The sequence below is a fragment of the Seriola dumerili genome, unplaced genomic scaffold, assembly GCF_002260705.1.
Source record: "Seriola dumerili isolate Sdu_G_001 unplaced genomic scaffold, Sdu_1.0 BDQW01001178.1, whole genome shotgun sequence".
NCBI classification, from domain to species: domain Eukaryota; kingdom Metazoa; phylum Chordata; class Actinopteri; order Carangiformes; family Carangidae; genus Seriola; species Seriola dumerili.
Genome location: NW_019175433.1, coordinates 14,115 through 154,054, shown reverse-complemented (window position 1 = coordinate 154,054; position 139,940 = coordinate 14,115). Strand labels below are relative to the sequence as shown.

Below are 139,940 nucleotides of genomic sequence, written 5' to 3'. Positions count from 1 at the left end.
CCCCCCCGGCATTACCATCAGTTTGTGTTGTTATTTTCTATAAAATAAATGGAGTATCTGTGGTACTTCAAATAAACACGTGAAGACTTTTTATTACTTTTTTTTGCAAATCAACAGGTGGTGCCAAAGCCAAACGAAGCGCAGCTACAACAAATTATCATTGTAATCTCCACAATAATACTGGTTGTCACCCTGGCCCATATCANCCCCCCCGGCATTACCATCAGTTTGTGTTGTTATTTTCTATAAAATAAATGGAGTATCTGTGGTACTTCAAATAAACACGTGAAGACTTTTTATTACTTTTTTTTGCAAATCAACAGGTGGTGCCAAAGCCAAACGAAGCGCAGCTACAACAAATTATCATTGTAATCTCCACAATAATACTGGTTGTCACCCTGGCCCATATCATTTCCTGTTATAGACTAACCTCGGCCCCCCATCTCAGAAATTGAAATTAAAATTTTTTAGTCTGTCTTTATGCCAGTTGCCTGCTAGTTTATTATTTTCTTAAAAGCTCAAATATAACAAGCAGCTAATTAATAACCGTAGCAACACTTTCTCCAATTCTCTTATAAGTACTACCAAACTGTATAGGCCTTTCTTTGAAATAGCCTAGTAACTTACAGCTAAATACCTGCTACTTATTAGATAATTGAGGAAGGTTTCCAGGAAATTGCTACAAATGATTTCTTAGTACAATTACGATTTCTTGACATTATGTTTTCATAGGTTGTTTTTGTCTTTGTCTATTCACCTGATATCATGATGGGATGACTGATTTACTTTTATTTTTGCAACACTTTAAATTTAACTGAGCTGCGATGATTGATCATTTGCTCTTAAAATATTGAAACAAACAGTTGAACAAAAAAGCAGAAAAATGATCCATGAAGTCAAAGACCTCAAGGCGACTGAGTATCAACTGTGGAAAAGCAACAGATCTGATTGGAAATGTATTAATTGTATAGTCTCTGCAGTGTTCTGCTATTTTCAGTTTAGTGACAAAAGAACAACAATGGTAAAAATATTAATTGTATATATATATAAATATTTATTGTAGATAATGGGGTCTGTTCATGTCAGCTCAATAAGGCTAATTGGAGCTTCCAACCAGAAACCCTGTGGCCAGCCTCAACACAACAGTAATTATAATTCATAATTAACTGGTTTTCAGATAAATGATTTGGAAAACAGTGATGGTTCTACCTGGATATCAAGGGCACAGTACAGCCTGTTCACAGCAGATTTAGTAAAGGAAAGATGTAAAAATTATGTCCTACCTAAGGCAGTGATTTCCCCATATTTCTTTCTCCCATCAGATAATAAAAAAAAGTCAGCTGGGCTTTCCACTGAGTGTTGAGTGCTGCAGATCATTGTAAGTTTACATTTATCAATTTAAAGTGTGGCTTCATCAAGTCATAATTATTCGTTCATTGATCCTTTACTGCTAAGAACATGCTTAATAATACATCTTTGAAGAACACTGGTGTGAAAATTGAACATTTCATCAATTACCGAAGTGAAAATCCTTCCACAGATGATTGTCTTCCAGCCCATAAAAAATATGACTGCCAAATTAAATGTCACCAGGGCTGCTGTTGCATTTTTAATACCCATTCATGCCTCCTAATCCCACCCCTCTATCTCCCTGATCTGAGCCCCCCTTCTCCTTCCCCAAAAACTGAAAAAACCCCCAACTCAGACTACTTTGGGGTTTATCTTTTCCTCACTTCAATTCCAATCACAGCCACCATATTTCTTCTCCAGCTGCCTCTGGTCTGAGCTCGACTCTCTGCCCACTGCTATCAGTCCTCTCCACTGACGATCCCTAAATGAGGGAGACGTATCTCCCTGAGGATTGAGTGAGTGTCTCCCCAAGATTACTCTCATCCCCTAACTCGCTGCTTAAATACTTAAAAACCCAGGAGATGAATTCATTGGGAAATACAAAACCACGCTAATCCCTCCACTGATGGAATGACAGACTGACTGGGAAGAAGAGCCAAATTTCTGCAGACGGTTAACCAGAGCTGATACCACACACAAAGTTAGACACAAATCCTGGACATCCGTTCATGTTGTAAGCAAAGACAATGAACTGGCAACTGACTTCTGTTTTGAATCAATGTCTGATCATTGCACCATGTTGTTTCAACAATGGCTCAAATCTATTAGTAAAAAGTGAGGATTTCTTGTCAGGTGCAGGGCAGAAAACGTCTTCCAATGCTAAAAAGTGACGACTATTTGCAACACAAATTTTTCTAACTTATAGGACACACTTGGACAAAGACTGAAATGTTGTTCATGTGCACAGATTTTACAAAATAATCATCTGCTGGCAGACCTCACTGTTGTTGTAATTCTCGACTTTCTATTGTCAATTGTTTTAGTCGACTTCTGTCCACGACTATCAGTGTGCACATACACCTGTGGGCCAAGTTTTCATCCACACAGGAGGTGTTGTTGCTCTCCAATTGTGAAATCAGTCTATGGCAAAACACACAGCAAGAGACCGTGGAAGAAGAAAGCAGTAAAGGCTGAGAGTGATGGTTCTTTGCTAAAACTTTTACAGTTTCTGTATCCCAGCATTATACAGCATGTGTGTTGGGTTCTACTAGCTTTTTATGTTCGTCTGGTCTTTATAAATACAGTGGTTGTCTGAGGACCAGTGTAATTTGGAAGGAGGAAAAAAAATTAATTGATCGGGTTGGGGTTCCCACAGACCAATGAGCCATTCATCAACACAACAATACAGACCTTGATGTTTCACATTTCGAGAGGAACATGCTGGGACCATGGAGCGCCTACAATTTAGTAACTGCAGAGGTTTGCAGAGCCTGCCACAAAAAGCATGTAGCCCACTTAGCCCATTCACTAGTTATACATCCAGTGGTGGAAAATGTACCCAGATCTTAACTTAAAACTAGTGATACCACAGTGTAGAAATACAACAAATACAAATAAAAGTCATGCGGATGGAAACGCCTTGTTGAGGAGAGAGGTCAGAGAGTGGCCAGACTGGTTGATGATGGAAAAGCTACAGTAACTCATAACTACTGTGGCTAGCAGAAAAATATCTCAGAATGAACAACACGTCAAACCTTGACGTGGATGAGCCACAACAGCAGAAGACCACATGAGGTCTCACTCTTGTCAGTCAAGAACAGAAAACTGAGGCTGCAGTGGACACAGACTCACCAACACTGGACCGTTGAAGACTGGAAAAACGTAGCCTGGTCTGACGAATCTTGATTTTTGCTGAGGCAGCAGATGGTAGTCAGAATTTGGCAACAACAGCATGAATCCATGTACCAGACCTGCCTTGTGTCAACAGTCCAGGCTGGTGGTGTTATAATGGTGTGGGGAATGTTTTCTTGGCACGCTTCTTAATACCAGTCAAGCATGGTTTGAATGTCACAGCCTGAGTGTTGTTGCTGAACATGTGCTTCCCTTTATGGCCACAATTTACCATATTCTAATGGCCACTTCCAGCATGATAATGCACCGTGTCACAAAGCAAAAGTCGTCTCAAACTCGTTTCATGATTGAGTCAATGAGTTCAGTGAACTTCAGTAACCTCCCCAGTCTCCAGATCTTAATACAGTAGAACAGTAGCATCAATGTGCAGGTGACAAATCTGCAGAAATGATGCAGTCATGTCAACATGGGGCAGAATTTCATCTTGTTGAACCCATTTCCCAAAGAACCGCGACTGTTTTGAGAGCAAAGGGAGACCCTACCTAGTATTCGCAAGATGTTCCTAATAAAGTGCTTGGTGAGTGTAGATCATACAGCCTGCTTCACTGCTGACTTTATTCACTTTTCTGTTGTCTTAAATGACTCTCGAGTACTGGCTAGGTGTCTAACTCTCTAATTATCTAAATTCAACTTCCACATTGAAAGTCTAGTCCAAACACTACCAGCCCATTGTCTGTTGTCTGTCTGTCTGTCTGTCTATCAGGGAACCACCGACAGACACTGTGACACAACAAACTGATAATTAACACCTGTCACAAATGGACAAGCCGAGTTTGGAGCATGCCCACACATGCACGTTCGGCTTGCCATAATATGATTGACTGGCCACCTCACAACCACAAAGGATCAGCCCACACCAATATGTTCACAGTCGCACACAGATGTTCAGACTCGCTGCAGTGACACCATGTCCGCATTCATCTGCATAACACTGACAATAACAAGCGATTTCCTCACTGAGCAGACGTGGTACCTGTTTAATTCAACACAAACAAAGAGGGAGGAGATTGTCTCAGTCCTGACGGATGAAGAGCAGACCTCAAACACAAGTCCAACAATAACTGTCAGTTCTTACATTCATTCTGGAGGTTCCTTTGTTTTTGACAAATGTTTGTACCGACCAAAAATAATTGTCATGCTAAAAAGACTGGAACCAACTTAACCAAGATAAATTGTAATTTCTATTTTGGATTTTCATCTAAAATAAAGAGGACTGGGTATTCTTTGAAATATTTCAAAACCACTGTTTCCATTTGGAATATAAACTTTTTTTCTAGAAAACAATTTTTTTTTTTTTTTTTTAAAAAAACACAAAATAGCTGCACAAGTACATCGCCTACAAAAATACAGTCCGCAACTCGTACGGTTATGGAAATTGATTAAAAAAAATTCCTGGAGCCACCGTTTCAACCAGATCTACGCCGAAATCTAATGGGTTCTTCCCAGGCCCAATCCCTCTATCAAGTTTGGTGTAAATTGGTTCAGTACTTTTTGTGTAATTCTGCAGACAAACCAACAAACAGAGACACGTGAAAAGATAACCTCCCTGGCAGAGGTAATTAATTATGTTTTACTCTAAGCCATTTCATGTAAACAATATTTATGCATTTAAAATGAAATTGAGGACAAACACAACTACTCTTCTGAAACACTTGGCCGGTGTCTATTAGCACAGAGCATGGCATTGTGCACTTTTATTTCAGGTTCAACTACAGACCAAAGTGGGTGAAAGAACATTAAGGACAACACAAATAAAATCATGGACAGGTATGGACATGCTACCCACACAGCAATGTCTGTCAACTAAAGAAGTGGAAATCAAATTGATATGGCAGTGACACATTATGGAGTCATTCTAAAAAGGTGAGCATTACTGTTGTATAGTTTTAAACTGCTGAAGTGACACTATTTAACTATAAATGGAACAATCTCTGTACTTTGCTTTTCTCAACAACCACTCATCTAACCAACTTCAAACTTCATGATTTGGTTTCATATATTAGAAATACTCATCTGGCAGTTTATCAGGTACACCTAAATACAACTATTATAGTCTCATATAATGGTACCTTTACCTGCTATAACACTGTCAAAATGTCTATCACATTATAAAGTATGCAAAGAAGGAAGTCAATAAACTATGACATTTTGATGAAATTTAAAACACCTTCATCCAGCCATTCGAGAGCTGTGTTGTCTCAGGTTTAAATATAGGGCTGCAACAAACAATGATTTTCATTATCAATTCATCTGCATACAACACTATCAATTAATCATTTGGTTTATAAAACATGAGAAAACAGAGTAAAATGTCCATTACATTATGCTAGAGCATAATATGATGTAACATATGAGAACTTCTCATTTGTGAGAATTTTCTTTCAATCTACTAATTATTGAAGCTCAGTTTAAATATCTTCCTCTATCTCATCTCCTGCCACTCATCTACATTTGTCCATTATGAGGGTTTTATTAGTCAAAAATCCACCTAGATTCAAGTGCATGTCAGGGAGAGGTGGTTCACCAACTACACAAACCATAGCTCCCAGTGCCGCACAAGCCCAAACATAGCAACAACAAAAAAAAAAAGCATGTAGTCCTGCTCTAGTTCATGTTTCTTTCCCACAACAGCAGCAATCATGAGCTCACACTGTTTGACATCAACACCACTAATACCACCAGACATTTTTTTCCCTTTGTTCTCCTGCCTGGATTTTTTCACATCATGACTTCTGAGCAGCATCTCACTGTGAAGGGCACATACACACACACAGTGTTACATTCATTTAATTCGTGTCCTGTCTGAGTGCGAGGTGAAACTAGAAGCTTACTGGTGAGTTTTGATTGACACACTAACCTATTTTTAAAATTGGGGGTTCAATATAATCTTTCACTAATACATATTTTGTTAAGTCTTTCTAATGAAGAGGAGAGCAGCAAACGGGATGGAGTGAAAAGAAAAAAACTCTTGATATTGGGTCCATTGATGGTTTGTCCTGTGTTTCTCTTCCTGCTTTTGCCAGAAGCTGAATGAGCAGTAAAGATCAGATCGAGTCAGCTGGGACATGAGCAGCGCTGATTGGGATCCTCAGGGCTTCACTGAGTCAGGCTGGCAGATTGGTGAAAAGGTGTTTGTGTATACACCTAAAATAAGTACAGCATATGGCCAGAAGTATGTGGACACCTGAACATTTAATTCTAAAGTGGAAATTAATGTTGCTTTAAGCCTCAACTCTTCTGATTTCAGGATTTCCACCAGATTTTACAACCTGGCTGCAGGAATTTTCTCCAGTTAAGGCACATAAGCATTGGTGAAGATGGCCATGTGGTGTTAATGTGGTATTCACATAACATGACATGGTAGAGATATGACAGATTCCTGTAAGCTAATGTATGCTCCAATTATTCATTATAAACTTGAATTTTAGGGTAATTGAGAAAAATGTTAAATGCAAACATGCGCGCGCACACGCACACGCACACGCACACACACACACACACACACACACACACACACACACACACACACACACACACACACACACACACAACTATGGCATAATGGAGAAATTAAAAAAAGAGAAATTAACCTAGGCAATAAACCATCTGAAGCTAATTCCTGGTCCACCCACGTTGGGGGATATCTGGGGTCATAATGGCGTTTTTAGTTTCCAGGAACTTTGTCTACAGTTTAATATGTGAGGTGCATCATCATTCTTTCTAAGTAGAAATTCTAAGCACACAGTCTCAGGTACTTACACAGGTCGTCCTGTTAGGCTGGTGTGCACGTGCTGCTGGAAGTCTGGATACTTGGAGGCCAGGTAGGCGAAGTCAGGTGGTCTGTCTTTGTAGCGGTTCCGAGGATGCATGGATTTGTTCAAAGCCATGTTCAGAGCTCTGATTTCAGGACAGCCATAAAAACCACGGATATTATTTAAGTGTGGGTTTGGAGCGACAGCAGACACACAGACTTTAAAAAATACCGGTTTGTTGAAAAATTGACTCAATAAACTAACAAAGGAACAAATATTTATTCATTTCTCAAACTTGAGTAAAAACTACGGATTCACGGAGCTGATTAGGTGCAGTCAGCTAACTCTGGAAGGTAATACATAGCCAATATTACTCCCAGCTTACCTTTACAGTAGCTTTTCCCTGTCGTGATCGTATCTTACGACTAGCGTTGACTTTTTAGACTAAGCAACAGTGTAGAAACATCACACACAACTCACGTTGTCCAAACGTTTTCCAATTTCTGCAACTCTCTTCCTGGATGCATTCGACGTCACCACTCTACGTTGTGCGTCATAACGTCATAAAAAATGGTTCCCATCGGTTTTACAACTGTATGTGTTGATTAAAAAACATTAAGCTGCTCACTAACTCATCTCTATAGAAAACATTATTTTATTAAATTTCTATACTTTATAGTAAAATTGTTTATTCACAAATGTCAATAAAAAAAACACTTATTATTTCCATTCAAGACTTTACATTTTCCCTAACTCACACACAGGACATAATAAACTTTACAATTGCAGATTTGAAAGTTAATCTGCCACATTTTTTGTTAATTTTAATGTTTTGGTAAATGATGTTTGGGAGGGAAAATACACTAAAATTATTAGTTTAAAACAAAAACAGCTTCTGGCTATGACTGCCAACTGTTTATCATTTATTTAATAATTTACTATAGATGTTATGGGTTTACTGGGAATAATTGTATCTATGAGCATCTGTCTCTTATTCAAATGAAATGTAACAAGTGCAAAATTTTAATTTAAGTCACGTTTGTCCAAATTTACTATTGTTTAAAATACACTGACACTCAGTATGACAGCTCAAAACAAATGAGCAGGAAACACAAATGCAGATTTTACTTCTTTTATTATATTGCAAACAATAATGACATCCAGGTATATTGTTAACAGTTTGCTGAGTGAAGAGTGAGACCATAGTGGCGAAAACATCATGAGCTCTCCTGTTGGAGCTTGTTGTGCAGTCTGAAGCCCTCAGATGTGGTTCACAGGCAGGTTACAGAGAACAGGTGGACTTGAGGCTGGAGGAAATGACCTTCAGACAGTCAAAACCTGTCTGCCAGTCCCTTCACACACCAGACCAGAGAAGCACAGGGATTGCTTGGGACCTGCGAATGGCAAAAGGGGATTTTCTTCAACAGGGCGCATACCTGCATACAACACCAGCTGTGTTGTAGCTTTTATGTACCTTTTCTTACAAAAGAAACAGAACACACATCGTCCTGACCTTTGATTAACCACCTTCCACGAGTAAAACCAAGGAAGGGAAGAAGTTTTTAATTTACATTTTATGGTCCGGCATGTCATAGCGTGATCCTGAGGAGACGAGCATTGTTTTTCAAAAGTTGGTCACACAGTGTTTGACCAACAAAAGGAGGCTGTTTTGTCAAGATAAACCAGATTGTACTGACAAATGTCTCAATTTTTGGCTTCAGCTAGAACATTTAACACATTGGCATCTTCATTAGCCATGCCAAATAGTACTACAAAATTTGCTGATTCTTCACCCAAGAGAAAACAGCTTGTAGAAAAAAAAATAAAACCTTTGTAAGGAGGGGGAGGGGGGCACACACCAAAGAGAAACATCAGTAATATTTCCTGAAAGAGAGGGTTTCTCCTTTGGAACATCCTAGTCTGCCACAATCCCATTGCATTTACAGAAGACGGAGGCAGTAAACCTCCTTCAAATAGCATCACACACAACAAAACCAGCCTTTCTACAACCAGTTAACAGAGCTGCCTGAACTTAACCATGGACACAGTGATGTAAGAGGGACCGTTTGACATTTTGAGAAATAAGACCATCCATTTTCTTGCAGAGAGTTACATGAGTAAAGGGATACCACTCTCATGTTTGCTAAACACTGTAAGCAGAGGGAAACAACCAGCCGGCTCTAACAGGTGAGGGCAGTTGCCAGGCAAAAGAGAGGGACTCCAACAAAGTACCGAAACACATACCGCGTTCACGTCATATTGTTTAGATGGTGAAAAAACAACAACCTTATAACAATATCTCCCACTTGAAGAAAAGAACTAGACATGTCAACAAACTTGTCAGAATGGTTGCAAATGCACCACCACTGGTCAATACTATCCCGTCATCTAATTTTATAGGTTTTGACTTGATAACAAATTGCTAAAAAAAAAAGAAAAAGTGATACAACATAACATCTAGAGTTAGGCAGTTAGGGTTGTGGGTCTACAAGGTTAGCACTGGGATTAAATACTCATACCTTGGAGTTATAAACTAACGCTGCCAAGTCGGAAAAACGTCTGCTTTTCACGTTCTGCCCATTTTGCCGACATGTGAATGCAGTTTCCCCAATGAAAGCGGTCTGTGTGAAGAACTTCTGGTTTATCAACTGTACTTATGTAAAAAAAAAAATAATTTCCTGCATTTTCAACATTTCAAGCACAATGAGAAGCTGTCTGTTGTGTATAATGTCTAGCATAGTATATTTGAATTGAAAAACTCAGACGATAATTTGCAATTGTTAGCTTACTTTGAAAATCTTAATTCACAAATACAGATTTTATTTAATCAGCCATGTTTACTACCAACACTTTAGAATGTTTTCTGCTGAACTATGACATTACACAAAAAAACAGAGTGTCTTCAGAAATATTGTAATTGCACTTTTGTTACTAAGCAACCAATGGAGACCCCAGCCAGTTATTGGTTTCACTCAAGAAATAGTCCAGCACATAACCCCCACCCCAAGACAAGTTTAATTGTGGTTTTAGCTGTAGCTTCATATTTACAGTACAAATGTGTGGTATTTGATTCTCATCCAGTTCTCTGCAAAAAGAGCAAATAAGCATATTTCCCAAAATGTCAAACTACTTTAAATACACAGTTTCTCTCCTCATTATTCAATCCAATTGGTCTCTGATGAGAGGGCTCCAGTATTTAAGCTTGTAAAAGATGACTGTTCTGACAGCTCTGCCTCTGGTGCAGGTTTACATGCAGCAGTGCTACGTCAACAGGTCACATTAGGCTCACAGTAGCCACTAGCAAGAGCTTGAGCAGCAGATCACCACATCCAGTACACACAGGAAGAGGAAAACTTGGCAAAGAAGCTAAGATAAGATCATCAGTTAAGCAGTGGAATTCTTTATTAGCCAAGAACTGCATTGGAATGAAAAGGCTAATCAGAAATTATAGGTTTATGCATTTATCAACATCATTAAATTTTAATGTCGTCTTTGATCATCATTAAAGGACCAAAGATTTAGTGAAAACAGGGATGTGCAAAATTAATGAATCACCTTGCCAGCTACAGTTAGAAGCAAGATGGTCCATTTTTGTCCTCCAAGGGGAGTGGAATGGTTGTTTCTACAGCATGGACTGGTTTACAGTTTTCTTCCAGTCTTTCCCAAAAATCGCCCTGTTTTACAGTTACAGCTCCACAAAGATCAAAAGCTGAACAGTTGAGGAAAGCCACTCAGATGACGTTTGCATATGTGTGAGATGGGTCTGTGGGGTTTGTCTGCAGATATTGTCGCTGCTCAGGCTTTAGCATTGTCCTCCATTATCTGATCCAGGAGCTGCACCACCTCTTTTACAGCGAGTTCTTCACAACAAAACCCAAACTCAGCATCAGACCCCTCTGCAGACAAAACATTTAACATGTCTGCTGCTAGCGTTTCCTCACTAATCCTAAATTCCTGTCCAGTTCATCCTTTAGTGCGATAATACAAAATTGCCAAATCAAGCAATAACAAGCTGAATTTACATTTCATATTTTCACAGAAAACTGATTTTTTTTTTTTTTTTTTTTTTTTATATACTCAAAACCATTTTTATTATGCCGAACATATATTTCACCCCTCAGAAATTAGAGATCTTTGCACATCCCAGATATCAAACCCAGGGGGCCGACTTTGACTCCTTGTCATGCCTTTATGTTTTCTGTTTTGCAGGTTTATTTCAGACTACTGGCTTCTGTTTGTAGCTTTCAGAGGCTCCATGGGTCAACTGAGCACCCTCTGACTACATAGTTCCTAGGTACACCACTCTCTGCCGGGACTGACTGGTCAGGGGGACTAGAAGTGGACAGAGGGTTTAGTCTGTAAAAGTATGACATGCCAGGTCACAGAAAATTGTCGTAAAGGGAGACACACCCAAGGTCTTTATCAAGTGCTAGAGATTTAACAGGTGTAATCCTTGAACTCTGTTCAGGTGATGCTGTGACCCACGGCACTCACTGACAGTGTAAGCCGAACAAACTCACTCGCTCGATTGGGCTTCTTGTGAAAAACTTGGCTTGGTTATTCACAAAGCCACTTTTAAACATTACAACTTTTTATTATTTGCTGCAGATTCATTAAATGCGATAATTTATCTAAAGCCTATCAGTGGTTCATGTGCCACCATGACAAGAGTACAAAGCTGTTTTTAAGCCCCCAAGGTCCAAGGACAACAGTTTGAAACATTCGTATATACAGCCATTAAAATATTACCTAGTTCCACATGAAGAGAAATGGTATGCACACTTGAGAAGTGACGTTATAAAGCTACAGATTATTTCAATAACAAAGCCCCACAGACAATCGTATCTTATCACGTCATATATGCTTTTCCTGCCTTATCTCTCAAAAGTTTCACCAAGCTAGGCACCAACAGACTACGACAGTGAAGGAGAGAAATAACAGAAAAAAAATCCTAAATAAAAAAATAGACAAAAATAAATCTTACACATAAAGACACTGTCATTTCTTAAATTATTGGTTTTTAGTGCCCTACATTTTACACCCAGTCAAAAACATCTGCCTTCGGTTGGTCGGTAAGGCTGCGTGACAGACGGCCAGCCCCGTGTTAAACCTATGGTACTTCTAGACAACGTTATGTAAATTTACAGTATACAATTTTGGATTACCATGCAAGAATACTTTTTTGTGTAACATTTAATAGCTCGATCTACATCCAGGAATAATTTACATAGAAGGACAAAAGTTATTGGACCAGAGAGCGCGATGGGTAAATAACCATGGTGGTAAGTGCAGCCGGAGGAGATGAAAATGTGCGGGTAAGGTTTTATGTTAAGGGGGAGGGGGGATTAAAGGGGAGGTGGGATGGCAGGAGGGGAGGTGGATCCAGAGGAGCGCCTGGGTAATTGGGGTTGTGGTCCAATCCTCCAAGGTCCAGATCAGCGGCACTCCCACACTTTTACTGTTTGATCTACACTCCCAGTGACAACGTAGGGAGCGGCCTTGTGGAAATCTGCAGAAGAAACGAAAAGATCATCAAAACAAAGCACAAACTGCCGTACACACAGTGACTGTGTTTGGATTAATGAGCAGATTTAGACATGCACTGTTCATGGTAATTTGGAGCAAACTGGGTTAATTCAAACTAAATTCATGACCCCATGCAACTGAGAAAAAATTGGTCAAAACATTTGTGACCAGCCAATACTATAGTTGGGTGGGCCAACCAAAACAATACAAAACAAAACAAACCACTTATCAAGTTATGATTTCAAGCATTTTGAAGTGTCCTCCTTCCAGACCTCTGAACAGTGATTCAAACAGGTCTGGTGCCAGAGCCAGAAAAATAGCTATAAATATTGGCAGAAAAACAGCAAGAAGCATGGATGAGTTTGTTATTGGGGACGTCCTTTTGGCCAAAATGCTGACAATGTCATTGTAGCATCACTGGTTCAAGTCCAGCCGAGAGCCTTTGATGCCCATCATCCCTCTTCTGTCTTCCACCTCTTCTTTAATTTAGTCACCCACCTACATTTTACATCTTGTTAACATGCATGTTTCTCTGACAGTCATAAAAAAACAATAGCTACATCTGTTGCACCTTCTGGGTCAACTGAAAACGATGTCGGCGGTATTCAGACATCTTGCTACTGATATAAGGAAAAATGCTTTTTCATCTCCTAAAAAAGGAAAATCAGTCTGATTAGCAGGTTATTTAAAAAAGGCAGAGTGCACACACAGATGTTGTATTATACGGACATATAGGACAATACTTTTTGGAAAAAAACAAAAACAACAAAAAAAAACAAACAAAAAAAAAACCGCAGGGCCACTTTGTTTTTTTTTTCTCCACCAAACAAAGGTGCTTTGTGTTTTCCACACCGCTCCAACATTCATCACATCAATAGCTCACAGCAATATCCTCTTTGGCTGAGGCAGGATTTAAGAGGACTGGGTTTCAAACGGCTTGCCAAGGAAAAGTTGGCTGAAGAGCTTCTCAAGAGAGTTCTCGAGCCTTGATCTGCTGAAAAGCCGCAGATACGAGGAGGGGGAGGAGGGGAAAATCCTGGAGCGCTTGTCTACCTCTTAAACCCCAGTTGCCAGTAACCCTAAGGCGCTCAACACACTGCCGGTGGAGAAGCTGGGCTTCTTTACAATTATCCAACCTTTCTCTAAAACAGATATTTGTGAGCCCAGCTCCACTATCCAATGAGGGTAGAGGTTTCCTGCTGCACCTCAAGAGACCAACTGGTCAAACAATAACAAGGATGAAGCTTTTTTTCTGTGAGGGCGAGTGGCTACATACCCAGAGAGGTAACAAAGTGTTCGTGGGCACACAGGGTTTTCATGCAGCGCTTGTTCTTGTAGTCCCAGATCCTTAAGGTCTTGTCATCTGCACAGGTCACAATGAACTTGCCTCCAGGGTGGAAGAGGATTCCACGCACCCAGTTGTCGTGGCCAACCTGTTTTACAGACAGACAGAGACAAGACACCAGTTGCAACCCAATTCATCTCACTCATGAAGCAAAATGTTTTCAGTCTAGATATTTAAATATATATATAAAAATAAAAAGGCTATTAGCTTAAGATGGTCCTCACCAGTGTCATAAGGCACATTCCAATGCTGACATCCCACATCTTGATGGTTTTGTCTCTGGAGCCAGACAGCAGGAAGGGGCCTGGCTTACCACTCTTCTTGGTCTGTTTAGGCACAAGGATCGAAGAAAATGTAATTCTAATTTTGAAGAAAACATTTTATGGTCAAATACAGAACACAGACAATACTCCACATTTAACCTGCTCATAAGCCCTTTTTTGTCAAAAACATTGAGTCTCAAAATTGTGAACCTATTTCTAAAGTAATAACAAAGACCAAATGCTACAAAATATTTTTGAAAATATATACTTCTTTAAGGTAATATAAATGGTACATAAATTAAAATACATAATACATACATAATAACAACAATACATTTTATGTAAACTGCATGTTTAAATGGCACTCAAAGACACTTTACAGAGACAAATCAATTAAATACAGCACACTTTAAATCCCTTTGTTGTCTGTCACAATGGAGAAGATAGATTTGCTTAAATAAACTCATACTCATACAATAACCACGAGTATTATTAACACAATAACAGATGTTTAAAAGCTATGTCTGGCACACTGGACTCAGTCATTACATGCCTAATAGTTTTAACTGTATTTGTTGAGATTGTGTGCAAACAGTCCTACAGGTGCATCTAAGCAATAACTGGAAGAAATGTAAAGGAGCCTTGTCTCACTGGCCTGGTTTGTTTAAATGTTTTAGAGTAAAAGATCAAAGAAATAAGATCATCACGGTACCCGAACATACAGAGCAGCAGTCTGTGCCACATAAAATACCTTAAGGTGACTGTTTTAGATTGCTGACAACTAGTTTGAGAACACATGTGCAAACATCTGTGAGACAACAGTCTCTATGAGTTCAGGTCTGTCCCAATTCAACAACTCCATCAGTGATAAGCAACTTCTTTACATCAGCTAAGACAACATAAGCTACAAAACAACCAACACCAAAAATCAGCTACTGTGCAAGTGAACACTGTTATTCATCACACACAGGTTAGACTGGGACAACTGCTGCGAGGGAAAATATTGATTTAATCTGACAAGGCTACAATTGGACACACTTGAGATCACAAGGCATGAGGAGGGTGTGTGGGCTGACTCTGGGCCATGCTGATATTCTGTCTGTGTATGCACGCACAAACACTTCATTTCGATCTTCATTTCAGTCTGTTCACATGGCCATCAGTCTGAGCAGTGTCTGAGACCCAGTGACATTGCTATGCATGTAGAGAGGGAACACATTCTGCATCATCTGATAGTATGAGAAATCCACTGTTTATCACTGAGTGACCCCATCAAATCACAAACTTTGTTTGCCTCTTCAGTTACATAACTGAAGAGATGTAAGGCCGGCACACTGCCTCAGACCTGGCTTTATTGGGTTATATATCCATTTTAAAGATCCTAGTTTTCAAGCTTATGAGTCTATTTTTTTATATTTTGTTGATGTCTTTTGATGTATGGTTGATAATTTGGTTTATTGCCTTTGTATTCCTACCCTTTGACATGTACCTTCCTGAAATGTTAATTGCTTTGAGATGTTTATCACCCTGGGCGAGTTGGATGGTTAATCACACCTGTCAACATAGAGCCCATCATAAATATGGATATTGTGTCCATTTTTAAGCATTTTGACCTGATGAAGATCCGACTGGGAATGAAAGTTTGTCTGAAACCTAATCTTTGTGGATTAGAGTTGTTGAAATCAATCTTTCCTTGATATTGCCTTGGTACACAGGATTACCTGTGAGGTCTGGTTTCACTCCAGGATGCACATGAACTCTATCATCACTGGCACCACGTGGTTGTACAATTACAACTGCCTGATTGCTCTTCTTGTTCACTAGTCAGTTATTGACTCATTTGGGCCTGAGAGACGAAAATATGTTTCTAGTTACACCAATTTCTGAACGGTGACAGTCAGGTACTACAACACTGTAACTGAGCTCATAATGGTCCATTATCTGCTCTGCTGTGCTTGACCTCTGAGCTACTGGTCCAATTAGGAAAGAGGGGAAAACACACTCATTGATACTACAGTCTAACTAAAACCACCCATGTCTGAAAACGTTTTGGAGAAATGCGAAAAAGGTCTGAACAGTTTTTTACCTCGGACCCTGTGGCATCTAGGATAGTGGGGTAGGCGCTCTCTGGTGCCCAGGTGATGCACTCTACCACATGTTCATGCTCCCGCAGTTCAGCCTTGCACTCTTTGGTGGCCACGACCCACACGCGCACCGTTTGGTCGTTGGAACAACTGGCAATCAGTGTGCCGTCCTGGTTGGGCCGCACCATACGAACCCACTCCCTGTGGCCTGTGAAGGTCTTCACACAGTAGCTAACAGACAAATAACAATAAAGAAGTTATCAAGTTGTCAGAGCAGATGTGATTCATGAAACACAATATCATCCTTTTAAAAAAAACACAAAAAAACATAGCAGTTTTAAGGATAGTTTGAGGGTGTTTTTGGATTCTGCGTACCCAGTTGCCACCTCCCACATTTTTATGGTTTTGTCCCTTGAGGCAGAAACGATGTGATCTCCATTAGGCATGATGGCTACAGACGAAACATTGTGGTCATGTCCTGAAAAATATAAAAGACAAAAATAAGATCTCAGTAACAGCCAGAGAGCATCATAAAAGCTTTCTGAACAGCGCAACCCAACGCAACATTTTAAATCTTTTAATCAAGTGTAAAATGTAATTTTATCACTTCAGATGGCAACACATGATCCCTTTAATCTTTCCTTCTTGACATTTACCAGAGGAAACATATACAAAATTCAGCAACAATGTTTTACACATCTTCATCCATCAACAGCACCAAAAAATGATGGGTTTGGTCATAATTAACCAATTAAATGACAAGCGAGGCAGCCAATTTGCTGGGGCTTACTTTGTTCCACAGAGAATAAGAGATGCCTAATTACCTAGATGCTAGGCCATATTTAAGCTGCTCACAGATGAAGACAACAGTAAGTATACTCTAAAAGGCCAGCTTAAGAGTGTGTGTGTGTGTGTGTGTGTGTGTGTGTGTGTGTGTGTGTGTGTGTGTGTGTGTGAATACAAATGCCATCAGGCTATAATAATGGGTGGCAGCCACACAGAAAAGTGCTATCTGGTGCTGAAGAGGATAATTAAACTGCTGTCCAAATCGGCACTAATCTACTTCACCAGTTGGGCCAGTTGGTTTTTCTTTTTTTTGAAGTGAAAAAAGGCGGAGTGGATGAAAACAAGGAGAAAAGGTTGAGTAGATGAATTAAAAGTGAATGGAGATGGGGAGTAGAAAGAGGGATGGAGAGGAAATGGTGGGGAACAAATCAAGACAGCAGGCTCAGTTTAATAGAAGGTTTTATTTTAGACAGTGATCTCTTCATTTAGATGTCTTTCTGCAGTGTGAACGCCGCTCGTCTGTTTGAAGAAGCATGCCAGCAGTTCACATCCTTATTTACAACAAAAAGATTGGCAACCAGTGAAATCTGTTGCTCACTTGCACAAAATGCAAGATTTACAACTCCAGCATACTGGCTAGGCTTATTTAATTAATCAATATTCATTTTCATTCATGTCTGCTTCACAGTCAGACATTAATGGGTACTTCTAGCACACTTGTGATCAGAACTAAATGTGAAATGCTAAAGCTTCGTATTGTTTGCTCTGCTGCTGGCTGGTTGGTGGGGGTCCTTCTCTCTATTCCAAGAAGGAAATCAAAATTATTCATATGGTGGTCCCTGACATCAGTAGGGCCTGAGGGCACACATAGACTATGATGCCATCATTTACTTGGCAATTACGGTGTAAAAGAAAGGGGTGTATGCCAAAGGACTGCTTCAGTGATGACATGACCAATGGTGGAGCAGATTCTCAGATAAGAAAAAGAATATAGATAGGCTTATTAAAAACCTGAACCAATTATTTACCATTTAAATGATGGTAAATGATTACATTTTAATAAGAGATGGATCAAAGCGCCTGTAAGAGTTCACTGTAGTGGGAGGTGATGTGGGTACAAAGAGACACAAGATGGCTTAAACAGTCCATTTGTCAGAGCTGGTTGTGAATCTCAGCATAGGGCGCAGTGAACTGGAGCAGATTGAGGCTCATCAGCAGCATCAAATGTGATAACGAATAGCATCTGCACCACCTGAGCCCTGCATACAGTCACAAGCTACCTTTATACAGATATGATGTGGAAACCATAACAGAGCATGTTCACAAAGATGACAATAAATGGCAGCAGATGTGATGCATGTCTGCAAATTTCTGCCGAAAAAAAAAAAAAAAAAAAAAAAAGATCACACAAATCCACCACCAGCAGAAAAGAAATACACCGTTTTATCTTCTTACCATGCATGGTCCTGATGCACTCAAAGCCTTGGAAGTCCCACAGCTTGATAGTCATGTCTGCAGAGCAGGATGCTAGCAGTTTGCCGGTCAAGTCAAAAGAGATGTCCTGCACGGAATCTGTGTGGCCTTTCAGTGTGCGCTCAAAGTCTCCCGTTTCATAGTCCCACACCTGGAGAAGAGAGCATATTCATACAAGTTACCGACAGACAAACCTAACCATAGCCTGTATATTACTGAGAAACATGAGTATGCTGCCCCGAAATGTGACATCATCAGTGGCTCCAAGTCATTTCATGTCTCAGCTGAGCAGCCCAGAAGCCAAAACAAGCTGTGTAGACAGAAGGAAACTGACCAGGGATGTCACATTTCAGTCTTAACACTAATGGCAGAATTATTACAGAAAACCACACTGCCATCATATTTGTTTAAAGACCTCACACTTGCCTCATACACTCTTTGTATATTGAATTACAGAATTCATGATGCATTACTGTTGCTAATGGCAGGGATGCATGTGCCAAGATGCCGATTAGGGTTACAGCTAGACCTGATAAAAGCCAACAGACAGTTTATGTGCTAAGTACGCAGAGCCAGTTGGAGAAGAGACAGAATATGGAGTGAACAGTAGTAAGCCTGATTTTCTAGCCTGAGAAGGCTGTTGCGTTTCTGGCTTTTGAGCAGACAGACGGTTTGTCACGGAGGGATAAACCCTCCTTGGTTCCTCTCTTGGGGTGGGGGATTTTGAGCAGACAGTGACAAGAGAACCCCACCCTCTCCTCCCCCTAGTCCTTCTGTGCCCCCCCCTCCAAAGGCAGCCACAGACAGTGCAGATGGCCCTGAGGTACAATGTGCACAGGGAGATTTATACAGTAGAAGATCAATGCAGTTAATGTGTTTGAAGGTACACCTGGTCCAACAGTTCACACGCATATTAACAGTATTCAGCAGCATTTAAACCACACATAATCCATAAGCAACCTGTAACTCAATGCTAAAAGAATGATGATTCTCACTGGAACTTATCCAGGGCATTATTAAAGCAGCTACCAAAAAACTTCACGATATCATGATTAATAGTTTTCATTCCTTCAGAGAAAATGCCTTGGATTTTTGTAATTCAAAGGCCAAAAGTAATACAAAGACTTTGTTTGTATGTCCTATTTATGAAGTAAGCAATGGGTAAGCTGATGCCCAAGCTCCATTGCCTTGTTTAAATTAACCTATCCTCTGGTTGGCATGTTTGACTGAGCACAGCTCTGCGCTCAAGACCTGTTGATACTGTGAGAGGTTAGAGCTGAGCTGAAGGTAACATCTTGCTGCGCAAAAATCTGCCACGTTAGCAGAGGAGAGACAACAATGGAACAGAGGGGGAGTGTGAGGGCCAGAGAATGGCAAAACTAACAAGGTTAGGGAAAACACAAACAGAGGCATGAGTAATAAGAGAAATGTCAAAAATGAGATGAGAAATTCACTGAATAAGACATTAGCCTGGTTTCCTGCTTCTGGTTGTCCAATTTATACAGGTCTAATATTGTGCCCACTGATGGCAGTTTCCAGAGGCTGGAGAAACAATGGACCAATCAGCTTCATACATCCATGAGCGACAACAAATTGCCACAAAAATAGTATCAAGTGTGGATGAGACTGTCACAGGTGTACAAGTTGTTTTAAGTAACCATGTATAAAATTGAATTCTAGCTTTTACATTTCACTTTTTGTACAGATTAAACAAATGACACACAACATATTAATTAGTGAGCTTTAGAGGTGTTGGTGTGAAGACTATTACATTATGACAGATGTTAATCCCTGTTATGCTGAGATAACCAGCAGCTGGCACCAGCTACATATTTACTGTATCAATTATTTTCTCAATTAATTGTTCATTAAAAATAGTAAAAAATAGCAGTCATAATTTATCAGAGCCCAAAGTGATGTCTTTAATAAGCTTGTTTGTCCAACAAACACTCCAAAACCCAAAGATATTCAATTTACTGTTATGACAAAGAAAAGTAGTTACATTTGAGAAGCTGGAACCAGAAAATGTTCGGCATTTTTGCTCAGAAAATTACTAAAATGATGAATTTACTGTCAAAATAGTGAATTTTCTTTTGATCAACTAATTGATTAATCAATTAATCGTTGCAGTTTCTAATTATAACAATATTTTATAGATATTTATAATGGATTAATCTTAAGTTGATTGACTAGTCACGTAACTGTTTTAGCTCTAAATTGTTCACTACCATAGCTTCTTTTTCGTTCAACATTACAGTGGTGGGATAAATATATCAACTGCCTCTGACTGGTTTGGGTAAACAAAACAAAACATGTCTCCTCAACAAGAAAATCTGCTAATATGAACCAAGTCAGGCTGACTGAGTGACATGAAATGCAATGGCCCTTCAGTCTGATTATTGGACACTGGCATGAGAAAGCTGTTTCTCAGTCTGTGCTTCTAAGTGTAGAGAACACAAGGTCTACTCCCCAGTTAAAAATTTAACAGAGCTCGGGAGAGGGAAATGTAGGACACAGGGGGAGTTAGGCCAGGCAACAGAGAGACGAGCCAGCCAGGAAAGAGGTGCAAGAAAGCAGGGCTGAATTTTAGATATGGGCCCAGGCCTGCCTCCTCCTGAGGGATGGATGGCTCTGATGGTGGATAGTCATGGTGGGGCAGCTGAAGCTTTAGGTGGAAGATAAATGAGGCAAGGTGCTGGGGGGTGGGGTGCTGAAGGAGGAAGGGAGGGAGGGGTGAGATTGGAAAAGGAAGATGCCAAAACGTAGAGAGGGGTCCCTGCTGTGTGGGCGTAGCTGAGGAGGAGATGTACATGGGTCTCTTATTGTCTCATGAATAAAATATACAGAACAAACAGCTCAGCAGAGTATTGGCATTGTGCAGTGAGGCAAGGGAAAGACACTGCTGCAAAAATAGCCCAGGGACACACCATGGAGTTCATATATGGAATCTAGGGATACATAGATGACAGAGACAGCGGCGCAGAGAGAGAGGCAGAGAGAGAGAGAGACAGAAAGAGAGAGAGAGCGAGAGAGAGACAGAACGAGAGGGAGAGAAAGAGAGACAGAACGAGAGGGAGGGAGAGGGAGAGAGAGAGAGAGAGAGAGAGAGAGAGAGAGAGAGAGAGAGAGAGACAGAACGAGAGAGAGAGAGAGAGAATGAGAACTTGCTTAATCCAGGGTATGTCTAGGAAGAAGAATTGGAGAAGAGAGGGTAACACTGAAGAGTGAGGTATAATGTACGGAGAGGGGGACAAGAGAGGAGGGGCATTCAACAGAGTGAGCACAAGCTGCCACCAAGCTGGCACTAAATTAAAAAAGACCACTCTGTTTATTTTAAACCTGAATCCTATGTAATGTGAGGAGGGGCTGCAACAGCAAACAAAGGACACTGCAGTCTGTCTCCTCCAAAGTCAAGACAGCTGATAAATCTTTATCAAGTTTTTTTGCCTTTGAAATCATACTGTAAATGCAATATTATATTTGTATATTTCTGAGCTGAACATTTGGAAAAATTGGCCATTGCTCAGTCAATAGTAGGTTAAATTAGATTTTTTTTTTCTAAAAACAGGATGTTAACACTAAATGTGTGCACTGTACAACAGCTCGTCATGTGTGACTAAATGTTGTACACCAAAACTGAACAAAGTGAAAGTGTCATGTGACAATGTATTTGCTGACACGTCACATGAAATTTTGCATTTATAATTCAGTTTTTACTATGGCAACCAGAAGTCTAGCACAAAATCTTATCCTTATTCTCTAATCACTGTCAAAACCAATTTAATCTGTATATTATGATATTGTTTAATTTGAGCAATTACATGTCCTAAGTGAATAATATCCTAAAACCCAAGATGTCAGATAAGCATGGCAGCTGGCTTTCATCTTTGGAAAATTGATTTAGATTTCAAGCTCATCATAAGACTTGTGAGGTTATCATCAATGTTTCCAGTTTCTACTGTGGCTTTGGAAAGCTTGAAGTGTTCATAAAGCATATACAGTACAAGGTTATGTTAAACTGGAAACAGATACACAGAACATGCAAAGAAGGAACACAAGCCTGCAGGCCTAATTACAGACTTCAGCAACAATTTTACTTGTTTGCACACCTTCAGTCCAACAGGATGAACTAATCAGTGAAATCACCTGCTGCAGGTTTTAGTTGGGAAACCTGCAGACCCTCGGCTCTATGCATCTTTTGAAAACCCTGAAAACAGCTGAATCACCATAAAAAAAAAAAAAAATCAAAAAAAATTAAGGACATTAGGCTTGAAGCTCCATTAGAACACAACCTCTGCAACAAATCTATTGTCAAACCACTATTTCCACCATCCAGCAACACTGACCTTTATTGTGGCGTCCTCAGAAGCCGACACCATGACACTGAAGACTGGGTGGAAGATGACACGGGTGACTGGACTGCGGTGGCCACTCAGCGCATACCTTTCTGGTGGGCGTGGGATCCACTCTTTGGGGTCTCGCTTCTGGCTGACAGGCCCTCCCAAGGTGATCTCCTCTTTAGCTTCATTCAGTTTGGATTCAAGTTCCATCACCTGCTCGAAGAGTACAGGTACAAGATAGAGAAAATATATAGATTCATAAAACATAGGCTTTTAATGGTGTTATGATTGCTGTTTCGGTCTGTGCTTTAAACAAATTATTTCACATTTAACAGTTGGGTTAATGCTTTCCTTGGTACAATTCTTTCAGTGTTAACAGTGGATTCAGCAGTAATGTCATGAACCATTCACAAGACTACAATCCCCACAAGCATTCTTTGAGGAGGAAAAACCCCACAAACCTTCTTTTGTAATCTGATGACTGAGGTCCATTTTTTTTCCAAAAGGCCGGCATACTTCTTATCCAATTCTTCATTCTGTGGAGAAGGTAGTAAAAAAAGGATATCAGCAAACAGGGGAAGAAAGCCAATCAAAGTCTTGGGCTCAGCATAATCTGTGAGGCCTGTGGGAGGGGGGCCAGCTGGGGTGGCATGTTGAAGTCTTTGGCTATAGTAAGAAAGAACAGGGAATTATTTACACACCCCTCAAAGGCCAACGCTGACTGCCAGACACCGCCAACCTACTGTACGACACACACTCACACACTGCACACACAAGAACACACACGCTAGTCCTAATCCTTCTCACACAAGCTAATCTCCTGCAGACAAGGAAGACTTAGACAGCTTATAGCCACACACACGGTACTGGAGGCAGCGGTGGAAGTTAACTTGTGGCAGTCCTGGCAGACAGAAGCCTGATTTCACCTGCAGGTTAATACCAGGAGCTGGCTGCTACCTTTTACATAATGGACCTCATGGCACACACAGTCTGTTTCTTACTGCCAAGAAAGAAACAATGTGGAGGTGCAGTATGTTTTCTCTGTCACCACATACAAACTAATAATAATACCTGTGCCACAACTATGATTATTTTCATTACCAATGATGAACTGTTTGGTCAACTAGAAGTCAGAAAATAGTAAAATATGCCCACCACCATTTTCCAGACCCTACGATGACACCATCAAATTCCTTTTCTTGCAACAATCTAATATTACATGTACAGTTACAACAATACACTGATTAATCGATTAGTTAAAAATTTAATTACTGAGTATTTCAATAATTGATGAATAATTTCAGTCAATTTTCAAGCAAAAATAGTGAAACTTTGCTGGTTCTAGCTTTTCAAATAGGACGTTTTGCTGCTATTCTTGGTCTTACATTATAGCAAATTGATTTGTTTTGGACTGCCTATCAAAGACAAAACAAGGCATTTGATGACGTCACCCGCAGGACACTGTCATGAGCATTTCATTGCTGTTTTTTTATGTTTTATAGAACAACAGATTAATCCACCAACTCAGAAAAAAATTGGTAGATTTATCGATAATGAAAATAAGTCTTAGCTGCTGCCCAAATCTCATGATATTTAATCATTGAAAACATAGAAACGCTGTAAAACTTCACATGTGAAAAGCTAGAAATGGGAAATTTTGGGAATTTCTGCTTGAAAAATTATTCAAACTATTAATTGCCTTCCACAATTTTGCCAATTTATTTTCTCATATTCTCAACAAAATACATTTTTCATATTTCTATTTAAGGTCTGTAGCTTCAACGGAATTGTTAATGTTCAAAAACATTACAATTTAAAAATGTTAAAATGGTCCATCTGTCTTCATTTCCTTAAATGTAGTTAAAATACAACAAAGTCAAGTTGTGTAGTTTTATTTTATATACAATACAGCTTTGGTGGTACTGTGTGTATAATCCATGCCTTGAGGCTGTTACTAACTATCAAAGCATCAAAAACCTGCATTGACAGACATCCATGAGTGTCAGTGATGGAGAAAATTAGTGTTTCGCTCCAATTTCACAACCAGCTCCTCAGCCTCAGCTGGAAACAAAAGCAGACATCCTGGAGGTGTGGAGAGAAGCAGGCAACACCGATGCCTATATTTAACACTTCTCAATGACAAGAGGTTATTCCTTAGACTATAAAGACAAAGACATGAACTGAGGCACTGGGGAGAAATACAGGAGAAAGAAAACAGAGGGAGAGAGTAGGGAACCCAATTTGGACAAGTCTGCCATCATCTAATCTGCCATCTGCCTGGACACTCTGCCCACTACACTAACACACACAAAGAGACAGAATCACACATGGACACACACAAAATGGCAAGTGCCAGACTTCATTGCAGCCTGCCAGCCTACTGGCAGTGGTTAATAAGTGTGTGTGTGTGTGTGTGTGTGTGTGTGTGTGTGTGTGTGTGTGTGTGTGTGTGTGAGAGAGAGAGCGAAAGAGGGAGAGTGCATGCAGGTATGTACATTTTCTTTCACATGGCAATATAAAACTAGAGCATGACCTCTATTAATTATTCCCACTATGAAAATCTGAGCCTTGCATAGAATTAACCTTAAAAACTACTACTCAAATAGCCACAAAGGGCCAAGGAAAAGATCATTTAATTCACTCTGAACAAAATCTAACTACATTTACATACAAACCACCTTGGTAATATATGTCCAACAATGTGGTCTCAGGAAACTGGTGGTAAAAATCACTTAATTTAGCATGTTGCTGCCAAGATGTACATTTGGCTAAGCAGTAATCCCCAACAGGGTGAACCTATCCCTCCGTGCCATTCATCTATTATTCAGCCTGCTTGCACTGGGTTGCCACAGAGAAAATGCCCCAAAAAAAGAGTGAATAAAGACAGAGGATAAGGGGGTGGGGTGTCACATGAAGGCAAGGTGACAGAAGGTGCTACAGAGAGGCAGAGCAGAAAAGTGTGTGATTAAAACGAGTCATAGATAAAAAGGAGTTGACATGACTCGGTAATAACATGATAAACAGGAGTACCAGTTAACAGTTTGCCAAAGAGCGCAGGAGATCATGAATCAAATTTTAGGAACAAAATATTCTAAAATACTCCCCATTCCCACATCTATGTTTTGATTTCTGGGGTGTAGTCAGTGCAGACAACAGCACATTTTCATTCACGTTTTTGCGCTGTACTGCAGTACTATATATATAAGTTAGAAGCATAGACTACTTTCTATATAGTTTCTTTGACTAAGCAGGTGTTTTAGATGCTAAACATCATATTGAAAGCCCACAACAGGCAAATGTAGACCTGGGTCTACCAGTGTCTGCTTATCATCGATTTTAGACAACTTTTGACCGGAAAGGATCTGATGACAAATATTCAATATGACTTAATTCATTTTATTTCTCCTAAAAATATAAAAGGGTTAGGGACAAAACAAAGAAGAAAGGAATGAGTAGAATATGGCCCAGATGCACTTTTAAGTGGGGCTGAAGGCAAAACCAAATGATGCTGCATTTCTGTGATGCAAAAAAAATTAAGGACAGGGAAAATACACTCAGTGGATACACACACACACACTTATTTATTTCACACTGGCATTGTAAATGTAATATAAAGGTGGATAAAAGCTTTTTCAAGATTAGTTAGCAGGAGCATGTAGCACAGACCCCCTAATCAGAGAGACCAACATAATTGGGTGCAGGTGCTCCCGGTCACACTCATGAACATGCATGAACATGTTGACTCAAATGAGAAATAAAGTGGAAATCAAGGCATATTGTTGGTATAAATTGGTGTGATTGGCTGTGCAGATGTATGTGTCCACCCTTAATCTACTCACATTATCTAATTCCGCCTCCTTCTTGAAAGTGGAATATGCCTCTTCATATCCATTGGAACGTAGATAATCGGCTATCGCTCGATTTCTGAAACAGACAAAAGGGAACCCGTAATTAGTTCTCCTGATTAGCAGACAAGATAGTTGTTAAAGTGCCACAAGAAACGACGTGAGTAATGAAGTTGTATTCAACACTGTAAAATAAAGACGGAAAATTAGCATGTTCAGGAAACGTTTCAAACAAAGATGTAACATTTCCATGCTTTTCACACATTCAGACTGTGTTATCTCACTTTTAGCTATATAATAAAAATGCTTTGCATGCATAAAGTCAGTCTGACACATAGTCCAACCTATAACAATTCACCCAGACAGTCTGCTGTTCTCTCACACACACACACACACACACACACACACACACACACACACACACACACACACACACACACACACACACACACACACACACACAGACACCCCATTTGACACAAATCCAGAACACATCTGTCTGGCTTCTATAATGAGCTCTTGTTGCTGTGGGCAAATAATAGGAAGGGATGACTCCCCATGGTGTAGATATGGGGAAAATGAGAGTCAGTGTACATCCTACCATCACCTACATACACACAGAGAAGGACAGACAAATCATTGAGAAGCAGGATAATTCTGGCTGATATTTTACTCCAGTTCATCTCCTTTTCAGGCATACATTTCGAGACAAACAGAAGTACATATTCAAAGACACCAGACCTTTCAGACAGCCGACACTGAAGATGGTGGGGAAGGCAGCAGTGGTGTGCAACATTCGTACTATTTCAAATATGTGAGGAGAGATGACCAGATTGGACAGACAATAGAATAGACGGTCAGATCTGAAAGCGAGAACAGGACGCTACCCTCAATCTTCCTGTTTTTGTCTCCTGGGCTGCCATAAGGAAAACCCACACACTTACACCACACACACAGCTGACATACACATTAACACACAGACAAGTAGCAAGCAGCAGCCCAATTTACCAAGCGTTATTAATGAGGTTCAAGTCAGTTAGTCTCAATAGTTCAGGCTTTTATTCTTTGTCTAATTAGATTCTCACGATGGTGCAGAAAAGTGAATTATTTATTTGACTTCTTTTTCTCTTTGAACCAAACTGTTCCACTTAGTGTGTATGCAGTACATGCACTCTTATAATTCTATTGCCGTAAATAGAGTAAGGAAATAATGGGGCATAATTCAGTATTATCAGTTTAACTGCATTGTAACAATACGATCATATTGTGTGATTTTACAAAATTCTTTTGTTCAATTCAATAATTCCAAGCAAATCGTTAACAGAACAAAATGAGTTATTGGCATTTTTCTACGAAGATTTGTATTCTTTACTGTGATAATTCACTCTGTGGTCGCGTCATATTTGTATCATTAATGCATTATGGGCTTTCACAATAAACACATGAAAAGCCAGGAATAATAAGGCCAGTATCTACTAATCTTGGCCCAGTGTTGCTTGAAATTACAAAGAAACCATGATGCTCCCAAAAAGAGGAGTGTATAGAGCAGCGGTCCCCAAACTTTTTTCAGTGGGGGCCACATCAGATATCCCCCCAAAATGTCCTCCTTAACTGCTTTAGCATGGATTGGTTTTCAAGAAGTAAGAAAATCACGGCGATGTAACAGGCCTGACTTATTCAAATTGGAAATAAAGGACAATTATTGAAAAAAAAAAGTTATTTTAGCCCTGTCCCAGTGCTATCACATATCACTGCATACTTGACAAGTCAGCATTGAACTGATGTATAGAACTACACATTTTGGAGATGCAAGCAGAGATCTGTACTATTTTTCCATAATTCTACCCCCCAAAGTAGCTGCTGTCCATTTTACAGTGACAAGGAGGTGTGTTATACTTATACTTAGTGAGTAATGCACGTACACATCAGATCTTAGACTGTAGTTAGAACATACAGTATGTCAGTACGGTGACAGTTTTGATAAAAAATGCCAAAAATCAACATGTAGCGCATATTTTATTGTATGCATGACGTTGACAGGTTATGTGAGCAACATATTTTTAGTTTTTATCACAATGTTCATTACATTACAAGCAGTTGTGTAAGAATGCTGTGAACATTTACCCTAATTCCTGTAACCTATTGCAAAATATATATCTGGCAAAGGTCAATTTCTGTCACAATCAATTCAATCACAACGTTATAATTCCACTGGCCATGTGTGACACTAGAGGTTAGATGGCATTTCATTCATTTCTCCCCTAAAATAGTTGTGGTTTTCTTTACGTTACAGCAACGGTCCCCAAACTTTTTTCAGTGGGGGCCACATCAACTTTCCTTTCTGAGATGGGGGGCCGAGGTTAGTCTATAACAGGAAATGATATGGGCCAGGGTGACAACCAGTATTATTGTGGAGATTACAATGATAATTTGTTGTAGCTGGGGGGGGGGGGGCCGGCGGGCCAGCTTCTGCTTGCTGGGCGCAATGGCTGTGCCGGGGGGTGCCGCCGGCGGGCCGGCGGCGGCTAGCTCTGCTTGCTGGGCACAATGCCTGTGCCGGGGGGGGCGCCGGCGGGCCGCCAGGCGGCTAGCTCTGCTTGCTGGGCGCAATGCCTGTGCCGGGGGGGGCGGCGGGCCACCATGGGTCATCTCTCAATATGCTGAGGTGCCCACACCATTAAGACTAGTGTGAATGTCACAACGGAAAAGTTTGTCCAAAGTCCACAAGTTTGGTGTCTACGGACTCGGCTTGTCACGCTGAGTAACATATGTCAGCCCCAGCCTTCTGAGTCGCTCCCTTCCGAAGGGCCGCCATGGGCGGTCTCTCATATGCTGCCGGGGGACACGGTTAAATTCTGTGTTTTAATCATTTCCAAAAAATTTTCTCGAAAGTCCACAAATTTGGTGTCTACGGACTCGGCTCGTCACGCTGAGTAACATATGTCAGCCCCAGGCTTCTAAGTCGCTCCCTTCGGAAGGGATGCCTCGTTAAATGTCTCCGAGGCCCGCTTGCTGCGACGAAAAATTTTGTCAAAAGTCCACAAATTGGGTGTCTACGGACTCGGCTCGTCACGCTGAGTAACATATGTCAGCCCCAGCCTTCTGAGTCGCTCCCTTCCGAAGGGCCACCATGGGTCATCTCTCAAATGCTGAGGTGCCACAGAGGATGTTCCTACTCTGGCTACTCAATTGTGTTTGCAGCACCAGTGGTTATAATTATTCAGGCTGTGCTAACCTGACTAGCACAGTTTAGCTAATTTTCAACTGGACCCTGCTTGTACTCCCCAGGTGTCCTCATACTTCTGAAGTTATGTTCTGCAAGTTTCTAATGCAAACTATAGCCACGTTTCCACCGCAGGAACTTTCCCCAGGAACCTTTTGAGGAACTATGCGTGTTTCCCCTGCAGGAACCAGGGTCTAAAAATTAGTTCCAGGGTAATTGATCGACTCCCAAAAAGGTACCTGGTCAGGGGGTGGTACTTTCCAAAGGTTCCCGTACTTTGGGGTGTGTGGTCTGCAGTGCTGAACATTTCTAACTGGTCAAGTACTCGTCAAGAAAGCAAACACATTTTCTACACCACGAAGGGAGAAGATAAAAAAACTGAAAAAGGACCACAACAACCAGAGTGGCTAGGGTTGCCACCCATCACGTATAATACAGGATCACATATTTGAAAATAAAATGCTGCATCCTGTAGGCTATTGAATATATACGGGACTCAATTTGTCCCGTATTTTAGTTCATGTTATGTCCTCAAGTGTGGTGAATAATGTAATGTCAAGTAATACATAATCTTCCCCTTCCCGGGTATTTACGCCACGGTGGAAACGTAGACAACAATGGGCAAAAGGAACCTTTTAGTTCCTGAAAAAAAGTACTTGGAACTTAAAAAGTTTGTTTTTAGATATTTATTTCTATTTAAACTAGAATTACCGCCTCACAGTTGTATGCCTCCGCCACTCTGACTAGTTTCAGGTTACATCCCTGCTCATCCAGAATCATATAAAATATTTACCATTTGTGGGATATTGCGTGAGATATTGCCTTTAAGGCCATTCTTTGCACCTTACTTTATTGTATTAAATACCAGACTTGGCAAAAAACTGAAAAATGATCTAAAGAACACAAACAAAGACACTGAATTCATGAATGTCTTATGAAAATGCAATATTCTTCAGATAGCAATACAATATTTCTTTGATTCCAGACCTCCTGTGTTTGTGCATAGCGAACTCCACCATTAATGCCAGGAGAAGCCAGACAAGCTGTCAGGCAGCAATGCTTTGAGGTGCCAATATGAAGGGGGTGGGGGCTACAATCTGTCAGCCCAGCCTGTGCCCCCTGTGCCCTCTCGGTCAGTGTTTAGCACTGAAACCCCCGTCTCCCTCTGCCCACCTGAATCCCCATGACAACAGTAGCAGGCCTTATTACAGCTCAAGGTTAGCAAGAGGTTATCTGCTCTTCTGACAGCCTGCCTGCTGGAGGTCTACACAAATACTGGGGAGGGCTGTGCTAGCATGTCTGAGACAAAATGTATAGGCAGGTGAGGGAAGCTGAAGCACAGAGGAAGCTTTGATGTGGTGTGGGTGTGTCAGCAGAGTGTGTATGACTAGTTGTGCTTCCACCAAACCCAACAACACGTTATACCAGAGTGCAACCTGGGCTCCAAAATACCACCGATGGTCAGAAATTGAGGAGATGTCTAAATCTCAGGTCTCATGAGGACAACCAGGTTTGTGAGGCCAAGAATCACTCTAATCTGCATGACCCAGATTATCTATATTCATTTTTACATAATTATGCTTGTTCTCAGAACACGAACAAGCTCCTAATAAACACAATAGTGACTGGACACTTCTGTAACAGACCACACATTGTGGAAGACAAAAATCACTTTGATGTAAGGTTTATAATCAACCTTCTATGTTGTATGTAAACCACATGGTGGAGCAGTTTGTTTATGTAGCTCCAGGGGATTGCAAGTGCTATTACATAATGTTAACATTAGAACACACACAACCAAGTTGTTTGTGCAGAACAACTAGAGCTACAACGATAAGTCAATCATCAACAAAAAATTAATAATCAAATTTGATAACAGATTAATCATTTCAGTCATTTTTCACGCAAAAATGCCAAATATTTGCTGGATCAAGCTTCTCAACTTTTCTTCACTTTATATGACTGTATACTCAATATCTGTGGGTTTTGGACTGTTAGTTGAAGAAAACATGGCCAGGGTTTTTCCTGCATAGAGAATTGGGAGACTGCAGCCTCAGTGAAAATTCGTGCCGCCTCCTGCCAAAATTCTAGTGCTTGTTTTCTTGGTACTCTGTGGATTTGACATTTGTAACTGCAATTTTGGCTGTACGCCAGTACAGCAATGTAGTAGCGCTGTATCGTAATCCGTGCATCAGGCAGAGCCATACAAAATTGCCAAAGAAGAAGAATATGAACGTGCTGGATTTCCTGACTGCGGAAGGAGGCAACCTGATTTTGCAGCTCTTCAGGTGAATAGGGTTGCAAAAACCCTGATGGCATTTGAATACATCTACTTGGGCTGTGGTAAATTATAACAGGCATGTTTCAGTATTTTTGGACATTTTATAGACTAAATGATAAATCAATCAATTGAGAAAATAATCTGTAGATTAATAAAAAATAATTGTTAGTTGCATCCCTAAAAACAGAACAACCACATTGCAAAGCAAAGCGAACAAAAGGGGGGTAATATTTATATACAACACCTACTGTTTCTGTTTTTGAATGCATACTGTTTCAATATGCACTCAAAAGTGTAGTAGCTAAGCAGCAGAGGACAATTTTGTCCAGGTGGACATCTGTCAATGAGCCTCAGTGCTGAAAGCAAACATCAACACAGAGGACCCACCGCTCCCCTGATCCCAACTTCACCCTGGATGTGCCAAACAAAAACACAACAACATACACCAACATGCAGTTTTCAATATGTAGAGTCCCCAAAGATTTTGTGGAAAGGAGAAGAAAACGGGAAAAGAGGGAGATGTGTAGCAATGTCGACAGAAGGAGAGCAAACCAGCATGTTTCCATGGTTACTAGCAACCCACAGCTAGATGACGTGATGGGGAGATAGTGAGAAAGAGGGCAGGGCAAGTAAGTGGACAGAGAGGACAGAGAGAAGAGGGGAAAAGCTATGAGATCAAAAGGCTCTCTCTGTGAGGACATTATTATTGAAAATGAAACTCATCATGTTACAATACCATCTTACAAGTGCAAGTAATCTCAGCCCATGTCAGCATCACATGGGTTAAATCAGTGCTGTGGTTGGTCAGACCTCTAGTACAGCGCTGCTCTCTTATGTATTATGAATGCTTAATGGAGTGGCAGAGACAGAGAGCCATGGATGAGATGAGGGAGAGATGCATGACCTCATCTTTCTGAGAAGAGAGGTGAGTCAGACATCCAGCATGTCTGCCAATGGCATCACTTCCTCCCAGTTCCTGCTCCATGGTCATACACTTTCACATCACTGTAGAGATGAGCAACACTTACCAATAGAGCCTCCATCTATTGACAGACTTCACTATATTCTGTGTAAATGATAAAAATGTGACCAGATTTATTGACCAAAAGATTTAACTGTGGCAAAAAGTGCATCTTATGTTAGTTAAAAGCAGGATAAACCGTACCTGGTGGTGGCTGGGCTGTTCTGTTTCAATAGTCATTGGATTATTGGATTATCCAACATTTCTAACCCATGTTTTACACTTTTAATTATGCGTTTCTAGCATGGCACAGTTAAAATGTATGAAACTGAATGTTAAAGACACCAACACTGTAGAAGCACAACAATAGGGTTGTTACTATTATTATTATTGTTTCCAGTACTGATTAATGCTTCCAGTGTCTTTAGATTATTCAATCATTTAGTGTAAAAAGAAAAAAAGAAAAAAGTTCAAAGCAGCAATGTCCAACTTCTTCAAAAATGTAAAAAACACAATGCCATAGCTAAATTTATGGTTACCCAGGTCTAAAATTCATACAAGGCTGATATATGTAAATGTCCAATAAATACAGATTTACTGACTGGCAGAGCACAGAAATGAATCAACCAGCAAACACCTTTTTGTTAAAACTTATTATGATACTTTCAACTGTAGACACATTAGGCACAGAGCACAGGACCACACACAGCACTCCCATCAGCTACAGACAGACTCTAAATGCTCTAATTAATCTGAGAGAAGGGGGAGTTTTGCTTGCCTGGCCAGGCCATTGCCCTGTGCCATATATCTGTCAATGGGCACAAACCTTACAAAGGAGTATTTCTAGACCTCATAATGTATGGACCTGTTCTATCTTTCAAAACTGCTGAAGAATGTCTAATAAAAAGAAGCTGGAGTACACACACTGAAAGATCCCTCGGCACATATAAAATTCACCTACCTTTGGATTATTTCATAAGCATACAGTGCATCCGGAAAGTATTCACACCCCTTCACTTCCCCACATTTTGTTATGTTACAAAAATAAATTCCTTTTTTTTTTCTCATCAATTTACCCCCAATACCCCAAAAAGACAAAGCAAAAAAGTTTTTTTTTTTAGAAATTCTTGCAAATTTATTAAAAATAAAAGACTTAAATATCGCATGTACATAAGTATTCACACCCTTTGCTATGACCCTCAAAAGTGAGCTTAGGTGCATCCTGTTTCCACTGATCATTCTTGAGATGTTTCTACAACTTGATTTGAGTCTACCTGTTGTAAATTCAATTGATTGGACATGATTTGGGAAGGCACACACCTGTCTATATATGGTCCCATCTATATATAAGGTCCATGTCAGAGCAGAAACCAAGCCGTGAAATCAAAGGAATTGTCTGTAGACCTCCGAGACAGGATTGTATCGAGGAACAGATCTGGGAAAGGGTACAAAAAAATTTCTGCAGCATTGATAGTCCCGAAGAGCACAGTGGTCTCCATCATTCGTAAATGGAAGAAGTGTGGAACCACCGGGACTCGTCCTAGAGCTGGCCGCCCAGCCTAAAGGACTCTCAGACCATGAGAAACAAGATTCTCTGGTCTGATGAAACCAAGATTTAACTCTTTGGCCTGAATGCTAAGTGTCACGTCTGGAGGAAACCAGGCACCTCTCATCACCTGGCTAATACCATCCCTACGGTGAAGCATGGTGGTGGCAGCATCATGCTGTGGGGATGTTTTTCAGCAGCACAAACTGGGAGACTAGTCAGGATCGAGGGAAAGATGAACGGAGCAAAGTACAGAGATATCCTTGATGAAAACCTGCTCCAGAGCGCTCAGGACCTCAGACTGGGGCGAAGGTTTACCTTCCAACAGGACAATGACCCTAAGCACACAGCCAAGACAACAGGAGAGTGGCTTCGGGACAAGTCTGTGATTGTCCTTGAGTGGCCCAGCCAGAGCCCAGACTTGAATCCGATTGAAAATCTCTGGAAAGACCTGAAAATAGCTGTGCAGCGGTGCTCCCCATCTAACCTGACAGAGCTTGAGAGGATCTGCAGAGAAGAATGGGAGAAATACCCCAAATACAGGTGTGCCAAGCTTGTAGCTTCATACCCAAGAAGACTTGAGGCTGTAATCGCTGCCAAGGGTGCCTCAACAAAGTACTGAGTAAAGGGTGTGAATACTTATGTACGTGCGATATTTCAGTTTTTTAATTTTTTATAAATTTTTGAAAATTTCTAAAAAACCTTTTTCACTTTGTCATTATGGGGTATTGTGTGTAGATTGATGAGAAAAAAAAGGAAACTTAATCCATTTTGGAATAAGGCTGTAACATAAAAAAATGTGGATAAAGTGAAGGGGTGTGAATACTTTCCGGGTGCACTGTATATCACAGTCAATAGTTTGTTTTCTGTGAGGAGGTTGCCCACATCCTTAGACATGAACTGTTTGTAAACAACTAGACTATCACCTCTCAATGAGGCTTAAGATTTTCTAGTGACCCTGATTGTGCTCCAAAAAGCTTACAGAGGTTGTACCAGTGGTTGTTCTCTGAAATGATAAACACTCTGCAAACATCAGAGGACAACAGTCCAGTGCTGTGTGGTGATGTAACCACCGTCTCTGCTAAGTACACATACTCATGGCAATACTGCTAAAGAAAATTACTGTCTTAAGAGAAAAAAAACAGCTTTCTTTCATCCTAAATTTCAAGTAAAGACTGCACTAACATGGCAAAGTGTGGGACTTCCTTTCAGGAATAATAATAGAACTACCACACATGCAGCTTTAGCCAGGTATTTCCCAGATTTCTTTTCTTTGAAGAGGGCAACATTCTCATGTCATTCTTGCAATTCTCCCTTTCAAAACCTAAGGAGGCAGGAGATCTTTCTTAGAAATGGTATGAACAAAAGCCCTGCAATTTACCCAAGGCAGGCATTTGTTTGGAGTTGATGGAAAGCCTAAAAACCAGTGAGGTGAGCATTTTTCAAGCTTGACAACTGAAAGAACCTTAAAATGTCAGTGCTACAACTCATCAAATCTGCACATTAACAGTAGGAGAAACACCATAGAGCCTAAAAACAAAGGCTACATCTCACAAACAAACTCCACACTAAATCTTACAAAAAACAAACCACTATTTCTGCACAAAGGCTGTGAAATGAATAAGACTGATTCTCTAAAACAGAAGGTGTGTAAAAAGAAGTGGTGGGCCAGTAGAGAGCTCAAAAAGTTAAGCTTATTGCTCCGTCTTAACAGCTGAGTACTGAACAGCTGATAAAATCTCAAGGAGAACTTGTTACCAGAGACATTCCACAAAAATCATATGACAGGATTGCATAATTGCCCAGCTACAGCTGGATCTCCATGAAAACCGTAACCAATCTACTATTTCTGTTGCTTAACTGATGAAGAGGAGCCCTGGGCCTTAGTTACTGAGACATGAGGCATGTCACCTGAAGATATCACCACCCAGATTAACCAGCTAATGAATCCATCCATATCATCTCAAAGAGAAAATTTTGTTTATCTCCAAAAGCTTCCAAGCTTTCATTCGCTGCAAAGCCTCTTTTAAGATTGATTACTATAACAGAGTTAACACAGTAAGTTCAATGTGAAACAGGTAGGTTGTGGAGGGAAAAAAATCTAGTCTGCTTTCATACAAGCTAAGAGCACTGCAGTGGGGATCAACCCTTAAGCCCAAGTCCCTCTAACTATGATCTACAGGAGACAAAAGTCCATTCCTTTTTTACTAAATGCAGACTCAATAAAACACAGGTGATTCTTCATTATGAAGAATGTTCCCATGTGTGCATGCAGGAGTTGTCAAAAAACGACATGTGGCTGAAAAGCCAGCTGTCTGGTCTACACACAAACAACAAAGAAACACACACTTCTCTAGTAGTGGGTGTGTAGCATACACACGTTTTCTGTCACATGGTGATGGTGGAGCTTTGTTGACTGAGCTTAGGCCAGAGCTTTAACGAGTCAAGTGTACTTTCTTAAAACCCATGAGCCTGAGTATAATTCAAGCTTGGATAAACAAAGGATAATAAGGACAGACAGGACACAGATGTGAAACTAGACTTCCCATCAAACACAGCAAAATGTTTTTTTTGTTGTTGTTTTTTTTAAAACTTGATTTCTACTGAAGTGTCAATCCTTTTAAATATATCTGGTTGTATTAATGTTATCAGGGAAGTGCTGACTATATTTCTGTCAACTAATCATTGCAGCTCTAGAGATAATCGCAAATAATTTGTTAATCAATTAATCATTTCAGTCATTTTTCAAGCAAAACTTCTGAAAATTTGTCAAATAACTGCAAATTTACTGCCTTTCTGTGTTGTATATCACAGTAAACTAAATCTAAAAAAGTAGAATAGAGTAGAGTGGAATACAAAATAGTTGCAGTTCTGTGTTAGTCAACTGATTTATCAATTAAATTGACTAATTGCAGCTCTATAATGAATGAACATGTATTATCAAACACAAAAAGGAAAGGTCTGATGGACATGAAAAGCAAGTGGTCAAGAAACCAGTGAGTTAATGTGAAAAAAGAAAACTCATACCACTAATAACACATACAATGTGCAAAGTTTTCAGGTATATACATCTACTAGGCTGCTCCTTTTCCAAAAGCCAAGTCCATTTAATTTGAGGATGGAGAATTATTGATAATGGATGATGGGTCCAGGACACAGACACTGCTGCCATGTCAGTCCCAAGGCAAAATCAGATCTGTATTGTTGATAGACCCCCTGCAGATGCACCCAGCCATGTTTAGTACACTGAGCAGCATTAGAGAGATTCAGAAACACAACATGCAACACAAAGTGCCTGTGTGTGCCAGCAACATATGTCTGTGTGCACAACTCAAACTAACCTTAATCCTAGGGAAAAACTGTGTATAATCAATGCATGTTGGTCATCATTTCAGTCATGTAGCCACAATAATTATAGGGGCTTTTTAACTTCCTGAACTTTCAGGAAACTCTGTGCTTTCGATTTTTGGGGGATATCCATTGTCTTTCTTGTGAAAAGCACCTTCCTGTGTATCTGGAGCAACTACTTTGTGTTTTATCACTTTCTGAACATAGTACTGCTTCCAATGTTTTTCATAATCCTTAACCATTTTTTCTGAAAAATGTGCATTTGTTTCAGGGCTCAGGAGAACAAAGTGAAACCAAAAAATAAGCAGAAGGCAGGACTTTAGATAATTCATCTTATTCGAATGTGAATGAATATCAGAAGACTAGTAAATGGGCAAACAATAATCGAGCAGTCACGAAAGAAGGGCCTTGGTAAGAGAGGTGAACAAGAACCTGATGGTCACTCTAGCTGAGCTCCAGAGATCATTTATGGCAGAGTGTCCAGACTAAGCCTCTCAATGAAAGACACATGAAGGCCTGCTAAGTGTCATGTCTACAGGAAACCAGGCAGTGCTCATTACCTGCCCAATACCATCATCAGTGAAGCTTGTTGTGTCATACCCAAGAAGACTTGAGGCTGTAATCACTGCCAAAGGTGCTTCAACTAAATACTGAGCAAAGGGTCTGAATACTTATGTCAATATGACATTTCAGTTTTTCCTTTTTAATAAATTTTCTAAAATTTCTAAAATTCAGTTCTCACTTTTATTATGAGGTATTGAGTGTAGATTAATGAGGGGAAAAATATTTTACCATAACGCTGCAACATAACAAAATGTAAATAAAACTGAAGGGATCTGAACACTTTCTGAATGCACTGTATACCTTGTGAATGGCAGAGGTCTTGGCATTTAATGTGTTATGTCATCACATTCACAGCCAGGGGACAATGGAAAAAGGACAAAAATCACATGAACCAGCTTGTAGCCCAAGACGTGGATGAAACTGAGGGGATTTTCTTTGTCAAGCAAGGAGAAAGTTCAAAAGCATAGGCCCATCTGCACACGGGTGCCCCCAGGTCTTTCAGAGGAGCAGATAGTTTGTGCTCTGTATCTATTTTTACTGCAGGCCAGCGGGTATGAGTCCCCTGACCCTGGAAAGAAACACAAATGCGCCTTTCATTGGCTATACTCATAAAGATAGACTTGTTGTGAAGATGCTGCGCAATCACAGCATCTGACTCCAGTGCTGACAAAATAACATCAGTTTAGGGGACAAAGATTATTTCTCTTTTGAAAATATGTTGATCCACACTGGGGACCTAGAAAGACAAGAACAACAAGGAAGGATAAACTATCTTCTCTTGTTTTCTGTTGTACCATTTTCATGCTTTATGGTTTAAGTTAAAAAACAAAATTAATTAATTAAATGCAAAAACCATTCAGATGGTGCACACAAGTCAAGTTAGTGGTGGAATGAAACTAGTACATTTACAATGTTGACTACATTTGATTACAATGTTGGTACTTTTACTTTACCAAAGTATCGCTGTTTTATTCTACTTTACTTCTACTCCATTACAATTCAGAGCAAAATGTTGTACTGTTTACTCCACTACATTACTTCACAGCTATAAATATTAGTTACTTTAAAGACCAACTTTTTACATTAAAATTGTTTAAGATTATATCAGAAATTTTCAACCTTTTTGGCTAATGACCACAACGTGTAGTTGTGCCTCCTTGTCATTTTTATAATATCTATGACTTATTTGCAGTTCCATCAAAAACATTTCCCCTCTAAACTGCTCGTATGGTTTCTTTTCAATAACTGTTCAAATTATCCAATATTTCACTAAATATTTTAAGAAAAAGTTTTCCAGATGCGTTTGTTTGATTTTTCTTTTTTCCTCCCATATTAATCATCTCACAACCCCTCAGATTTATCTGGTGACACTAAGGAGGAGACTGATCCATGGTTGGAAACCACTGGACTAAACTAGTTATGTGTATAACAAGTAAAAGTAGCTCCACCTCAAGCAGCTACAACAGTAAAATTATGCACTGAAGTATCAGCAAATGTCTCATGTAACAATGTATGGCTGTAATAAATATGGGGAACAGATGCGGGGCTTAAACTTAGTATTTTTAAATTGTGGTGTTAACACTTTTACCTATGTAAAGGATCTGAGTACTTCTTATATCTCAGAAGTTAGTGACAATTCAACAGTTTCCTGCAGTTATTTGATTGCTTCTGACAGTTGCAGCTTAAAAATGTAGAAGAGGCAAAGAGTAGGCCTGCAATAGCGACAAAATCTATTTGTTAGCTATCCGATGGTAAACAATGCCGTGACAAAGGAAGGGGGGGGGGTCCAATGAAAAAGTTGGAGTGGATAGCTGACAGTGAACTGGTCCCTGTTCCCATTAATTACTCACACTGCTACACTGCCTGATTCAAAGTCGACCGCTGGGCTTCCAAGAACGTTTCCCAAGCATGCTTCCCAAAATGAGGCTGCCAGTAAGGACATAAGATCTTAGGGACACTTTACAGCTAACAAACTCAACGAGAGCACCAACTGAGCCTCCAATGGGTGGAATGCAACAGATTCTTGAATGTGACTCAAGGGGTCCAGCACCAGTTTCCTGTAAACTATGGGGGCAGAAACTAGAGCAACAGAGGAGAAAAGAGGGGTATACGGGGGGTCCTGGCAGCTTCTTCTGCATGGCAAATAGCATGAAAGATTAGCATTCCAATAGACCTCTCCATACCAACAGACCCCTCCCACAGTGCTAATCTAAAAACACAGAAACATTGTTAGGAATGTTAAGAGCCTTGTCATGTGGGCGTTGATGCATTTCTCAGACAGTGCAAAACAGGGACAAAAATGACAATCTACAGGGTAATCATCTCATTGCAAGTCTATTGTGTCCTTTTTAAAATATGCAATTTTAACATGCTTCTTAAGGGGAGGGGAAAGCTCAACAAGATCATCTCATCTCTCTCTCTCTCTCTCTCTCTCTCATGACCTTGTGTCTCACGTTGGAGATGTCTTAATTTTTTATCTCTCACCTCAGGGGTTAATTACCAAGCCCACAGACTCAGCAGAGCCAAATTACAGTTCCCCCCAATTATCTGTTTCTCTCACTTTTCCCACTTGATCAATATATACACTGTGCAGCGCATGTGAAAATATTTCTTTGTCTGTATGCCACTTCTGTGCCTATGCCAGACAATTCTGTAGGCAGATGTCAGACATGTTGGGTTTCCCTGTGGACTGACAGTGTGCAACGAGCGTGGTACAACACTTTCGAACCCTGTTTGTTGTACCCTTGCACGAATTTTGGTGACACTCTAGGCTTCTCCTAAGGTCACAAAAGGAAAAACTCAGAATACTAAATGTTCAAGGGTAGGTATTGTAGGTAGAGGATCAATATATCTTGTGCTGCAAGACCTCAGGGGAGCTCAGAAAGCTTCAACCAGTCATTGAGTTTTCTTGAGAGGTGCCAAGAAGAAAAAACAACCAAATTTCCTTAATTAAATCAATTCACTCCTCAATACACATCCAAGCCTGGAAGTAAACATTGTCTACTGTTGTGAAAAAAGGACGATGTTTACAGGGAGCATTGCTTTTTAGGCTTTGAAACCAATTATAAATAAAATATCAATGGTTTTCTTGGGTACAGGTACACAAATAGAGCTTTGTAGAGCCAGCCTACATTAAACCATTCATCAGGCTCTTTGACACTACTATTGGCACTCATGTCATTGGGTCGCTTTAAGGAACATCTGATTCAGATCAACACAACAGCAGCTCTGCTCATTTGGCCTGGGTGGACAAAATAGGCATTTGACTACATTATTTTAGATTTTAGGATACTGTTTTGGACACCTTTTCACTATTTATTTTCACATTCAATGAAACAAATTAACCAAAAAAAAATTTGGCTGATTATGAATGAAAACAATTAGTTGCAGCCTTAAAAAATGAATATTCCTCTTTCCTTCAAAGTAACATCAGAAGAACGTGGCTGCACTGGGCAGCTGAGCAGATGTCACTTTGTGAGTATATGAAAGTGAAGGTTAAATTAAACATCTCTCATGGTCTCATCACATGATATGTGCAACACTGTGACTATAGTGTATAAACCCATAAATTCTGAAGCTGACATCTTCATATCTGAGCCACATGTTGTGAAAGGTGTGTTGGCAACTTACAGTTCATCTCGTTGCCGTTGTGACAGCACCATGGTGACGTGTGGGCGGGGCCGGGAGGGATCAGATGGTAGAAGGTGAATCTTGTGCAGCTACTGCGCTCTCCTCAGTCAGGAGATGAGCTGTGCTGATCCAGGCAACACGGACAAGGACGAGCTGTGTACTCCAATGACGGGCAGTTGGTTTTATCTACACAAAGTCTCAGACTGGAAAGAGGGGAACGCAGGAATCTGCCCCCCAACTGGCTGACTCCAGGGACAAGAGAAGTGGATAGCCTGCAAACCAGTCACCAGCCAAGTCTACACTGCATCTGAATAAGAGAGAGAGGGAAAGTCAGCATTAGGTATGCATGACAGATAACATGAAGAATGGGTGGGGATGAAAATGTTTATAGGCCAGGAGTGCTGCATGTCTGCACCAGTTTATACACAGACAAAATGGCTGAAGGATCTGTCAACAATGGAAAAATAAGACAAGCAAGAAACAATACATATGAAGTATTTTCTACCAGAAAGAGAACTCCCACATTGATGCTTCAACAGCACTCATTCTCAAGCAAATAAAATACAACATAAACCCATCTCAGACATTTCATAAAAACCACCTCCTTTCCATAAAGCACTCGCTCATTTGCTTTTCAGCGCCACTCATGCTATCTATGATCATAATCTGTCTGTCATGTCACCAGTCTGGTCTGAGAATTCTGATCTGCTCTTGCAGCAAATTCTCCTCTCCATGCACATACAAGAGCTGACCCACATTCTCAAAGCAACATACTACTCCCAGGTTGCCAACAGAAAAGAAAAACAGGACACAGCCGAGTGTGCTCAAGTAACGGCTGAGCTCTTGTCAAATTCCCTCTCATCTAATGACACCTCCTCAAGAGCTGGCTGGCCGGCCTAATGGCACAATAAAATTACTACGACCTAGGGATGCTCATTTTGATTTTTTTTTTCTGACCAATAGCTGATGCTTGTTAACCGACCATTAACTGTAAACAGACAAGATTAAAATGTACTATTTGGAATGGATGAGTGTCTGTGACCAAAATACCAATACAACAAAAAAGAAGGGGCTTATTTTTAGATTTGCAGAATCAGCATAATAGCCTTGATTTCCTGTGTATGAAAATATTTTATAACTTAATATAAATAGCAAATAGTCGCCACACTTTCTAATGTATAAACAGTTAAACAAACGAAAACACACATTGAATCCTCCAGCGCCAACAGTGCTGTAAGGAAAACCTCTTCCTCCTCCGCTCTCAGCTAACTACTGATCAAACACAGGCAACACGTTAACAAAACAAACTTGTAGTCACATTTTTCAGACCTCAAAAATCAAATAAACAGGCCTGGGCTACGGTAGTTCTCAGCATAGTGGACAGCTTGTCTACTGGTTTTTGTTCAGAAAAAGCAACATGTTGACAGGCTGTGGGGTTAGTCTGTTGCGCAGTCTGTTAACTGTGAGACCCGCGGTGGAGAATACCTGCTCAGATGGTACCGATGTCCCAGGAATGCAGAGATAGCACCTTGCTATAGTGGCCAGCCTTGGTAAGCGCATCTGATTAGCTTTCCATCAGTCAAGAAGATTAGTATCCAATGAGGGGGGATTGTCTCTCATATATGTATATTGTTGAAATTGTTTAACTGATAGTATTAATCAGTCAAAACTATTCTTGTTGGTTAACGGTTAAACAGCTAATTATTAACATACTATAAACATTTGTGTCAGCAAAAAATGAATTAGTGCTAGTGTGAAAATTAATTTATTGCCAGCAATGATGTGATGAAGTCCATTTTTGTACTGTATTGTTGTCTTGAAAAAGCACTTCACCAAAACAGGTACTAGAAATACTAACTATGAGCTACAATAAGCCTCTTAGTCTATTTGGAACAGCTTGACTAAATCTCTGATGGACCAGTAAACAAAAAGGTAAAAACAAAATCAATTTACATCCTTCTAGAGTACTGCAACATTTGACAAAACTAAAGCACGGCACAGACATCCAAGACATGCACAGGAGCCAATGTGTGTTAGGAAGGAGATTTGTTGGATGGGTACAGGGTGCACTGAAGGAAACAGTGATGCATCTGGAGTAGGCATGAGGATTGGCCACCCCAGGTGGCTGCAATGAAGGAAAATTTGCATTCCTTATTTCAGCTGATGATGCAAGAGTGACATTACCACAAGGGAAAGTTCCTCCTTTTCACTCCTGCTTTTGTTTGCAGAAGAAGAAGAAAGCAACTTAGGGATCTCGTACATATATACTCAAAACATGAAGACTGCAGATGTAAAATTGACCACCCTGGCCCAGAGGCAATTCTGCTGAATGCATAAATTTAAATTGTGGTTTTGCTTTTTTATTTGCATATTTGATACTTTGACATTGCAGAATAACTGTCCAATAGAAAGCAACCTTACATAGCCAACAGCTAACTTCTGGACCCTTATGTCACCATCTGACAGCCATCTCTTTGTCTGTCTCCTTACCTCTGACTGTGTATGGATACGGCGCGCTGGTGGTTTCTGAACGCTGCCCAACAACCTGGCCATGGTTTAGGGTCACACCAGTACAACAACACAACAAAACGGTGGCACTGAAGCTAAAAATGCCTCTTTCTAAAACGCTGCATACCAAAGGTCCCTTGAGAGCATCCACCCTCTACATTAACCTGTACAACCGTTATCATGAGTGAAATTAGGCCATCTAGTACTGATACTTCTCTAGTGCTGTTGGCAGCTGTCATCGCTGTGTATATCCATTAATGTGTAAGACTTCCCTCTCTGCAAATGTCATTTGTGGTTTCAGTATTGAACAAAATGTTTGCACAATCGCATAATCAGGCTAATTGCCTCATCACAAAATGTGGACGTGTCTTGATGGAAGGGAGGAATGGGCTGCAGTCATCATGCATCTATAAATCTGCCCGATGACGGTCAATAATGGTTATGTGTCTCCTCAGGAACTGTAAAGGGCCCCTTACAGTAATGGCGCTAATGGTTTTGAGAGATGTCATTTAATTTCCTGATGAATGCCAATAAGTTATCTGTTGTGAAAATGCCACTCTTAATGAGAAACGGAAAACATCCCTTCTCTGTCAATTCAAGAATGCAACAGCCAAGCGTCAACTCAAAACTGTAATAAACCACACCCACTGTCTGTGCACAAACCCTTTGTTATTAAGTCAAGCATAAGAGCTGGGCCTACATTTTTGAACTGGATCATATTTCAAAAATGTGGATCACTTAACGTAAGATTTCAGTAAAAAGTAACTAAGTAACTAAAATAGGAAAATCATGTTAGGAAACATCGGAGTGTGAGTAAACCTTTCAAAGAGGATGTTACAGAAAGGCTGTTAACTACTACAACACCTTGAGACAAACTCTCAGTTAACAGTCAGTGTACATGTAACAAGACTGAAGATGACCAATTAGGCAGGTGATCAAAATGTAACATTTCAGAAAGAGGTACAACATTACAACTTTGCATTAATCCACATGACAAATATGACAGACAAGATATGTGTACAACATTTTTTAATAATCAACACTTCCATGTCTGAACAAAGGAACACGCCCCTTAGGAATGTAGTGCATGAGGAGGAAAAGAAAAACACCAGAGCCTAAAGTCAAGGGTCAACTGCTAGTGTGAAATTGTGTCCCAGCGGCCCGTCACAAAACATACCGCCACAGCAATGTTGACAACTATCACCTCACCATCACTTCTGATTCAAAGCTCAGTTTTCTGCTAGCGGCATTACATCATGATGCTCTTTCAATACCAAGTATCTCAAACAGCTGGAATCTGGAGCGCCTTCATTTTCTTTTGGCGACTTCACCTTCGAATCACCTGTGTCCTGGGAAAGTTACATTATAATCAGAATTAATTAGCTTTTTTACAAACGGCATGGAGAAGTTCTGACAAGCTAAACCAACCCATGGCATGCAGAAAAAGCTACATTGCTAATGTGTGGAGTCATTACGAGGTGACATGAAAGTGGTCTCTGCATGTTGACAAAGCTGAGCACAAAAAGCACACAAACATTCAAGGTCAACACAATAGGGAGACTGTGACACATCATTTTGAATTAGGTCAAGGAAATTACTATTTCTGTTCTTCTGTGGTTTACCTATTTCTGTTAATATTTGTAGTAGGGCTTAACAACATGCGAAAAAATTATATTGCGATTATTTTGGCAGATGTTGCAATTACGATATGAGTCACAGTTTCGGTTGGAAAGGTAATTTCTGTATCTCATTTCACTGAAAAAAAAATATAAAAATGATGATGATGTGATTTATACTGGGGCTTGTACCAAACAAGCATGTTCCCTTATGTCGGGAGAATATAATTTGAGGGCTGGGGGCATTTTCTGTAGCACCACAATGCTTCATTTATAGTATGTTTTCACACATTTTACCTTTATCAAAAAAAAATTGCAGCGTCTGCAATTTGGACTTTCTCACTCATAGGGTAAGTTATGTAACCAACCAACCACCCAACCAACAAACCATATCGCAACTTTTAATCTCAATCAAAGACTATCCATAATAGTTCCAACTCTGGTCAACACAGATGTCATAACCAAAAGAAACAAACAAAGCCATCATGTGATCTCAACCTTGCATAGCTGACATGTTTAGCTATTTAAGCACACATTTACTGTACTGAAATGTGCATTGAGATTTTTCTTAGAGGGTAACTGGTTTCATTGTTAACACCAACACTAACATTTTTATTAAGATAATTTGGTGGTATAACGTGCCCCTATCAGGAGACTAGGAGGCTATACACACAAAATTATTTACATGCCTACAGCACATCAGCTAGATAAACATGAATGATGCAACTCTGAAATATGCCTGTGTGGAAGCCTGTTCATCAGAAGGTGTCTAGATGCTTAAAAAAAGATAATTACAAGGAACCTGAACTGGGATAACTTGCAACAGGAACTTCATCTAACTAACACGACTGAAAGACTGAATATTCTGTAAATCATATCCATTTTCTGTGAATCGTTCTGGGTAAAGCTCTCTGACAGAAATCCTCCAAAGAGCTTTATCACTGGCTGATGATGAAACAGAGTGAACATCTGACTCAGCTTTTATCCGCATCCGTTACGACCTGCAAGGTGCCTGTGTCAGTTATGCTGGTAACAATCAGCTAACCTTATTAAATTTCACAGCTCGTAACACAATGGCTTTCATCTGTGGCTAATAAAGGACACTGCACTGCCTGTACTGGTCACACGGGGGGCACACATCACCTACATGCATACATGCATGGAGGCTACATTCACAAATTCAACTTCATGTCATTGTGAACAACTTTATATAAGACAACTTTATTCGTAAATTATGAGCATGATAAGGTTGTTAGTTATAGCGTGGCATTATAAATGCGTTAGACTGAAGATAACTGCTGCTCTGACAAAAGCATGCTGTCAGCAAAACAGGCTAACAAGCATGGTTGGTAAAATTTGGATAGCCATAAGGTCAAGCCTAGCACAGCTATGGGCCAAGGGCCATATCTTATCATTTGAGGGCCACTTGTGCTCAAATATCTGTGCACGTCATTAACGATGACTCTTGTCGGTGTGCTGCCATAAATGAGCAACAGCAACACATCCTAGATAAGCAGCAGAGAATATATTAACTAATGAAAATATAAATAATTAAGGGCCAGATATTTTACATGAGGTCAGAGGTCTAGAACAACAGTACTGGGGACATTTCAACTATTTTTGCTAAAATCAAAGACATCTCATAACTAATGTTGCTGCCTACAACAGGATAGAAAAAATATTTATATATTAATAAATATATTTTAAGGCTATTCGAGACCCACAGATCAGACCCTTTCACCGTGGCATTATCTGACGGAAGATGCCAATTAGTGGATCAGAGCCCACTTCCACTGACATAGGTAACAAACAGAGGGACAGCACGTGAAAGCAGTGTTTCACAAGCAAAGTCCCACTTGGCAGCCACAAGATTTGACAGGACATGATTTCGATCTCTTCAGAGCATTAACTTCATACCAATAAGTTGGTAATTTAAATTATTATAGCTCCAAATTTAGCCTTTATGTATGTATGTATGAGTACATCAGTTAGGAATGCCCAGATAGTTTGGCTGCCGACCAATATTGGACGATTTTCATTAAAAATACGTGATCAGTAGATAGGAATTATTGCTTATAGTCACCGCTCACCTTCAAACTGATCATCTGTGGTTAATACTCTGGTGTCTGCGGCTGACAGAAGCACTGTGTGCTGTGTAGTGTAGTCCTGCCTCCTACCTTGTTCAATGTGACAGCGCGCAACAGGCCACCAAAACAAAAACATGTTGGCCATGTGAAACTTTTACAAAGTGTGTGAGACTGATATTATGTATGCCATCTGCAATGCATAGCAAAAATTATTGGTATTGGCCATGGATTGGCTGATCTCACTCAGATGATCAGCACCGTCAGCAAAAAAACTGTGATCGCGGTATCCCTAGTTGTTGTTGCTAAGTATGAAACAGGTTCAAATCAAACCTTCCAATTCTCCAAAAGCTACCACTTGGCAACCACTATACAATAACTTGCTGCTAAAATTTTATTCAACAGCCTCTTGAGAATATTGATAGTGGTGTTAGTTTCACGCCAACACTGTCGGATGTTTTTTTTTCCAAAACTAAGTATTTATCCAAACAGTGTGTCAAAGTGGTCATTTGTAGGTTGGCAGGCAGCTGCTGTTGGCAGCAGGTCAGTAATGACCAGTCAACTAGCTGGTGGGCAAGCTGTCGTGAAGGTAAACCTCTGTGCAACTGTCAGCTCAGGGACAGAGAGTAATTTGGATATCTACTCTTCAGACTGCCACAATCACAAAGATAAACAGGCTCTCACTCTCATTGCCTGTTCACATAAGGAGGATGCCCCTTGTCAAAACTGCAGTTTTTTACATACTGTACTGTACATTTCTTTCAGGCCGTACCTTCAACAATCCTCTCAGCCTTTAATTTTACAAAAATATCCTAATGACATTAGAGAAGAACACCCTACAAGATCTGTGACTGTCATTTGCTTGAGTCTGCTTTTAAAGAAGTGGAAACAAGTTTCAGCAAAGCGACACTTGCAACTGCTGAAACTTTCTATTGCAGTTGCTGTGTTACCATTGCTAACTGCACTGAATAGAGCCTGGCTGCAGGGATGCACTTATTCAAATCAACCTCTGATAAAACTCGGGACTGACTAAGAACGCTTTCAAGTAAAACCAGATGACTGCATCCACTGGCTCCTGCAGTTACTACTAGAGAAATGAAGCATGCCTGTATCTTACAAAAAAACAGAGAGCTGTCGTTCTCATATTGGCTCCTTTTTCTAGGGATTCAAACAGAGAATTTGAGATTAGTTTGCACCCTTTGAACATCTGTTATTTTGGCTTTCCTGGCATGTGAAGTGTTACAGAACTTCATTACATTTTACATTCAAACTGCAAAGCATTTTCGCTTGGAAAAAACAACACCATGGCTTTCACAAAAGCAAAAATAATAAATTCATTAATGTATAGTAGTCTGTCAGAAACATGCCAACATTTAATAATAAATGTGAGAATGATGTGTCTCTAGTTAAATAACATATCAGGTCTAAGAAAATATAGGCTGGTGTCAAAGACAAAAGCAACATCTAAACAACAGAGTAAACTATGCTGAAAACCATCCTAGACAGAGGAAATTTACGAGTTACTCAACTTTGACCAACTACAGGTGGCAAGATGTTCCTTTTCTGTGATCTTAGGAACCAAACAAGCATTAGTGCTGTTTGAAATAGAAACATCCCCCTTTAAAAGTGTTGTATTTGGGTAAATTCAAGTCTAAAACACAAATACTCTTACCTGAGATGAGAGCGCAGTCTGTGTTTCATTTTGAAGCTGAACATGATTTTCAAAAACAAACAATTTCATCAATATCCCAAAATTCCAGTTAGTCAGCTGCAAGGCAGTCATTGCAGACCTTACTATACACACTTTAACCAATGCTTTGACATATCCGGGACAAGCTTGACTAAAATTAAGAGGGAGACTCGTTTGTCGTATTCAGTGCACAACCTTGTAAACCACAAGGGCGACAATTTGCGTTCATTCCTGTAAACCTTGGGTTCGCAAATTCCTGACCCGAATCACTCAATCATACATGCACACAATAAGACAGAAAACACTTGGGTACTGAGTAGACGCAGTTCATACAAACTCATCGCCTCTGATGTGCTCCACCCTGATTTTCTAACACCGTGCCAAAAATCCGTATGAAGCCAGAGATGCTAGGAGCTTCACCCGCATCCTTCGGTATGACAGCAGACCAAATATACTCTGAAACATGTCTTGTTAGATAACTGCGACAGGGGTAATGTGATGTTCAGTTGCAATGATATGTGCACAACAAGTATACAGCGCAAACCAGATGATGACTATCACTTTACGCCCTCTTGAAATGGTAACACTGAACACAACAGTCATCCGAAGCTGCAGCGGTTAACAACAAAATATCAACATGTCGTTGGCAATAAAATGGCCAAACGAATTGCCGATAACAGAGCTAACGTAATGTCCTGTGAGCTATGTTTGATTTTGTTTTTTTTAATCAAGGTTCACAGAGTCTGCACAAACGCTGCTTCGCACTATGCTAATTTCTGGTTATTACTAACTTGGGATGGACGCCAATGCAACTAATGTACGCTGGCGTTGACATACCCAACATACTGACATGTTTCCCTGACTGTGGTAACGCCAGTAGCGATTTTGGTCGAGCTGACAGCCGGTAGCTCAACGTTATCTGTAGCTAAAGTTAACGTTAGCCAAGTTAGCTTCAGTGAGAAAGTTAGCAACTCACTCCAATAAAGACTCATACCATGCATTCAAGCTCACTTAGCGACAGTTAACGTATGCAGTAGCTAATGTTGGCCGACTTCATTTTTTGCAAGTGCAGAAGATTGTTTATCTGGACCCATGGATAAACTCTGCTGACACGGTACCTGCTGCTTCGGACCAAGCGGCCTATCCGCCATTTTGAGACATAGAAAGGAGGCGCAGACGTTACAGCCACATCGTCATTTTCCCACCTAACGGCCGATTCCTTCTCTCCCAACCGGCTCCGTGACTGGAAACTGTTTGAACTCACCCTATTGTTTCTGCCCGTGAATATCCCCAGCCGTCTCAAACGGTAACACGACCCGACGGGGCGTGAAATTTCCGCTCCAAAATAAGGTCTTGTGATGTAGAGGTGAGCCGTGTCTCGTCTCCGCCGCCACCGCTTGTTTTCTCGTCGCCTACTGCATTCGCCTTCAGACGAGAGCGCGCACGAAGCTCGCGTTCACAGTCTGTCGGGAGCGCGCACGCCCTTGATAGCAGAAAAAACTGGTGTTTTATACGTTTACAAAAAAAAATTAACTCTTACATGGCTTCTCATGGCTTTTAAATGCTAAATTAGTCCAGGGGCGGGGTTGCAAACTTTTTTTGGGGGGACTTTAAAGAAGGGGGCACATTTATACTCAAATTCAAAACCCTGATTCTTGCCATTAATAAACCGTACATTATCAGTAGTTCGATTGTTTAGTCCGTGCAATATATGAATGCCGAATAAACTATTTAAAATCCAAATTGCAACATGGATGCAGTACAACAATAGATGGATTATGAGACAACAGCCCCGTGGAAACAGACAGGTAAAAGACAATGGGTTTTGACATTGTTAGACCACTTCTAATTGTGCACATGCAAGAAGATGTTTGGATTGTGACTTAAATATATACCATGCTGAATACAATCTGCAGTTGTGAAAGTAACTGAATATTTATTAGTACTGTACTTTTGAGGTATTTGTATTTTACTTGAGTATTTCCATTTTATGATGTTTTATACTTCCACTCTACTCCATTTTTCTGACAGGTATAGCTACTTTAAAATGTAATAATTTGCCTATTTTGTGATCAGCCTATAAAATATGATGCACATTTATACATTAAACTCCCCAACAGTTAAATACTTAAAATGGCTCCATCACATCCAGCTATAACAAGAAAATGCTGCACAACAGGACCCATTCTGCTACCCAATGATTGCTTTTACTATCAATATTTGAAGTCAAATTTTGCTACTAATACCTTTGTGCTTCTACTAAGTTAAAAGTAAAGAGTATTTTACAGAGTGGTATTCCTATTTTTACTTAAGTAAAAGTTCCCAGAATTCATTGTTCCACCACTGGCAATTATGAGTTGTCAAAACCTAGTTTTATTTTTATTAATTGTAATATAAAAGTATACCCAGACCAAATATAATTGGATTATTTTGTAAAGAGCAATACAAATATACCACACATCATCAAGGGAAGCAGACTCAAACACTTGGCCTAAAGGCCTTTGTGCAGAAGAAATTTTCATCAGCTGAGAAAACACAAGACCCTCCGGCAATCATCATTACGGGCATCACACAGAGACAATAAATGCAATATGACCAGTGCCGTCAAAGTGCTTCTTATTTTGAGATAGATGTTTTTTTCATCCACAATAAAGACTTTTTTTCTCACAAAACTGTGCTCATAAAATAGACTGAGCTATTTTTAACCTTTAATGGCAATTTTGTACAGGATGCATATCTGATAATTCAGTAATTTTTCATCTTATTGTATGTATTTGTAATTTCGGTTACTTTGCAACATGAATCTCTGAATACAGAGTAAGTTACTGCAAATGGTTAGTTTGCAAATTATATGTGAAAGAATAAACTTCAAACTTATCCCCCCCCCCACTTCTGACACTAATATCTTAATAACGTGAAATAATACATCATGCACTTTTACCAGCTAAAACAATTAAATATCAAGAAATGTTACACTGAACACCAGCCGAGGCGGATGGATGTCTACAAACAACAGAAGCACTGTGTTAAAAGAGCATAAAAGAGCAATATCTCTGCAGACAGTTTTATCATTCTCAATGAGTTTATTCTATATCATAACCTATTAGAATACCCAAACAATAGACTCACTGCATTTGGGATTTCAAAAGGTTCAGAACATGTTCAACAGGTAGCAGTCTATCATTTTTAGCCATCAAACTAATATTCTGAAAATAAAAATGCTAAAAATTAAATTTCCCTCTTTTTAAATTGTCTAAGTCAACTGAAGCATGTGTGCATTTGCACTACAACATTTCCTGTGATCCAGGTCCATGCGTTTCCTTCTCAATGAGACAAATGTTAGTGTGCCACCTAATGGGCATTGTGGGTATTATTGTTGAGTGAGACTTGGGGAGCAGAGGGAAAAGGAAAATAAAGAAACTTGGGAAAAAAAAAAAAAAAAAAAATTGGGAAAAAAAAAAAAAAAAAAAATGATACAAGAAAACCTGAAAAACAACAATAAGAAGCATATTTCACCATTATAAATTGTTAAGTTTTTACCTGTTATCACCCTGGTACCATTCAGAATCATAAACAATAGGCACAAATCACACCACGCTCTGCTCCTGATGTTATGACATGTTTTAGGAGCACAATCAGTCAAATCGCTGTAATAACTTCATTGCCCAGTCTTCACAGCTCGCCTTTTTTTTTTTTTTTTTTTTTTTCATATGGCTCCCTTATTTGCAGGTAATTCAGCCAGTACAGAAAGTAGTCCATGTTGCACTTCTTGTGCCAAGTAAAAACTGCATTTTCTGAAAACAATCAGTTCCAGCACCATCTCTCTATTGCTTTAATCACATAACATTTAGACACGGCAACAATTAAGTAACAAATTGCCATGGGAGGGATACATTGCATGTATACAAGCGCAAACAAACCTTCAGTCTTTTTTGGTACATCACATTGAGGCAGCCATTCTTTTGTCCACTTTTGGTGGTGCTGTAAATATGTTAACACATCCAAACAGCACAAGAAAGTGCACTAAATACTGCTCAGTGAACAGACACTCCTGGCTGGTTTTTTGTCTCAGTTACATACGAAAAGATGACATGACCCGATAATGGAAAAAGAAAAAAACAAAAACAAACACCCAGCAACAATAAAATCACTCACTACTGCCAATGTTGTGCACCTGTCCAGTGGTGAGAATAGGTTAATTTCAGTACCAATTCATACATAAACAGATTGACAACATTGGTGGCCATGAATATTTTAAGAAAAGAGGCATCAGCCATCCAACAGGTTTACTATGCGTAGAAAAATAAAACATCTGGAAAGCCAATGTTCGCTTAGCCTCTATTCAAACTATGCAGCAGCAAAAGCAACAGCCCTGGCCAATAGATTTTCTGTTGGACTACACAAAGACACACACACTGTCACACATACAAACATACATGCACATATTTTCTTTCAATGTGTAAAAATAGAAGGTTGAACACAGCTAGTATATAGATTGATATTCTACTGCGTAAAGTGGACGTTTTTCAAATCTGCGTTTTCCATTAACATCAATCGAGAACCTGTCTAAATCCGATAGAGATTTATACATCTTTTCCCACCTCTATACATTTTCTATAAAACAGACATGGCTTAAATTAACTGATGATCCATAGGCCTAAAATACCTTCTTAATTCTCCTGTGCACTTTTACAAAAATTAATTATATTTACTAAAAAACAAAAACAAAAAAAAAAACAAAAAAAAGAAAGAAAGAAAGAAAAGAAAAAATAAATCCAGCAATAAAAAAAAACAGTTGAGAGCTCACTAATTATTTGCTTGCTTGAAGAAACAGGAACCATTGGACACAGCAGGCACCCACCTGGGATGTCTCAAGTACACATGATGGAAAAATTAAATTATTTAACCATCGGGGACGTGTAAGAATGATGGGTGATTGCTGCAAAGTGGCTCAAAGAAGCCACCAAGAGGGGAATTTACATTCTGAAGCCCCACTCGAAAAAATCTCAAATTTATTGACTGTATTCTGGTCTTAGTGCACAGTAGAAAGTACCCCTGAGTTCTAGGACAGGGTAGGTGCTTTATCATTTAGAGCACCGTTGGGGGGGAGGAGGTGGTGCCATATGCCCGGGGGTCTTCGAGGCTCTTTAGGGAATGGCGGGGCAAAAATGTGGTCCTGGGCTAACAGTGCTGTGGGTAGTTTGAGCTGAGAAGAAGCATTACTTGGGGATTATGTTACAGTGGATAAGGCTCTGGTATACAATATCGTGGTCATCCTTGGTCTCCCTCGCCAGCTGCAACTACTCTCATATATAAATCATATTTCTAAGCAGCTAACACCTTGAGTGACTTCATCACCAGGTTCTTGGGCCTTGGTTTTTCACATTGCATGTTAACATTGATTCTATGTTGTTTGTACTTTCTGCTTACTCCCTTCCTAACCTTGTAGGAAACTGCTGCTCTGTCCTTTGTCCTACAGTTCATACAGTTTGTTCTCTGGACTGCCCTGACCCAACCCTCCCCGTTTATTTCAATGCTGATTTAGACTGCTTGGTTCTCGGGTCCACAGGCCCAGTGACAGGGCTGTTTTGTCACGGCCCCCCCCCTCCCAAATAGCAGAAAGTAGCTGTGTGTTGAGGGCTTTTGGATATTAATCAATGGGAATTTTGTCTTCTAGTTCCAGTGGGCTGTCCTCAGTGGGCTCCTCACCCTTTCCCAGCTCCTGCAGCTGCTGCCGCCTCTGAACCTCTGCCTTCAGGTTCTCCAGATCCTTTTGGCTGAAAAGAAAAACAAATAGGATCAATGCTGAACTCACAGACTTTCTGTAAAAGAAACTTTGGGCATAGCTTGACCATTTAAAATTCATTGTTCTCTCAACTTTATTAAAATGTACCTTATTTGAACTCATCTTGAAAACCAGTGGATATCAGTAGCCACACAGTAATTCCTACTTTTGCTTATAGTGTCAATTTTTTTGTTGAAATGATCTTAAGGAGCCACTGAATACCTGCAGGTGTTCAGGGTATTATGAACTCCCATAAACTCATAATACTCATTTTGACTCTACCTGAGAGGTATAAAGATGATGCCGTTGATTATGTTGAGCTGTTCTAGCACGCTGGCCATGCTGGGGGCAGTGAACTGCGGAATAGGACGAAATAAAAAACATCAGTGCTAAACGTTTGAGCTGTAACAGATGGAAGCACAAAAACATGTCCGACTCAGAGCAGTCACCTTGAGGGGCATGATGCTGGCGTTGGAGCCGTTCTTGTAGATCTCATTCATGGTTCTCTGCAGAGCCACGGCCTGCTGGGTGAGATACTTTAGGTACTCAGAGCTCTCCTTGGTTTTCTCATGTGCTTCACCCATCTGAGAAGAGGAAAAAAAAAAGTTTAAATATCACTTCATCACATTTGATATGAAAAGTGTATCTACTCCAAGCAGTGTGGAGTCCTGCAGGGTCTACCTGGTTCTTGTAAATAGTGTAGCCCTCCTTCTCATGCTGTAGTGCAGAGCGGAACTCGGCCTTGCTCTCGTAAACCCTTGCAACCAAATGATGGCTGGAAAAAGCAGAAACATATTATTACATCATGTAAGTTAGTATAATACCAACTCCATACTTATGGATGATGAATGTCTCCCCCACCTGAGGGCCACTTTGAGGGACCGCGGTCCATGGTACTTTGTGTTGATGGTCAAGGCGTTCTCCAGGAATCTCAGAGATAAATCATACTCCATAACTCCGTGCAGCACCAGCCCAATGTTACTCTGTTGATAGAGAACCATGAACAGTAAGTGTTAAATCTGGTGTGAGAGCACCAGTCCACCACCATTAGATTTTTGTTGATGTAGACAATTAAATGTCAAGACAAGACTGCACTCACATCTAGCAGTGCCATCTCTGGGTGGTCCTCCCCGCAAACCAACAACATGAGGTAACGGGCGCGATAAAGCAGCTTCAGGGCGGTCGACAGCTGGCCGTTGGCGAAGCAGTACAGAGCCAAGTGCATCTAAGAAGTAGAGAAAGGCATACACAAAATAAAAACAAAAGAGTAAGAGGGAAATTAAACATCTGTTGTGTGACATGGAAAGGTTCTTCTCTGGGTGTGATGACTTACATATTCTTGAATTGTGTTGGGGTGCTCGATGCCGAGGACTCTTTCACTCATCAAAACAGCCTTTTGCTGGTTGCTCAGAGCCTGTGGGTGTATGCGCAAATGTCACTTAGTGATATAAAATCAATAGTAGTCTCATGTAAAAGTTACAGACAAAGTAAGAATTTATAATGTGTACCTCAGGGTGGTCTCCCATGATGTAATTAAGGCGTGCCAGCAGGCGCAGACAGGCACAGATCTCCACATGCATGGGTCCGTAGACATTGTTGAAGAGGTTGAGTGCCTCGTTGATCAGTTCACAGCCCTCCTTCAGAAAACCTGGAAATGAAATGAAGGGTAGCAAGACACATTTAGCACATTTAGTCAAATCTACATTTAGTCAATACATATTTTCTGTTAAAAGATTATTTATCCCAAACTTCTAGGTTTGTCGACTGATATGTATGCCCTCATCTGTTGGAGTAAATATTCAAGTCACACCTTGCTGTACTTTGGCCTGTCCACTCTGGAAGAAGTGGAAGGCATCGGAGGCTTTGGGGTTCACATGCTTCACTACAGGGAAAATATTCAGGATGTCCTCCTCTGTGAACGCAGGCTTGTGGCGGCTGTCAAAGTTGTACTCCTTTATCAGAATCTACAAGACAAATGACACAGATGATTAGATATATCAAAAGTAGAGGAAACATCACAATGGCCATTTGGTAAACTGGCACTGGGGAGGTCACTACAGCCTAAACAAGTGTTACCTGGATGCCAGTTTTGATAGATATTTCTCTGAGCAGAGTGGTTTTCTGGAGGCCGTACTTCTCCACCACCTGGTCCACACTTTCACTGAGCAAGAAAAGATTTCAAGACAGAATATTTGTCACCAAAAAACACACAAAATGGAAGCGCAAAAAGACCTTCCTCATGCTAGCTTTAACATTTGCATCACATTAATGGATGGGGCGCTAACCACTGTATGGTGAAGTGATAGTAGCTCTGAGCCTCGGAGGCAATGTTCTTCCACAGCTCACTGGGCGTCAGGCTGGCCCATGCCGTGTTGTCTCCGCCACCGGGGACTCTGTTGCGACGCTTACGGCTTTTGCGGCGTGAGACCAGCTCGTCAGGAGGCAGGTGGGCGACGGCGTCAGGAAAGGAGCTCAGGAAACAGTTAAGGAAATGACTTACAGCAGCAGAGAGGGCAGACAACTCCACACCCTGCATGATGACAAAAATTAGGGAAGCATTAATTAAAAGTAGGTTGGTCTTTTCAAGACGCTAGATAATGTATGTCAAACATTACAAACCTGGAGGTATGTCTTGAAGATATGTTTTGCACATCTAGTGATCAGCTCACTTATTCCTATTCTCTAAAATATGGGGAGAGAAAAAAAATGTTAGAATGACTGCACACAAGGATAAACTGTGTGATTTAGGAGATAGATTTAGGAAATTAGACTCACATAGAAGTGCTCCAGCTGGGCTTTAGCAGGGGTCTTGTCCACAAACTCCAGAACAGTGCCCAAATAGCGAATATTAATGCCTCTCTGATGCAAGGCTTCTGTCAGTGTGGCTCCATCCATAGGCAGAGCGCTGTGGTCCAAACAGTCTTTGACCTGCTCATACAACACACACACACGCACACACTTAAACCCAGATACACAACCTGAAAATTCAATCTCTGGTAGTATGTGTGTTACTAACCAGTGATGGGATCTGACAGGACACCAGGAAGGCAGCAGCATCTTTAAGTAGCTGCTTCTGCTTCTGGACATCATCTGCACTGTCGTCAGGGAAACGTACTCCTGTTTGAACATCACAGACACACACACGCACTTATATTCACCTATGAACAAGTGTCATTCATTCTCTCTAATCACCCCAGCGATAATTTGGAGCCTAATGTGCTAAAAATGGCTACGTGCACGACGGAAATTAGACACTGATAAATCTGACAGTTCAGGGAGTGAAGACGGATGAAATATTACCGTTATGTTAGCTGCTCTTCAACTAAAAAGCGTAAGTTTAATTATTTTGCATTATGTTTTTTTTATGCACAATTTCATGTTTCTCAGTTTGTTTTTTTTCTCGTTTTACCTCACATCGGCCATTGTCATTTCAAATATATTTTCAGCCGAGCACTGTTCACCTTATTTCCTGTTTTTGTCTTTGACTGCTTGGTCTTGAAATATTTTATATTTGACTTCAAAATAAAAAAAAAAAAAATGAAAAAAAAAAAATAATATATATATATATATATACTTTACATTCTACATTCATCATTACATTCTAAAGCTGCACTCAAATTTTCCCAACGCATCATCCTTTTTCTTGCCTCCAATTATCCACAAAAATTGGAACGACACAGTGGTCTAAAAGGCAAGTGCTTCTGCTCTTGGCAGGAAAGGTTCGATGCCTGAGAAGTGTAAGAATCCAAATATTTGTCAGCCTCTGGGGGCTTTATATTCATTTTATCTTACTTTCACTGGTTATACACTGCAAAGCTACTGTGAAGATTTTTCATAGTCCACACAATCCTTGTCATGCTCACCTGGGGAGAAGATGTCAGGGTTGAAGCGAATGTCAAAAGATGTGTTGCTGACGGAGCCAACTGCCTTGCAAGCATTTAGGACAACCTCACGGCTTTTGGGATCTGTTCGTGATCAGGATCAAATGCAAGAAAAAGATGCAAAAATGTTAAGCACTGGTGACAGACATCATGTCAGTATATTTGAAAAGTGACAGTTTAAACCATGTCCACATCAAGCCACTGTCTTTTCAAAACCACTCTTTTTAATATGCATGAGGAAAACGGAGCAATGACTGCTCAAACTCATTGTGGGTGCTGTGGTTCAATAATGTAAAGAAGCCAATTTTTTGTTACCTCAAACTCTGTGTGCTGTATTGTGTGATTATTGGCATATTATTTTGGCAATACACCTGATCACACAATACAGACAGTATTACTGTTCTTGTAATTCCATTTTTTTATTTTCGTGTGTACAAAACACTGATTTGATTAACAGTGTGCAGCAGCACAGCCATTACTGTTAGTTTTGGTTAAGCTTACTGTTGACATGGCTTTGGACGAGCACCCACCACCATTTCAAAGCTGTTGACCACACACGACTACAAACACTACAGATTAGGTCAGCATGTTTGACAAGCAGATTACTGTGATTTAGGATCAATTGAACAGCACACAAATCACTGAACATGATTATCTTTTGCATTCCAAAACACATTTGGATTAATGGATACTGCAACTGATTATATCCCAGAGCAGAGGTATTACAGGCTGGAAAAGGGAGAGATGGGTTGATTGGTGCCAACACTCCTCCCCACTGCAGGCTGAGGACTGAGCAGGGACAGCTAGCCAGGTGGATGGAAGCCACTATGACCCAGTACTTGATACTTTAATGCTACAGACACACAAACACTCTCTAAAATTAGCTGCATCAGGATAGTTAATTTTTGGTTTAATACTACTTCCTTCTGATTAATCACTACTTTTTATCTATGCAGTTATCCACCAGAGTAGCTCTCCCTGCGTTGTCCTGGCTTTGCTTTTTGGGGCATTTTTGGACGTACCAATACCAGATCCATCTTCGGCAACTAAGGTCTCCGCCAGCTCTTTGGCCTGAGCTAATCCTGGTATACTTTCCTCAAGCTCCTTACCCTCCAGTGGGCTCTTGCACTCCCCATTCTGGGTTGCTGCAGGGTCTAGAGGCCCGTTTGTGGCGGGCTTCGAGGAGTTTTCTTCACTGTCAGTTGCTGCCTGTGAGGCAGCAGAAGTGCTGTTGTCTGTCTGGCTTGTGCTGTCTGTGGAAACCCCTGTTGCATTAGGAGAATCTGATGCAGTGGTCTGTGTCTGGCTTGTATCAGCATTGTTTTCTGTGGATGTTTCTGAGGTTTCTGTGATGGCAGGTATATCAGTCTTAGTGTCCTTGTTTGCTTTCTGTTGCATGAGCTGTAACGCTGCCATCTTCATGAAGAGTAGATATCTGGAGAGGGAGAGAAACAACAGTTAAATAGAGGTAAAAACTCTTCACGTCAATGTGTTTATACGCACCTGCGCAAACACCTACCTGTGCTCAACAAAGGCCTCGATGAGCTCCTGGCGGAGACAAGCCAGGCGGTGGCGGTGGTGGCGGGGGAAGCCTTGGTGCTGACTCTCTAGAGGCAGGTCCTCTCCATCCACAGGCAGGAAGTTGAGGTCAGGGGGGAAAGTACGCAGAAGGTCAAGTATATAGTGTCGGCCATCATTCCCGATGATGCCTTTACACTCGACAGAGGAGCACAGCTCCACTGTGTCATTCTTCTCGTTCAGCACGCTGTGTCTCTGGACCTAAATTTCACAACCAGTATGTGACAAAATTAACTTGTAGGAGGGACAGAGGACCTGAATACACAGCATCTGTGTGGTGGTATTTGTCATGCTCAATGTAATCAGAAAAACAAGGCCCTAAGGGATAAGGCTGGCAATATTCAATATTTTTCAATAAGTGCATGCTTACGATATAAATATTTAAAAACATGTCTCTCACTCACACACTCACACTCACACACACACACACACACACACACACACGTTTGACCCTAAACTACTTACACTACAGTGGCCATATTTATGATAATGAAGAAAATGTCACCCAGTGTTGTGTGACATACTGTTAAATGGCAATCAAAGGCACAACTTGTTATAGGATCAATTTATTGAGAGTTTCGGTCTTTTTATTTTCATCAACACAAAAGCAAACAACAACAAGTATATAATCACTTGACATTAAAGTCGTGCTACTGACCTTGAGTGGCCTGCTGGTCTTCTCCAGCAACTCCAGATATTTGCTGTGAGACACAACAGTCTTTCCAAAGTCGATGGAGCCGTAGATGACGCTCTGCTCCTGCTCTCTCTCCAGGATACCTGGGATGATGGACTGGGCAGTGACCCGGTAGCCTCTGTAGTCCACCACTACTGTCCCCAGGGTGTAGAGACCCTCCACATCCACCGCCCCATAAGCTCGTACTCCATTCAAGTCATTGGTGGGTGCAGCGTGGGCGGCGGCATCTCCACCCAGCTCACGATAGTGGTCCCGCACATCGAAGCCAAGGCTGAAGAAGATGTTGTTCCAAATGAACATTTGCATGCGTGTTTCCTCACCAGGGTTGATGGCCATTACGTTGCCATCAATTACTGCCATAGCTCCTCGAGTGGCAGCTGCTGCAAAGTCACTGTGGACCTGTGGGAGAAAGAAAAGGAGGTAGCAGTGATTTAGAAGAAGAATAAAAGCTACACATTTTCCAACAGCAGAGTGAGACAGCAGTTTAAGTGATTCAGCTTCATCTGGTCTCCAAAGCTAATAATGTAAAGACAGTTTCAGCACCAGAAGCCTGATCTAACACCAACTGCAAAGTTGGTACGACAGGGTTTCTGCAGGATTCACTAAGTTAAACTTAAGACTTTTTTAATACCACATAAGGTGAAATATAAGACCCGTTTCACTGTCATACCAACCAAGGTATGAAAAACATCAATGAAAACCATTAGGTATGATAAGACCCAGAATTATTTACCAAATTAATGAATTTATTGTTATTTGTGTCGCATTTCTGTCATTCCTTCCCAGCTGTGTAGAACAACAATTCCTAACATCATGAATTAATCATGAGGCACAACCTGGACAAGCAACAGAAAATGGTCTGCAAACATCGCATACAAAAACATTTCATAAACTGACATTACTGCTTGCAGTACGCTAGAGAAAATATTTAAGATCTTTGAAAATGAAATGTAAGACTTTTTAATACTTCTGATTAATATGACTGTGTTTTTGAAGAGTTTAAGACCTGCAGAAAAGACCCCGTATGAACAGGCTCAACAGCACCTTGAATATGGCTCGCTCCCTCAGCAGCCGCTCAGGCAGGTTCTTCCGGGGCAGCTCCCTGGTGGTCTGCAGCTCCTCGTTCCAGTCTCTGGTCTGAAGACATGTCAGCACATACAACTTATTAACACTGAAAAAATTACTACATTATTCATCTGCCTGGTGTGCTGCTGTGTGCAGCTGCGCCCACCTGTCCAGGTATGTGCTCCTCATAACCCAGACGGGAGGTGTAGGCGTCCTCAGCTCGAACACAGTCCATAGCGTGGTCTACCTGCGGAGCTGTCCAGCTGTACACCTGGAAAGGCGTGGCTATCCTCTCAAAGGGATGTCTCTGGACCCTGCAGTAAAAACACAGCACAATCGAGAAAACGAGACATCACTTGCATGGTCTCTCTGATTTCAGGAAATGCATCTGAAATTTTCTCTTGTTATGAGTATTTCCTCTGTTAACCAAGATTATAACCAGTGAATGATAGGAATCACAGAGTCCAGACCACATTCTTTAATTACTTTGCCTTGTTTAGTTTCTTTACTTATTGTGCTGTAAGACTTTGACCTGCTGCCTCATAGTCAGATCTTGATGGTAACAGACAATGTGTTTTCACATTATTAAATATTGTTAATGAATGAAATGAATAATTAAAAAAAATAAGATCTGCAAAAAGAAGTGTAAGAAGAAGAAGAAGAGAAGCTTTTGTAAAAGTACAAACTAAACAGAGAACAGAGCTTGTGAATCTGCTGCTATATGTATAAACATGTGTTTCATTGGACCACAGACGATGAGCATCGATTCTGTTGCGCTGAACTACTCCAACAAAATAAAGTTGTATAGTATGAAGAGAAGGTGACTGCTGGCAGGAGAACAAGCTTAGTGAAACTTAAGGTAAAGAGATGTTGTCACCTTTTCTTTTGCAGGGCAGTGAAGTTCTTCTTGAAGGCAGGGCTGATCTGGCTCAGCAGCTCCACCAGAGAATGGCTCAGGAAGCTGGGGTTGGCTGGTTTGGGGTTGAAGGTGTAGGTAGTAGATCTGGAATATACACAGGCACATTCTACCATCATAACTCACGTTAATATAACACTTAGTCTACTTACTGGGGAGAAAACAACAATAACTCAACAAGCATGGATTGGGAAGCAGTAAACAGTGCTCTAACATTTGAAGAAAGGCTAATTTTTAATATCCGTTTGCTGTAGGGGTTGTATCTACTTCCTCTTACTTTAAACATCAACAAAGTATGCAGTTTGGCCAGCAGTACACTAACTGTACAATGGGTGTGATCAAGTTGTTAGAAACAGAAAGACAACCCTGCTTCTAGCACAGCAATATCTTCCTCAAGCTTACTTTCCAGTGTAATCCAATTACATCATTAATTTGGCTGCTAAGCTTTTGTAGGCATCCAAAATTAGGATCTTGAAACTGCTAATAGACCACTGTATCTCTATCAGCACCTGCGTCCAGCATAACTTTACTCAGAGTAGCACCTCTTGCACTTATGATCAGCTATTTATGGTTTGTCTGCTGAAAAACACATTTACTTGAGTTTATGGTGTGTTAAGTTATGAATACAGAAGTTTACAAATTTCTCTGCATAATAGTGACTGCCAGATGCTTTATGTATAAACTGATGGTAGGGAGTCCTCTGCAGTGAAACCATGGAGCTGTAACTAGATATGAGGTTGAAATGTTGACTGACTGGTTGAGGTAGAAGCCGCGTGTAGAGGCAGTGACGCTGACGTGGCGTTCCTCCACAGTCACGATGTACAGGTACATGAGGTCACCGTGCATCTTCCTGTTTCCAGGTGGAGGGTTCCAGCCACTCATGGTCAGGACCTTCAAGCACTGCATAGGCTGTTGAGGATGTTAAAACAATCAACCAAAGGAAAAGGTTTATGCCTAACTTTTTAAATTACCATATTTTATTAATTCACTGAGAATTTGCACTTAGTTTTGGCTCATTGCATGCCTTTTTCTGCTTTTCAAAAAAGCCCATAAGATGTTTTTCCCCCCTTTAGGCCTTCATGTAGAACCAAACCTGGGCTGCTGCTCACCTTCCAGTCCTTGTTCTGTGGCTGGAGGGGCACCAGGGGGTGCTCTTTGCTGCCAGGCAGGATGTGCTCTGGTGGGGTGCAGTCAATCTGCTCCAGCTCGTTGCCTTTTTTCTTTCGCTTACCACTATCTGCAACCACATATGAAGGAGCAAGGTGATAGTTTGTACCATCAGAACATTAAAATGCTGATGGCTGAACATGGCTGGACAGGACACCGGCTGTTCATCTACCCCTTCTGTGTTATACTCAGCCACACAGGAGTATATTGTGAACGTACATAAAACCCTTTCATATCTGGACCCGTTTACATTAATCTGATGATAATTTAACTTGTCTCCTTCATGTCTAAACAAGCATTCTGGTCCATTTTATATAAAAGTAACCATAGCAATGTTCCTAGGTTGGACCAAGTAACAATTCTGTAGCACTTTAATACAGTGAGCATTGTGTCTCTTTCTGTAAATGTGCTGTAGTTTCTGAATCAAGCTGTAAGGATCATTAATGTAAGAGACACTAATGTCTGAATGTCAAAAAGCCTTCACTTTAACAGATTGATGAAGCCAAAACTGTTGCTAGTCCTCGGCTATAGTGTCATACCTCCAAGATCTCCATCAGTGAAGATGCTGAGGAAGGAGAGAGAATTGCAGTCCACTCCATTGTAGGCGTCTGAGGGGTCCAGACTTTTCAGCAGGTCTCTGATGTGACGCACATGGATGCGAGCTTCACGCACAGTATAGGGCTCTGCAAAGAAGAGACACAAAAGAGACACAAAGGTTACAAAACATTAAGTGGTTTGGCAAGCAACAAATCAGGCTAATGAACATTGTGATTAACTACAGTGTGACTCAGTCCAGTTTAGTCTTTGCCAGTAGCTACGTTGTCATTAAAACCTCAGCAGACATTGTCCCAGGCTGTAGATGTATGATGGTAAAACACTACAAACATGAAATTTGGTGTGGCTGATGTTAATTAATGTTGATCAGGTTTGTCAGGTTGCACCTGCCATTGTTGTCTGACTTCACGACTGTCATGGCATGTTAGTTTTCACACTACTTGGATAATCAATGACATTTTCATTACGTGCCAACAATGTGAAACACAACATTAGATGGTTTGTCATCTTCGCTGTAGCTTCAAAAAACGCAGATGTTATACTCTGTAGCTTTATGTACATCCTTAACAGACAGCTTTCTGACATTTTATAAACAGCTATATCTTGTATTGTTAGTGCAACAATACATATTGATAAATCTTCCAAAACGAAAAAGTGTTGAAAATACAGAGACTGAAGTGTTTTCAATGTGACTGATTGTGTGTCTCATACAAGTTAAATGCTTTACATACCTGACTAAAACAATGGAAACATTACAATAAAAGTAGACATTTCTGAGCTAACCATGAAATAAGCTCCAACACATTGCTTTAACTTCTCCATTTGCGCCAAAACAACACGACAAACTGCTAGAGGGCCTCTGATTCTGACCTTCCACCACTTTCAGGAGCGAGCCCTCCTGCAGGCCCTCAATGGACTTGAGCTCAGCAAAGTTGTCCAGCACGTTTCCATCCAGCTGCAGGGAGAAGCAGGTGCGGTGGCAGGTGTCTTCGCGGTCCATCAACACCTGATGGATTTCCTGTACCATTTCCTGGGGAGACACCTGCAGGAGGAGGGGATTAAAGGAGATGAAACGATGTAGATGAGCAGAGCGTTAGAAAAACTAAGTATTTTACCAAGAAGATGCAGATATTTTATTGACCAGTGGCCTCAATGAACTGAATGAGAGAGTAATGTCTGTTTGAACACAAGCTAGGAAACTGGTCTTTGTGAAGAGCTAAATCCTTACCTGCAGGTCAAACGGTTCTGTTCCAGGGGCCTGGATCTTAACAGTGAAGCCTGTGTCCTGGATCACTATCACTTCCTGTTCGTTAGACTCCTCCCCTCCATCCCCCTCACCGGTCCCATCCGGCTTCGATTCTGTCTCCTCCGTATGTTCATGAGCCCCGTCCCCATTCACCATGGTTGTATCTGCACTGTGCCCTGCAGTGGAAGAGACAAAGATGTCATCAGTGAATTATAGCCCATTCAAATCTTGAGATGATTACGGCAGCAACTATTCTATTTGTTTAAATCTGAAAATATAATACAAGGTAGAGTATTTACACCTAAAACTCTGTATTACAATTAAGCTATGTAAGGAAACAGCTCTGTTCAAAACTCTACATCTCAGCGGTTTTACAACCATCAACTGTACAGCTGCCATTAGTCAATAATCTGAGCAACAGGGAACAGCACTTTCACACAGTCAGCCATGCAAAATAAGTCATCCTGACAACAAAAAAAGAAACAACAGACTTATATCTCCATATGAACTTGGAGACACTGCCAGGCAGCCAGGTCAAAAACAAAGCACACAGACCCAGAGGCTGAATGACATTTCCGATAACCTTATGAAATATTTATGAATGGGTGAACATAGCTGACAAAGCTAAGCTAGAGTATGCTAGTGTTGCAGCCTTACTGCATTTCATTCAAGTACAAATGAATTCAACACAAACTACAGAATAAGGGTGAAAGGATCAAGTCAGTCATCAACTGTACACGCATTTTCTGAAGTACAAGTACAAACTCATCTGAAAAAGTTGAACTACACAAACTTATCACAAATAATTGTATCTCGAATTTAACAATAAGTAACCAGCTGATCTATAAAGAAAGTTCCTAATTTCCAACACCAACCTGTTGAAACCAACACTGTTGCAACACAGGAGGGAATTAGCCCGGGAGCTTTGAGAAACTGAATACAAAAGATTTCAGCATTCACATGAGGGAATTATTGGTCACTTGCATGGCTGATTGTGACTGATGCAATAACAGCAACTCAACTGGTAACCCATTTGGTAGCTGCTCGGATGAGGGACATCCAAACACTCAAATTTACAGTTATTTTTTTTATCTTTATGAAAACTACATGATATAAAAAATAATTATAAAATGTTCTGAAGGAAGGGCCCATTAATACACATCCAATTTTATTAGACACACCAAGCATGTATATAAAACTATTCACCTTTCCTAGAGTTGAGATGAGAAAAGGAATGACCTGAATGAAAATTAGTCTCTCGGGTAAATTAATTCAGAGGAGCAGGGCTGAGTATGTGGATGTTAGACAACTGTTTTCTCTCACTGGGACACAACTGCTGTTGGCCAGTTTGTCCTTGCTCACTTGTCAAGGGTAACACAGTGCCAGGGTTACTGAAGAGAAGGGCCCAGAAGGAGGGGTGGGGCTTCATAACTGGACTACGACCCCGGGTGGGAATGAACACACCAAAATGGTGGAGGAGCAGAGGGGCGGAAACAACACAGGAGAGAGGAGCAACAGGCCACGCTCTGAATAACAAACACAACAGCTTCAGAGCAGACACACAAGTAAATAATGTTACAAACCAGAAGAGACTGAGGGCTTGGTGTTGAGCGTTTTAGTGTAGCTCCCTGCGTTTTCAGTGTCAGGACAGAATCATTATCAGATGGTTCCTTCAGCTGCTTATCAGAGCGGAGAGTTCAAAGTTTGTCCAAGAGTTTGAAACAGCATTTCAGGAGTTGAGCTGGACATGCAGACGGCTTACTTTGCAGACTAGACAGGGAGGGTATACTTCAATTTTCTACCTGCCGACATCATTTAAAGCAGTGTCACCCCCACCTCACACACACGTACACACACACGCACACTATTCATGAATTTAAAGTTCTATTTTCTCAAATGTTAGAAAATGCTGTCTTTCTATGGTAAATTGAATATGTTTGGGTTTTGCACTGTTGGTTGCACAAAACAAAAAAACATTTAATGACATCATCTTGTGCTCTGGGAAATAGTGATGAGCAGTTTTCTGATATTTTATAGACTAACCGATTAATCAAGAAAATAATCTTCAGATTAAATAGATAAATAAAAGATAACTTAGTTGCAGCGTTAAATTTGAACTAGATTGGGGGAAGTACTGATATTACAAGCCAAACTGGATTTCACCGAAATTCTGCTTTTGTAATTTCAGTTAAATCCAGTTTGGCTTGTTATAGCAGTTTTAGGTTAGCATGATAGCCTGCTATGATTAGAATAGTATTGTTAGTTTACTGTCCCCACACAAACCAAACTCATTAAGCTTTCATTTTTAATAGTCATTTTTTCCTATTTGTAGGTCATATCTTAACTTATTCCATCAAATTATGGTGCAGTTGTAAGGGAAAAAGAAAAGGGGTAGTTTTAGATTTTAGCTAGTAACATTCACAAGATTACAAAGTGCTGTGATTGATAAGGCAATTCCAGCAGCCTGTGTGCTGTAGAAGTGAAGGGAAAGGTGAAGCTACAGTTTAGCAGAGAACTGTGCACGTTGATGTATCAAGGTTTTTGTCTTGATGCATTTCCTGTTTAACTGAGCTATGTTGGTGACACATAATGTGGTGGAGTTGACAGTGAGGATGAGACAGCAGTTTAATCTGCTGGGAGATGCAGGGTAGCCCAAAATCTCATGTCTCTGGTTTTATTAAAAGGTAAATTATGAAGTATACGTTTAGGAAGAAAACCATACAAACTAAATTCATACATACTATATTCAACACTGGCACGCAGGGTTAAGTGACATGATGATATGTATTGTGGTAAGATTTGTCAGAGATTTAAGGTACTGTCTCTACTGAGGTGGTGATCCCTGTAATATCTCTGTGTATTAAGGCTTTTGTGTGCAATGTTGTAAATTTTTGAGCATGACTGTGTTATGGAAACACTGAATTTGTCAGAATATCACATCTATCGTGGCCATTTCTGGTTATTTAATTCAGCTTGTAATCAAGCTATATATGCATTTAGCAATCAGTTAAACCCTGAATCAGCTGAGTTTCAGGGAATTTTACTCTTGCCTATGTACGGTATGTAAGGCATGTGATGTCTTCAACATACTTGAATAAAGTATTCAGTGTATCACAATATTTATACATTTTTCAATATAAAACCACATATTCTGTTATTACATCATCCACCCATGTAGCCATGATACTAAAATATAATTTTAACTCAAAACAAGCACTTTGTTCTTTCTTCTAGCCTGACTCAACTTTAAATTCTCTAATCAAAATTGTGCCAGAATTAGACTAATTTTCCATCAGCTATTTGCAGCAGGGTCCCAAAGGGAACAAACCAGCCATATCTGAAACCTGAGGCATTAATAGTTAAAAAATGATACACAAAATAACACATCTGAGAAGCCCTTTCAACCAAAATCATGAAGCAAGGAGGTGAACATAGTTCTGACCCCACACAATCACACACTTGTGATGGACGTCAGGCAGCAGCCCTCCACCAGGTCAAGGTGAAGAATCAATGAAAGCAAACAAGGACACAAATCAGATAAAGACAGAAGAGAGGCAAAAACCATAAACACTGAAAAGCCACAGCAAGCATGTCTACATTGCAAGTGACCCATTTTCCCTCTGACTAAAACTTTCTGTGAACCAACTGCCTTTTCTTTAGTTCATTACCACAGCCCAATTCTCTTGTTGACAACAGCCAGCTATCTCTCCACTCTGCAGCCCCTGACATGGGGACCCTGACTGCTGCCATGGCAACATTAAGCAGCCAGCCAGACAACCCTGAAAACAACAACAATAACAACAACACAAGGTCTCTGTAATCATGTTTTCTGCACCAAAAGTGGCAACCTCCTGGTGGACAGACAGACCCTGAGTCATGCATCTGCAATCACATTTACAGCACCAAAGACTGGACATAAAGCCTGTTCGACTGATAAATCAATAACAAAATACTTCACAAACATTCATGGTTTCTGTGGATTTGCTGCTTTCTTTGTTTTCTATCAATCATTTAAATATCTTTCTCCAATTGCTGATCCAAAAAAATAAGCAATTTAAAGATGACATCTTGTGCTCTGGGAACTTGTGATGGATATTTTATGAAAAACTTTTTTGAAATTTTTAAGGCTAAAAGATTCATCAAAAACATCCAGCATGTTAATTGAAAATGAAGTTCAATAGTTGCAGATTTACAAATGCATCGGGGAAAGCAAAAAAACAAAACAAAAAGATGTTTAACATGAGCTATAGATCAGGGGTCCCAACTTGGGGGTGAAGACAACAAAGGAGTTGCAAGATGGATTTAAAGGGTTAAAAGATGATTACTGGAATAGCAAATGAGTAACACAACTATTTCTACATAAAGTTCTTCTGCACAATATTAGAATAATTGTAATTTTTAATGCAAAAATGCTAAAGATTTGCTTGTTCCAGCTTCTAAAATGTGAGGTTTTGCTGTTTTTCTTTGTCATACATAATAATATCTGAATATCTTTGGATACTGGACTGTTGTTCAGACAAAATAAGACATTTGAAGAAGTCACCTTGTGATGATTGAAACAGGCTTTTTTCACTCTTTTACACAGAAACAATCCATCAATTACTTGAGAAAATAATCATCTAATTACGCAATGCTAATAATCATTTGTTGCAGCCCAAATAACATACAATTTTATCACATTTCTCCAAACTTTGTTGTTTTCTTGTGAAGAACTACATAATTGCATCTCCACAGGCCTCAAAAATACTCATGTGAAACCAAAAAAGGGAAAAGTCTTCAGTTTAACAGCTCACGACTCAACAATGTGCACCCTGTGTTGAGGGTTCAATAATAGTTGTTCTTTCATAGTAAGAGGTTGGGAACTACTGATATTGGTGATGAACACAGTAACATTGTGTAGACACTGTGTGGCTGTGGATTGGTAGAATAGTACCAGCGTGTCAGTGATTCCTGGGATTAACCAGGTCACTCTTCACCCCGCAGGAGCATTAAGTCCCTTAAAACCACTAACAGTGACCCTCACCTCGATCTGTCTGCTTTGCCATGTGCTACTCGGGCGTCCTGTCACAACTCACTGACCAAAAGTCAGTGTTAGCCTTGGCATTTGACATGTTTAGGCCATCAGTCCTGTCTCTGCCTCAAATATGTGAAAGACACTTAGGTGGTAGGTCACAAGTATGGCTGCAGCTATTGATTATTTTTGAGACCTGCAATGAATAGTTGATTAATCGATCAGAAAATATTTAGATAATCACTTAATCTTTTAAGTCCTTTTTCATGTAAAAAATACCAAACATTATTCAAATGTCTGATTATCAGTCCAAAACACAAAAATATTCAAATCATATGTATCAAATTTTTGGGCATTTTAGCTTGAGAAATTGTTGCTGATTAATAACTTATCAATTGACTAATTGATTGATTGACCAATCATTGCAGGTCTAGCTGCAGCTAATGACTAGTTTCATGATCAGTTCACAATTCATTCATTATCATGTGGGCCATAAAATGTCCATCTGATGCCCACAACCATTCCTAAAGTGAAAGGTGATACCATCAAATTGCTTGTTTTGACTAACACATGGCATGTTACTAATGACTAAAACCTGGCATTTGTGCTTCTATACTAACCTAAACTATTATACAAGTATCATAATTGATGCTCACTTTTGCTCTGCCAATTAACTCTAATTATTGGACTATTTGTTTCAGCTCTAAAATGGTATGGGACTGACAGAACTACAGAAGTAACCATGCAGCCACAGAAACACAAAAAATAATCTGAAATCAGAGACTGCACGCAGCAAGACGCTCTCGCCTGCGTTTTCCTGTGAAATGAGGCAGGCAGAGACAATTCAAGGTCCCACATGTGACACACAGAAAGGCTGCAGTGACTTTTGTTGCTCTACAAGTTGTGTAACGTTAACTCCACCGACTGACAGTTCTCATCTCGGTTTAATCTCCCTCTGCCGACACCGCTGTGCTGCTGCTGCTTCACAACAACTTTTATCTGCCAGGATACTCACCAGCTCTCACGGCTGTTCATGTATCATGAGCGTAACCTTCCCTCTCACCGTGCATGTACCATCATGACTTTTTCTACGACAACCAGCTTCCGCTTCCCGGTCGAGGAGGGACACACGATTTGATCCTGACCGGCGGGGAGGCGGAGGAGCTGTTAGAGGGTTATTACTGACCACCGGGTGCTTCATCCACCTGACGTCTTTTTAGGTGCACTTTTTAATAAATAAGCAAGGCACCAATACATCCTTCACGTAACCTGGTGGACATATATGCCGCAATAAAAAATCACCGTGTGTAAGAATCCCCCTATGCTCAGGCGGACAGTGAGCAGCTCCACTGAAGGTGACCTTCAGTTCCTGGCTCTCGCATATTGTTACCGAACATGTGCGTCGGTACGAGTTTGTGTAGCATAAGCTGCTTCACTGTTTAAACTCAACGAATAATGTTCCACGCAGTCGGGTTATGCTTCACCTTAAAAACACCAGACTTTACTGCCCGTGCTTGTGTATGGGGCATTAAACAACACAGCGACAGTGACAGAAGCGGCTGCTTGCTAGTTAGCCGACAAGCCAGTGAGCTAACTAGCTGCGTACTGAATGAGGACGCTAATGTTAGCATGCCGGCTCACTTGTTTGGGTTAGCCTTGTTTGCTCGCGGTGTCAGTGTCAAGTTTGACTACATGCTAACAGCTGTGACCCATGGATGTAGACATGCATTTGATCCTGTGGAGGGTGCTCATTTGCTAATAAGCACAGATGATTCAAGGCATATCTATTAATTATGCTAATAGGTAGATACTGCTAGGTGCAAGGTGGACCCTTCTAAACTTAGAGAGGGTAGCAAGGAGATGGGGGAGGTAGGGGAGGAGAGGGTAAACCCCCATAGACCACCACCTTGAGTCCGAGGACTTTTAAGTCGCATACCAAAGCACGGAGGTGAATGTCACCAGTTTTACAGGGTGCTAAAGGGGGTGAAAATATACAATAAAGTACACGTATAATGGTAAATGCACTGGGGTGTTGGCTATATCAAAATGTAATGTACGTATTATATGACAGGTATAATCAGCGTGTGTATTATGGATGGTAAGTGTCATAGGAGCATATATGAAGCAGACTGTAGCTGCAGTCTCACCACAACCGCAGGAATCCTTCAGACGTGTCTTGTTGGCTTCCTGGGCTCCATCCCCAGTTTCATCCGCAAGATCAACCGGATTACAGTTAGGCACTGACGCCGGGATGTCATCTGTCTTGCTCACCATGGTCGGCAGTCAGTGTGGCGACAGAAATCCCCCTGCAGCTTTGCTTGAATATGTGAGTCTGTAAAAGAAATACAAAAAACAGTCTGCTTCTCCGACTAACAAAGGCTAGCTGGCTACATGCGAAGGGTACAAGCTTACAAAAACAAGTCTACGGAGGAAGGACAGTGCTGTACATGGTGGTGTCACACGTGGTTTTCTTCTCCCCTCCTCTTGACCTCTATGCCTTTGCGTTGCACTTCCCCACCCACCGAGCGTGGCGCTACGGAAAGCCACATGTGACAAATCTTTTTTTCTTTCCTTTTTTTTAACAAGCTCCTCTTTGGATTTTTTTTTTTTTTTTGACATTGTGCAGTGTAGAGTTTCCCTTTAACGGACAGAAAAATGGCTGAGTGGAAAGACAAAGAACAACAAAACACTGTGAATGTTATCCACACCACAAATATTTCATTGAATGGGTTGACCTTTGACAGTTTGACCCAGATGTCATCAGCTCCTGTCACTTCAGGTGTAAAAAAGGTCAAAATGCTACCTTCTAACTTCAGTGTCACACACTGTGTGGGAACTTTGAGCACCAAGTGTTACAAACAGTTTTCTGGTTTTCTGGTCACAGATGTTGACAAAAGCAATTCTTCTTTCACAGTGTCTTTGTGTTACCTGAACAGTATCATTTGTGCGGTTTTTATTCAGTCTCTTTTTTTCTTTTTACAAATACAAATCTTGTCTACACAATCACTTTTTTATTATTATTATTATTATTATTATTATTTGAAAATGCAAATCTTTTGTATAAATGTACAAACTGGAGTTGCACATGAAGATTTATTTCACAAATTTACAAACTTACTAAATTATTTGTGAGCTTGACTTTCCAAGCTCAAAATCTTTTTGACCCTAATTGGAGCCTGTACCTCTGGTTTTAGACAGGAGAGCATGCTGGATTTTGGAGCTGGATTCAACCACAACTGCTGGATTGTTGAGATGGATACTACTACTGAATATGACCACAATACAATGGTCATATTTGCCACTAAACAGTTCCAGCTAGAATTAGGCATAGTGAAATGGGCTCTCGTTTTCATTGGCATCAGTAAATACCACTTAAACCACAACCCAGTAATGTAAGGATTAACATAGCCTTTTTAATGCTGAGGAATGTGGTGTGAACATACAGTATGTATGTTAGGTTAGCAGCAGACATTTTAAAACAGACTCAAACTGTTGTTAGCTACTATTAAATGCCCCATTTGCTGGCTGTTCTCAAACTAGCCAGGGGGGTGTGATTTACAGTCTATAAAAACACAAACTGAATGAATGTCTCAAAACTGGATTTTGCAGGGTATCTGCAGGTCTTGAAAAGTCTTTAAAAGCACTGATTTAAGTTCCCTCAAAGAAGGGCTTTTAAAGGTATTTTAAAAAAAAGTTTTAAATGTAGTTTACAAAGGTGTTAAATATTTTCTCTAGCATGACAGAGACAGTACACAGTAACATATTTTTAACATTATTTTAGCTAAATCTGGCTGGCAAATCTCCAGGTCTACTATTCCAGACACTTAACGATACGTAAAACTCATGAGGACCCTAAATAAATTAAAAGGTTATTTTTTAATTAGTTAAATTGGTTCATCCATCTATTTTCTAATGGTTATCCAGGTCCTGTTCAATAATGAACTAGAAGGACACTCAGAGAGCGCAGACTTCCACCAAGGCCAATGGCAAACAATATGCACCAGACTTCAGGAAAAAAAAATCAATTTCATAGTAAATGATCTGGATATGCCCCAAAATCTAAGGGGTTCTTCCCTGGCTCATGCCCCATCCTTTGACCAACTACAGAGGAATCCATTCCTCTCCACCTAACAAAGCACCAATTTGAGCTCGAAACTTAATGTAGGCTAATAAAGGAGATAGAGGCTCCTTCTTTTACAAAATAATGATAATAATACTGAGAAAATTAGACTGACCTGAATACTTTCCCAGATGGATCTAAAGCACTTCATTTTTATAATTATAGAATGGTAAATTGTAGCTATCTAACTGGCTTGGATAATGTTTTATTATTCAGATTGAATTACTGGAGTTATTTGATATAGAAGTGAATAATGTATGGAAATAATTTTAGTACCATATTTTCAAAATGTATACTATCCCAAACTATGTATTAGTCCCATATACCATTATATTTCTTATACGTGTTTGTTCAAGGTCTCCTGTTTGGTCAAAGTTACATCATAGAATTCAACCACACAGACTTCATTCTGAGTTTCAATAACAAGCAGGCAGCAGACTAGACAATCCTTCATTTTATTCCAGGTCTGTGTATAGTAGATCACTAAAGGAAGCGAACACAGTATATGCGGTAATCAGTCAATAGCTTATGGCCACTCAAGGGCCAAAACCATACAAAGACCCAGAGCAACACCTCTCTGCTTTTCATGTTGGGTACCACACAGCATTATTGCTAGAGCCCAAATAACATGTCAAACAAGATGTCTTGTGGTGCCTCACACAGTCCACTTCAATGTTTCTGTAAGATGCAAAATAAAGTTATTTGACCTCAACCAGGACAAGACCTGAATAAGAGGAAATGACAGAGATGATGCTGCTGACATTTGTTAGCGTTACTATTATGAGGATTTGGGTTATCATATAAGCATTTAGAGAGATGGAAGACATTCTCTGTGGCTGTGAGTAAATGATCTACTTTCTTGCTATGTTTGACTGATGTTAGATGTGCTTTGAAAAGTAGAAAAAGCAAATCAGGCAGTGAGGATTTACTCCCTTTAGCTGAAATATTCATGAAAAGACATCTTCATTAAGGCATCACACCGTTCATCTTCATGTTAATTTTAGTGGTGGGCCTCTTTGCCTCATTAGCGTTTTCCCCCAAAGCAGACAAACCAGTCATCAGTCTATGAGTTGTATAAACTGTAGCAAAGATGCGTACAGCATTTTTTTTTAAAGTATAGATCATCTAAAATGTGAAACAATGGTATGACGTGTTATGCACCTTTCATAAACTGATTATGAAAGATGGATGGAGAGATTAGTCTACCTGCCGTTTCATTTACAAGACAAGTGGATTGATGAAACCATGAAGTCTAACAGTCTAAGTTCAGGATTCCTCCTGGGGGGAAAAAAATGAAAAAAAGAAACTGTTTTAAACAAGAAAGCTTTGTACTTTTGTCCCCTACTGTTTCATAAAACTTGAGGAAGAGTAGTGCACACAGTTATGCTAATGGCTTACCAGTTGAGAGGTGAATGAAAACCCTTGTCACATTTGCATTTTTGCTCAAAAGAAGACAAGTTATTCATCCAGACAGTCTCATGTGGCATAATAATATGCCCATTTGCTTAATGCTGCTTCACATACAGCATATCCTTGATTCCCCTACATGGATATGCCTCCTATAAACTGTAACATAACATTTAATCATGTCAAGATTCAGTGGCAATCAACAGAACTTTTCAAAATCAAATATGTTAGACAGTTCAGAAAAATATTAAGCAAAACATACTGAGCTTGACAATTACAAAATACAAAGTTAAACAATCATAAAATCTATTTCAACACCTCAAGTGTACTTAAACCAGTTAACGTGATCTACTAATAATATATAAATATATTGATATATTGCTTTATTGAACATTTACTCCTAAAACATGATCCTAAACTTCTAACCAGTAGTTGTAGAAGGTGAGAAAGCCTTGCAGCAATTTATCACAATTAAATTCAGCCTTACAGGAAGGCTCCTGTCATAGATACTGACTGCACTTACTGATGTTCAGATAAGTCATGGCTCAAGTATCGACTGACTCCGACAAAATATTTTTGAATCAAAAATAACTGAAGTGCAACATTACATACAATAAACCTTTATATGCAAACCCCACAGCATCTTATAAAAGTGTTGTTGAAATAAAAAGATACAGTACTAAAGTAAAGAAATGTCTTCAGTTTCCTCACTTTGAGTCCTGCAAGTCCATTACTCCTCCTTTATAAGGCAGGAATTACAGTGGGGTATCGATCAGACAACACTGAATTCATAATCTGCTCTGATACATGTAAGCAATAACATAAAAAGTATGTCCTACATTAAAATATAGCCACTGAAAGTGTAATTTCACCACCACCCCATATGCTATTTGCTCATTGTTACACTAGGGGCCACCATGCGCATATGTTTTGATAACACAGGATAGAGGACACACACATACAAACGTCCTTCTAGTGATTCTGCCTTCTCCCAATTTACAGTAAACTGTCTAGGTGTGCATTTTGACATAGCTACTTTGGGAATTTGTGTAAAACAGAAAAGGAACACATTGTAAGTAGACCATCAATCAGATACTGCTTCTGCTGAAAACACACACACCAAAATCTACAGTCATGCTCGTTTGTCCATTTTTCCTGAGGTGAAAAGAAACCCCTACAACACAACCACCTCAAACACAAATGAGTTAAAGCAGTAGTCGTCTCGCTCTCTGTGTGTGTGTGTGTGTGTGTGTGTGTGTGTGTGTGTGTGTGTTTAGTACACAATCCACACCTGAGTAAAGCACATGGTCCAATGAGTCAGAACTGATTATCACCTGAATGTGGCCCATTTATACCAAGAAGCCACTACAGAGGAATAGCTGCATATCACTTATGCCTCGATATATGTCTTAGTAAAACATCCAGGCTAAATATTGTGTTGTTTAGCCCCGGATGCAAAGTTTGCATGCGGCCAACACTACTGCTGACTGACCTTTAGTTTTTATCTTGAAGAAATAGTAAACAACTCATCTATTAATTACTTATTAGTTGTAATGAAATTGAAAGATAATTACAAAAACATGTTGTGAAAGTGAGAATGACGTTCTGTGCGAGTGTATTCTGTTCGATATGTATGATGGTGTGAATTTACTGTTTTGGAGGTTTAAAAATGTTCTAATTTTACAATGTGCCTGGGGTCTGAAATAAGTAATAACAATAACAGTAATAATAACAAGAAGAATGTAGGTAAGAAGAGGTCAATGGAATTGAAGTGGCGCAGAGACATTACATGGATGCTTACTTGATGCTTACTAAAGAAATAAAGGTCGGCTCTGGTCAAATCATGATCCACTTTTAACGTTTGATTCTTGTCAGTTGAAACTATGGTTAGGCTATAGACGTTTTGCACATCAGACATTTTGACTTGACTTGGAAAGCACAGTTGATACTAATAACATCAATAATAACATAATTCTATTCAGGTGAGCAGGTTCAGAGTCCATCGTTTCCGGCATGACTAACACCTGTGTGTCTCCTGCTGGTCAAAATGTCTTCTATGTAAAAGGTCTATTGTTGCTACAGATACCTACAGTTAATAGTTTGCACTGTGTTTTAAAACTGTGTCTCAGCTGCCGACCTGCTGGTTTTCCGCTTGAAAAATGGTTTCCCATAGCAGTTGTCTTCAGTTGTTGGAGCTTGGGGCCAATCAGAAAGTATTTTCTGTGGATAAGCTATAAATTGTATCATTACAATGGATCTATAAGATAACAGGGTGGTGTTTAGTGGTCCAGGGTTAAAATGTTAAACCGAAATTAAAATTACTAAATTACTATTTCTAATCTGTTGTCTGTTCTTTCAAAGTGAGAGAAACATACCTCCTTTCAATCAATTTTTTTTTTTTTTACATGGAGGACTCACACAAGAGGTGCCCACCACACATATAGTTTCACCTGGCCACACAAACATTTGGCCACTTGTGATTTATGTTTGGCCTTAAAAGGTCACATTTTTGTTGGGCCACATAGTTGGGCATTGGAGTAGTCCACCTAAAATGGCTGCTACCATAGTCAAATGTACCCTCACTGTAAATTTAAAAGGGGGTGCTTTGAAATAAGGCCCCACACAGTATATAGAGCATGTGACACCACTGTAAACAGATTCTAATTTAATGTAAGACTGACTTAAGGTGACACTGAGTTTTGCTTTGCAGGTTGTTTAAGGTTATATCAAAGTCTAGTTTAAAAAGTTTCTATGGTAAGTTTAATATAATTCAATAGCTAAAACCAGTCTCAGTACCAATTCAGTCAAGGTGCAGAACAAGAATAGTTAATAGCATTAACAGTCAAACAGAAGATAATCATACAGCGATCACACTGTAGTCAGAAGCAAAGGTCACAGTAGTTGCTAATCTGCCTTCGTCTCAGCAGCAGGGGGCACTGCAGCTGAAGACACCATTCTGGCGGCTTCATCCTGAGGCTCCATCGGCCCCTCCCCACCTCCTTCCTCCTCATCCTCCTTCTCCAGGCCCAGTGGAGGCTGTCTTTGTGCCAAAGAGTGCCTGGAGCGAGCTCTGTGCCTTCGAGGATGGAGGAAGAGTGCAGGGTCAGGCATGGCTGTGGGCTCTGCAGGGCCCATCACTCTCTCTATGGGCACACACTCCCGGGCACGCTCCACTCTCGAAGATGACCTAGCGCTCTTACGCTTGGGTTTAACCACAGGAGAGGAAGGGGAGGCTCCTGATGGCATCTGTGGAGAAACTGAGTTCTGCTCGGCACCATATGGGGCCCCCTGACTGTTGGCTCTAGCAAGGAGTCCCTGCCTCTGCTGCATTCGCTGGTGGTGCAGTTTCTGCCTGGCAGCATGCAGCTGGAAGGAGAGGTATGCTGCTGCCTCTGTTTGTTTCTGCAGCTCCGTGTTGAGGATGGTTGAACAGTGGCTGCGGCGTTTGAGCTCCTCCAGGAAATGTCGCTCCTTTTCTTTGAGATTGGCTCTGAGGGCTCCCACCAAAGCCCCTTTGTGACTCAGCTCCATACGAAGCTCTCCTAAGGTGCACTCCTGGTCTGCCAGGCGGTTCTCCACATCCCGACAGTGAGCCTCCAGGAGCTCCTCCTCTTCCTGTAACTCTAACATGGAGAAGAAATGCAAATGTTGAAACATAGTACAAGAGTACATAAGAGCTTTATTAAAATGTATGTGTATGTAAATGTTCAACGAAACAATTCACTAAATAAATACAATAATCTGAATGTTCGCTTTCCACAGAGCAGATAAAAACAGAACCAGGACAAATACACAGCATATAGACAGTTTAATAGCTGTATTCATTACCACAGACAGTGTAAGTATCTTATGCAAAGCTGAGTGTGGCCTTCGTTGGGCCACACCAGCTCTAATCCTCAGCACATATGAACCACAGAGACACAATTCTTGCTTGGATCCGTTTATTTAAATAGATATTAAAGCAATTAACAGGACTAAATCCTGATTGTTTATTATTATCATTTATTTTTTATCACTAGTTTCCTCTCAAAATTTGATAAGAGTACTGTATTGTAGTCTGTACTGTAGTCTGTAGTATTGAATTGTATTGTGAGATGTCTGATATTTTAACTTCTTGGATGTTCATATCAAGGTAAAGTAATTAAAACCTCCTTTACTTCTTAAAAGCAAGGCACAGTTTAAGCTGCACTACAAGCCTTTATATACTGTACAGTACACAAAGGCTAGTCCTTGCAATTCAGTTCTACCATATCATCAACCAATCCTGATGAGGCATCATTCCCAAGACAGCTACAAAGAGACTACTACTTGAGGTCCTCTCTCCACATGAACTTCGATCTCTGTGCCAAGGTCAGGTTTAACACAGTATATTGCTTATGATTCTTTTTTTCTTCTTTTTGTAGACAACCTTTATGCTCTTTCATTCATGTAAAACTCCCCAGAGGAGAGGGAGGTATGGATGAAAAGCCCTGTGTCAGTGCAGCAACCTCAGGGCTAACTGAGCTGGAGCTTGCCAGAGGGGAAGGAGATTACATCCACAGAGGCCGGCACTAATGCCTCTGCCCATAGAAATAGGCCAAGTGTGCTGGGTAGGAGAATCTCAAAGGGCAGTGGGAGGTTTGTTGAGTCCTGGAGGTGAAACTTTCAAGCCTGGAATCCATATTAGGTTTTAAATGTAATGGGGTGCTTCATCCATAGCTTCCTCTTGAATCAGTCGTCTTTTCCCGTCTACATGACTTCCCTTTCATCCTTTTCAGTCTATGGTTGTCCTTTTCTGTTATCCTTTTCCTTCTATGGATGATCCTCTGAGAACCGGTCAGTCTCAGATTTTGTCGCCTATTGCCACACCCAAGTTGAGATAATATGCTAACTATAGACTACCTAATGTGATCTTCATTTCCTTCAATACCCCTCTCCCCTTCTCCATCTCTGCAGCTGACCGCATCCTGCCGCCTTGTCTTTTCCCTTAACGCTCTCCTTCCACCTCTTCCTCTCTCTTTTCCTGACTCTGACTCTCTCTCCTTCTCAGCAAAGGCTGTAAGTGGACACCCCCATGGGGAGCTTGAGGAAAAATGAGAGCAGGAAAGGAAAAAGAAGATGGATCAATTTGTCAGGCTGGGAGAAGAACAGAGGGCCATGTTGTATTGATGGATTGGGGGATAACCTGTCCTGGAAAAAGAGATGGGGTCTAATGGCTGAGTAGTGCAGCCAAACATGACTCCCCCTCCATATTTTATACAAGCACACACACACATTCACGCAGCCTTTTGACTCCTCTTTCTCTGGTCTGTCTCTAATTTGCTGTGACAAAATGGTGCCCATCTCTGCATCCCTGCATCCAGACACCAGCAATGGTCCTGCAAACGTCAGCTATGAGCCAAATATGTCGAGGCATGCTGTCTTTGCAGTTGTGTTTAAATCTTCACAGCGAACATGTTGCCCTCATAAAGCCGTGACCAATTCCTTTCAAACAGGAAATCTTGCACAAATTTGTGTAAAAAGCTTATAAACACACACAGGGAAACACAGATGCACTTCGCACCCATGATTTTGGCTGTGTATGGTTTGTCAGAGACCTCCTCCGGCTTGCCGGTGAAGAGATGACGAGAGAGAGAGAGAGACAGGGAGGCAGGGGTGAGAAGAGGGAGGAGGGTGGCTGACGGGGATCTGTCCCCTGGGGGATGGGAGGGTGGGAAGGACAGAGGGAGGCAGAGATGGATGCATGCGTAGAGAGATAGTCAATTGGGGGTTGAGGTTGAGTGCGGCGAAGGAAAACTAACCCAGAGAGATGAAAAAATGTGTCTGCCTTTGTGTCTCCAAATCAGAGCAAGAAAACTAAAGTAGTGGAAATACAGACATAATTCATTACAGATAATTATGAGCAGTTAAGGGATTTTTTTTTTAACATACCTATTTGGTTTCTGCCTGGAGGCTTTACCTTCAGCTCACTTGTCAACTCTGAAAAACCCAAGAGAAAAACAAAAACACAGGAACGAGTCATTAAAGAGACAGAAATATAAATGTGACATGAAGTCAAACTGTTTGCACAAATATAGATGCTCAGTGCTTCTGAAATGTCTTATTAAAGCTGTATGCTGACATTTTCTGTTTGCTGTTACTGGTTAACATAACAGATGCTTGATGCAGTTTCCAGAACATTTTCAGTGAGCTCATACATAATTTATGAAGCTAAATCTGAAACTTTACATCAAAGAATGTGTGCCAGAGACTGGGCCAGTGATGTCCTGTTACAGTAGCTACTAATCACAGTCTGGAGAAAAACTCTCTTTACTGTAACTTCAATTAGACATATCAGCTTTATTAGCATTCCTCACTGAAATCAATATTCACTTAAATACAAAAACTACTGGCTTTGCAATTTGTTTCAGAGGGCAATGCAGACCTAACAAACAGCAACTTAAAAACCCTTACACAACATTTGACATTTCAACCCAAAGCTTCAGTTTCACACCGTCACATTCTGCTCACTCATGAAATCTAAAGGTGAAATGTTATTGATATGTGATTTTTTATGAAGCTGGCTGATTCAGATGTTCTCAAGAGATTTCTTATAACATTTGAATATTGGTATACTCTATTTAATGTTGTAGATGGCTTTTATGCATCCATATGTCTTGTCCCATAAAAAACAGACAGATAACAGACAGTGGGCACTTAGCAGTTTTCCTGACTGATTAAAACAGTTTTACCATCCCACATTCATAGACATGACTGTACTGGTTTTTTTTTTAGCAGTGTGGGAAATAGTAAAAGCGTTGAATCACGTTACTGTGAGACATCCCTGCAACATGATTAGGATTATCCAAATATTACGTGACATGATATCTGGCGCACTGGCATTTTTAGATCCTGGGTGGATTATCTCTCATGTTCTGGCAAAACAGCAACTAATGGTCTATGTTTTTGAGAAGATAATGTATCAGACGAGTATCTGCACAGTTATTAGTGCCGTTGGGCTGTCCCTGATAAAAATATTTCAGCATAGAATCTCTGTGGTGGTTGTGGGAATTGGACTCCTGGTCATGTCTGGCCTTTCACTCATCTCCATGGTCATTCAGGGTAATGTCAGAGTAATGTGGCATAGATTTGACTTGTTTCTTTTCCCAGAGCCAGAAATGCTCAATTAGCAGCCCTGAAATGACTTGGAAAATAGTCATTTTTAACCTGTAACACTCTATTAACACCTACCCACTGATGTTTACTAAAACTAATTTTCTATATAATTATTAGTGTCAATTAAATATTAAATTTAGGTTTTAGGATACAAAATTATCAATATTTTACATATCATTGGATTTTTCTAATTTTATGAAGAAAATATTTGCATTTTGTAATGAAACCCTCGATAATCTAGATCAATCTAGAACGGCATGTGTTGGTTATTTCTGGCCTTTCTTCTTTTCTTGCTCTCTCTGTCACACCCCTTCTCTTTCCCTCTGCAGTCAGCATAACACACCCACCCATGCAGCTGCCATGAAGAGAGAAGGACAGAGGGGGTGAAGAGGGGAGGAAATACGATAAGAGAGAAGAAAGGAAGGAAGTAAGGAAGGAAGGAAGACAGAGGAACGCCAGGCAGGCGGCTCCAGAAAGACAGACCCGTTGATTGCTGGTTTAAGTACTGAACCATGACTGCCAAATGTGTGACACTTTAATTTTCTAGTTATTATCCTCATTCACAACTTCAAGAAGCATTTATGTAGTTCATTTAACAGCAGGAAGTCGACTGTAAGAAATATTTCTTGAAAAAACTGTCAAACAATGAAAACGAGGTGCTCAGGACATTTCAACATACAGTACATACTTTGTAGGTCAGGTTTATCTCCTACAGCCTCTCTAAACATTCAAGGTTTTTGTTTCATGGCTCAACCTTGAATGTTGCAAAGATATCTTGAAGGGCAAACACACACATACACACACAACCACACAGACGCACAAATAATTGATTTCAATGACACACAATAAACACATTATATGTAAGACAAAGACCCCATTTCAAAAACAGAAGACAAAAATTGATTTAGCTTGATGTTCAATGGGACAGATGGGAAGGCACCTTCATGCTGATGAGTTCAAAACAACAGGAACAAAAAACAATACAAAGGCAGAGCTAATATGCACAGTACCACCGTCAGCTCAACCTTGCAGTATCCTTCCATGCTACACATTAGCCAGCTGGCAGCAAACACCTATCACACCTGCGCATGGCATTAGCCTACCAGCATCTAGCCTCACAGCCATTCTCCAGACTCGTCATCACTTCATTTTTATTTCTCCAACAAAAACAATCAAAAAACTGAGTAAGTTATACATGTTATCCCTCACAAAGTATCACCTCGCAAACTTTAACTACAGGATATCAGGGAGTGTATTGTGGATATGTACAAGAGGGAATATAATCAACTGCAATTTGATTATCTTTAAATTTATTAATAGATATATTTTTGTTGTGGCTGTTCCAGTGAGTTGATTCTCAAAACTTAATGCAGAAATGTCTGTTTCAACCTTCAAGGTTAACAAAAAAAACAAAAACAAAACAAAACAAAAAACAGGATATTTATACAGACAAAAAAATGAGTTTTTGAGAGCTTGCAATTTTCTGTTTCCGTTTCCTTTGCATACTGGAAATCTAGGAATGTGTGTAGTGGCCAATTGATCTTACTTTGGCTTAAATAACAGACTTTTGATTCTGGCATAAACGCATCATAAGGAGCTTTAAAGGTGCCCAGCAGAAAGAGTAGATGGTCTTGAGTATTTTAGTGAATGTGGCCTAATAAGGTCCCTGCTTATGCAATCCCACAGAAACCTCTGAGGAATGTGAACATGAAAGACTGTGTTATGGGCAGACACAAACTGCTGAGCAGATTCATGACTCCAGCTGCTGCAGGAAGAAGATTTATTTGTGTTTATGAGGTTTGAGGAAGGAATAAGTTTGTTACCTCTGAGAAACTGCAGTGAATCTCTCTGGAGACTTCATTATTGATTAAATCATTTTTATAAAGGAAACTATTGTCTTTCGGAAGGTTTAGCTACACATTGTCTCGTTTTGCTGGACTCCGTGTGGACAAAAAAATATCAACAATCTGTAAAAGCACCAAGTTGGCTGCCCTCCACATTCACACTGGGAGACCCCGTGGAGACAGAGGGAGAGGAGCAGGTGGAGCAAACAGTTAGAAATACAGAGAGACACACTCTCTCTCTCTGTTGGGGTGTTAGTCTCTTTCTTTCAGTCTGTTTCTCAACATACAACACACACACAGCTTTGCTAGCCAGATGTAACTGTGCAGCAGAGCTAAAGTGATGGAGGGGGTTGTTTTCAACACAACTGGTCACATTGGCTCTGAGCCATCTTTCTGTCTTGCTCACACACTCACTCACTCACTCACTCACACACACACACACACACACACACACACACACACACACACACACACACACACACACACACACACACACACACACACACACACACACACACACACACGTAACCCTCCCCCTCACACTCCCCTTCTGTATGTGTTTAACCACAATCCTCTTCATATGGATTACTAAAGCCATGGGATCTATGGATTAACCAAACCATTATAGATATGTTTGTATGGATCTTTCTGAGGATCTATTGTGTGTGTGACAATAAATGATGTGTATTTTGTGTGTTAGTCTGCTCCGTGTGTATTTATTTATGTATACACTTGTATTCACTTTGTGGACACAAAAATCTGTTTATACAGGAGCATAAGAGAACTCCCTCCCATTCAAAGACTATTCATTTTAGGACTTGGCTTTATAGGGTGTATGAACAGGTTTAACGCTACATTCATGTAACATTGTTTAAACCGTAATTACAAGCAGCTCAGTGGAAAAAATTGTTCATGTCAGCTTCCAACTTGGAGATATCAGGAATTTCTGACAGAGACGGTATCTACAACTTGATGAAAGAACTACAGACATGTCAACAAAATGTTGGCAGAAGGGCTGAAAATGCGCCGCTGCAGGCAGTTACATCAAAGGAAAATCCAACACTAACACTGATGCAATCCATTCAGCTCATTTTATGTAAGCTACACACCATTGGTTTATATCGGGTTTCACTTGGTAACAAACTGCTACAAATAACAATGAAACTAGCGGATTTAGGCTGTTTATCTGGTTTCAGCACTAGGGCTAACTACCTTGGAGTAATGTGTGAACACCCCCAAGTTGGAATAATGGGTGTTTTTCCTGTTCTTCTCATTCTTCCTATACTGTGTATGCAGCATAAGGTCAGAGTGTTGGCTTTAGGCATGTAGCTGCAATAGTTAAGGATAAGGAAAGCCTCCAGAGAATTAATCAAATTAAATAATAGGTCTTCGCAAGCATAGTAATAGTGTGTATGCGTGTGTGTGTGTGTGTGTGTGTGTGTGGCCATATGCACTTGCTTGCTTGATTATATAGATGACATATCCATTAGGCCCCCAAACAGGAAATGATGCAATCTACAGGAATTGTAGCGTTACATCACCATGTAGTCATTGTCTGGCATTGACTGATAGAGCAGACGCACATTAGATGAACAATGAGGACTGCATGCACATGGGATCTGTTTCAAATGAAAAAGGCAACAGCAGCACTGCAGATTGTAACTAAACATAGATTTATAAAAGCAACATGCCCCCCTACCAAAAAAAAGAATATATATATATATATATATATGCTGATAATAAAGAACTAATAATCTTTAAAAACAAGCTTCATAAAAGAAAGAATCCTAAGAATATCTGGTTTCATGCTGGACGGATTATTATAAAAATAAAAAACTCATCAGAAAAGGTTGTGGAACTGTCTTTTTTCCAACAATCCATCAAGCCTGTAATTTAAAATCTTAATAAATCTCCTCTCTAAGCGTAAGGGGTCAATGAGAGCTGTCCTTGCTGATTAATAAAGAACTAAAGAAGCTAAAAAGAAAAATTAACACTAGAAGGGGATCAGCCAAAGGAATCACTTAAATGTGAACTCATTAGAGCTGAAATGATTAGTCAATTACCAACAGAGAATTTATTGCCACGTATATTCTGATAATTGATGAATCCTTCAGTAATTTTTCAAGCAAAACGTGCGAGGATTTGCTGCTTTCCTATAAATGATAGTGAATTGAATATCTTTGGTTTTGAGTCTTACTTGGACAAAAGCAGTTTGAAAACATTACTTTGGACTCACATGTGACGGGAAGTATATTCTTTTTAACATATAGACTAAACCAATAATCAATTAATCAGTCATTAATAATGAAAACCCCTAGACTACAGCTCTTAACTGGCAACAAATGAGTATATATATGCTCACAGCTTATCTGCTAAGCATTGATAAATTATTCAGGGGTCACATAAAAGTTTCTTGTCTCTCTTTCACACACACATGTACAGACACATGGTAACAATAGCAGCAGTATGTCCTTCACCTGTGCATCGTTTCTGCAGGGAGAGGATCTCCAGGTGGAGACCATGGAGCAAAGTGAGGTGCTCCTGCCTGAGGAACACCATGCTCCTCTCCACACTCTCTACCTGCCGAGACAGGCTGCTCTCATCACCCATGGCCGAGTCTGAAGAGACAGAGGGAGGGGATCAGAAAGATGGAAATGATACTTTTTATTTACTCCACCAGTATACAATCCGCTCTGTTTTTAAGAAACTACCTCGATTAACTTCATATGGCACTATAACATATAACTTATAAGCTTGAACTCCAGCTGCTTAACGTCACTTTCTCATACTGTGAACACTGCTTATGTCAGCTACAGAGAGAGGGAAGTGCAAGTTAAGTATTGAGGTCATGTGGGAGCTATAAATAAGGTATTGATGATCAGAGAAATCAACAAAAACAGGAGAAACCATGCAGCTCCTGCCAGGATGCAGCTAAATCGATAACTAAGCCTTTACATTGGGTCATAAGTCGATACAAGTGTCTCTGCTTACCTTTATATTGATGTTAAGTACCAAAATTTAAGAAATACGATTTGCAAATGTTATAAAAACGTCCTCCGATCCCGGCATGCTGGCCTCCAGCGCTGCTCCAAATCCTGTACGCTGCGGCATTCGCCCAAAGACATTTTATCTGAAGCGTTGAAGTGCTTTTTGGCTGCATGTGACGCCGTTTGATTAGAGGAGGAAGAGGCTGGATAGCTGCGTAAAAATGCAAAACCACCACGATGCATGGCACCGCTGTCCCCGAGCAAAACCGCTCCTCGCTGCTGCAACGTCTGCGTCAGGCATCGTTAGGAAGAGGACGTTTTCAAATTGGTCGGTGTGAAAGCCCGTGGAAGAACTGCGCAGTTCATTTTCAACACGCACACCTTTCTTCCTCGACCAACGACTGAAACATCAAGCTGCTGTGGACGGCTGAGCTGGGAAGTGCTGAAAACAAGCCATCGTGACCAGAACACGCGAGAACATCGTACGACAGAGTCAGCACGAGAGCTGATTGGAGGGACAAACCCTTAACGGCTGTACGTAGAGTCTGAACAGGATCGATACAGACCTCGTGGGAGTACAAAGGAAAACACAATACCCTAATGGCTCACTGTAAAACTATTAAAAAAACAAACAAAAAAAAACACACACACACACACACACACACACACACACACACACACACACACACACACACACACACACACACACACACACACACAATCAAACAAAACATAATGTGATGAGAAAACAAATCTTTTCAAAATAAAAATTGCTACAAACCAGTCAAGTTGTTTATTTTGGGACTCCATACAAAGTGATTTGATTGGTCGGATTTCAGTACCTTGGACAGAGACAGGCCGAGGCTGCTGCAGTGGTTCTCAACCTGCGGGCCGCGGACCTGGAGTTCTGTTGTTATTTAATGCACAAGGAAGGGGGTGGGGCAAGTCCCCAGGTGAAGTAAAGATAAGGAGCTATCAAAAGAAGTGGTAAATTCAAGGTTCAGGTTTTCATCCATAACATCAAGGAAATTGCAATGCTCCCATCCCATCTACCAACACTGTTTAATGCGCATACAATACACAGAACAAACTTTGTACTAGGCTGCCTTTCTGCTCAAAATACAAAACACTTTTTAGCGATGGTAGAACATAAAGTACATTTACTCTAGTACTGTTCACAACATTTCAAAGACTCTTTTTACATTAATATACAAAACGTACAATGAGCTTATAAAATACAATGACATTTTATAGACTGAACTACCCAACAGTAGGCTGTGTAAAAAAGTTTAACTAATAGCCCCTATAGTCTGAACCAGCTACAACATTAAAATGCAGTAATGTTAATGCATCTGTGTCAATGCAATATTATAATACATAATAATATAACTAACAGGGGGCATTCAACCTTTGTAAAACTTTTACTTTTGATACTCTCATGTTACTGGTAATACATATGTACTTTCATTAATCATATTTTGAATGCAGGACTTGTAATGTCACTTGTAATGGAGTACTTTCACACTGCGCTATTGCAGTAAAGAGTCTGAATACTTCTTTCATTACTGCTATGTAGCATTTGTTGCTGTAATTAGACATTAAGTGAATATTCTACACTTGATTAATTCAGTTACAAACCACGCAAGTAACAGCATAAATCTGTGTCATGTGACAGCCCTCTGACTCTGCCATGACCTGTAGGGTGTGTCTTGCCCTTGGCTGCTGTTTGTGTTTTGTGTCTCCCTTCAAATCCTGGTAGGTGGAGTTTACATAAGTGCAACTGGGTGTACCTGGCCAGTTTATCAAGAATGCATTTAGGATGAGCTGTCCCCATTTTCTCTCTCTCACCCCATCGCTGGATCTCCTCATTACACCTCATGGTTTCTTTTGTTTGGTTTGGTTTAGTTGTACATCTCATTATATTACACCACACTGATCCACTGATAGATCATTATATACATTTAATTAACGTATTTGGTTCCCATTTACCAAAGACATGTGATTTGTTTGTCCTTCCAAGTACAGCTGTGTACATTTCACTCTTTTTGTCATGGTCTAGGAGCCGGGTCGTGACAGTCAGTAAAAGGAAAACACTACATCAATTTCCTTGATCTTTATTTTCACGTTAAACAAATATTGTTATTATATAAACATATAAATGGTAGGTTTAATAACAAAACAATCTCTGCCAAAACATGAAAAAATAAAATTGTTATATTTACACTTAAAGACAAAATTCTGTGAAACATGACAGTTTGATGCTCCGAGACAGCAGATGATTTTGTTTTCAGAACCTCAGTTAGTCTTGGTTGTTTCACTATTCCAGGTTTTTCCCCTTCATGCAGGGTTTATCAGTCATTGACAATCTGCAGAGTGTCAATACTAGTGTTAGGAATTTCAATTTTTGAACTGTTAACAATGTCCAATATTTCACCAGTCACCAGACAAAGAGAAGTCTATAAATAAACAAACAAGGAAATAAAACTGGTCTTACTTGTTGATTGTGATAAGGAAATGGTGCTTTTCTTATTCTCTGGTAATGGAACTAATAAAAAAAATTATGAAGACCAATGCAGTCAACCATCATATTTATCATGTATGATGAGGAGTATGAGGCTATATGGCAATACAAGTTCATAAGTGCTGCCACTTTCTCTGCAATTACATCTTGACATAATTTTCCTTGTGTCCATTACCCACAAACATATAAAGCCATAGCATCATCCTGTGGCCTTTGGACACTCAGGTTTTGTGATGCGAGCCATACAGGTAGCGAAAAGACTGGGAATTAGAGTGAAGGGAGCAGTACAGTAGCATGTTTTTGGACAAAGGTCCATCATCGTCATTACAACATTCATATGAGGAAGCATCTTGACTTGGCTGCTATGCTTGATCACAATTCCTAAAAGCACAGAGCAACATAAATGAACAAATCTGGTATCATACATGTATAATCCCAAAAACATTACAGCCTCATACAAAACATTCACAAACATAAGCTTGTTTGTTAGAAAGAACTTCAATTGTCACAAGTTGTCTTCACTACAACCACAAAGCTGCCCTAAAAATTTGAAGAATTGAAAAAAAATGCAAATCTACATTCACAATAAAAACTCAAAAGGGAGATACTCCTGATCTTTAAAAAAGGTAACTGGAAATCAGCAACAGTAATTCAAAATCTACTGCCCTCCTCCCAAACAGTGCTGTTTGTTTAGTGCAGTGATGTCTTGATTTAAACGTGGATAGGGATAAATTTGTCGACTTTGTTTGTGTCACTCAATCAGCTACAAATACACCCATCTGGCAGTTGATTAGCTACACCTAGCTGAAACTAATGCAGTCTAATACAGCAGTTCAGCAAAAAACACCTACCTTCATGACGCTTATAATGTTCACTTTTTAATAGTATTAAAGAGATGTTGATTCAAATGTGACAATTTTGCAGGATGTTTGAGCTACTGTTTTATTGCATTATTCAGAGAGGTTTCTGTTATTTAGCCTATACTCATTAATATAAATCTGCCTTGACAAAATAATGGAAACACAGGTCATCATCCTCCAAAATTATCATCAAGTTGAATCAGCCCCTCTCTTAAACAATTTCAATACAAACTGAACATTATAACCTTCATGAAGGTAGGATTTAGCTAGGTGCTCCTAATAAACTGCCATCTCAGTGTTTACAGCTGATTCTAAATATAAAATTTGGGTCTGATTTTCTTTTGAACTGCAAATAAGTCTGTTGCAATGTCACTGAACATGGAGCTGTGTTTGTTATATGGTTGGTTTTAGGGCATCAGCCTAAACAGTTTCAAGTTCAGACACTGGGTGGCAAAATGCCCCACAACAACATGACTTACACAATCAACTTCACTATAATCAAAGGTTTTTCACAACAGGGGAATTCACTGAACACTGTGTTCATTCCATCTTTAATCCACACCTTATTTTAAGTACAAATAAATTACAATATACACAATTTAACCCGTCAGACAATGAATATACACAAAAAAAAAGCATTAACACACAATATGAACGGCATGGCAGGCCATGAAAAGGACTGTGATGTTATGATGCGAGTTGGAAGAGTAGACAGCTGTGTAGCAGCCACGTGAATAACAATTGACAACGTCTAATTAAAAAGTCAAAATGACACAGATCTACAAAGACGTTACAAAATAAAGACATCTCTGGTGGTCTTGGCTGGGTCGAGGTCACTGAGGTGATGTAAAGGAGTTTGCTGTCCTCCATAGGCCAAATGAAGAATAACAATTCCTGCCTGTCTGAAAGCTCCTACTGCAGCATGTACACAATCATGGGACACTATAAAGATGCATACAAATCATGGAAATATTCATTTCAGGTGGTAATACAGCACTATCTACTGTGATTTGGCTTGTTTTGTTTCCTGTCATTTTACAGATTTCAATTGTACTCACAAAAGCAGCAGCCAGTGTGAGCTGTCAAGACAACCTCTGACAAAGACCAGTGACGGACACTGATGTCATTGGTAATGGCTGCTGGGAGTTCAGGTGGCATCCTTTCTCCCTTTCACCATTGTAATTTATCCAGGTGCCAATCAAATCATAATCTACACGATCTAGTCCCGCCAAGATCTACTAACGAAACATCTTGGTTGGTGGACAGGCAATCAGATCTGAGGGGCACAGGCTGTTTTAATTTTCAGGGTTTTAATAATTCAGGGTTATTCTGTATAATGCTTTTCCCAAGATGTTTTAATATGACTTGACAGAGCATAAAGCGGCTGCGATTGTTAAGCTGTTAAATATCATGCAGATTAGCATTGTGTCAACAAAGTAAAATCTGCTTTGTTTCATTTAAATGCCACTTCAAAGTATTTAGTATTTATTCATCATCTGAGTACCCTCTTCTTTCCTCAAGAGAGGATTGGTATTTGCTGGATTTCCTTATTCTATAGACAAAATTGTTCTTCTTCTGACATTTTTCCTAATGTTTTTCTTCTCTAATAACAAACAACCTGCCAAACACTGACAGTAAAGCTTGTTTTATAAAGAGGCAAAAAAAGTGTTACAAGCTTTCTGAGGAAGCAGGTGGTTTCTAGTTGAGGACATTTGGTGGGAAAAAAAAGAGACATAGTCACCTCTGTAGTATTAGTGTTACACAAAAGAAGGGTTTACTTATTTTTTACTCAGTGGTAAATAAACTTTATGTGAGATTTTTAAATAACCCACAACAGCATAGATGTATATTATATACAATATAGTGTATACATGTATACATGGGTGTTGGAGGGTTTGTTTTACAAACAGTGCGTATTCATTTACCATAAGCTACATTTTAGAAAAGATTTAGCTGAAACACCCTGTGGGACAATAAGGCTTTTGGTGTTGTTTTACAAGGCCTTATATTGTTCATATGAAGAATCCTCCATCTACCATTAGTGAGCCACTCATGGCAGTTAAGGATGACTGGAACACAGAAGCACTGAAGACAAAATTGTCAAAACTACAACTGATAGGCAAATGTAGCTTTCAGCACAATGGCTCTATGTGATCTGTGTTTGGAATTAGGCCCACTGATTACACCTTGTGTGGACGTACCTGTACAGTATAAGAGATAGAAAGATCCCTCCGTCTCCCAGCTATGAGTATACTTACACACAGGCAAAACGGTGCCAAATCTCAGCCACAGAGTGTTAATGTACAGCAATGAGTGTGTTTATGAATCTAATCCTTCATGTGTCTCTTCCTCCCCTTTCCTCTACATCTCCTTCTCTTTCTTGGTCTCCCGGGTGCTGCTCTTCAAAAAGTCGCTCCTGAGCAGCCGATAAAAGAGGACGATATTCATGGCTGTCATGATGGCCATACCCACGCTGCCCAACGTGTAAGCTAGGAGGGGCACTTTGTCCCTGTTGAGCACCAGCCAGCGGGTCATCCAGGCCAGTGTGTTGATGCGGAACACCACGTATGTGCCCAGGTTGATCATGCTGTTGACCCGGTACAGCGTACCTGTAGCAATGTTGGCCATACGTAAGATCTGCCTGAGGTGGAGGAACACAGAGTTTATCTCCACCAACAGGGCCACCACGGCAAAGCCCACATAGCAGCATGACAGCACAGAGAGGCCAAAACAGGTGATCACCTACAGGAGAAGACAATGAGAACAAAGACAAGGAGGAGGAAAGTTACAATGGATTTGTGCTGCATGGTGGATTAATTATGATTAACAAAAAAGAATGGCTAAAGTAATTTAAATAGTAAATTAATAACTAATGATACATTTTTAATTACAAAAGATACTAGTGTACTAGTGGTTAAGATGTCATCGCTCTCAAAAAAAAAAAAATGTGGTGATTTGAAGCAGATAATATCTGATATCTTCATCTCCATCAGCTGACTCTATTGCCAACTTCTGTTAACTGTGAAAGAGTCTTCATTTCGGGAATTAGGTGTTTCTTAATTCTACTAATGTACTTGATTTTATAGATGAACTCAGACATAAACTCAAAAAATGTAAATTCTAGCAGGAAAATAAGAAAAAAAAGTTTTTATTTTAATGTTCACATGGATCAGCACAACACTATGACTGTAGGTTATATCAGTGTAGCTCTCATAACTTTAAGGTGACAACTGAAGGTTTTTTTTGGGAGGAGGTGATTTCCATGTTTTGACTGTGATTTGTTATGCCCTCATGTCTGAATGTATTCTTTCACTTCTGACAGTATATTACTTGATGACCATCTGGAAGGACACCACTCCCATGACACGTTTCTGCTGAGCAGTGCTTATGAAAGTCTGAGATGTAATAAACAGAAACTCCACACAGTGGCAGCAACATCACTCAAACTCTGTCTTGAGAAAAATAAGACAACAGATCCTGTGTGCTGACACTACACTGAGGAGTCAGGGGAAAGGATTACGTACAATATCTGATATGTTGTGACAGAAGTAAATGCTGCTAACACTCTCACAGCAGCTGTGTTGCAGGTGTAAAATCTGGATGACAGAAATGTGTTTATACTGCAACAAGCTGTTCAGCCAACTCTCCACAGGAGTCGGCATCCATTCACAACACCAGATTTCAACAGCTTCATTCACACTCAGAGCACACTCACAGTGTAGTTAAAGGGCCAAACTGCGTTCAGAGAGATTGCACTTTAGTTTCAGACTTGTTGCCACCTAAGCTGCCATGTTTATAAATCAAGAGTGGATGGTGGCAGTGAATGGGATATAGTGAAAGAAGAACACTACAAACAGAGAGCAGTCCAACGTAAGTCAAGTCTTTGGTTAGTCAGTGCAGGTCATGGGATGTAAACTGTGGTGTGAGAGAATGACCTCTACCATCAGTCATGGCTCAGTTGGAGAAGCATATTGTGTTTGTGCATGTGTGTTTTGTATGAGGTCACAGGATGCCCTCTCTAATGCAGCAAACAGTCATGCGATGTGTTGTGGTAGGTTAAACAACAGGGCATGTGAGGAAAGTCAGCAGTCCACTCTCCCTAACTGGAACGTACACTATGTATCCACTGTAATATAGGTGTCTTTGGCTCAAAAAAGGTTCAAAAGGTTTCTTCACTGAATGGTTTATGGTGGCATTAAGCCAAACCTGGTTCCTGGTTCACAATAATTTACATGAAACTCTGGCCATTCATTTTCAAGATATACTGCAGTGACTTAAGTGTCAGTGAAGAGGAGACTTAGACCTATAAGTGGCACTATGGGTAATTTAAAACTCCGCACATAATCCTCTGGGGACCAGAGTCGCCTTACTAAACTTAATGGCAATCTGGCCAGTATTTATTGAAATATCTTAATATGGACCAAGGTGCTGCCCAGACAGACATCACCATCCACATAGCGCACGCACACACACACACACACACACACACACACACAAATCAGTACAAAACAAACTCTTCACCTGTTGTCAGGTTATAATGACAGTGACGACGAACAATGTTGGTGAACAATTACAATGACAACAGTGAAAGCACTGTATTTAGCAGCACAAAACAGACTACCTCATAAGAGTCAGTGTGTTGGGAGGGAAACAGTTACGTCAACAAACAGGACACAGGGCTTTTCAGTACAAAACAAAGCAAAACACACGCTCACGAATGTGTTTAGATCACACTGCAGTGCTGGCTGGCCACTCTCCTGTGAAATTTTTTGTATGGCAGGACACGTGCCAGGTGAGTCTGAAAACTGAGGCAGGCAGCAGCAAACAAATAAATAAATAAAAATATTTTAGTGATGATTGCATTCAGTATAATTCTAATGGTACGGACTGGTAAGCGTCTACCAACCAGATATTCATTTCTATCACTCAATGGTTTGGTCACAGAAAATTGAAACTGATAATACTTGTTATTTAATTTTTACTTTGCTAACAACACAGATTTTGCATTATTCGCCAAATGCTCAATTTGTTAAGTTAGGCCAGGAAAAATGTATTTATTTTTACACCAGCCTAAAATACAACCTTAATTAAACACTACAATTTTATAAAATGTATATATAGTATATGTTTTTGTTTTTGGGTTAGACTGAATTAATGTGAGATCAAGGATCCCTTATTTGGGACAAAACACTGTCATGCTGAAGGACAATATGCTCTGTTGTGAATCCTCAAATTAGCCATGTTGTGACAGTTTTGATATGGCACAGACAAAACAACTCCAAATCAACAGATGGAGGATACAGATTCTTGTCATTTGGCTCCAAAAGATACATTGTGTACCATGCAGCATTTACCAGCTCACTGGTAAAACTAAGTACCCATGAATGCAACATACAGTGTCAACTAGACACATGCAATTACAAAAAAAAATGAAAAAATAAAAAAAATAAAAACATAAAACACACACACACACACAACTTCACATTGAATATGAATCCCAATTTTAAGCAGTTTTCAACAGAGATGAAAGCAGACGGACGATAGTAGTAGTAGTAAAAACAACATGTGAAGTGGTGTGTGTGTGTGTGTGTGTGTGTGTGTGTGTGTGTGTGTGTGTGTGTGTGTGTGTGTGTGTGTGTGTGTGTGTGTGTGTGTGTGTGTTATAAAAACCCATATGCTCACACTCGAATTAACACACACCTACACACACAAACACAGCCGCTGCTTTAGCCAGATCAACAACTGGTGTTTAACCTGGCTCATCTGAAGTCTAATCTGATCTGGGAAGATAAAACACAACAGAACGGGGAAGGGACAGGGGGAAGGTCAAAACAAACTGTTATACAACTCTCAGATAAGTTGATGAAGACGAATTCAGTCAATGCAGTGAGAGTCACTCACTTCTCAGAGTCCATAGGAGTAAATGGAACAAAACTGTGGAGGAACTGGGAGTGAATCACAAATAACAAAAGTTAGAAATATTTAATTTGGATTTAATTTAGAAACAAATTGGCACCAATACAAAGTGTCAAATCAGATTTGATTAAGAAAAGATACATTTAACAGAGCAGGATGGATCAAAGGAAGACTATAGTTTTTCTGACTTCATTAAATTATAAAGGAAACGGAATCATATCCAACCTCAATTACATTTGGACACTATATGACATGCTTCCTGAGGTGTCTTAATGTGAAAACATGATGTTGTTGTGTTCCTCCTTCACGTGTATGTAGTTTTATGGTGGTTATTTCCCCTTTATTGGTGGCTTTATATATTCGCCTTAGACGGTTACCTTATCTTGGTACAAACATTGTTAGCAGAGCAGCTCAGACAGCAACTATATAAAACGCATATAAAACATATTAATGTCGAAGCAATGTGTCACATAAACGCCTATACCTCCGTAATACTTTTCAAGGCTTGAAGCAGCAAATGTAAAAGTGATGAGCCATAAAAAGTTAGATGGAAAAAATGGACAAAGGAGTCCCAGTCTAGAGAGACGACTGTGATCACTGATCTGAACATACCAGGTCATTATCTGGTGACACTGACCCTATATGGCTCAGCAGCCAACCAGATACCAGCAGCTGGCCAAACCTCATCCTGGTTGCCCTCTCTGTGAACATGGATAGGGCCTCAGGGGTCAGCTAACACACTCTGTATTGTTGTCAGCACCCCAAGCCAAAGGGAAAATCACAGCAACCCCCCCCCACCAGCCCCTGGATATATCAACAATTACAATGATTCAGCATTAGCTGGATTTGCCCTGCTAAGCTCTACTGAAGCTTGACTTTCACATTCAGCAGCACCCACTCAATACTGTCCAACTAGACTATTGAACAGACATAAAACATGTATGACATGTGTCACGTCTTTTTTCAAGAATAAACTTTAAATCTCAACTTTGACAAACATAGACAAGACATTCCTTAAATGCTCAGAAAATCATAATTATATTATGAAAACTGCCTCATATAGCCGGGTATCAATAACAGAGCGTGGCCATTTATTTTATGGGGAATGAAGGGGGTAGTCCTTAGGTTTAAATGGGATAGAAGAAGATGGAGTGAGTGTTATTTAACCTTTGGACTGCTCTTATATACATTAACCTACTCTTATAGCCACCTCTGTAAAATCCAAGCAAAGGGCTGAAAAACAAGGTGGTGTGGGTGTTTTTGTTTCCTGCATTTTCTCCCTGTGGGCTCAATTAAACGTTCTCTACACCCTGGTAAGGGACCTTCACATCCCACTTTCAGGGGGAAACACTGGGTGCAAAGATGGCAGGCATGTACAGCAAACGGTAGAATGAACAACATGAAACCTGATTTAAAAAAAAGACACTGTGGTATCTATTTCCTATGTTTAGCATCAGAGGAAACAATCAAACTGACCACAGGTCAACCAAGAAGTAGGGTAAAGTTCACATGATAAAAAGGTTTGTGTCAAGATGACAGGTATAGAAATGTTTGTGCTTTTAAATTGAGCCACTATGGCAATCAGTACTCAGAGGGTAAGCTGACACAGGGATAGATAGAGCTAAAAAAAAAGGAAGTTAACATCTGAAAGGCACAATGGCAGCGTAACAAGTCTTTCATCTTTTTCTTTCTTTTGTCTTTCAAGCATGCGTTTGATGTTACTTTCTTGTCAAAGTATTCTGTAATGTATTATTTTGCATCTGCACATAACATGAAAAATGGAGGGACAGTAGTCAGAAACCTATAGATATGGGGTTCTAAGATCTAATCATTCAAGAGAATAGTAAAGTTGTGTGGCCTTTTAAACGTCTGCATGAGTTACCAATATTACAGTGTGTAGTGTTATGTTCCTCCCTCTGCCTGCAGGATGTCTACAGTTAAAGTTGAGGGTCATTAATGTGATGTGGTAGCACCAGTTCAGCATCTACCAGGCTACCCTGTTTTACAGTTTTACCTGCCTTCAACACTCTCACACATCCATACACTTCTTACACTACTGATGCAGCACTAACCCATGCTTATCCGTTTGTAAATAGCCTTGCTCATTTAATATAAAACTTGACTCATCTTCCCTCCATGTCACAGACTTTATGTTACAATAGTCAAGGCAGACACAAAGGTTATTAAGGATTATTATTTCCATGTCAAACCAGTTTCCCTGCCTCTGGCTGATGACTCGCAAGCTGGCTTAGTCAGTGAGAAGTTCAGTACTAACACTGTGCATTTCTTACAATGGACAAAGTGAGTGTTGAATGATAATGAGACCATGTGGAAAAAAACAAGAAAAAGGGTGGTGCAGTAAGGAGGAAGTCATTAACCCATGAGGCTATGTATGAGAATGTGTGTGTGTGTGTGTGTGTGTGTGTGTGTGTGTGTGTGTGTGTGTGTGTGTGTGGGCACATGTCAGCAAATAACGAGAAAAACCACCAAAGGCATTTTCACATATAAGAGAAGCTGTCATCACGTTCCACCAAAGTTATTATTTAGGTTTTATCCAGTGCTCTACGTGAAATGAAAAGATAAAAGCCACCATAATAGCCTGTAGCTATTATGGGGAAGGGGTGTTTTTTCTGGCTTGAGATCACTCCTTATTAATGACTTAAAAGTGATTAATCACATCAAAAATAACATCATGTATATCATGTATATTGTACAGTATTTACTCATTCAGTCGTCCAAGGGATTGTCTAGGACAACGTTCTTTCATTCACAGCAAAGCCTCATTGTCCATAAAGGCAAAATACAACAGGATCTGATATAAGCAGGCTATTTTGAGACTGGGAATAAGTCAAAAGATGAGTAAAATGAGTTCAACTTGTACCCATAAACAGGGGGACGTTGGCTGGCCTGTGCCCCCTCTGCCTGGCCTGGAACATTCACTAACAGAAGATGCTGTCGGCGAAACCAAAACTACACTCTTATCAGGCAGCTTTCTGGCTGATGTTGGTCACACAGAACATGGGCTTATTTGAGCAGGAAAAAAGGCAATGTTGTCAAACTACAACTAACAACAGCAACATCATTAAAGAAGTACACCTTAATATTAAATGACACACAGGTTGACAAAAATCAAAAGTGTTGGTACTCATTATCTGAGTACTGGTGAGCCTGCTTCAAGCACTGGTATCAAGACACCAGAAATTTACCTTAAGTATTTGGAGTTATGTTGAAGAGTGTTTCAATGATCTCTTCCCCAAATTTTGCTTCATTGATGCATGTGTGACCCAGATAAACAGGGGCTGAATCTATAACATTTGAATTTCCATGTAATTATCATCGTGTGACTTTATACATTTTTTATGCCTCAAGATTTCCACACAGATATATATTCCCCATCCCTTTATGATATAAGCACACCCTCACACAACGGCATTCCATAAAAATACATTATAGGACAGGTAATGGAGGTCATAAATGGATAGGAAGTGGTCTAGTCAAGTTGATGGGGAGGAAACTATTAGGCTCAACAGAAAGATGTTTGCCATTTGGTCATAGGCAGACCAGCAGTGGGTTGATAAAAAGGTGGGAGGGCCTTGCAAAGGCTTAAAGTCTATGAGAAAAAATAGATGGAAGGATGTTCGGCTTAGAAACACGAGAGAATAATTATCTCTCACACACACACACACACACACACACACACACACACACACACTCACACACTCACACACTCACACACTCACACACTCACACACTCACACACTCACACACTCACACACTCACACACTCACACACACACACACACACACACACACACACACACACACACACACACACACACACACACACACACACACTCACACACTCACACACTCACACACACACACACTCACACACTCACACACTCACACACTCACACACACACACACACACACACACACACACACACACACACACACACACACACACACACACACACACACGCACACACGCACACACGCACGCACGCACACACACACACACACACACACAGTGGTCATAACAATTATCATGCGACCTGCGTTAACTCACATCAGCTGACAGATGCACAGCAGGCAATTTCAACGCCTTGCTGTCACAGATATCTTGGTCAGAAATTCACAGGATGTCTCCAAACACAATTACTTAGGGCACAGATAACCAATTAGCATTGCATGGTATTTATTTGTAAGTGTGTGTGTCAAGTACAGGCTGAGAGAACGTGTCTTCTTCCACATCAGGGTGAGCCTCTGTGACTGTTACTAGGTGTGTTTCAGTGAATCACAATCACTTGATGTATTCAGGCACTGGGTGTGAAGGGAGGAGTTATGGTTTGCCTTGCCTTGGGTGTACTGTGTGTCCCAGTCATTACCTCACTTCTCAGAGTGGCCAAAGAAAGATAAAAGACAATGATGGCTTTTCCATTGCATGTTAATGTCCATTAGGACCAGGAAAAACTGGAAAGGTCTCAAGATCTGATGACATTCCACATTGTTTATGGGCTGCAACATTTTCAGCATTGTGACCTGAAACTGCAATGTTTTACTTGTTTTTCTTTGACTGCAAAGAAAAGTGGAAAATATACACATTCCTTTAAAAAGGGAGCAATGGCACTAATGATATTCCACCAAATCAATATCATTTTGCTTCCAAAATGGAGTATTAAATGCTTATTCTTAAAGGAATAGTTTTACATTTGGAGAAATACACTTTTTGGTGTATTTGGAAATCAGCTACCTTGGCTCTGAAAGTGACTGTGCTCATCCAAGAAATAGTTCCATGCAATAATCCCACTGTAAAACCAAAATATGTCATTTTAACATTTCATTTTTGGTGAAGATTAAACAATTGAGATATAAAATGTTCCTTAATAAACTCTTGAGGTGCTGGATGTTGCTATCTTTGGACAAACCTAGACTAGCTGTTTACCCCCGTTTCTTGTGTTTGGCTAAACTAAGCTAAGCCAGCCAGCTGCTTTATCCAGCTACATATTTACCATGTATGAGAGAGGCATAAATTGTCTTAGAAACTGTAGCATACAATACGCAAAATATTGGTAATATATTTTTTGTTAATCCATGGCACTATCATAACCATTATTATAACAAACCCCCTGACAATTACTGTAGATATGTCAGGTTTGCTGTGAAGCATAATAAGAAAAACGATACTGAAATAGATAACTCCACTCACTACAAATGTTCAGTATGAGGTTGTTTCTATGCTGTACTCTCACATGCTTGCATACCCGCCCACGCCGCTTTTGGAAACATATGTAAGTACTCTGGTATTCTCACAGCAGTTGGATCTCAGCCAAGTTTGTTCTGTGTTTTTTATGCATTGGTTCTTGGCCATTAGGTGCACAGTTCCTACTTTGCCCCACCTTGCTTTTCAGCAACGACAGGTAGAGTCAACTCCCTCCGTTTTCTAAACCTGATGATGGATGGATGCCTCTACAAACAGCATTCCCAGTTGTCATGCCAACTGTGACCAAACACCACCTCCTTTTTAGTGCACTCTGCTTTTCCAGTTTCCAGCCTCTTAGGAAAGCATGGCACGTGTGTATGAGTGTGTCGCAAGACTGCTCTTTTCTGCTGCCTACCTGTAGGCTGAAGACAGTATAATTTAAGGCCCATTCACACTAGCTTGCTCTGTTCAGGATGGATGGGCCCTGCATCCATAACTGTTTGTCGCCTCTGCATTAGATGACTGAACTGTTTCTGACACAAAAAACAATGAACAAGGAAAACCCTCAATGTGAAACCATGAGGGAAAAAACCCACACAAAAACAAAATATAGTACTACCAGAGCGCAGAGGCTCTCACTGGTTTGTATCCATGTGAGGGGGTGGTACGAGCTGCAGAGAGTAGGTGGATGAAGGGGGGTGGGGGAGACACTTCGAGGTTACACAAGGATAGGGGGGGTCGATAACAAGGCCGTCTGTGTGATATATGGAGTGGAGCTGCAGTGCAGAAATGTTTTGAGGGGGTGTACACATTTGCAGAAGCCCTCTCAGGAAGCAAGAGGTTTGCTCCATGTGTGTGTGTCTCTCTTGGGGACCTGAGGTTCATGTGGAGACCAGATGTCTGTCCTCTTGTCTGTATACACAGAATGCGGGGAACCTCATGTGGTTCCCCACCAAAAGATGAGACTGCTGAGAAATACACACACATCCATCACGATCTTTGCCCGCCAAAAAACTCTGCTGCACATTCCAATTTCTATTTTGCAATATGTGCCTCTCTCCATCTTACAGGCTGTCATTATTCTCTGTATGTGGCGTGATATTATTGTCTTTGTATCTTTTGAGGCCTTCTCACACAGTTAGCTGACTAACTGTGTGCTCTACTAAAATTTCATCAAAAACAACAGAGATTCAAACGTACCATTATTGTTGAAAACTTTATGTTGACACTGGAGATTTTAAAAAGTAACACTTGTTCAATGTGGTTTGTCACACCAATTTATGGGTCAAAAAGGGGGAGTGGCAGAGCCCACAGATTGTGGATGGCTGGAAATATATCTGTGGATTGGATAGCAAAAACAAAAACATACATACTAAATCAGCAGCTGCTATGAAATATCAAGAGGCCCTGGCTGTTTTATACATGAAACAACAACACAAGTTTATATTACAAACCATATCTACACATCTTCTGTTTACATCAACTTTCTCCGTAATATGCTTCTTAATGTTATTGTCAGTGCAAGATTTACCACTGAAGTGCATCCATCAGGAAATAGATCAGCTGAGCTTCAGCTTTTCAACAACAATACACTTCAAACCAAATGTAGACTGTGCAGATTATAAATCTTGCCAGTCTTTGTTTTCGCTTGTACTCCTGTCACATTAGGCTGCTTGAGGTTCCTTAGACAGCCAGCAGCTAGTGGATGGATTAGCTGAATCAAAGAAACAGGAATTGAGAGAGCAAAAGACAGAAGCAGACATCCAGAATAATCAGGTTCTACAGAGCTGAAGATGTAGAGTTCCGTGGCAGACATGGCACTCCAGTGACATGTGGCATCACACCAGTAACAACATAGTCAACAACCAAATACAGTAAGTTCCTGCTTCCAAAAGTCACATTCCCTGTTGGCTATGTGAGACAGCGTCACACTCCCTCCACAAATATCTATTTTCATGCCTGGTAAACTGAGACAAATTCCATTCATATCTGAGGTTGGTGCAAGATGAACCTTGAAGAGGAAAAATGTGACTGAGATTGAACTGGAAAAGGTGGCAAAAAATGAGCTAGAAAAATAATGTAGCAAATATGATTTCCAGGTTATAAGGACATCATCGAACAGACACATACATCGTTTCAGTGATAAAATATCCGCCAATCAAGTGTTTACAACTGGACCCTTCTATTAGTTCCTGTATGTCATTCACCAGGAGAAAGAGGTGGGGGAAGATGAAAGCCATCTTTTCAACAATGTTAATGGTGGCAGGTCTGTGCTATGCTTTTTAGCAGCTGAACAAGTAAACCTGTAAAGGTAGAGGGAGCAATTATGAACAACCTATAGACATTGTCTTGCTAAGAACCTGTTTACAAAAGCTCCTCATCCAGGGGGAGCAAGCTTGAGCAAATCTGTGAGGAGGATTAAGAGAAAATTCCCAAATTCAAAATCCAGGTACCTAAAGCTGAGCCAGACGAATCCTAGCAGGCTCAATTTCATCAGTGCTATGGAGGCTTCTGCTGAGCTTTAAGACTTAGGTGCTCTGTCACCTCATGTAAGCTGCAGTTTAAAAGCTATCCATGTTATTTTTTATTTGACTATTTGTGATGACCCAACATTATGTTCATTAAAACTGTTTTTCACAAAACAAAGGAGGAAATGTGTTTGATGACAAAAAGTTTTCTATTTCACTGAATTTGTGACAGCTCACTCAGGCTGATTGTTGCATTTTTGGAAAAAGCACAAGGCAATTGAGAAATTAAATGCTTTCCCTGGGTGTTACAAAATCATTCATCATTTCAGTGTGTGAAAGAGTAACTTCTGCATTTAGGTACAAGTATTAACACACACTAATTGGAGAATAAATGATGGTAAAATGTTAAAAAAAATTAAGATCTGTATACGTAGCATAGTGGGGAGAACATTTAAGGTGTGTACTGTTTTAAATTTGAAGTGGACAACTTGACAGAGCAGAGCAGATGTGATTGGAACCGGCACAGCGATTAACCTGTGATGCCCTGATCTGCTTTAGAGGAGCGCTGGCCTTAGCCCTTACTCTACAATGATAATTGAATTCTGACTAATGAGAGAGGGGTGAAAGGCATTTAGGGAAGGAAACCACAAACATGTTGCAAAACTTCAAATCCCTGTGAGAGGGCAAAGAGAGAGCAGAAGGGCAAAACTAATCCACTTGGTGTTTTCACTGATTATTGTCAATGTAAATCTCAAAAGAGAACATTGGACACACAGTTACTCACATGCTTTAATTCTTCATTGAAAAAAAATAATCTGCACCTTTACCTCTGCTTGGTATCCTTCTCTTTTGGCTCATATTTTAAATCAAAAACTCACTATTTCCAAGAGTCATGGGCAAACAAGGCTGAAACAGACTCAACATGGGGATTTCATTTCACTGTACTCTTTCCAACAATACGTTTAACACACATTTATAATTACTTTTAAAAAGTCCTGCATGTTAGATTTTTTAAACTGTATATAGTAGGTGCATATCAATCTCCTCAGAAGAAGGCACCCTCTTTCTGGCAGAATTATCAGGACTTCCTGTTTTCCAAAGGAAACACAAGGTTATGGCTGACAGGATCTCATCAGGCGTGAGTGACTATGACAGGGCAACACGTGTCTCCGAAAGAAGTAAGGAGCTGTGTTCTCCACTTCAGTCAATAAGAAGAGGAAAAAAAAACTTTCCATGGAATGTTTGACTTTATTATTTCTCCTGGACTGCGACAACAGGGATCAACAAAACTTGTGTTACACCACATGCTGTTTCACTATACTTGTCTAACAGATTTAACCCTCAGGGCAGATTGTAGAAATGAAGACTCAATCAAAAAATATGCATTTGAGCAGACAAATACTAAGGAGGAAGTAGGGGTCAAAACGGATCATAACAGTAAAGGAAAAAATGGTATGGGAAAAAAACATGGGTTTGACAGTACAAAAGGGCTGGGTAAGTGAAATAAAATAGATATAAACTTTCTAGACATATACTGTTTTGGCCATTTAAGAACATTTGACTACAACTTCTATCTTCCCCCAGAGCCAATCATGTAGCTTAGAACTGTCATGCTGATGTCTCATTTATAACCTTAGACACTAATTTGTTACTAACATTAAATTGCTGACATCACTGTGAACATTACACTGCACTAGTACATTATGTACCAACATTGTACAAAAGTGCATGACAGGTCTGACAACAACTGTGACATTCAACATTTAGTTTTGCACCTCTCAGAGACAAAATCGCATTCTGCCCTTACAGTGAAAACAGTATTCAGTCAAATGGTCCACAGTCATGATTTGCCTGTGTAGTTTTATGGCTTACATCTGTCAGCATATGAGTCAATGATAAAACACTGTGCATATCATCAATTGTTGACACAGCTTTCAAAATATTTCACTCCACACACACACCTATGCATTTTGTCCAGATTTTATAATCATACAAAGTACCTTGCTTGTTTAGTCAGTCATAAATGCTTTACATGCAACAAGGTAGTACATACTGAAAAAGTGATGTTTGCTGGGTTAGCACATATTAAAGATGTACTGTACTTAGAATTAAATAAATCAATGGGAAGTTGTTGTTTCCAACTGCCCCAAGGGAGTTCCTCTCTTCAACCACATCTCCACCTTTACATTTTTAGTTTACATATGTAATTGTCATGACATTTGTCCAGGAAATGGTAAATCGTACACAGGCATTGTAAAAGGTATGAGGGGCAGGGGAGAAAGGTGAATCAGTGGGCTGCCAATATGAGGAGATTAACTAGAGATCAACCTCCTTCTTCTGAATGTATGACCAGCTGGTCCTGCCTGGTTCGGTGCTCGCCCACTGGGAAAACTCCTGAGACTACAGATGACCAGTGTGCTTGCGTTAGCAAATCAAGCCCTTCTGTGGTTGTCTTGCTTTACCCCTACCCCCTTACTCTACCCCTGAACCTCGAACAAAATATCCAAATTTGTAATAGTTGCATGAAAAGACCATGTAAAACATTGAGGACAAAATAGCAAAGGAGATGAGAGTCTATTGAGAGTCATGATGATGGTAAAATGGGGTAACGAGGGGAGTGAAGAGTAAGAGAATTAGCTAGTGGAGAAGCACAAAGAGCCATGTGACTGAAAAAGAAATCTCCAACCCTCCCACACTCTAGTGACAATCTGATGCCAGCTGGTCTGACCAAAGCGTCCATTCACTGGGCTTCCAGGAAGTGGAGGAGAAAAAAACAAAAAAACAAGACTTTCTGAAAAGGGGGATATGGCTATCTTCTATCAAACTCTGTTAGGATTTTTGCTACCAGCAAACAAATAGGTGGTACTGAAGCTGATTGCCACGACTAATCCCGAATGAGCATTTCCACCATCGAAACACTGTGCATCACCTGGGAAAAAGTGATTCAGGTACGACCCTGGATGCAGGCTGATACTATCATCGGCACACAAACCTGGCTTAACTCCTAGGCAACCAAAAGCATGAGTAGTGAGGACACTGACATTTGACCCCATACCAAAATCCTAATTTTGCCAAAGTTTTATGACACTCAAAATTAACGAACTATGAATAGTTAAGTTTGCCAAGAAGTCAAGCTACAACATATGCAGCAATGATGAGGCAAAGCGAAGTCCCCCAGAACAACAGAGGAGATAATTTGTTGAAAAACCATCATAAAAAACTACAAACTACAAAACACAACAAGGTATACTTAGAGCAGCTATTGTGCTTTTCCTTATTTTCTGTCATACATATGATGTTACAATGTTGGATGTCCATATTAAACGTGGCCATCCCTGTGACACAAAAGCTTGTAACTGGCGCCGGCTGACACACTGTTGCTGTCTGTGCTTATACCATTTCTGGTTTATTTTGCCTGCCCCCCTGTCCCTGAAAGTTGACGGCATTGGTTCTGTAAGTAATATAACTTATGAATCCCTGGCTGTCTAAATCAGTTTTTATGAGATTGTCATTGGTTCACGGTAGTTGTTCCTAAGTGGAAATGTGCAGTCCTGGCATTGACTGCTTATTTGCTCATGATATGTCTTGTATTATATAAAAAACATCAAATGGACATGTTACCAACGTTAAAAACTTGATTTTCGTCAGAGGGAGTCTTTAACAGGGCTTTTGTTGCTCTGCTGACGTGCTGCAGTAAGCGTATTGTCTCATATCCGGTTGCTGGTGTTTCTGTTGTTAACATGCTACTTAGATCTGCTAGTTATTTTAGCTTCCCAGTTACCAATGGCTTCTCTCTCTCCTGCTCTCTCTGTTCGGTGTGTCATATGTTTTATTATTACTCTGCAACCTTTAGTAATAATGGTACATGTAATGAAAGTAGTTTATTTGTTGTAATGGAAGCAGGGCCCAGTGAATTGGAAGCCCTCCTCTGCTTCCCTGCAGCTCCCGAGCACCTGGGAAACCAGAGTGGTTGGGTGACTGCTTGTAACGGTATAACCCTAAGCCCATACATGCCCAGCCATATACTAGGTTTATACCTAGTCTTGTTTGAAAAATATTCTATAAATTTAGCAACAAATGTGCTGAGTTGGCAATATTGCAAGCTATAAATGCCCCTGTAATAGAACCTGTTTGCTTCAATTAATTGAAAGAGCAACAGCCAATGGGAAAGAACTCATGTGGGATTTGGCTGACCAATGGTTGAAATATGATCAGTCAGTCAGTCAGTCACATTCGTGATTATAGGGCTGGCCCTGCTGTTGCAGTCCATCCAAAAATACAGCACTGGAAATTAGCATAATAGGTCCCCTTTAAGACGTGTCTCAATACAAATACAAAGATCTTCTATGTTTTCACTTGTTGTATTTAATAAAATGATAAAGTTGGGGAAATCTACTAACTCTGGTGTAGCACTCAGTGACCAGAGTGTTTGATGACAATTGTGACTCTCTAACAACCCAACAAAGGAACTCTTGCAATGATTCACCATTCTGTAACTTTGTATTATTTGATTACACACAAATATTGCATGTGATCTGTCATACTGGTTGTTGTGCCATGTGTTTGTTACAAGGAACTCCCATATCTTCTCATGACATTCAACTACCAAAACCAGTTTCCTGTATCAGTATCAGCCTCTATATGCTGGTGTAAAAGTCCCCAGTTTGTTTGTGTGAGAGAGGTACTGAACAGGGGTTACATTTTAGAATTGTTGTGTATGCAAGTCTACGGGAAAATATCTAGAACACTTGAAATGCCAAGTGGTATTTATCAGGACAGGAATCTTGCAATCTTGAAGATTGCATATGTTTACATTTATATACATTGTATGTCCATATTGTGTTGCTGTGATGTTTTTCTTAACTGGAACATTGGGGTGTAATATGCTTTTTTCTTTATTCAGCACAAGCCATGTCCTCTGTGACCTGTTTCCTTAATTCTGCATATATCTTTCTAAATATTTCAGAATGAAAAAAATCCTGCATTTACACCCAAACACATGTATAAATTATGGCTGTTGTATAGTACAAATCCATTCAAATTCCATCAGAGACAATTCCAATAAGAGTTTAACAGGCCTAGTGAGGTGAGCAATATACAATAACAATAGCAAGAGCTTGGCAACAGAGAGCAATACACAAAATCTGCATCCTCTTGGATGTAGGTCACACAGCCAGAAGCAGACGGAGAAAATATTCATTCACGATGTAGTCCTATATTGCATCTCCAGTTCATTTCCCTATGCATTTTCCATAGTGTTTCAAAGCATGAGTGGGGGAAGGGTTGACAGATCGGATCTGTTCCTCAGCCAGCCTGCTGAGGCTCACCATATCATGAAGATGACTGGGTCTGATGGGAATCTAGTAACTGCTGTGTGGTTACGTGGATAGCAAAAGGCTGAGGGAGTCGGGTGGAGTTCATCCTTCTCAAGGCATGAAAGAAGGTTGAATGCTTGGGGGGGGGGGGGGGGGGGGCTGTCACACTGGAATGATTGTCTCTTTGTTCCTCCCTCACTTGTTCTTTGTATCTAGACAAGAAAGACGGGTATTTTGTCTTTCCCATGTCTGTGCTTGTGACAGGTGTGCTTGTGCAGGGTTTTGGTGCCTGATTTATCTAAGCAATAACTTCTGTGTATTAGATTCATAATGGTGATTGGTACTAGAGGATTTCTTACACAGATGTAAAGATTTGATAATCTCCTGTCAACGATGGTCAAGGTGAAACATCGACGGCAAAAATATGAAGTCTTGGACTACAGCTTATTTTTACTAATTTCATTTTTTAAGACCTACCACGATGTGATGAAAGAGGAGCTCCCAGGACTGACTCAGCTTCTGGTTCAGCACCATGTCAAAGAAGTCATAGATGAAGTAACCTGTGGGGATAGGCAGCATTTATCCAAGGTTAGTGTTTTTAGGTTCAGCAATTAATTATTCAACAAAAACACAACAGATTCTTTTAAAAGGAGCAGCTGAGTTTATCAAGTTAGTCAGTTTCCTGCTTCCATGACGACAGCAATGGCAACCAAGATGTGTCTTGGAGAGGGGCTATTCATATCCACCACCCCCAACCCTTCCCTGCCACCAGCCGTATCCATGGTTACAGCTTTTCAGAATGCTGGAAAAATAATGAAGTGTTGACGATGGAGGATGGAGGGGTGCACTGGAGCTCAGTGCTTTGGTGAGGCTGGAATCAACCCCATTATGTTGGAAATTTGCTACCAGGGCCCTTCTGTCAATGTGATGACATGTTTGGGTTTGTCTCACCATAAACAAATGCACTTGCTACCAGCCACAGCCCAAATAATTCTTGCAAGATTGCTATCAAGAATTTGATTTATTTATTTTCATAATCTAGTCTCCATAATAGTTCATGTTGTTTCAAGAGCACTGACAATGGACAAGGGAAATTCCTACCAAATGCAGTCTTTTCAACAATAGATTTTTTCGCAAGAGGTTGAATTTGGGTCAAGATTTGCCAAGTTTGTTTATTCAAGTTTTGAACAGCAAAGAGGAGCATGTGACAAGTGCCAATTCACTGACATCTCTTTTCTTGCTCATGCGTTTTTATAACAATGTATTATTATTATTCAAAACACACAGGTGGAAAAATGAAGTATGACTTAGTGACAAAGAGAAAAACTGATCTTGCTTTTTTTTTAAGCAGATTATTTCTATTTATATTCTGCAAGATGTGCACGATGCCATTGTGAAGCCTTGGCTCAGGACAGTTAATATCTACACTGAGAAAAAGGGAATCAAACACAGCTTGACTTTTCACTTGCTATCACCCAAAGCCTGTATAGGGCAGTCAATGGAATAAAAAGTTAGTGTCTAGTGAAGTAAGTGATCCATTTACTTTTGTCCATTCAGTATCCACTGGAGTGAAACTCATGGGCATGTTTACATGAATGGGGAATTCCTTTCTTAAACCAGTTATTCAAACAACCAGGTTTTAGGCTGATACATGCCAACAACATGACTCTGGTGGAATAACCTGGAATAACCCAGTTAAGTATGAGGAACCTGATTAAGACACCTGGCTTAGTCTGATACCAACCAAGTTACTGTAGTATATAAACATTTTAGTAGATTTTTTGTTTTTGTGGTTACAGAGAATTGTTATTTAAACCGGTTATTTGTAGCAACATGGAGAATGAACTGCAGAGTATTGTTCTGGGCACTGGACAAGGTCTTCATTCAGCAAGTGGACAATCATTTATGGCATGTCACTGCGAGGTTTGCAGCGTGGTATCCCAGCATGCTGGGCTGAATGCACAAATCTGGTGTACAAAGTTCCCCTCAGAACTTGCTGAAGCCTCAGAAGAATCATACCACATTTCTTGTGGAGAGTTTGGGAGAAGCATCCCACTTGTATTTGCATAGATGACTCCCCTCTCCATTATCATTGGCATCTGATGTGGATGGCTTGCATAAATCAACTGACTTTTTGCGCAGTTACTGTCTTGGTGATGTCACATGACTGCAAAGGGTTACGCATGGTGCCTGGGACCGATCATAAAGCCCTCCATTGATCTGCACATACCAACAGTGCTCCTTGATTTGCCAGCTTCCAGGGCTGGGCTTTCTGAAAGAATGTCAAACATCCTTGGAATCCTTGGGTAGCCCTTGTTGCCTGGCACAGATCCAATAAATTTGTGGATTTGAGAGCTCTCACGTGCCTCTAGTTGCTCTAGAATACTTTAAGCATTAATGAGGAAAAAGTCAAAACAGGGCAAGTTGCTATTTTAGGAATGTGGGGTAGTATGTGCTCTTAGGTTTGAGATATCAAGGAAATCAAGCAAAATCTAATTCATGTTAGCCTCTAATATGGTTTCCAAAGAGTAGACTGTACCCTACATTATCGGTTCCAGGTAGAAATATCAGGAGAAAAAAATAAAATCAATAGGCAAAGTAAATTTAAGTCAAAATTAGTGGGAGAGTACAAGAGTAAAGACTAAACACACCCAAAAAAATGTAAATTGGAGAAAGCTTGCCTTATATTTCCAATTATAAATGCAATATGGTAAATATTAACTATGTCAGTGATGTAATGGAGCACGCCAACATGCAAGTACATGATTCATTGAGTATTCAGAATGGCACTGGTGTGTAAAAAGGCTGTTTACCACGTCTGTCCCTTTCTCACAGATAAAATGCTATAAATATTTGCTTCGGGTAATGCAAACACTGCAAAAGCTCATTGTGTGATTCGCTAACATCATATTATTCAAAATGGCCTCTTAACCAACCAAAGAAACTGATATTTGTCAAGCAGAGGCTTGTAAGGTTATAATAAATGTTTTACAATGACTATATAACTCCTTTGACCTAAAAGTGTCCCGACAAATATAGGAAACTGAGAGTAGCTGGGAAGGATAATGTTACTTCCTCACTTTCCTTAAAGATGGTAGCACCTCTGGGTGCACCCTCCACTCAGCTAACCCATTCAGATAAGGACACAATTTGTAATTGAGCAATGAACACTGTAGAAGTGCTACTCACCTATTGAAAACGACACCAAAGCATGAGAAAACACAGAGTGAGTTTCTATCAAATCTTCAGCCATCTGTGGGTGAAGGAAAAAGCTAAAAGAAGGGAAAAGATAAACACACTAGTTTAGATAAAGCATTTCAAAATTAAAAAAAAAATGTTTGTGGAACTTTATTTAAGAGTGATATTTGTACAATTAATACGGCCAACCTTATCTACATTAATGTGACTCAGGTTGTCAGTGCCAGTTAAGGTTCGTGCTGGATCATATCTTGAAATCTACTCCCTATGAGATGCATCCTGGTGCAAAATCCGGCCAAGTAGTATGGACAAATAAAAGTCGACAGTGACTAACAAAATCAAATTTAAGTCAGACATAAAACGAGGTCGATATATAGGCTATTTAAATCAATATTTGAATACAACCGCCAAACGCCAACATCCATTAATGAGCACATGCTCAGAGGCTAAATATATTTGAACCAATCATTTCCGATCAGATCCTGATTTCATTAAAAAGAAAACTAAATAAAACAGTTTTTATTAGGTTTAACTTACCAAAGCACGGCCCATATCGCAGTGATAAGACTGTGCACACAGGATGTTGAGATATTTCTCCATTTCCATGCATTCCTGCAGGCAGATTCAGGCATGGGGAGTTTTGTGACCCCAGCGTTGACAAGTCTGAAAAACCCGACGGAGCTTCCAGTCGTTAAAATCGCTGAACTCAACTCCATAGTTGAAATGTTTGTCTTGTAGGTGAAGACTTCTCAGGCCACACTTGTCCACAATGTAAGCGGTGTATAAACGCAGCTGAGCCTACGACTGTGGACGACTCTGCTACTTGTTTGCGTCGACCGAGACAATCACGTTAACTTACCGGTGTTTTCCCAAACATAAACGGTCTCTCGTCAGTCAAAGATGCGTATGAAACGCAGAAAAAAAGTGTTTCTTTTACGGTGATTGACCAAAAAGAGAAGGCGCGATAAAACTGTCAAATGATTTACCTCCGACTCTGGCTGAATATGTATGATGTTTTTCTGTGATAGTCCCCCTAAAGAAAGATCTGTGGTCACGGGTGGTACTGATAGAGATGAAGCCCCGTTTACAGTTGTGAAACCGACCTGTTGTAAAACCCCATCCCTTGCTTGTGTAACTTTTTGACATCAACAGAAACCAAACAACGGCTTCTCCCCGCCCTACTATAAAGAGGCGCGGCCAAGAGCACGTTTCATGTGTTGTGTGACGTTCAAGTACTGTCGGAAATGTTTAATTCACAAATTAAAGATCATTTACCGTACCAATACTACAATACACAGTACACTCTGAAATATACAAATACCGGCAGTACATAAATATTTTATGTGCTTTGCAGTTTGGTATCAAAAAGAAATTATACAAGACGTCTGCTAATCATTAATCAAAATTAACTTTGAAAAGCTTTGGGAAATGTTTCTCAAATGTTTTTAGGGCTTCAACTAACGATCATTTTCATTATCAGTTGCTTTTTTATTGATTAATGCTTTGTCTATAAAATATACACAAAATACTTATATGCTACAAAATAAATAAATGTGATATAAAACAGAAAACAGCACATCCACACATTGAAGAAGCTGAAATCAGAGAATATTTGGCAACTTTTTTTTAAAATTACTAAAACAATTAATCTACTATCAAAATAGTGGTTAATCAGTTCATTCTTGCTGCTCTAACTTATTTAATACTTTACACTTATTTTCTTTAATCTTCTCAGTGTTACCTCACCACTATCCACAATTTTTCTATGCTGCATTGTGGGACAACAATATCCATCAATAGCACATTTAAATCAAGCAAGCTGGTGGTATATCGCCAGTGACATCTTGAAAGTATAAATTACATAGTAACTTTTCAAGTGTGCAAATACTGAGGCTGTGTATCAAAACTCAATAGTTTTCTGGCATCAACAGAGGTGTGTCGGTAACACTAAGCATCAAAAACTAATAGCACTGGGTTGCTGGTCAGATTTGTAGTCTTAATTCCTAAATTTAAATCAAAATTTTGCTTCTAAAATGGAACAAAGTATATTGTGTCGAGCAGAAGTACTAGCAGGTACAGTCAAAGGAGGATAGCAAATTACGAAGAGCACTTGAAGGAAACATTGCCTTTAACCCACCTTATTTGTTCACGTTTGTGGGAATATTTTACATACAGTTAAGGACTGACCATGGTAATTTGTTTTGACACATTTATCATACACTGGTATTTTTATATTTCAACTCGACATCAGAACTTGATGAATATTTTACTTTTCAGTGTTGTTTCAATTAGTGGAAGTGACTAAAGCAGTGCTGTCCTCATCACGTCAGAGCCTGGCCATGGACATGAATGACACAGCGCCATCATCTGGATAAAGGCCATTTGACATTGGTACAATGCAGTTCCAAGGTGGAAATACTCAGCCATGGTGTTAAGTGCTTATTTCCCTTTTAATATATCTTGTATCATATATAAAGAACACCACTTTAGTTGAGTATTGTAATTTCCTGCTACTTTATAATTCTACTTCATTACAATTCTGGGGGAAATATTGTACTTTTACTCCACTACATTTATTTGATAACTTTGGTTACTTTGTTGATACATATTAATAAATATATATAATCAACAAATAAATTATGATTTACAACGAGGTACAGCGTCCATCAATCTGTCTGACTGCTGTTACTGACTGCTGTTACTCATCCTCAGTGTCCGTGGCTAATCTCCATCCGCTAGACTTCACGGTGTAAATCTAGTCGCTCATCCCTCCCCGGTGACGGTTGGTGGTGGGAGGAGCTCGCGGTGGAACACAGGACCCCGGCTGGCTGTCACGCGGGCGGTTTTCGTTAAGTGCGCGTACTTGGCCTCATTGCTGGAAACGCTGCAGAGGAGCAGTATATGACGACAGATGCATCGTTACATGACCACTGATATATAGAAGAAAGCAGGTGAGCTCAGCGTTTCCGGGCTTTGATATTTCGCTGATAAATGTTGCCATGTATGAAGTATACAGAGGCCATATATAATCGATAACATATGGTGCTTTTCACATCTACATGTTAGCCTACAGTCTCTCATCTTCATTCTTCACTGTAACGCTATGGCGTCTGATTTCAAAATAACAATATCTGTTGAAGACTTGGATTTCTGTTCTGTCAACTAAAACCAAAAGCTGTAAATACTGTTATGGGAATATACAGCACTGTGTAAAAGGTTTAGGCAGAAAAATGAAAGTGAGGGTACTTAAATAATGCCATGATTCGTTTTTATTCATCAGTTAACTTCATGTTCAGTAAACAGACAAACACTAAATCAAATGTGTATGGTGTACAGCTGCAATGATTAGTTGAGTAATGGGTGGGCAGAAAAACTATTTTAATAGAGCGAAAAATGCCACATGTTTGATAATGCCATGTTCTCAAATGTAATAATTGGCTGCTATTCCAGTTTTACCTTAAATATTTGTGGGTTTTGGACTGTTGGTTAGACGAAACAGGCCATTTTATGAGGTCCCCACCGTTTTAGGAATTCTCGATATTGGAGATAGTTCTTTGTGATTTTGTGGCTGTATATTTGGGCTCCTTGTCATGCTGCAGAATTAATTTGGAACTGAACAGATGCCTGATCAGAGCCTAAACATCATGTGCCTAAAACTTTTCCACAGGGGGATATATTTTATATTAGTGTTAATTTTTGGCCCTGTGGTTAACATAAAGAAAAAAACTAAGATCAATAACATACTAGGCTAATAAAATGTACATTTAAATGAAATTCCTTAATGCTTGTGTCCCATGTGTCCATTGCTGAGCCTGTTTTTGGTCCAACCAAAGCCAGTTGTAATTCAAGGCCAGTCAGCCTAGCAGACAGGTTTTATAATATAATAATACAAGTTTCTATAGGTTTCTCAACATATCCACGTCTTGTAGTTACAGTATGAATCAGTGCCAACAACCAGGTCAAAGTGAGGAGCAGGAGGAGGTGACTGGACTGGTATGTCAGGAGGATCACCTGAAAGATGGGCAGTAAGTCACAAGGGTTCTTCTCACTGGAAAAACAAGATGATCAATACTTTATGATATCTTAATTTGACTTATTTGTATTTGAAAGTTACATTTTCCTCACCGTTTTCTCTCCTTGTCTGTTTTGTGTTTATGAAGGATGAAGGAAGTAACTGTAGGGGACCAGAAGGTGTTGCTTGTCCGTACCCACGGTCAGTACAGTGCTGTTGGAAGCCAGTGCTCTCATTACAATGCTCCTCTTGTCAAAGGTAAGTCTTCATCTCTATATACCAATATCTCAATAAATAACTTAACAAAATGTTTTTTGCATTGAATTGAGTCATATTAATGCATGTCCTCTGATAATCCAGGAGCATTGGTTGGTGACAGAGTCAGATGTCCCTTTCATGGTGCTTGCTTTAATGTCAGAACTGGAGATATTGAAGAGTATCCAGGTCTAGACTGCCTGCCCAGCTATAAGGTGAAAAATGTCTTTCAGCAGTTTCACAGGAACAAATCCAGAAGAGAGATTCTCCCCAGTTTACAGTGTAGTCACATGTGTGACGGTTTATTTGTACAAATTAGTGGACCCATTTATTAACCCGAATTGGGTTTAAGTTTTGTAAGGTAGATGAAGTTTGCAGGCTTTTTAAAAAATATCTAAAAGTTAAATTAGATATCTTACTATTTGTTTTGACAAAGAACGTAATCGAATAAAATAGGAATATTTTGTCAGCTGTTACATTCTATCATTATGTATGCAAATTCAGAATAAATACCTCACTGAGTATGTTTGGTGAAAACTGCAGTGTGGAACTTTTTTCTAAGTAATTCCACAAATGGCACTCTCCAACAAGTAAAAGCCACGCCAATGGCTGCCTCTGCACCAATAACTTATGGTTGACCTAAAATACATTTCTACCAGTGTGCCAGCACAGGAATGTCGCCACACACACTATACTTAAAATGTCTACTGCGAAATATGGAGAGATTTATCTGCTGCTGATAGGCTTAGTCAGCATTGTGTGAAGTAATTTGGCATGTGCTAGAATGTAACGGACATTCATTTATATGTAAAAGTCCCACACATGGTCTCACACCAGATTTTTTTTCTCCAAATATGTTTATTGGATTTTCAAGAACACTAAAATGTCAAAAAAGTTGCATTACTCGTTGCATTGTTGTGTCAAATATACCATCAAAAGTAACAGGGCATGTCTATAAAGTGCAGTACAAATACATGAACAATCTTATAGAAAGAAGCCCGCACTCCAGCTTTAACCAAAATTTTGTTCCTCTAACAAAGGTTACTGTTGTTCAAGGTACTTCCTTGTTCTTTGAAATATTTCTCTTTTTCTTTTACTTTCTTTTTTTCTTTTTTTGTTTTAACAGTGGATGCTCTTGTCAACATTTTACCTCTGGAAACATTATTCTGAATTTACAGAGATTTTTTTATATTATTTTAACAGGTCAAAGTTGAGGATGGCAAGGTGTACGTTTCCATCAGCACAAAAGTAAGAGACAGCAAGTTAAAAACGCTTAAAACAGCCACAGTGTTTCCTTTTATTTTGTGTTAAAATACACTATTTTGAACAGTCCCTTGTTTGTTTGTTTCCCTCAGTCTCTTAAACTGACCAAGCGAGTGAAGGAGATGTGCAGCTTGGTACCAGACATCAAACATACTATTCTGCTCATAGGAGGGGGTAAGGATTGGATGTACCTAAGAGTTTAAATTATAAGTCCAAAGTCATTTTATTTGAAGAGATTAGCAGGTTGGAGGCACTGCACTGTTTTGAAACAAAGTTTTGGTTGCAGCTTAAATATTCAGTTTTTGTATTTTAAAAGGTTTATATTTTGAAGGATGAAGAAAGAGATTAAGGTCTAGAGATGATGCGCAAGTTAATTTGGTGGTCTAGTGTTACCATGTTTCCTTATGCTCCAACTCTGGGGTAAAGTACCCTTTGAAAAATTACACACTGAACATTTTGTGATTTCAGGCCCTGCCTCCCTGGTATGTGCTGAGACTCTGCGACAGAACTGCTACCAAGGTCGAATCATCATGGTCACCAAAGATACCCTTCCTCCATTTGACAAACCCAAACTGAGTAAGGTAAGAACTTGACCATAATGGCAAGGTAACCTGTATTACTATCTATTGGTATCCAAGTGTTGATCATCCTGTATTTAGATGCAAGATGTTAGTAAATGGCATTGCCTCCTTTCAGGCTATGAACCTGGACAGCAGCAGCATCCTCCTCCGCTCAAGTGAATTTTATCAGCAATATGGAATAGAGGTGTGGACACAGAGGGAGGTGAGAGGCAAAGGGGACAATCTATTTATGATGTACTCTCACCATCTTTTGGAAAAAAACTAATTCTCTCTTTGGTCCTTGTTAAGAAATGTGTTTTGTATTGCAGGTTGTGTCAGTAAACCCAGCTGAGAAGGCAGTGAAGTTGAATGATGGCATTTTGCAGCATTACGACCAGCTCCTCATCTCAACTGGCTGTAGGTTAGACTCATCATCCTGTTGCTCAAATCTTTCAGAAACAAAAGCAATGAAAAACATTTGTAATTGCTGAGTTGCAAGATTTTCATGTTACAACAGCACAATAATAATCCTTATTTTGTTGACAGAGCGCAGCCACTCAGCTGTCCTGGTTGTAACCTGCAGGGAGTAAAGCTACTGCAGAGTTATGAAGATGCCAAAGATATTCACAACTCCTGTCTTGGCCAGAGGGCTGTCATCATCGGGGCCTCCTTCATAGGTTATCAAATTTTATTTCTTTACATTGCAAAAAGAAATTGATAGTGTTCATCTTTGTAAACATGAGCTTGTAGGTGTCTGTTTTTGTCTTGATTATTGGATTAACGTGATGTTCTATTTGGAGGGTCATTACCTGATTCATAGCCCTCTCGCTAAATATTAAAAATGCAATTTAAATATTTGACAGTACAAGATAAAGCTGCTTTATGACACATGTAATCGCCTCTATTGCATACCAAAATTGCAGGCTATTCAAGTGTTTTTCATGACTATTACACACAATAGGTATGGAGGTAGCATCATTCTTATCAGACAAAGCTGCCAGTGTGGCCATGGTTGGCACTACCAGATACCCGTATGAGCGATCTCTGGGCACGGAGATTGGCAAAATGACGATGCAAGTAAGTACCTAAGAGGGGACTGATCTATCACTGTCAGAACACTGTTATCTTTAGCTTCTATTGAATGTTGAATTTTAAAACAAAATTTTCTCCCATAAGATGCTGGAGGAACAAAATGTGAAGTTTTACATGAATGACAGAGTCACTGAGATTAAAGGGGAGAACGGCAAGGTAACGCTACCTTTTTTCTACCAGCATAGACTTTGTAGGTGTCAATAATAAAATCAACAATGTCTCCATTGTATTCAAGTGTCCATATAAACCATGACAGTGTGACAGTGAGCATACCTGTGCCTTTTTTACTGACACAAAATGTATTTGATGAAAAAAGCCTATTTTCACTGAAACTGCAATTGTAATGCTTCAGTCATGGTGTATATTCTTTTTTTTTTTCAGGTGAAGGAGGTTGTACTAAACAGTGGAACAGTCCTGGAAGCTGATGTGGTGATTACTGGAATCGGTAAGGTTATTATTCTAATTCAAGGTGTTGGCATATACAGTACAATTTTCATTAATATAACAGAACACAAGTTTTGTACTATTTTAAGGTGTTGACATTTTAATATGTGGACTGTTGCTGATTTGTTAACAAGTCCTTCACATTCAGACGGTGTCCTGTGCTGTTCTGCAAAGATCGCCAAAAATCAAATACAAAGATCTGTTTTTCAGGTGTAATCCCCAATTCAGACTTCTTGGCTGGAAGTGAGGTAGAGATGGATTCAAGGAAAGCTGTGATTGTTGACAAGGTAACACACAGTAAATAGAGGACATAGGCTAAATGTAATCACTGTGATACTGATATAGCTAATGAAGCATGAACGTGGCTTCACAGATTTATATTTACAACTTTGTCTGATGGTTGCAGTTGATTTGAATTGCTTGTTTGAGTATTTTTGGCCAAACATGAATGTATTATATTATGTGAAACCCTCAGCTGCATCCAGGTGACGGAACTGAATAGCGGTGTATATACTGTATATACATGTCTTTGTAAACCTAATCCTGAGGCTCTTGCTGTAAACTCCTTCATCCTTTCTAACAGTTCATGAGGACCAATATAGGAGATATTTTTAGCGCTGGAGATGTAACCTCCTTCCCTCTGGCCATTCGTGGAGACCAAAGAGTCAACATTGGTCATTGGCAAATGTCACAAGCTCAAGGTAAGAGACTGAAGTCAAAGAAGCAAAGGCTGATATTATGTGCCTCGGTTTGGGGTTGCTGATGAAGCTGGATTTTACCTTTATGATGCCTGTTTCTTTTTTTTCTTTATCTCAGGAAGAGTAGCTGCACTGAACATGCTAAACAAACCAACCAAAATTGAGTCTGTTCCTTTCTTCTGGACTGTGTTGCTTGGGAAGAGTATCAGATACACCGGTAGAGTATTTATTTATTCTATTTACAGAGTATTTATGGAGAAAATGTCACCTTATGCCCTGGCTGTGTTGATTCTCATTACCCCTTTTCATTTCCTCATTCTAGGCTATGGGGAAGGATACACAGAAATTATATTCAAAGGCAAAGTGGAAGAGAGGAAATTCCTGGCATTTTACATAAAGTGAGCAACTGATGAATAACTGCTGATACAGGTGGACTATGAATTTATGCCATTTGTGTCAAACTTCTTTCATTTCCCCTTTGTCAACAGGGATGAGGTGGTGGTAGCTGCGGCCAGCCTGATGTTCGATCCTGCGGTGGCTCGTCTCGCAGAGCTGATGGCTTCTGGCCATGTTTTAAAAAAGGCACAGGCTCAGTGAGTGGCATCTTGCATTCACACAAACCGGACTATCTGTCACACATGGTTGGAAGTGAAATGCACCAATTACCTACAGTGGATTCAGCTTTAACTATTACTCCTGCATTTATGGATTTTTTTGGCCACATTGGGGCAGCAGAAACATGCTGTGAACACAAAATTGACATGTAATGACCTTATTGGTTGATATAGAGAACTTGTTAGCATATGTTGGTTATTTACACACCTGGCAGTTAAGGAGCAACATTAGCATTCAATTGGAGTTGTGTTTGTGTCCACCTGGTGAATTTAATATTCACTCCACTTGTAGTTTTGCACCAACTCCAGACAACAGGCAACAGAAATATCTGGCTCTTTAGCTTCTAAATACTTCACTATATTCACCAGGTAGCCACTGCCTTTATCTGTATGCTGTTTGGTGCTGCTGGGCAAGGGGCAGCTGTGAAACAATGACCTGAAAGATGCTGAAACACTGTGTAGAACCGACGGTAACAGCAGAGTTGGGTGATAATTCTCTGTAGGCCATTCACTATTAGCACCACTGTTAACTTTGAACATAGTAATTTGATCCAAAAACCACCTGCTCCAAAAACAGACTAGATTGGAAGCCTGGAGGACGTTATATTCATGTAAACACTATAAGGGGATATACAGTACGTTATTGGGTTTCTTTATTTTCCATGTAAACATCAAACCCCATTCACAGGATAAGACTCATAACCTGCATGCTATTCTTTATTAAATATTTGTTTTCTCACTCCTTTATCTTTTCAGAGCTGATGACCTGACATGGCTGCAGATGTGACATAAGGTCTGCTGTATTCAGGAGTGTAACACCTCTCATTGACGATTGAAGTTGCCTCTCTCTTCCTTGTTCCTCTCTTTAATAGTGCCAAGGTGGATTGCTCCATTTACTGCCTCAGGTCTCCTGAAAGCCAATCAGACCTCTTGTCTGCTCTTACTCAGACAACCGTTACCATGGCAGAAAAACACAGCTTTATTGAATTTGCAATTTGTATACCCAGTGAATAATCTTATCTTTATGTAATGAGCATTGCCTGAATAAAACTAAACTGACTTGCAGCAGTTTCATCTGTATTTATTCCAGGTTTTTGACCACAGCTATACTAATAATGTGACGTGAAGAGCATCACAAGTTGTGATTGTTAGCTGTACAACATAATGTGTTTTGTGTACTTCAAATTTTAAAGTTCCAAGCAATAATAGTACTTAGTATAGAAATAGTAAAGACAGTAATTTTAGCCACTCCACTCAACCTGTCTGAGGAGTTATAGTATATTTAGGAGTACCTCCTTAAAAATCTAAAATACAAACATATGAATGTTTATCATTAATAGTTTGTTCACTATTTTTCATTTACATTTGAGACTTGTTTCATGTGTAATGCAATGCCTTAATCTACTATACTGTTCTCAAGCCCGAAATTATTCATACCCCTGGCAAATTTTGACTTAGTTACTTTTATCCAACCAGCAAGTTTTTTTTTTTTTTGACCGGAAATGACACAGGCTTCTCCCAGAAGATAAGACAATGTACAAGAGGAATCATTGTGTTTAAAAAAAAAAAAAATATATATATTTCTCAGCTTTTATTTACATTTGAACAAAAAGTGGCATGTCCAAAATTATTCATACCCTTCTCAATAATCAATAGAAAAGCCTTTATTGGCTATTACAGCAATCAAACGCTTCCTATAATTGCTGACCAGCTTTTTGCATGTCTCCACTGGTATTTTTGCCCATTCATCTTTAGCGATGAGCTCCAACTCTTTCAGGTTGGAGGGTCTCCTTGCCATCACCCTAATCTTTAGCTCCCTCCACAGATTCTCAATTGGATTCAAGTCAGGACTCTGGCTGGGCCACTGCAAAACGTTAATGTTTTTGTCCGCTAACCATTTCTTCACCACTTTTGCTGTGTGTTTTGGGTCGTTGTTGTGCTGAAATGTCCACTGGTGCCCAAAGCCAAGTTTCTCTGCAGACTGCCTGATGTTGTTGTTGAGCATCTTGATATATTGCTCTTTTTTCATGGTGCTGTTTACTGTGATTAGGCTCCCTGGTGCATTGGCTGAAAAACACCCCCAAAGCATTATGTTCCCACCACCATGTTTGACAGTGGGGATGGTGTTCTTAGGGTTGAAGGCTTCTCCTTTTCTACGCCAAATGAAGGATACATCATTGTGGCCAAACAATTCAATTTTTGTTTCATCTGACCATAAAACAGAAGACCAGAAGTCTTCTTCTTTGTCCAGATGATCATTTGCAAAGGCCAAGCGGGCTTTTGTGTGCCTTATCTGGTCTGGAGAAGTGGCGTCCTCCTTGGTCTGCGTCCGTGCAACCCAGCAGTGTGCAGTGTCCGTTGGACTGTCTGCCTTGAGATGTTGCCACCAGCAGAACCCAGATTCACCAGGATGGCCTTGGTGGTGATCCTTGGATTCTTCTTCACCTCTCTCACTATCTTCCTGGCCAGCACAGGTGTCACTTTTGGCTTCCGACCACATCCTCTGAGATTTTCCACAGTGCGGAACGTCTTGTATTTTTTAATAATACTTTGCACTGTAGCCACTGGAACTTGAAAACATTTAGATATGGCCTTATAGCCCTTTCCTGACTTGTGAGCAGCCACAATGCACAGTGAGCTCCTTTGTCTTAGCCATGACTGTCCACAAACCAACTGCAGAGAGCTGCTGTTTTTCACCTGTTAAGTTGATTAAAACAGCTGTTCCCAATGAATAAGGGTAATTAGGATGCTTTAGAACAGCTTGGACTATTTGGAATGGTAGAGAACTTTGGATTTTCCCATAGACTGTGACAGTTTGCAAAGGGTATGAATAATTTTGGACATGCCACTTTTTGTTCAAATGTAAATAAAAGATGAGAAATATTTTTTTCCACAATGATTCCTCTTGTACGTCGTCTTATTATCTTCTGGGAGAAGCCTGTGTCACTTCCGGTCAAAAAAAACCTTGTTGGTTGAATAAAAGTAACTTTAAGTCAAAATTTGCCAGGGGTATGAATAATTTCGGGCTTGACTGTAGTGTAAACCCTGTAGTGTGTGATTTCAGTGTCTGATTTTGAAATTAAATTTGGATAAAGAGAGAAAAGGTAAGAAAGCACTTCATAGTATCTTTAATGAACTAGAATCTGGTTGCTTTAATGCTCAGGTATTAAATGAATTTGTTAAGTTAGGAGTTTCAGCAGCACTGATTATCGTCATCATGTTTACTGTTGTCAGCCTGTGGGTGCAGGATGTGTTTTCTGGATTTTTTCCCCCTGCAGTTGTTTATGTTACACAGTACAATAAATCATTGCTCATGTCACTCCCTCCAGGAAATAGACGACACCACGATTCGTTGTTACTGATGGAAATATTCTTTCTACTTCAAACAGCACCATCATCACCATGACTACCACCACCATCGAACTAATTAGATGCCTATTGTAAAAATATTGTAAAAAGTAAACACACACACTTGTTTTAAAACACACTACTGACACGTAAAAATAAACACACAAGATGACACATAAAGTAAATAACATACCTTGCTGGCTGCACATGACCAAGAGTGAATGAATGGACCAAAATAAATATTAACAGCACTGCATCACCTTTTTAAACTTAAACCTTAATCGAGTACAAAACTAACCTTTATCCAACTCCACGTTTTTTCTGAGGTAAAATGTAAGTTTGTAGCAAATTTAAAGTGTTCCTGTGCAACACAGGCACAAACTTAGTTCCTACAACCTGCACATATCCAATAAAAATAATATATATATATAATCATATCATAAAATAAATCACAATGTGTACAAACAAAACATATCAAATGACAACATAAACACATTTTTATGGCAGTTAAATTTCATTTATAGATAACATTTGCTACTACACTTAATTTGTTTTGTGTATTGACTGTCTGATATTTAGTTTTGAAATAGACAAAACATCATCTTCATGTGTGGTCAAACCCTTTTTATCAAACACATTAGGGAGTGATTATTGTGTTTGGGTTTTTTTCCACTTTTGTTATTAATTGCAGTTCTGAATCTGTTCTGTTTGTCCTTTTCTGTCAAACTGGGCTTTTTGTTCATTTAACATCTCCCTTAATAGTCTTCTTGGCTGCAAGTACTTGATCAGATAAGCAACACCTGTCAGTGTATGTCTCTTCTATATTACACGGTTGCAGCAGAGAACAGATTTTGACTACAAAAACAGCAAGATCCAAGTTGGGAAATGAAAAACTTTTTATTTAACATGTTTACTTTACTCAAGTGGAATTACTCAATGAGTTCAAAATATGAGAAAGTATAATTACTTTGTTAATTAAGTCATTTTATTGTGACATCATTAACACTACTATTATATTACCACAGCGATGAACGTATTTATAAACCATGTCCATTAACCAAACCATTATCTGAAAAAAAAAACTTTCCTTAACTACATCACTACAATATGCGATGGCTTGCACATAAAAAATAATCAGCCTGTTGTGAACCTTTAAATAAAAAACGTTTTATTTATTTTATTTTTGCAGTTGTCCTCAGTCTTCAGAACAGTTTCCTCTGTATTCGGCTGCGTCTTTATTTGCTTGTTTTGGAGCATTTTTTTACAGACGATCCCAGTTTGTCAGCCAACAGGAATGGATTGAGGTGGCAGTACTGAGGAAAAAAATAATATCAAGGGTCACTCTGTTAATGTAGAACCTTAAACAAACCTTAAATATGTCAAACAAATTGTTTGTTACTATCAAAGCTTAAGCTGTGCAACTGCTATACAGGCTTGTATTTAAATATTTGATGCAGCACATTACAATAATTAAATGATTTCAAATCATTAAAAGATCATTTAATTTAATTGTTGCATGCAAAAAGTGGGTCAACAATACAATCCATCTGGGTTCAGTTTGTAATGAGCCATGTAAAATGAAAGCATCTTAGCCAGTAAACCCAGAATATCAGCTACCTGTGGTGTTGACTCTGAGCTGGAGTCTGGTTTATCCAACATCTGAATTTTGAAATCAGAGAAGAAACGGGAACTCCGGATGATTTCTGCCATTTCTCCACTTACCTCCACTGCAACATCTTTCTGCATAGCACAAAAGTAAACATTAACCTAGTCACAAAATAAAAGACCATTTTTCATGTTAATATATACAGTGCGTGTTATTTTTTCTTGATTGAACAATGTGCCACAGGTTATTAAATGCTCTTATGTAATCGTTGATCAGCAATTCAGTACTGGCCTGTTTGGCCATTTTTATTATACCTTGAAACAGTGTGATGAATCAAAGTCCAGTTGATCTGGGAAACCTGCCAGAGTCCCTTTATAGGTCACTGTTGCCTCAGACATGACAGGACTTTTGGGCAGCTTAAAGAGCCGGTAAGTGCCTGAAGCATAGCTGATGTCACCTGCAAATTGAAGAACGAAGATTGTTCATATATATCAAAAGTCTAAATTTTATCCTTGATTTTGTTACCTGCTTTTGCTTTGAGTTCACTGTTGTGGACAGCAATGTGGCTTGCTGAAACAAGATGTGGAGTGCTGAAACCAACACTGTGGGCCAAAGAAATTAGGTCTTGCCAGAACAGAGAACCACCCATTCCTTCACCTAACACCGAAAAGAAATAGATCACAGCCAATATAAACTATGTGTCAGTGACACAGGGTGTCTACAATGTATTCCTGCACTTTACATTGCATTTTAGATAATGATGCAGTGTTGTTTTACCCCATAAGACTGTATCTTGTTTCACGTGGTCAGGGACAACTTTGCTGGCATACATGTCACTGAAGTACATTTCACCTCCCTCCTGTGTAAAAAGAGTAAGTGATGATGATTTCCATTAGTATTTTTCACATTAATTTAGATGGTAGAAATTCTTCAGACTCACCTTTAGCATGTTGTAGGCTTGCTGTAGCACTGTTCTTTTATCAGGACACAAACAGATTACACAGTTGGATCTGAATAGATTAGAAGAAAGGAAAAAAAACTGTTTTGTTTATCAGCCTGTCAAAGCTCTATTATAGGAACAGATCAGACAGTCCATTGGCAGATCTTGTAGAGTCTTAACAAGGTTTTAAACCTACAGCACAACATCCATTGAGTCACTCTGTATGCCAGCTTCACCAAGATTCTCCATGTACCCCTGGACAAAGGTCACATTAGGCTCCTTATAGCCAAACTTCTTCTGATGATACTCAGTATACTGACGAGATACAGTAATCTAAAGAGAGAAAAGTTAAATCAGTAGAAAGTGCAAATATCCAGTATCAAAGGTGTGTGTACATGCATGTGTAATTACCAGCTCCTCTGTCATATCGATCCCTGTCACATGTCCCTTTGGTCCAACAAGTTTACTAAAGGCATAACAGTCTCTGCCAGAGCCGCTGCCAAGGTCCAGCACCCTGCAGCCATCAAGTTTTGCTGGGAATGGAAGACCACAACCGAAGAATCTGGAAGTATTAAGTTTATGAAAATTACTGTGGAAAGCATAGAGACATCACAGAGATAGTTATGTGGTGTAATGGATGAAAATGATTTAAGAAAGACCAGAAGTAAAACTGTTTTATCTAGTGGATGTCATTTTTAACCACGAGATGTAGGTCACACATGACTCATGGGAGAGCTAATGTCTGAATTTCAGTATACTGGACAACACCTGACAATGGTCGCAAAGGCTTTTTTGGGAATATGTGTATGGTTTCCAGAGTATTTACAGAGATGTTCAATAACTCATTTGTCAATGAAACTGTGTCCCGATCACAAAGGATTTGTGCTCAGTGTGAGACAACAATGTCTGTTGTGTATGTGTTTGATTTGTATGTGCCCTGTCTGTGTGTCATGCTTCTGTTGTCTCATTACCACTGCACCTTCCAGCTACTGTTGAACATGTACGTATATGATGAAGAGGCAATATAAAGGTGAGAAAAGACTGAAAACTATACCTTTTGGTCACCTCCGGGTGAACCAGGCTCAGTGCATCTGTGACACTTCTTGGCACTGGGCGGCAGTGCAAACTGCAGGAGGCAGCACTTGTTTGCAAATCACCTGAGGACTCCAGTCGACTGCCATAATATTTCTGCACGCACACACACACACACAAGCACACACACACAAAAACACACAAACACCATTTTCGTCAGCGTATAACAAATTGTCAACAACTACTTTATCATTAAACTACATTGCTTTGCATGCAGTCTACTTCAAAACTAGCAAACAAAATAACATCTTCACTACCATCACATACTGTTAGCATTAGAGTAACTTACGTGGCCCTGTTATTGTGTAACGATAGTTAAGAAATTTCTACAATGTAAAAAGTACATATAATTGAGCAACTGCTGTGCAATGTGAGTTACTTTAGATGAAAAAAACTCTAAATTTCGAAAGAAGATAAAACTGGACGGTGTCTGATTCAAACTAAGAAGAAGTACCTTCACGTTGTCCCGCACGTCGTCACAAGTCGCCATTACTTTCGAAAAATTACAATAGGGCTACATAAAAGAGTTTATCTACACCAGACAAAGGCCAAACACCGTGGTACAATCAAAGTTCAGTCACATATGCCCTCTGCTGAAACCGTCACCAGCGCAAAAAACTTTTCCGGTTCATTCTTTCAGAATAAAAGCTTAATTCTTGACAATTGTCAGTAAATTTAAATTTAACTTAATCTAAAAAGAGTTCAAACAAAAAAAACCCAAATAAGTAAAAAAGTTATTTTGGAAAAAAGGAAAAGAAAAGAAAACAAATATTTCTGCAGCAAAATGGAACTAGAAGTGAGTTAATGTCTTTCTTTCTTTCTTTCTGTCTTTCTTTCATTTCACAGTTTGCTTGTTTGCTTGCTTGTTTGGCTCTCACTTGTTTGGCGGCTCCCTCAACATGTCTCAACTTTGTAACATTTGAATACAAAAGTGTGTTTACGTTGTGATCTCTGTCTGTCCCAAAAGTGCAGAGAGGTGCAGATCAGTAACGAGCGTATATTGAAGCAGAGCAGCAGCGCTCCTCTGCTGATTGCAAAGAGAACTGTGAAAAAGCTTACAGCACCTGGTATTCCCAGGCGGTCTCCCATCCAAGTACTAACCAGGCCCGACCCTGCTTAGCTTCCCGAGATCGGACGAATCGGCAGCGTGTTCAGAGTGGTATTGGCCGTAAGCGACAGTGAAGCGTAGACAAATACCCTCTTTAAACATGAAATGAATCATGTCCTTCATGCACAAAGCTGTGTTTTATATGTCTTGCGCAGGAGCCTTCCTTTTCACGTGTTGCTTATGCTTTTGGGCTCTCAACATGTCAACTTTGTAACATTTGAATACAAAAGTGTGTTTACGTTGTATCTGTTTGCTGTCCCCAAAAGTGCAGAGAGGTGCAGAGTAACAGGTTATTGAGCCGGAGAGCAGCGTCCTCTGCTGATTGCAAAGAGATCGGACGAGAATCGGGCGTGTTCAGAGTGGTATGGCACGTAGCGAACAGTGAACGTGACAAATACCCTCTTTAAACATGATGATCATGTCCTTCATGCACAAGCTGTGTGTTTATGTCTTGCGCAGGGACCTTTCCTTTTCACTGTTTGCTTGCTTGTTGGCTCTCAAATGTCAACTTTGTATAATTTGAATACAAAGTGTGTTTACGTTGTGTATCTGTGCTGTCCCCAAAGGAGTGCAGAGAGGTGCAGAGTAAACAGGTTATTGAAGCAGGAGCAGCAGCGTCCTCTGCCGATTGCAAGAGATGTGAAAAAGCTTACAGCACCTGGTATTTCCAGGCGGTCTCTCCCATCCAGTACTAACCAGGCCCGACTGCTTAGCTCTTCGAGATCGGATCGGAGATCGGGCGTGTTCAGGAGTGGTATGGCCGTAAGCGACAGTGAACGTGACAAATACCCTCTTTAAACATGATGATATGTCCTTCATGCACAAAGCTGTGTGTTTATGTCTTGCGCAGGAGCCTTTCCTTTTCACTGTTATGCTTGTTTGCTTGCTTGTTTGGCTCTCAACATGTCAACTTGTAACATTTGAATACAAAAGTGTGTTTACGGTTGTGATCTGTGCTGTCCCAAAAGTGCAGAGGTGCAAGTAACAGGTATTGAAGCAGGAGCAGCAGGTCCTCTGCTGATTGCAAAGAGATCGGACGAGATCGGGGCTGTTCAGAGTGGTATGGCCGTAAGCGACAGTGAACGTGACAAATACCCTCTTTAAACATGATGATCATGTCCTTCATGCACAAAGCTGTGTGTTTATGTCTTGCGCAGGAAGCCTTTCCTTTTCACTGTTTGCTTGCTTGTGGGCTCTCAACATGATCAACTTTGTAACATTTGAATACAAAAGTGTGTTTCTTGTTCTGTCTGTCCCAAAGTGCAGAGAAGTGCAGAGTAAACAGTTATTGAAGAAGAAGCAGCAGCTCCTCTGCTGATTGCAAAGAGATGTGAAAAAGCTTACAGCACCGGTATTCCAGGCGGTTTCCCATCCAAGTACTTAACACGGCCCACCCTCGCTTACAGCTTCCGAAGATCGGACGTAGAGTCTGGGCGTGTTTCTTATATGAAAATATATTTTCGTTAAAAAATACATTTTGGATCACATCATGTAGTTACATACACCACCATTATTCATCAGACACACAAATCCCCTCCATCCATTCAGACACAATCCAAACTAACACAGAGAACACTACAAAACAAAACATCTCAAGAAAAGGGAAAAAAAAAAGAAAAATAAAATAAGAAATAAAATACAACGTTTTCTCAAAACAATTTCACCTTACATCCCATTCCTTCTTTATACAGCATAAACCTAAACCTTTTGTGAAGACTTACTATTCAAAACAAAGAAATAAGAAAATATACAAACATACCCTCTAACTAAATAGAACATTTATCCAAAAAACTACACACCCCTAAGCACCTGCACTACAGCATTTCACACTCCTAACAAACACAAAAACCATAAAATAACATCAAAGCCAAAAACTCCTCTTATAACATAAAATTACATTTTAGTTTGACAATAATTAAATCACTAGTCACCTTAATTCAACTCTTATACATACATCGCCAAATTATAGTTGAAATATACACCCATTCAATTACCAGAAGATAAGAGTGAAAAAAACACACACAAACAAAACCATTACATCCACCCAGACTCATAAAACTCCCCTCATTACAAGATCCACACTTTATTACAGACTCATTCATTTCAACCAATCCCAAAATAAACCTCATGACAAATATTACAAAATCAACCCCCACATTAACAAAAAATAAAAAAATAATAAAAATAAAAATAAAAAATAAACGTACACCCCTCATAATCACCAATCAAATCTCAACTCCCCTCTTCCATTAACAGAAATCAAAGAATTGTCTCTGAGAAAGAGTAGGGCAAAATCTGTAGTTCCATTCAGCCATCTGAACCTAACATGTTTTCTAATGATGTTCCTAAAGATTGGCCAAACTAAATGCAATTTATTTTCGAAATGAGCTAAATTTCGGCGAATTTTGATGGCTAGTCGAGCATGACTAAGCAGAAATCTACATAGAGCTGCATTTTTCACCCTGCTCCTCCCCCAAATACCAAACAACATAAAAATCTCCCATGAATCATTTCCGTCCCAAATCAATCCTAATTTCTGAACCAAACAATTCTTCAATAAACCAAAAAAAACAACTAATTCAGTACAACTTTCAAACATGTGCAATAATGTTTCCGATACTAAACCACATACATCACACTCACGATCTATTTCCCTATTGATTTGGTGTAAAATAACATTTGTAAATATTTTATTGTGTCTGATTTTATAATCGTTATCTGCTGCTTCAATACTATTACCTTTAACCCTCCAGTCACCCCATATTTCGCTTGCTGTTAATTGTGGGAACATATTTTTCCAATACTTTAAGGATGCTGGTGGCTGTACCGCTCGATTCAAAAACAAATCATAGAAATATTTACATTTAACTTCCTGAAGTCCCACTTCTTCACCTCCATTTTTACATAGTAATACAGGTAATTTCTCCTCCCTTGATGTCACAATTTGGGTGTGTATCATATTCCTCCACCTCCTGGGAATGCTATCCTTCAGCACTTTATAATAATTCCTGATTGTAGCATAATTTACATCGTAATCTACTGTCTTTACAGTGTCATAAATGGCATTCGTCGGCAGAAACCCTGTTACTAATTCATAAATAATATCTTTAATTTGCACTATTCCTGCTCTTAACATCTTATCATTATACAACAATATACCGTTTGTTTTCACACATTCATTTAGGAAAATAGGCATATTTCGTACCATTCCAATTGACTCACACTTATATAATAAGTGCTGTAAAAATTCCGCTTGAGCAGACAGGACCTCCCTGTAAAAATACGAGAGACCTGCTGTCATCGGTTGTTTCAAACGCATTAGTAGCACAAAATCTCCTATGTCAAGTATTCGTGTTAAGAAAAACTTCATCATAGTTTTCCACATATAGGGCGTAGGATCATACAAGTAGTTTTTAACAACCTTCAATCGAAAAGCCCTTTTTTTACTTTCAATATCCACTAATTGTAGACCTCCCTCACTGTATTTACCAATTAGAGTTTTCCTAGCAATTTTGCTGACTGATGTTCCCCACAAAAAAGTGGTTATTAATCCATTTAATTTATTCAATACCCACAAGGGTAAGTCTATTACTGCTAAAACATAAGACAGTTTTGACAATATCAAATTATTCAAAACTATAACCTTTCCATTTAATTTGAGGTCTCTCATTTTCCAATAATTTAGAACCGATTCAATTTTCTTCAAGATTCCTGACCAAGTGAGATCTCTCGCTGCTATTGCATCTATTCCTATATATATCCCTAAGATTTTGACATGTTTACTTTGGATTGCAAAGGAAAGATCTGCTTGTTGCGGCCCAATCATATTTATAAACATCAGTTCTGATTTATTCATATTAATACGCGAACCCGAGGCTTGACCATATATATTAAATACATCTATCGCCCTTTGAATACTTGCCATATCACTCACCAGTAATGTCGTATCATCAGCGAACTGCTGGATAACACACACTTCTCCCCCTGGTAGCTCAATCCCTCTAATATACTTATCTGATTTAATTAATTTACTCAGTGGTTCAACAACTATTGTATATAAAATCGATGACAACGGACATCCCTGCCTTACCGATCGCTGTAAAGGAAAAGTATCAGTGACTATCCCATTGCATTTGACACTGCCTTTAGCATTTTTATACAATAATTGCATCCATTTTAAAAATTTTTCTCCAAATCCCATCTTACTTAATACACGAAACATAAAGGAATGTTCCACCCTATCAAATGCTTTGTTAAAATCAATTGCTAAAAGAATACCTTCTCTTTTTGTAAGTTTCAAAAACTCCACAACATCACGTATAGAGAATATGATATCCGATACCTCTCGACCTGGTACGCTGTAAGCCTGCGTAGGCTCTATAATAGTGTGCAGCACTTGCTTCACTCTATTGGCCAAAATCTTCATCAAGATTTTGTAATCATTATTTAATAAAGTAATCGGCCTATAATTTGCCAAATCATTTTTCTCCCCTTTTTTGAAAATCAAGGTAATTAATTCCACAGTCATAGATTCAGGCACGATTTGAGTGTGTTCAATGGCTTTATACAACTTTAACAGAATGGGTTTTAATATATTACAAAATACCTTATAAAAATTTGCTGTCAAGCCATCGGTTCCTGGACTTTTATTTAAAACCAACTGATTTATTACACTTTCGATATCTTGTTCAGTTATTTCCTGTTCACACAATAGGCTATCATCATCAGAAAGTTTATTGTCCATATGAGTCAAAATATCATTTGTCAATTGGATATTTGAGCCCTCTGATGCAAACAAATCACTATAAAAATTTTTAACCGTGTCCAATATATCTACCAAATGCGTCATGATTTTCCCTTCCTTGTTTTTAATTTCATGAATATAGCACCGATTTTGTTTCCTTTTTTCCAGATTCAAAAAGAAAGCTGTATTTTCCTCACCTTCTACGGCATATTGAGCTCTGCTTCTCATTATAGCACCTTCACACTTCCGTTTTTCTATTTCATTAATATCATGTTGAAACTTCATAATCCGTTCAATATCAACAACAGGCTGTGCATTCAATCTAGCAATTGTATTTCTTAATGATCTTTCTGTTTCTTTTTGTTTAAAATTCATTCTTATTGCGTACTGGATGCTTTTCCGTTTAATTTTCAGTTTTAATGCTTCCCACCACTCTATAATATTTATTTCAAAAATCGGCCGTGAACTTTCAACACGAATTAAATTTGAAATGCACTCAATATAACTTTTCTTCAACAAGAGATTGGCATTTAAATGCCACACTCCCCCCCCCCTCCCACTCCTTCTTACCCCCATTACAACTGAAAGAATGGCATGATCACTCAAAAAATTTAAATCATAACACACAGTGTTAAACAATTTTAACTGCGATTTTTTCACTAAACAATAATCAATCCTACTCCTCTTCACTTCCCCCGCACATGATTGTATTCTCGAGTATTCCCGTGCCATTGGATGTGCATTTCGCCACAAATCGCAAAATTCAGTCTTCAACAGAAAATTAGTTAAAGTACTCCTCGAAGCATCACATTTGAACGAACAATCATCACTAACATCAAGCCGACATAACTTGACATTGAAATCCCCCATGACAATAGTGCAATCCTTTGCAACACCATTCAATTCTTGAAAAAAAGAAACCCGATCGCCCTCTTTATTTGGCGCATAAATATTCAACAATCTATGTTCAAAACCTTCAAAAACAAAACGAATCTTCACCCACCTCCCTTCCCTATCCCTATCTATAAGAGCGGCATCAATCTTAGAGTTTTTGTTAACCAATATACTCACACCTCTCGCTCTTTGAGTGCCGTGACTCGAAAAGAAATGTCCAGACCACACTTTCTTGCCTCTATTTTCTAACACTGTGTCCCAATGAGTTTCTTGTAGACAGAGGATGTCTGTATCACACAATTTCAGAACTTTTTCAAATTTGTCAATATCCCTCAGTCCATTTACATTAAAAGAGGCGAGCTTAAGCATTACAGAAAAAAGAAAAAAAAGAGAAAAAATAATCCCCAAACAAAATACATGATGCACACTCAAACCATTTATTTTTTCTTACTTTTCCCCCCTTTCCCCTTCTTGCTCGACCTCCCTTGTCTATCCACAGAGGTATGTCCTCCCCCCTTATCTGTGAACCCCCACTTTTGAAGGTCATCATCCTGTCTCAACAGGTGTGGACCTGTTCCTGATATTACGCCTGGCAAAACAACCACACAACCATGCGTCTCCCCTCTTTGAGAGCTCCGGCTCCGATTTCGCAACACATTCCCACTGTCCTCGTTGTCTGAACCCTGCGCTGCCTCAGACATGTCCATCAACTTGCGTTCAATACGCTCAAATGGGTTAAGCGTATCACTGCATCCTAACACCTCCCCTCCTCCCTGCTCTCCACTTTTCCCTCCATTTCTTGTCCTGACCACCTCCTGGCATAGCTTTGGCTGCCTCTCTGCATCGTCCCTCTCCGATTCCATATCATTGGAGATGTCTCCCATTCCTCCGTCCACTCTGTCATCCACATCCACCTCCTCCTCTTCCTCTTCCTCCTCCTCTACCTCCTCCTCCACAGTGTTACCATCTTTACTGTCCTTGGGGCCCTCCTTATCCACAGCCCTACATTCCCTGGCATAATGTCCGTTCATATTACATTTAAAACATTTAAACTCTGGACATTCTCTGAGTATATGCCCTGTCTGTAAACACAACCGACACACTCGCATCTGATGGTCATGTAAGACACGAAAATACTCCAGACCTTCAAGTGTTTCAAACTTGGTGCTGTAAGGCAGTGATGACACCGAGTCACTGAATCTTACTTTTAAGAATCTTGTCCCATCATAGATGTCAGTGCCAGCCCATTTCTTCCTCCGTATTGTGGACACCGGTTCCACACCCCACTGTCCCAGCTTATCATAAATTTGACGGTCCGTGATGTAAAGCGGTAAATTTAGAAAAGAAACCACTCTTGTGTCTCTCATCACTTCAGAGGCCACGACCCGGGAGTCTTTAATACGAAAACCATCCAGCAGTCTGTCTTTCCCTTTTGGGTTACTCATAGTCAATTCCCACTTTTTATCACTCTTAGTCCGACACCCAAGTACTCTCCCACATGTGAGCTCGACGGCCCTTAGTAGCTCCATCATTGTTATATCGTCTCCACCGTCCACCTCCACATTAATTACCAACGTTTTATGTAACGTCGCAATTTCCTCCTCACCTCCCGCTGCTCTTGGCTCTCCCTCTGTAATCGCCGTCACTGTCCCCGACATCATGCTCACATCTCCGTCAGTTTGTCTTCTGTTCTCCCCTCGAGTCTCCACCACCGGATTTCTCTGACACTTATTTACCTCCTTTTTTACACCAGGCAGACGCAAGTCCTCCCGGTTTCTCATTTCCTTAATTGCCAAACCACCGCCGACTTTATCTCCAGCAACTCCAATTGCCGTCATGTCTGGTCCGGTCTTCGATGCCACGTGAGCCATTGCAGACAAGTTGGAGTGTCACTAAAAACTTCCCCTCCGCAGCAACAAGCTGCCGGGGGAAAGAGAGCCACTATCCAACACAGTCCTTAGTTGCACAGTTCAACTTATTCCTTAAATTTTGTTTTCTCTGCCTCTCCTTCCACGCTGACTCCTCACACTTCCACCTCACCGAACAGGAAACTACACACTGTGGGCGTGTTCAGAGTGGTAGGGCCGTAAGCGAAGGACGTGACAAATACCCTCTTTAAACATGATGATCATGTCCTTCATGCACAAAGCTGTGTGTTTATGTCTTGCGCAGGAGCCTTTCCTTTTCACTGTTTGCTTGCTTGTTGGGCTCTCAACATGTCAACTTTGTAACATTTTAATACAAAAGTGTGTTTACGTTGTGATCTGTGCTGTC

The 139,940-nt window shown here is 39.9% G+C and overlaps 7 protein-coding genes across 13 annotated transcripts in view; 1 reads left to right on the top strand and 6 right to left on the bottom strand.

The window, feature by feature from the left end:
- mettl16 (methyltransferase like 16) overlaps window positions 1-7,528 on the bottom strand; it is a 30,769-nt gene extending 23,241 nt beyond the window's left edge. The window contains exons 1-2 of one of the 3 annotated variants that reach the window (XM_022767379.1): window positions 7,494-7,528; window positions 7,021-7,158 (exon numbers count right to left, since the gene is read on the bottom strand). In XM_022767379.1, the coding sequence (XP_022623100.1) occupies window positions 7,021-7,148 (128 nt within the window). In that variant the 5' untranslated portion in view covers window positions 7,149-7,158; window positions 7,494-7,528. Of the gene's footprint in view, window positions 1-7,020; window positions 7,159-7,398 lie in introns of all 3 variants that reach the window. The other 2 variants (XM_022767378.1, XM_022767380.1) reach the window with 2 other exon arrangements.
- Window positions 7,529-8,131: 603 nt separating this feature from the next.
- LOC111238015 (lissencephaly-1 homolog) lies at window positions 8,132-51,538 on the bottom strand. The gene is made up of 11 exons (XM_022767374.1): window positions 51,391-51,538; window positions 42,229-42,535; window positions 26,670-26,754; window positions 23,292-23,366; window positions 22,837-23,043; window positions 18,473-18,641; window positions 16,607-16,709; window positions 16,234-16,462; window positions 14,109-14,210; window positions 13,816-13,972; window positions 8,132-12,522 (listed from the first exon to the last, which is right to left on the bottom strand). Exons 2-11 carry the CDS (start codon window positions 42,258-42,260, stop codon window positions 12,449-12,451), a joined length of 1,233 nt encoding a protein of 410 aa, XP_022623095.1. The 5' UTR covers window positions 42,261-42,535; window positions 51,391-51,538; the 3' UTR covers window positions 8,132-12,448.
- Window positions 51,539-53,810: 2,272 nt separating this feature from the next.
- On the bottom strand, window positions 53,811-74,497 carry cluh (clustered mitochondria homolog). 2 transcript variants are annotated; one of them, XM_022767384.1, is made up of 28 exons: window positions 74,437-74,497; window positions 74,172-74,356; window positions 66,996-67,189; window positions 66,638-66,809; window positions 65,752-65,895; window positions 65,155-65,282; window positions 64,800-64,954; window positions 64,007-64,132; window positions 63,296-63,443; window positions 63,109-63,201; window positions 62,029-62,463; window positions 61,312-61,571; window positions 60,815-61,227; window positions 59,775-59,876; window positions 58,928-59,028; window positions 58,687-58,839; window positions 58,531-58,593; window positions 58,197-58,441; window positions 57,988-58,072; window positions 57,722-57,875; window positions 57,420-57,559; window positions 57,245-57,325; window positions 57,011-57,136; window positions 56,773-56,894; window positions 56,593-56,686; window positions 56,361-56,495; window positions 56,194-56,267; window positions 53,811-55,903 (listed from the first exon to the last, which is right to left on the bottom strand). In XM_022767384.1, the coding sequence occupies exons 2-28, from the start codon at window positions 74,296-74,298 to the stop codon at window positions 55,777-55,779; spliced, it is 4,197 nt and encodes a 1,398-aa protein (XP_022623105.1). In that variant the 5' UTR covers window positions 74,299-74,356; window positions 74,437-74,497; the 3' UTR covers window positions 53,811-55,776. The 2 variants fall into 2 exon arrangements, with proteins under 2 accessions (XP_022623105.1, XP_022623106.1); XM_022767385.1 differs by having other exon boundaries at window positions 60,902-61,227; window positions 74,172-74,474.
- Window positions 74,498-76,593: 2,096 nt separating this feature from the next.
- Window positions 76,594-90,005, bottom strand: ccdc92b (coiled-coil domain containing 92B). Its single transcript, XM_022767392.1, has 4 exons — window positions 89,521-90,005; window positions 89,007-89,147; window positions 83,462-83,509; window positions 76,594-81,174 (listed from the first exon to the last, which is right to left on the bottom strand). Exons 2-4 carry the CDS (start codon window positions 89,137-89,139, stop codon window positions 80,456-80,458), a joined length of 900 nt encoding a protein of 299 aa, XP_022623113.1. The 5' UTR covers window positions 89,140-89,147; window positions 89,521-90,005; the 3' UTR covers window positions 76,594-80,455.
- Window positions 90,006-91,627: 1,622 nt separating this feature from the next.
- tlcd2 (TLC domain containing 2) lies at window positions 91,628-116,105 on the bottom strand. Its single transcript, XM_022767386.1, has 4 exons — window positions 115,534-116,105; window positions 114,988-115,070; window positions 112,276-112,358; window positions 91,628-95,639 (listed from the first exon to the last, which is right to left on the bottom strand). The coding sequence occupies exons 1-4, from the start codon at window positions 115,710-115,712 to the stop codon at window positions 95,259-95,261; spliced, it is 726 nt and encodes a 241-aa protein (XP_022623107.1). The 5' UTR covers window positions 115,713-116,105; the 3' UTR covers window positions 91,628-95,258.
- Window positions 116,106-117,827: 1,722 nt separating this feature from the next.
- On the top strand, window positions 117,828-125,015 carry LOC111238016 (apoptosis-inducing factor 3-like). 2 transcript variants are annotated; one of them, XM_022767375.1, is made up of 19 exons: window positions 117,828-117,947; window positions 118,926-119,021; window positions 119,157-119,266; window positions 119,369-119,478; window positions 120,467-120,511; window positions 120,619-120,700; window positions 120,995-121,107; window positions 121,223-121,309; window positions 121,416-121,507; window positions 121,633-121,763; window positions 122,048-122,163; window positions 122,263-122,334; window positions 122,560-122,623; window positions 122,833-122,909; window positions 123,206-123,323; window positions 123,439-123,537; window positions 123,643-123,718; window positions 123,809-123,913; window positions 124,691-125,015. In XM_022767375.1, the coding sequence occupies exons 2-19, from the start codon at window positions 118,933-118,935 to the stop codon at window positions 124,719-124,721; spliced, it is 1,617 nt and encodes a 538-aa protein (XP_022623096.1). In that variant the 5' UTR covers window positions 117,828-117,947; window positions 118,926-118,932; the 3' UTR covers window positions 124,722-125,015. The 2 variants fall into 2 exon arrangements, with proteins under 2 accessions (XP_022623096.1, XP_022623098.1); XM_022767377.1 differs by lacking the exons at window positions 117,828-117,947; window positions 118,926-119,021; window positions 119,369-119,478 and having other exon boundaries at window positions 119,163-119,266; window positions 124,691-125,014.
- A 3,414-nt stretch (window positions 125,016-128,429) lies between these two features.
- On the bottom strand, window positions 128,430-131,518 carry LOC111238018 (arsenite methyltransferase-like). Of its 3 annotated transcripts, none has more exons than XM_022767381.1 (10): window positions 131,375-131,518; window positions 130,883-131,016; window positions 130,240-130,390; window positions 130,025-130,161; window positions 129,829-129,898; window positions 129,666-129,747; window positions 129,414-129,545; window positions 129,203-129,345; window positions 128,900-129,049; window positions 128,430-128,595 (listed from the first exon to the last, which is right to left on the bottom strand). In XM_022767381.1, exons 1-10 carry the CDS (start codon window positions 131,408-131,410, stop codon window positions 128,518-128,520), a joined length of 1,113 nt encoding a protein of 370 aa, XP_022623102.1. In that variant the 5' UTR covers window positions 131,411-131,518; the 3' UTR covers window positions 128,430-128,517. The 3 variants fall into 3 exon arrangements, with proteins under 3 accessions (XP_022623102.1, XP_022623103.1, XP_022623104.1); XM_022767382.1 differs by having other exon boundaries at window positions 128,900-129,022; XM_022767383.1 differs by having other exon boundaries at window positions 130,025-130,083.
- Window positions 131,519-139,940: the final 8,422 nt, after the last annotated feature.

Coding starts and splice junctions, on each gene's coding strand:
- LOC111238018 (XM_022767381.1), bottom strand. CDS start 131,410: ATGGCGACTTGTGACGACGTGCGGGACAACGTGAAG. Junction 130,162..130,239: donor TCGATATGACAGAGGAGCTG/GTAATTACACAT, acceptor TTCTCTCTTTAG/ATTACTGTATCTCGTCAGTA. Junction 129,748..129,828: donor AAGCCTACAACATGCTAAAG/GTGAGTCTGAAG, acceptor CTTTTTACACAG/GAGGGAGGTGAAATGTACTT.
- ccdc92b (XM_022767392.1), bottom strand. CDS start 89,139: ATGGGTGATGAGAGCAGCCTGTCTCGGCAGGTAGAGAGTGTGGAGAGG. Junction 83,510..89,006: donor CCTGCAGAAACGATGCACAG/GTGAAGGACATA, acceptor TGGGTTTTTCAG/AGTTGACAAGTGAGCTGAAG. Junction 81,175..83,461: donor TCCAGGCAGAAACCAAATAG/GTATGTTAAAAA, acceptor TCTCCATGTTAG/AGTTACAGGAAGAGGAGGAG.
- LOC111238016 (XM_022767375.1), top strand. CDS start 118,933: ATGAATCAGTGCCAACAACCAGGTCAAAGTGAGGAGCAGGAGGAGGTG. Junction 120,701..120,994: donor TATTCTGCTCATAGGAGGGG/GTAAGGATTGGA, acceptor TTGTGATTTCAG/GCCCTGCCTCCCTGGTATGT. Junction 122,910..123,205: donor AAGCTGTGATTGTTGACAAG/GTAACACACAGT, acceptor CCTTTCTAACAG/TTCATGAGGACCAATATAGG.
- cluh (XM_022767384.1), bottom strand. CDS start 74,298: ATGGTGAGCAAGACAGATGACATCCCGGCGTCAGTGCCTAACTGTAAT. Junction 65,896..66,637: donor GCTCCTGAAAGTGGTGGAAG/GTCAGAATCAGA, acceptor TCTTCTTTGCAG/AGCCCTATACTGTGCGTGAA. Junction 63,202..63,295: donor AGGAGCACATACCTGGACAG/GTGGGCGCAGCT, acceptor ACATGTCTTCAG/ACCAGAGACTGGAACGAGGA.
- tlcd2 (XM_022767386.1), bottom strand. CDS start 115,712: ATGGAGTTGAGTTCAGCGATTTTAACGACTGGAAGCTCCGTCGGGTTT. Junction 112,359..114,987: donor TTTGGTGTCGTTTTCAATAG/GTGAGTAGCACT, acceptor CTATCCCCACAG/GTTACTTCATCTATGACTTC. Junction 95,640..112,275: donor TCCTCTTTCATCACATCGTG/GTAGGTCTTAAA, acceptor CTTCTCCTGTAG/GTGATCACCTGTTTTGGCCT.
- LOC111238015 (XM_022767374.1), bottom strand. CDS start 42,260: ATGGTGCTGTCACAACGGCAACGAGATGAACT. Junction 23,367..26,669: donor AGGAGGCGGAATTAGATAAT/GTGAGTAGATTA, acceptor CCTTCTCCACAG/AATGAAGAATTGGATAAGAA. Junction 16,710..18,472: donor GTGCATCAGGACCATGCATG/GTAAGAAGATAA, acceptor TATATTTTTCAG/GACATGACCACAATGTTTCG.